Source organism: Phodopus roborovskii, unplaced genomic scaffold (genome assembly GCF_943737965.1).
Source record: "Phodopus roborovskii unplaced genomic scaffold, PHOROB, whole genome shotgun sequence".
Lineage (NCBI taxonomy): Eukaryota > Metazoa > Chordata > Mammalia > Rodentia > Cricetidae > Phodopus > Phodopus roborovskii.
The window spans coordinates 32,327,239-32,471,417 of NW_026126482.1; the positions used below are offsets into that span (position 1 = coordinate 32,327,239).

General features: G+C 36.0%; 2 protein-coding genes across 2 annotated transcripts; both read left to right on the forward strand.

Annotated features, from left to right (window-relative positions):
• Window positions 1-25,320: 25,320 nt before the first annotated feature.
• LOC127229109 (prolactin-7A1) lies at window positions 25,321-71,139 on the forward strand. The gene is made up of 5 exons (XM_051194112.1): window positions 25,321-25,390; window positions 25,954-26,129; window positions 67,633-67,740; window positions 69,427-69,606; window positions 70,808-71,139. The coding sequence occupies exons 1-5, from the start codon at window positions 25,321-25,323 to the stop codon at window positions 71,024-71,026; spliced, it is 753 nt and encodes a 250-aa protein (XP_051050069.1). The 3' UTR covers window positions 71,027-71,139.
• A 53,744-nt stretch (window positions 71,140-124,883) lies between these two features.
• On the forward strand, window positions 124,884-132,307 carry LOC127229110 (prolactin-2B1). The gene is made up of 5 exons (XM_051194113.1): window positions 124,884-124,970; window positions 125,377-125,571; window positions 128,280-128,387; window positions 129,369-129,548; window positions 132,091-132,307. The coding sequence occupies exons 1-5, from the start codon at window positions 124,884-124,886 to the stop codon at window positions 132,274-132,276; spliced, it is 756 nt and encodes a 251-aa protein (XP_051050070.1). The 3' UTR covers window positions 132,277-132,307.
• The last annotated feature ends 11,872 nt before the right edge of the window (window positions 132,308-144,179 follow it).

A 144,179-nucleotide genomic window follows, 5' to 3' on the forward strand; every position in this document is an offset into this window, starting at 1 on the left:
TAACACTCATCTACCTCCTCTTACTCAGAATTTTGTGAGGCCTAAGGGAAAGATTTGATGGAGTCATCCAATTTATGTCTAAGTATTCAAAGTTCTCTCACCCTCTGCTCAATGTCTGGCAACAGTTCTCTGTATTTTCTACTGCCTGCTGCAAGAGGAAGCTTCTATGAAGATGGCTGAGCAAGGCACTGATCCATAACAAGAGTAGACTATCACTTGAGGTTATTTTATTACTATGTTTCTTTGTTTAGTTTTCTCTTTTTAGAACAGTAATATTTTTTTTCTCTAGGTCCCTACGTCTCAGGTGCTTGAGCACCTAAGTTATATCAGATATAGTTTCTATTTTGTGGAGTGGGCCTTCAGTCAAATAAGTCATTGGTTGCTTACTCTCACAAACTTTGTGCCACCATTGCCTTAGCATATATTTCAACCAGGATACCATTATAGATCAAGTTTTTTTTTTCACTAGATTGTAGCTTCTGTTTCTCTTTTGGTGGTATTTGGAGTAAGTTCCTGAACCACAGCTGCTAGAAAACAGAGGGGAAGACTCTGTGTAGGCACCAGCTCTCCTTTTCCATGTTCAATGAGTTTTGTAAGTACTGTCTTCAATGATGGGGTCTTGATGTTTGTGGAGAGCAACCTATAATCTTGGCAACCGCCTACATTGTTTGGGTGTTCCCAAAGAGTTTCTCTGGTCTACAATTCAATTTGATATAAGCCTGTCCTGGGACTAGAATGTAACAAGGTTTTCATTTAATTTCCTTCTCTTACGGGGAATAGTAGTGTTTTCCCTAGATATCTAGTGAAGGGAATACTCACTCAGAGAGATACTCTAGCTAGATTCTTTATCCATTCCAGAGCTTCACCATGACTCTGCCATAGGTCCTGTCATCCTGAATACATGCTAGTGAAAAAAATGCCTCAAAGTGTGAATTTTACCAAATGACACAGGAATCCTATACATCAGAATCCCATCAACAATGGGGTGGCAACAACATAAAGTCATTGCTGGCCCCTTCCTGGGGTCTTAACAATTTTTTCTTTTCCTATTTGTGTCGTTCCAGAAAATACAAGAAAATCACACAGGTATCCAGAAGTGAGATGTCATTCTTCTCTTAAAGCTCATAAGTAAATTTACCTAGGAAGAATCTCCTTAAAATCACTTATACAGACATATCTTTTTTTCTTATTTTATATATTGATTCCAGTTCATTCTCCCTCCCACACTCCCATCTCCCATGCCCCCTGATTCCCCCTCCCATCCCATTTTCTACCCACTTTACAGGCTAAACAGTGAGATGAACTCCTGGAATTCAGTTGCAGAGAGGGAGGTGTGATTACCAAAAGGGTCAAGATCAGACTACAGAAACCTTACAGAGATAGCTGACCTGAACACAGGGGTACTCATTGACACCAGCCATTTCTTAAAAATCTGTTAATACTGACTTGATCTCAATACAAAAGTAAGAAACTAATATTTTATTTGCTCAGTTTGTACAGTTGTGATTGTTTCAGGAAAACTCCACCTAAGGAAGTTAACTATGCTCACAAAGACGTAGGCAACAGACAATCCCACTACACCAGAAGCAAAGAGTAAAGCAGGACAAATATATACACAAAACCACTGCCAACAACAAATCTAAAACAAACAAGCATTAACATTCAATGGTCCTTACTCATTCTCAACAATAATGGTCTTAACTCACCTATAAAAAGACACAGGCTCTCAGAATGGATACAAAGACAGAATCCATCCTTCTGCTGCTTACAAGAAACACATCTAAGCTTCAAAGATAGACATTACCTCAGGGTAAAGGTGTTACTAGTAGTTTTCCTGCTGGTCAGTCCCACAGCCGTGTTACGCCAAATAACACACAGACACTCTGTATTTGATATAATGCTGTTGGCCAGTTACTAATTTCTTATTAGATAGCTCTGTCTTTAAGTATTAATACATTTCTATTCATGTATTTCCACATGGTCTCATCTTACCAGAGAGTGGGTACCAGGCATCTGCTCTCTCCAATCTCTATATGCTGACTCCACTGTACTACTTCCTCTCTCCTCCTTGTCTCCTAGTCCTGCCTATCTTGCTTTCCTATTGGCCAACAGTGCTTTATTTATTAACAAATAAGGGAAACATAATTACAAAATGACATCTCCCATCATAACGGGTTGAGAAAAGATCTTCCAATCAAATGGACACAAGGAGCAAGAAGGTATAGCTATCTTAATATATGACAAGTTAGACTTAAAGCCAAATTAATCAAAAGAGATGAAGACAGTCATTTCATATTCATCGCAGGAGAAATCCATCAACACAAAGACTCAATTCTGAACATCTATGCCCCAAATACAAAGGCACCCACATTTGTAAAAGAAAAGCTATAAAAACTCAAACCTCACATAAAACCTCACACACTTATAGTGGGAGACTTCAATACATCACTCTCAACACTAGACAGGACCACCAATCAGAATCGCAACAAAGAAACAAAAGAACAGAAGTTATGTCTCAACTGGGTTTAACAGACATTTATAGAACATTCCATCCAAACACAAAAGGGTATATACCTTCTTCTCTGCTCCACCTGGAACCTTCTCTAAAATCAACCACATACTAGGTGGCATAACAAACCTCTACAGATACAAGAGAATTGCAATAGTCCCCTGTAGCTTATCAGACCACCATGCTTTAAAATTGGAATTCAACAACACAAATCGCAGAACACCTACAAACTCATGCAAACTGAACAATGTGCAATTGTACCAACCTGGGTCAAAAGAAAAAAAAAAAAAAAAAAAAAAAAAAAAACAAGAAAGAAAGAAAGAAATTAAGGACTTTCTAAAATTCAACGCGAAAGAGGACAAAACATACCCGAATTTATGGGACACCTTGAAAGCAGTGTAACGAGGGAAGTTGAATTGCACTAAGTGCCCATATGAAGATAACAGAGAATATCAGATTAGAGGATTAACAGCACAACTGAAAGCCTTAGAAGAAAAAGAAGCACACTCACCCCTGAGGAGTAGAAGCCAGGAAATAATCAATTTGAGGGCTGAAATCAACAAAACAGAAAACAGGAAAACAATACAAAAGCTCAATGCAACAAAGAGTTCATTTTTTGAGAAAATCAACAAGATAGACAAACCTTTATCCAAACTAACACAAAAGCGGAGATAGAACAAGCAAATTAACAAAATCAGAAATGAAATGGGAACAACAGAGAGAGAGGAAATCCAGACAATTTTCAGGTCATACTTTGAAAACCTGTATTCCACAAAAATTGAAAATACAAAGGAAATGGACGAATTTCTGGATAACTATCACGTACCAAAATTAAATCAAGCAATGAAATAGAAGCAGTCATTGAAAGCCTTCCAACCAAAAAAGCCCAGGGCCAGATGGCTTCACTGCAGAATTCTACCAGGAATTCAAGGAATAATTAATACCAATACTCCTCAAATTGTTCCACAAAATACAAACAGAAGGTTCATTACCAAACTCTTTTCATGAGGCCACAATAACCTTGTTACCCAATCCTCACAAAGAAAGAATATTACAGACCACTATCCCTGATGAACATTGATGAAAAATGCTCAATAATACTGGCAAACCAAATCCAAGAATACATCAGAGAAATCATCCAACATGGCCAAGTAGCCTTTATCCCTGGATTACAGGGATGGTTTAACATATGAAAATCTATCAACATGATCCACCATATAAACAAACTGAAAAAGAAAAACCATATGATCATCTCCCTAGATGCTGAAAAATCCTTCAACAAAATTCAACACCCGTTCATGATATAGGTCTTGGAGAGATTAGGGATAACAGGAACATTCTTAAATATAATAAGAGCAATATACAGTAAACCAGAGGCCAACATCAAACTGAATGGAGAGAAGCTTATGGTGAATCCTTTAAAATCAGGAACAAGACAAGGCTGCCCTTTCTCTCCATATCTCTTCAATATTGTACTTAAAGTTCTAAATACATCTATAAGACAACAAAAGGAAATCACAGGGATCCAAACTGGAAAGGAAGAAGTCAAACTGTCTCTATTTGCAGATAATATGATAGTTTACATAAGTGACCCAATAAACTCTACAGCAAATAAACACCTTCAGCAAAGTAGCACGATACAAGATAAACTCAAAAAAAATCAGTAGCCCTACTTTTTTCAGACAAGAAATAGGCTGAGAAAAAAATCAGAGAAACATCACCCTTTATAATTGCCATAAACAACATAAAGTATCTAGGGGTAATGCTTATCAAACATGTGAAAGACCTGTATAGCAAGAACTTTGTAACTTTAAAGAAAGAAATTAAAGAAGATACCAGAAAATGGAAAGATCTCCCATGCTCTTGGATAGGTAGGATAAATATAGTAAAAATGTCAATCTTTCCAAAAGCATTCTACAGATTTAATGCAATCCCCATTAAAATCCCAGCCCAATTCTTAACTGACCTTGAAAGGGTAATAATCAACTTTATATGTTAAAACAAAAGACCCAGGAAAGGCAAAACAACCCTGTACAATAAAAGAAATGCAGGAGGCAACACCATCCCTGACTTTAAGCTCTACATCCTTAGCTATCAGGGAAATGCAAATCAAAACAACTTTGAGATACCATCTTACTCCTGCCGGAATGGCTAAAATTAGAAATACCATTGACAATTTATGCTGGAGAGGATGTGGAGAAAGGGGATTTCTCCTCCACTGCTGGTGGGAATGCAAATTCATTCAGCCATTTTGTCGATCAGTATGGTGGTTCCTCAGGAAAATGGGAATTAATTTACCAAAGGACCTGGCAATCTCCCTCTTATGCATATATCCAAATGATCCAGATGCACGCAACTAAGACATGTGCTCAATTATGTTTATAGCAGCATTATTTGTAATAGCAAGAACCTGGAAACAACCTAGATGCCCCTCAGTAATGGACGATTGGATAAACAATATGTGGCACATCTACACAATGGAATACTACTCTGCAGAAAAAAAAAATAATGGAATCTTGAAATTTGTAGGCAAGTGGTTGGCACTAGAAGAAACCATCCATAATGAGGTAACTCAGTCACAAAAAGAGGAACATGGTATGTACTCACTCATATATGGATTTTAGACCTAGGGCAAAGGATCACCAGCCTATAATTCATACCACCAAAGGAACTAGGACACAAGGTGTCCCTGGCAGAAGGGGGACAGGACAAGTCCCCCAGAGCACATGGGAAGTGGGGGGTCAGTGAATGGAGAGAGAAGTTGCAGAAGGAGAAGGGGAGGAGAGGAAAGTACATGTAACTAGGAAGATTGTGTCAGGGTTGGAATAGAAGACATATGAGATAGATAGATAGATAGATAGATAGATAGATAGATGATAGATAGATTGAGAGAGAGAGAGAGAGAGAACATAAAAGAGAGAGCCATTAATGGTTTGTAGAGAAAACTGAACCTAAAAAAGATCTAGAGACCTACAAGACTGCTGCCAACTAACAATTTGAGCAATCGTGAAAAGGCTACCACAAATGCCCTTTCCGGATAGTGAGATCAACAACTAACTCATCAACCATATTGGAGCCCTCATCTAGTACCTGTTGGAAGCAGAACCAAACACCCGTAACTAAACACTGAGTCGAACTAGAATCCAGATTCAGAGGGAGAGGACAAGACCAGGTTGCAGAAACACATAGAGACAGCTGATCCAAAAAAGGAGGAGCTAATGGACCCTCAGACTGATAGGTGGGAATTCCGCATGGGACTGACTCAGAGCTCCTGAATATGGGTCTCATCTACAAGGACTGAGCAGTCTATGTGACCTCACACAGTGGAACCAGGATGTATTCCTGGTGCACAAAAGGACCTTGTGGACACATTCCCCATGGAGGGATACTACCTTATCCTATAGACAGGAGAGAAGTCCTAGTCCCTACTAGAAATGACTTGACAGATATGCATGACCCCACCTGGATGGTATTGCCCTGCATATGGAATTGGGGCAGGGGGATGGGAGGGGAGGGTGGTTATGGTGCACGTGAGCAGCGAGAGAGGCTAAGAGAGGGGGAGGGATGGAGGGATGGAAAAAATAAAACTATACCTCTATTTGTGTTTTAGCATTTAAATAGGATCTATTGACTCCTTATTTGGAAAGATAAATATTTTCTACTGCATTTGGACTTCCATCAATCTTTGTTCTTTACTAGGCATTATTTGTTATCTTTCAATTGTGAAAATTCATGATATATTCTCTTCTCTAACAATACGTTCTTAGATTAAAACTCAAATAATAAATTAACACTATTTCAGTATAATAAATATGCAGATGTTTCAAAGACATACATATTTGAGCATAAATGTAAGGTATACTAAAGAAAATCTAAAAATAAAATTAAAGATAGTTCAATCAGTATCTTGATAGATGTAAAAGGAAAAGACTTTGATGTACAATAAAAAAGTTTTAAAGATTTTATAGGATAGTGGTTCATCAAAATGGGAAGACATCATATCCAACAATTCATTTGTACTCATTCCATAGCATAAATGTATCTTAATATCTAGTGAGAAAAATTGAGTTCTATTATTGGAAGGCATTAGTAAGAAATTAATTGTTATTATTAAACAGATATTCCTTTTTATCTATAGTTATTACTGCAGGGTGATAATTTGTTTTGCATTACAATGGATGGTATAATAATATTGAATTTGAGCTCAACCTGTGATATTAAGGGAAAGCAGCACATTTTTGCAAGAAATCAATACTCCTAGAACTAGAACATACAAATTTTTATCTGGTGTGAAGGGTTATGAGAATGTGTAGCTGGTAGAAAAAGAAAACATATAAAAGATGTCCAAAAAAAAAAAAAAACAGTTGAAATACAATTCTCACACTAATAGAAATTCAACAAAGGCTTGGCAATGAAGAATCAATCAAATAACACAGGACACAGAGGCATCAGCAAGCTATGGCTGTATAAGGAAGATATTGGAGAGGAAACTGGGATCGACATGTAAAACAACAAATTAAATAAAAAAACATAAAAAAAATGAGAAAGAGACTTTGAAAAAAAATCCATGAAAATATAATCATGATTGGAACTAGTAGAGAGGAGGTAGATAATTAAATTTCTGGCTGATTTTACTTGATCTTCATTTTTGTGCCTATAATTCACTTTGCACCGACATCACAAACACTTTCCAGCTTAGGAAAATCACACACTTGACTCTAGTCAAATGACACTACAAAGTATGTGCTACGCCACAGGAAAAGAGTTTCTGGTGCTCAGCAATGATGACTAACAAGTCACTTATTTCTCTAATGAGTTTGAACTAGATTTTTCGAGCTTTGTTCAGTTTTCAAAGAGTTTGTGATTACTTATGATATGCTTTGTACTTAAAGACTTAATAGCAAGGCTTTGGAACTACACTGAGGTGATGAAAATTTTAAAAGATGTTAGAAGCAAGTTAATACATTGGTGTGCATCTCAAAGGATGAATCTCTCTCTCTCTGTCTCTCTGTCTTTCTGTCTCTCTCCTCTGTCCCATGAACTCTGTGCTAGCTGACTACACCTAGTAGTGTGTGGGACCTACCCTGGAGTGTGGTTGATATGCTAAGTGCCACATCATTGAAACAAATTGACCTTCTCTCTCCTGGTAGCCAATAGCTCCTTAGTGAAGGGTGGACTTTACACCTATTTCCCATAGCCATACTAGGGTTTTGTCTGGCTTGAATTCACATGTGCCTTTTGCATGTTATCACAGTTTCTATGGTTTCCCAAGCCTTGTTGTGTCTGGAAAACACTGCAGCTTTGAAGTCATTCACCACCTTTGGTTCTGAAAAGCTTCCCAGTCCTCATCACATGATGATTCCTTAACCTTGAAGAAAGGGGTGATGAAATAGTTGTTCCATTTGAGGTGAAAAACTAATGTCTCTTGTTTTCTGAACATTGACAAGCTGTAAGTTATCTTTTTAATTATCTACAGATCATCTACTGATAAATAGACAAATATCTGGATAGATATCACTTACTAAAATTAAATCAAGAACAAATAAGCAATGTAAATAGACCTAAAACCCCTAATGAAATAGAAGCAGTCATCAAACGTCACCCAACCAAAAAAAAAGCCCAGAGCCAGATGGCTTCAGTGCAGAATTCTGCCGGAAATTCAAGAAGAGCTAACATCAATACTCCTCAAATTGTTTCACACTATATAAGCAGAAGGTTCATTGCTAAATTCTTTTTACGAGGCTACAATTATCTTGGTATCAAAGCCATGCAAACACATAACTAACAAAGAAAAATTTTAATCTAATTATCACAACAGAAACCCAGAAATGTTTCTCCTTAAGCTCTCAAGTCCTTAAATACAGAATTTATCATCTAAAGACATAAAATAAAGTGGAACTTCTACATTCATGCGAAATAATATGCTTTGGTTCTCAGCCCTTTTAGAAGAAAACTGTGTATTATAAGTAGTAGCTATAAGGTCAGCTTGGAACCAGTCATACACTAGCAACAGGTAGTGTGGCAATATTCTGTGTGTACACGAGATGTCCATTCCCGTTGTTACCTCTTCACTGGTACAATAATGTTAACTTCCTACACTAAGGCCACTTAACCAATCTGTGCATGTTTCTCAAGATGAGGAACACTAATGACTCCTGGGTAAAAATATTTGTTCCAATCCTATTATTTATTTATTTTACATTCTCACTATAGTTTCCCTCCCCCCTTTCCTTCTAGTCTTTCTTCCTACTTCCCTTGTGCATGGCCCCATCTACCCCTCTCCATTTCAATTCAGAAAAGGGCAAGTCTCCTCCGGATATCAAGAAAACATGACATATCAAGTTGCAGTAAGACTAAGTAACTCCCTTAGTATTAAATCTAGGCAAGGCAGGGTCCATGCCATGAGGGTGAATCCATGCCTGACACTGCCCAGAGTGCAGTGGCTAGATGGTCCAGAGACCTAGGATAGAAGTAAACACAACTGGGGAAAGAAAGATGCCAATGTAATGATGTCTAGTTATATTCTGCTACACTCATAGATTGGTGCCTTCCTTAATTATCATCAGAGAGACTTCACCCAGACACTGATGGAAACAGATTCAGAGACCCACAGACTAACATTAGGTCAAGTTTTGGGAATCTTGCCGAAGAGAGGGAGGAAGGATTGTATCAATGAATTTTTTTTTTACTACTGTAATCAACCACCCAACAAAAGAAACATTGGTGAGCAAGGGTTTATTGAGGATTAAATATCAAGGGATATGGCTTATCTTAGCAAGAAAGGTGAGATGGCTGGCCACAAGCTTTCAACCATCAGGGAAAAAGAGAGATGCAAAAACTGTTGGTCTATTTCCTTTGTCGTTTTGTATATTTGTTTAAATTATTTTTTCATTTTATATGCTAACTCCAGTTCCCCCTCCCGCTCTTTCTTCCTCTCTCCTTCCCCCTTGCCACCCCCATTCACTCCTCAGAGGGGGGTAAGGCCTCAGAAGGGGAAGTCAACAAAGTCTGTATACTAAATTGAGAGAGGACCAAACTCCTCCCCTCTGTATCAAGGTATCCCACCACAGGGAATGGGCTCCAAAAAGCCAGGTCACACCCAGGAGAGGTCCTGGTCCTACTGTCAGTGCCCCTCCCAAATATCAAGCCTCATAACTGTCACCCACATCCAGAGAGCCTAGTTCAGTCCCATGGAGATTTTCTAGCTGCCAGTCCATAGTCCATTGGCTCCCACTTGCTGGGGTTAGCCGTCTCTGTGGTTTTCCTCATCGTGATCTTGACACCGTACCCCGTTCATAGTATCCCTCCTCTCTCTCTTCAACTGAACTCCAAGAGCTCAGTCCAATTCTTGGCTGTGGCTCACTGCATCTGTTTCTGTCATTTACTGGATGGAGGTTCTATGATGACAATTAGGGTAGTGACTAATCTGATTAAATGGGAAGGCTAGTTCAGACACCATCTCCACTATTGCCAGGAGTCTTAACTGGGGTCATCCTTATAGATTCCCAGGAGTTTCTCTAGCATCAGGTTTCTGCTTAACCCATAATAACTCCCTCTATCAAGATATCTACTTTATTGCTCTCTCCCTCAGTCCCTCCCCCAACTCAACCTTCTTGATCTCTCATGTTTCTATTCCCCATCTCCTCCCTTCTACTTGCCCTACTAGCTTACCCAAGAGATCTTAACTATTTTCCCTTCCTGGGGTCTCTGTATGTGTCCCAGAATGCTGTATACATAATAAATAAATAAATCCTTTGTCTTTTTTTATTCAGTCTGAGAGACAGCCAATGAATGCAATGGAGCTTTCTACATTTTATGTGAATCATTACCCCCAAGGGAGGCAGATGGTAGGAATGTAAGCTGTTGTAGCTGCTATGGAAATTGGTGTGTAAATTACTCAATAAACTAGAAATAGATTCTAAGTCAATGGAACCATCATGGCATGGGAAAACTTACTTTGTCTTATAGAAAATTATCTTGCTCTGTTATAATCACGTTGGTTTTTTTTCTTAGAATCAACAATGGGGCCTAACATGATGAAAAGGTAAAGAATCTTCAAGTTGTATTTCTTCAGTAATTTGTGTTTTGGGATTCACCATGGTCCCAAAATGTATGGAGTTGTTCTCATTATTGTCTTCCACCTTCACTCATTTTATAGATGGTTGTGGTTGTTTATATCTGTGAGACATGAGACAAAGTGGCATGACTCATGGGCAGCGTTTGCAAAAAATGGGCATTATCGTTTACTGCTCATCATCACTATATTCAAGAATTATGAACTGATGTTTGCATTCAGTTTATAGGGAATTTTTTAAAGTTTCTATGTTATTAGTGAAATAATGAAAATTTATGTTGCTAATTTCAGTTGTTTCCTCCAAGTACAGATGTTAAGAATAATGACTGGGAGTCACTTCTGTATTTAGGCCTTTGCAAGACAGTATCATTATCAATGGGACATCTATTTTTCCTAATTGAAGTCCCTTTTGATGAGCAAAGAAATGGGTAATTTGAGAAGAAGTTGGATGCTCAGCTTAGTCAGTAGGTAACAAGACCTTTCTTCAATGCTGCACCGGCTGCCTTTTGAGAAAACTTCCTGATTCTCCCAACCTTTAGCCTGCTGTTGTCAATGCTTTCTCACTGACAGGCATGTCTACTGAAAGTTTCAAAGACTGGGTGAAAATGTCTACACTGTGTCCACTCCTTTCCTTCAAGAAAAAAATCCAGCTTACATTTCATACTTGAAGTCAAGACTCTTCAATTCTAGTATACATTATGATCTCAGTAGAAAAGAATACCTAACATTTTCTTTCACTAAAATGTGATGCATAGTATCTAGGGCAAAATATCTTTCCAATATAGGAAATGCTGCATCATTTTTACCCTCTTGACTCTGTTTCTGAGTCTGTTGATGGCTGCTCAGTGGTCTGAAAGTATTTTTGTTTTCATTGGTTGGACATTCACCAAAGCACTACATGTTTTTTCATATCAATAACAGATCACGGCTTACATCTCTTCCTCCCATCATTGAATCATTAGTCAGATAGTATAATGCCTTGAAGGCTTCTTTTGAGCTGTTCCACAGTGAGGCCCAAGTGACCATTAAAGATTCTTGACAACATATTTGATATATATATATATATATATATATATATATCATATTTGTATATATGTATACAATATTTGTATATATATATACCATATTTGTATATATATACCATATTTGTATATATATACCATATTTGTATATATATATATATATTTCATATTTAAGAAACTATGTAATCATAAGCCAGTTGTTATGTCTGTATTAGTATGAGTAATTTCATTAGGATCATGGTGGAAAATCCCATAGTGTTACCTGAGTTTCAAAGTTCCCTATGTCACTAAGAGACTTACTCAGTCCAAGTGATGGTGATTACTAAATAAGCCACATGTATATATTCAAACAACAGTCATATAACAACTGTTAATAGTGCAGCTACACATGCATTAGATTTAGGTCTAGCTCCAAGAAGAGAACCTATGTTTATTTCTATAACCTGGATGATAATACATGACTAAAGATGTTCTAGATACATCAGGAAGGTCTTTGATGTTTTGTTAAATTAATGTGAGTTACTCACTTAAAAGAGCCCCTTAAACTTCTGTATTTGCACTTTATATTATTCTTCTTATGTGCCTAGTGTATAGAAACAAGCACTTCAGAGATATTGACGAAAACTTCCAAAGGTTGAATTTCTCAATATGGGTGACTATTACTATGGCCTATGATATAATGTTTCGAAAACAAATCTAAGACACACCTAAGATCCAATGAACATTATGAACATTTGAGACATGGTGATGGTAGTAGATAAAAAACCAGAAGAGAGAATGCAGATCCAGAGTACTACTGTCTCCTGTGACATTATTTTACCTTCCTACTCCATCAAGAAAAGATAGCTGATTTGTAACTTAACTAGCTTCTAGATTCCAGAGTTTACTTCTCCCTGTACCCAAGCAGTGTGTGGCCTTAGGGATGGTATCCTGGACTATATAGTAGGAAGGACTGCAGTTTTCCTAGGTCAGCAGATAAGATGTGCCGAGACTTTACAGAGAGACTACTGCCTTCCACCCAGCCATACTTCTGTAAGTAATTCTTCCCCTAAGTTCCTCTAAGTGAAATTAAATCTTACGTTTTCTTTCACAACACGTTTGGACATTTTTACATTTTGGTGTCATCTTTGTTTCTGCTTAACTAATATGAACAGAGCCAGATAGAACTGAGAAATACCTTCTAATCATTGTTCTAAAAAGCAAATGCAGCATACATTCTTGAATGAGGGTTCTTAAAAGAGAATCTTCTTTCCCTGTAGACATGCAGAAATGTCTAGAATTGCTTTGCATTTTATTAATTGATCTAACATAGAAAAAGGAATACTGACAGCATCTAATCATGGGAACAAGAATTGTGCTCACACAAGACTCAATTGTGCAAAAGAGTTCCAGATAATGGGATATCTTCTAACGTTAAAATTGCTTATATTTGGTAATTTACGGGAATAAGATTGTCAGAATCATAGGCTGAATTTCTAACAACTTTAGAAGGAAGAAAGCAACATTTTCTTGTTTTTAAGTTTTTATGAACTGTTTAATTGGAATGCACTTAATCACATAATAGATAAGGCTAGCAGATATGGATCTAGACATTTCTGACAAAGTAATTCAAGTAAAATACTGTTTCAAAATGTGAACATTAAACTATTATTTGCTTTAGTTTTTGATAATATTTCTAAGTAAAAGGAACCAGTAACAAACATGTATATATTGGGACAGAGTCTCAACACATAACTCTGACTGATCTGAAACTCACTATGTAAACAAGGTTGATTTTAAAGTCACTGAGATCAACCAGCCTTTGTCTCCTGAATACTGAAATGAAAAGTGTGCTCTGCCATGCCTGGCTCTTATATTGGTTTTTATAAAGTGAAAAGCCAAAATGATTTATTGCCTTGTACTAATCTTAGACTTTAAGTCCTTCAGATGATAAATGAATTTATACGTATTTCCATTTCATACATAATTATCTATCATATATAATAATTTAGGGAGAGCTCATAAACTTTTGTAAATTTACTTTTTACAATTAGAGTTATCTGAAAATAATATTTATTTTACATGTGAAATATTGATTAATATTTTGTATGCTACATTTTTTCTCAGTTATTTTGAGTATTTGAGCAAAACTTACCAGATGCCTAATTTACTGTTGCAAATTTCCAATTGGATTTCTATAAGGTTCTGTGGAACAGAAGTGTTTTCATACTATTGCCACTAAAGGTAAGTAAACATTTCATTTTTAAATATAATATACTGAATCATTTTGTTGGGCATGCAAATTAATGACATGTTAGGATTTTGTGTTTGTCCATCAGTAAAATTTTAATTGCTATTGGAATTTTGATCATTGTAGGAAGACTAATTTAAAGGAGATTGATTTCCAAAGCAAGAGAAGTAGATACAATCAATATTACTAAGGCTTCTTTGTTCAAAAGGAAAATAATTTAACCCTTAAGTGTTATCTTTTATCAATACATAGGATCCATCTATCTACAGAGTTATTATGAAACCAATAAAAACTTATGGCAAACTGCCAGTGCATGGAATTATTATGGTGAGTCTAAAAACAGCCTGTAGGGTACTTTCCATGATAAAATTTTCTTCAACTCAGTATTAGAGAATTGACAATAATACACTTATTCTTGTTAGGCATGATAATGAAGCAAACCCAAGCCTTGTCTTGATGCAAATATTGCCTACTGAGTACCACACAAATTTTGAGAGAATAACCAATAGAAATCACTATAAATTCCCAAGACATTAAATTATCTACAAAGAATGACTCTAAAACATACAACCACAACTAACTTAGGGTATAAAATGTTTGAAAGTTTCTAATATTAGTCCAAAATGTAATAAATCACTGGTTTCTCAAACTGTAGAACTTTGCATCTTAATTATTTAACTATGTTTGTATGGTGGAAAATGGTTATTTACTCTCACAGCTATATAGTACCAGACCATACATTGGCAGGCACTGTGAACAGATAAAATTACACTTGATACTGCTAACCTTAGATAAATAGATCTCAATCTCCTGTTTCTATAAAGTAGGAACACTCCTTTTGATACTGGTATTAAATTTACTTCTGTGTGAGAATGTTGCCTCTTTGCCTGTGAATGTACGCCAAGTTTCTAGTTAAACATCTATCATAGATTTAAAAATGGCTACTGAGAAATTGAACATGAAGAAAACGGTAGTTAACAAACATTCAATGGTTTTGAAATTGTTTTTACTTAACTATTGAAGAATATCAGTTTGAACCAATAAAGAGCAAGAGGTTCAATAATGCAGATATAAATGTATGGTGGTATTTATCTCCATTCTACAGAAAGATTATTGTTAAAACCCAGTTGTCACATAATATCCTAAAAGGTGCAGCTGGGTAACATTTGATATTTTTTTTCATCTATTTTGTACACAGCCAGTCTCTACTGACATCTTCCCTTCGTCATTGTATATACCAAATAGAGGATTGGTGCATTGCATTGATCCCAGTGTAATTAATAGCATGAAATATTAGGTTTGCAGAAATTCCTTAATGCAAGGAATCACTGTTTCACAATTTCAGTGGATGAGTCAATAAATGGTAGTGATTAGTTAGAATTGAAATAGGTTCTAATCTTCTTGACATCTGCATGTTCCTGTTCAAAGTCAGTTATTGTTGGGGATGTGACAATAGACAAAGCTTCAGTATTACTGTGGTCAGTTAATAAATATGTCTCAGAAGAATATTGTCTTTTTATTCATGAATTTCTCATTCCTCATTCTTGACTGATACTCATTCAAGTTCTAATATTCCTGATAATCCATTAATGTTTTACACATTAACTAAATACAATTTTTCGATAATATGTATTTTAATAATATATTTGAGTAACAATAATATTTAAATGTTTGTATATAAAATATGTTTTTTAATGTTTTCATGTCTTTTTCTGAAAATTGTCAGTTGTTTTATGCTCAATTTTGTCAAATTTGCTACAATTCCAGTCAAGGTTCATGATTGTGTCAATGGTACATGGGCATATATTCACTGCAAACTGATAGAAAATGTTTATTTTCACAATTCCCAGTTAAAAGAAGTGAATCGATTTGGAACAACAGGAAACAAAAAGTTAATAAATACAGATACACATTTACCATTTACAGTATTATTAGACCTAATACAGTAGTATCAAATCTAAGCAAAGTTTATAATTTTTTATTTTCCAAAATTTATTGGGAAATATTAGTTGGTTGTAGCCTACATTTGGACTAACGCAGAGATGTTTGTTCAAGTAGACCAGAAATGGTAAAATGTCTATATAGATCAACTAGATTTTACAAATTTAATGTATTTTAGTAATTTTACCATCTACTCATTCCCCTATTGTACTCAGTATTCAAAGGGAAAATAATATTCTTGAATGAATATTTTTAGTCCATAAAAAGAATGGAAAGTTAAAAACCTATCTAGGAAATAAATGTCTCTGAATTAATTATAAAAGAAACAATAAAACATTGTCAGTTATGAGAAACAAATCCAGGAAAGATTATAATACCTTATAGTAATATTAAAATTATGTAATTATTGGTAATTAATGATGTCTGAAAAAGAGCCCATAACAATCATTTAGGAGAAATCAACAACAAATATCCCAAAAGTAAACAACTTCAACTTATAAAAAGAACTAAATGAATTCTTCCCCATGTAGGGAAACACCTATTTCTGGGGCTCTAATTTTATTTTTTATTTCATTTATTTTTCATTTAAATTTGAAATAGGTGTTTACATTTCAATTCCAGTTCCCTCACCCTCCCCTCCTTCCCTGTCCCCTTCCTATCCTCCATCCTATCCCCTTTCTGCTCCCCAGGAAGGATGAGGACTTCCATGGGGGATATTCAAAATCTGACATATAATTTGGAGCAGGGCCAAGGCCCTCCCCCATGTGTCTAGGCTGAGAGAATATCCTTCTATGTGGAATGCACTCTCAAGTTACATTTGTATACTAGGGATAAATACTGATCCACTACCAGAGGTCCCATAGACTGCCCATTCCTCCGTTTGGTCTTATCAACTGTGTCCTTTGCTTTACAGATGCTTCTAAGTTTCAGGAGGTCCCATTTGTTAATTGTTGATCTCAGTGTCTGTGCTAATGGAGTTATGTTCAAGGGTATCTCCCACTTTCTCTTCTAAGAGGTTCATGTCTTTGATCCATTTGGACTTGAGTTTTGTGCATGGCGATAGACATGGGTCTATCTGCAGTCTTCTACACACTACCATACAATTGTGCCAGTACCATTTGTTAAAGATGCTTTCGTCCTCCCATTGTATAATTTTAGCTGTTTTGTCAAAAATCAGGTGTTGGTAGGTATGTGGGTTAATATCAAGATTTTTTGATTTGGTTCCATTGGTCTACTTGTCTATTTTTGTGCCAATACCATGCTGTTTTCAGGACAAGACCAGGCTACAGAAAAACATAGAGACAGCTGATCTGAAAAAGGAGGAGCTAATAGGCTCCCAGACTGATAGCTGGGAATCCAACATGGGACTGACTCTGACCACATGAACATGGTTATAAACTAGATGGCCTGAGCAATCTATGGGACCTTGGACAGTGAAACCAGGATGTATTCCTGGTGCACAAAAGACTTTGGGAACACATTCCCCATGGAGGGATACTCCCTTAAACTAGAGACAGGTTAGAAGGCTTAATCTCTACTCCAAATTACTTGAAGATTTAGATGACCTCTCTTGAAAGGCATCACTCTACATGTTTAGTGGGGGGGGGGGGCAATGGGCGGGGAGAGTTGTCAGGGAGCATGAGAGGGTGGGAGTGAAAGAGGGAGGGATGGGGAGGGAACTGGGACTGATATGTAAAATAAAAATCGAAAAAAAGGAATATAGTAATATTTAAAGTTAAAAAAAAAAGAATACATTTGATCTACTAACAATCATCATTTCCCCGTCTGCACCCACAGGTATTGCTGAAACACAAGGTAATGTTTTTCTGTTCTCTAATTCTAGTTTTAATGGAAATACATTATCCATCATCAGTTGAACATAAGAAAATGTGTGCATGGGTCTTGATTCTTTGTATATATCTAACATTGTCAGAGTACCCATACTAGAGTCATGAAATTCAATGTCTGCAACTGAAATTTCACATTGTTAATGTTTCTGTAAATGCAATTCAATATCTAAAATGGCAAGAACTAGCAATCACAAACTGTAAATAATATATGATTGACTATCTTTTTTATCATTAGGTTCTTCCTGGAATTGAAAATGAGGACTATGCTGAATATCCAGATCTGAAATATTTACAGATATCTAATGGAAAAAAGTGCCTCTCTGCTTTATTTAAATTGCCCTTCTCCTTGGGAATTGACACATATGAGGTTGAGTTTAATCTCAAATATTTGATATGTGTGTTTGTTGGTGGCAATACCTGCTCATCCTCAAGCTTTAAATATGATCCATATGATCCACTCTTTTGATGATTCTTTTTTAATGTTATACATTTGAAGACATACAGGTACATAGAGGGTAATTTGAAAGAAATAAAGCAATATATTAGATTTACTAAATTACAAGCAAAATTGCCATTTGCTTATTTTTCATCTAGTACTAAATGTGACAACAATGTTGGAACACTATGATTGTAAATTATAAATGTTTGAGAAATTCTAGAGATTTATAACATAGAGTTATAGTAAAACAGTGTTGATCAAGCAATAAAATGAAAGCATAGGATCACAATTAAAAGTCCCACCAAATTACGGATAATATGGGCATTTTGGGCTACCTTAAGTATATCAGGCTTATCTTTAAGCCAACTGTCAATGCAATGACAGAAAATACTATTTCCATGTGATTTTTATGTGGTGAAGGTCTAAGAATTTTTGAAGTGAAGGTGGTAGTTTATAAACATTGGATGGTATGAGATTTTCCTATCAACTGTCTTCAGCCATGCTCTTTTAGATTCTCATTTTTTTTAGAACCATCTTTGATACAGTCAACAGGTTCTCTTCTCTCTTTGTCTACAGTCTATTTTGTTCTAGTTTTAGTTTATTTGTAATAATTAATTACTACATTTATATTCTCTGACTCAAATTACATATCAGAAAAGACAGAGATAGTCAGTTTCTACGGTGTTACACTGATTGATTCTTGAGATCTTTCATATTACTTTGTCATAATGGGAAGGAGACTCAGGAAAAAGAAGGTTCTCTCATTACCCACTTACATGGTGCTATCAAAGACTTACTCCTGACAAGATTAAGGCAATAAAATATATAGAGTGGAAAAAAATTATGGGTTCTTCAACAATTGCTGTGGAAGGAACACACACACACACACACACACACACACACACACACACACACACATATATATATATGTAGTACAATGACACTAGATCTATATTTCTTAATCTGTACAAAAAAATTCCCAAATTCAATAGTAGACAATAATGTATGGAAGATTGGGATTTTTAAAGGCCAAAGAAAAGGGTGACTTTGAACATGGATAAAATGTAAAAACTATATAAAAAGGGACTTGGTAACCAGAAATAGTCCCAAGAATAAACAAACTGTATTCCTTGAAACTAAATACCTTTTTCACAGAAATAAAGGCAATCAACAAAGTGAAGAAAGGGCATATAGTATCTTAGCATTCACCCAAGGGTAACATACTACAGATATGAAGATGGAGAATTACATCACTTCCCCTCCCTAATCTCCCTTGATTCTTCCCATCTCCATCTGCAATCTCCTCAAATATATGGCTTTTGTCCTTCAATGAATATTGTTATATATACACACATCTGTATTACACACACACACACACACACACATATTCTGCTGAAATGAATTTTGAATTTTCTTAAAGCTACATCACACCTATTATATACATATATGTATGTATACACACAAACACACACACACATATATATATATATACATATATATATATACATACATACATATATTAGGCAGTGTTCACTCTGTACTTAATATAACAGATTTGAGGTCCTTTATCATGATTGGGAACATATATATATATATATATATATATATATATATATATATATATGAAGAATATCACCTAAAGATAGGAAATTCAACCTAAGTGTTCAATTGAAATTAGAGCCTTTTATTTTTTGTTTACACCCTTTTAATTTTTAATGTTGTTCACAAAACTCTTAGCCTTTTCAGCAGACAGATATGGGTGATAAACAGATGTCACCATAGTGCTAGCCTAGAGCCAGTTATGTATAAGAACCAAGATTCTGTAGATAATGATTGTATTAAGGAGAATAGGAGTAATGGGGGAGAGACATAATAAGTGACATGAGGATAGGAATGCAGGAGAAACAAAAAAGAGTAAAAGTACAGATTAACTAACATGAAAGACTTTTGAAGTCCATATGGAAACTGAGTATTGTAGAAGTTGATACTGGAAATTGGTAATTAAAGGTATTAATAAAATATTAACAAGCTGTTACTAAAACAACAAAAGAATGCATCATTTTGTTCAGTTGTTCCCTCTGAATACAAATGACCAGTAGTGCAGGTTGAATGGAAATCCTGAGTACATTTAACTCTTGTAAGCTTTTGTCATTCTCAATGAAGCATTTGACTTTGCTATTTGGGTCCCTTCCAGTGCTCCACCAAAGAGGCAATCAAGACCATCCTAGTCATGGGTAAATGGGAAACTGGTCTACTCTTTATTTTTTCTTTAAAATTTTTTAAAAACATTTTCTCATTTTACATACTAATCCTTGTTTCCACTCCCTTTCCTCATCCTGCTCTCCGTAACCCCATACCCCATCCACTCCTCAGAGAAGGAAAGACTTCCTTCCCATGGGGAGTCATGAAGTCTGGCCCATCCGATTGAGGCATAACCAAGGCCCTCCCCACATCATCTATGCTGAGCAAGGTATCCTCCAAAGAGAATGGTCTATAAATAGACAGTTCAAGCACTAGGGATAAATTCTGGTCTCACTGCCAGTGGCCCCACAGACTGCCCAAGCCACACAACTGTCACCCACATTCAGAGGGACTAGTTTGGTCCCATACAGGTTCCCCTGATATCAGTCTAGAGTCAGTGAGCTTCCACTAGCCCAAGCCAGCTGTTTCTTCAGGTATTTAAAAATAATCAGATTGATGATTACCTGAATTACCATCATAGAACCTTCATCCAGCAACTGATGGAAGCAGATGCAGAGATCTATAGCTAAACACTGGGCCAAGCTCAACATACAATAATATATAACAATGTAGTTTGTCTATAGCTAATAGTTGATAAAATAGTTAACAAGAAGATATATTAATCTACCTATATTCCATCCCATTATACTTTTCCTAGAGAGATTCTTGTATCTGAACTTCATATTCCACCCTCACAACTACAGAACTTATAACCAACCCTAAACAGGTGACAATTATCCATATCCTTGGGGAAAAAACAAAACACCATTTAAACCAATTATAGGGAAATTTTCTTAAGTAATTTTCTTAAAATTACTTCCAGCTGTCTTGGGGGGGGGGAATGTTTTCCCTATGGGATCCTGAAAAGAAACAAACAAACAAACAAACAAAAGCAACTAAAGCAATGGTTAAATCTCATGACCAGCTGTAACATCTGTGGCTGGTTTGTGAGAAGCAGGTGAGGCTTATCTGAAGTTCTCATCTGAAGGTCTGTCCAGAATGTTGTAAGCAGGTGGACTATCTTAGCTAGCTAATCTGGAATTGTCTAGAGAAGTTTTATTTCAAAATCAATCCTTGACTGTTTGGTGTTTACCAGTTCAAAGACTCATTTTGAACCAGATGGGATCAATGTTGTGGAACCTCATCTTTTTGGAGACTTCAGAGATTGTTGATAGGAAAATTTATTGTTTACTGTGAAGACTTTAACATTAATATCAAAATGGAAAGTTTAAAATATATGTAGTTATGCATACAAGGAAAGGTACCAATAAAGAAGAAAATAAGTATGGAGAAAAACATGGTTTTGGGTAGATAATAGAACTTTGACAATGATAGTCCTTACATTTTGGTTTTCATCTGTCTTATACCAGGTGGCTCATTGGATATGAGACAGGAAACTCTGAATATTTCTTTTAACTTTGATTTAGAGGAGAAAGCTGCAGTCCAACTGGAAAGCCTGCTTTGATTTTTAAGTGAATTGGGACTATGAAGTAAGGAGATAGAGGTGTTTAGGGAATGAGAGTTTACTTGTATTGGATTGGTTCTGTAAGTCAGATTCTTTTTTGCTTGGTGATTCCCAGTAGCAAAAGACCATCACAACATCAGGAGAACACCACTTGTATCTCCTCCTCTATTCAAAGGATTTCAGCTCTGACCAGACCCTGCTATTGACTTCTCGGAAAGGGTTCATCCATGCAATATAGACTTTTATCAATGTGTTTATTGCAAATAATAGTACATTTAACAGATGAGGGAATGGTATAGCACATGATATGGTTGCATAATAAAGAAATATCTAACTGACTGAAATGAAGATTCCACTCTTGCTTTACTTTCAGATGACACTGCCCTGGCCATTATTATGAAATGTCACAAAGAGACCTTCTTAAAACAAATAAATGCAACTACCCATCCACTTCTGATGTTTATACTCAATCAACTGTATACCATTGCTATATGTGCAACCAAGTACATTCTGATTAAATTTAAATCCACTTTATTATGGAATCTATATTTGTGTAGGTAGGTCTGCCTGAAAAATCTGTGACTTAGGATATTCTAAGTTACAACATGAAGACCTTGTGTGATGTTTGTTTAATGAAGGTACTTTGACTACAAAACAAGAAAAACAACTAAAACACCCAAAGAAAAACAAAACAAAATGACCAACAAACTAACAAACCAACCAACCAACCAATCAAACAAACAAACAAAAAAGTAAAAACGTCCTCTACATGTCTGGATTTGCACGTTACATTACTGACCAATTGTGCCTAGTGTGTAGAAACTAACACTTTAGTGTTTCTTGGATCTTGGAACACACACACACACATAATCATACATGATAAATTGTTAAGAATGCAGTACTCTTCCTGCGGCCTTGTGTTGCCATGCTAAGAAACAGTTAAGTAAATATGTTACCTTAACCAAGATTCAGTGACAGATACATGTAAGTAAATGAAGAAAAGTAAAAGTCTGAGACATAGATATTTTGCTAGGATGTGGAATTAATACTAACTATGGAGCAGAAATGGCTGTAGTGATTTGCAAGTTAATTTAGACACAAGAAATAGTCTTGAAATAAGCTGAACAGATCATATTGACTACTTGAATCACATGGTCATGAGGATGATAGATCCTGCCTGAAGTTGAAGAGTTATATGATCCTCACCTTTATTCCTGATGTTAATTCTTCTTTCCTCCCAGCAGTGTGTGGCCTTTGGGTTGGCTCAGTGCTCTATATAGGATGTGGAAAATTAACTGGAGGTGGAACTGCAGGGAAGCAGCCCAGCTGTTCCAGGGCTCTACAGAGATGTCACAGCCTTTCTATCAACTGTGCTCCTGTAAGTAACTATCTCTCCATGCTCCTTTAACTAAGCTAAGTCATTCCACGATTTACATTTTTGTATCCTTTATACCCTTTTTGGTATGAACGGAATGTTGCTCATGCCTAATCCTGACAAGTAAAATCAGATAAAGCTGAGAGGCTTTCTAATCATTTATATAGAAAGAAATAACATCACACACTCTTGTATCAGTGGTTATTAAAATGAGTTACCATTCCAGGAGACATGTAGAATTATATAGAGTCACTGTAAATTTTCTTAATTGATGTAGATAGAAAGGGATATTTTCAGTACCTAGTGGTAAGAGCAAGTGTTACACAACCTCGGATGACCAGGGCATGAAATGATTGACATCAAAAAGTCAAACTGCAGAGATTGAGATATTTGACTGGAATGAGTTAAAAGGAGATTGTATACTGAATTTGTAGTAATTATAAAAGGGAGACTGTACATGTTCTGGTTTTTGGATCTCTGCTTGACTTGAATAAACAATAATATTTTCTAACATGGGGACTTAGTACTCTACAGTAGCAGATAAGTCTGTATCCATCTAAATCTAGAATTGTCAATTTAACAAACTATGTTTCAAAAACAATACTATGTAATATTTACATTCTCTTCTTGATGAAGTTTCTATGATTTAAATTTGTGAGAAAAAAAACAGTATCTTTAGCTCCTTGCACTCAGATTAAACTGTGAATATTATTCAGATAATAAATGAAAGGAATGTACATGTACTTACCGTATACATGTATATCTACTATGCATAAGATAAATTAAGGAAAGCATTATGATTTTTAAAAATTTATCTTTATAAGAAGTAGTTTTCCCAAGGGAAAAGTTTCCCAATTTATATATAATATCAAAGGGTCAGCCCTAAAAAACATACACATACAATTGCACATTACATACATATATCTATATATTCGAAGGTGTGTGTGTGTGTTTGTGTGTATGTATGTATGTAACAACTAAATAAATATTGATGAATTTAAAAGAGAAAGGAGATTTTGGAGCCAAGAAAGAAAAGATAATTATCATAATCTCAAAAAATGGAATAAAAATTTAAAAGGATTTATCCTATTTTTATTTTCTTTAGATTATAATTGATGGTTGAATATGTACTATACAGATTTTTGATGTTTTAATTATTTTGAATATTTGTGATTTGGGTTATTTTTACTATAAATAAAATTTTCAGTATCCTAATTTAATTTTAAATATTTACTATTGCATTATTCAAAGATATTGGACACAAGCAGCTTTTTCATACTCGTTCACTAAAGATTTTTTTTCATTTTGATGTCTACATGGTGCTTCATTTCCAGGAAAGCATTAATTATCAGTATGGTTAAGTGCTTATGTTTTCCACCTATAAAATGTAATTTAAAGATGACACCAACACTGCTTATTGTCAGAAAGAAACTCATTTAAAAGATGTTGTTTGAAAGACAAGACAAATAACTAAAATAAAGATTACTTCTGTAGTATAGTGCTAAAAGATAAACCTAGATCCCTATAAGTAACAAAGTCTGTTCACACTGAGCCCGAAGACTATGTAACTGAAGACCCAGTTATAACTGAGAGATCCTGGGTACATACTGAATCACAATGCATAATACAAAGCCCATAATGTTGACAATCTGTCTTACAACAGCTGATGCTAGGATATAGAGAGAAAAAAATCAATTCATTCTATAGGTCTTTTCTTTCCAGAGTACTGTTTGATGACATTACACAGGATTGGTCTAACCAGGGGGTTATTGGAAAGTTCCATGTTATAGAAAAGACACTCTGAAGCTTGAATTATTACTGGAAGATAGTAAATCAGTTCAAAGGTTCCTTTTCATAAAAGGAATCCCATCATTCTCTGTGTTACACAGTAGTCACTCAGTATTTACTCTTTTAAGACATGAAGATAGAACAAAAGCTACCATACTACCCTGTAAAATGAAGGCACTGCACACTTAGTTTAGAAAACTCATATTTCTTCTCTCCATTTTCCAGAATGGCTTCTGAGGCTTAGGTATGGGTTTTGTACAGAGGAATAGATGGGTTGCTCTGAGATTGTATCTCCTAGGAATGTCAGAAGCTGCACCCATAAAATCTCACCAATGTGATTGCCTAATCATGAGCTGAATGAAGACAAAAACAATAGGCATAGGAACATGGATGAAGTAAAACCCAGGAGGCCTCAACCCTACACAAAGAACTTCAGGCAACTATGGCATTATGAGAGTGTGAGAAAGTCATTCCCAAGGAAAAGATACCACTTGGTTATCTAATATTAATGGTCAGTCATAAATGTAAGGTTGCACATATTCTTAAATATATATATATATATATATATGTTTGTATGAATATACACACATATATTTACCTAACAGCTATTAATGAGGAAAAAATGACTTGAATTTTAAAGAGTAAGGCAAAGTATATGGAAAGATTAAGAGGGGGAAAAGGAAGGGCTAAATGATGTAACTATTAAATCTCAAAGTTACAGAAAAAAATGATGTTTTGGAGGAAGTGATAATCGAAAACCAGCATAAATTCTTACAACACTGAACTGAAAAACAATTAATTTAATTTAAAAAATTTCAGAATTATTTCTGATATGTATCCCAGACTGTGGGAAGACACTAAATTCTGACACTATACATTTTCACAGTGAAAGTGATTTTTCACTACCTCTGCTATACAGTATCAAATCACACAGTGGAAGGCACTGGGAAAAAATGATGAAATTTTTTTTTGATAACTTTGGATAAATGGATCTTAATGCCTCTTGCTTCTGTTAGCAGGGGCATTTCTGCTGATGCTGGTCTTGAACCTCCTTTTATGGGTGAATGTGACCTCTGTGCCTTTGAGTAGCAATGAGACTGATGATGATCAACTCTACCTGAAGGAACTGATTGATCATGCCATGATGCTGTCTCAGAATATCAGTAAGCTCAACATTGATATGCGTAGGATATATGTAAGTATTTCACTCATTTCTGGCTTATTTCACAAAACAACCTTCCTGTAAAAGAACGTCCTGTACCTTATTTACAATTATCATGAACCAAAGTTCTAAAAAAGCATGGTTCTAATTATAAAATAAAACATCAGCTATTGAAAAAAAATGAAATAAGGAGAATGGGGCAAGATTCCTGAAATTTCAAAGATTGAAGAATTCAATGAACTATGGAAATTCCCCCTACTTATCTTTAAATTTTCTTAAATTTTTATTTGTGGCATAAACATCTAATAGACCCAGCTGAGGAAGAGCTCTGACTTCCTTACCATGCTTGCTGGAGGCCAGTCTCTGTTACCATCTTTACTTAGCACAAGGCAGACATCTAATAGAGAAGAGTGCATTACAATGAGTCATATGGAATAAGTGTAACTAAATTGTGATGGTGTTGCAAGAGGGAAGGCCAAACAAACCACCAAATGCATGTGATGCACACACACACACACACACACACACACACACACACACACACACACACACACTAACTTCTCAAACTTTGCAATCCTTGACATCCTTGTCTAAGGGGTTACAATGCATGCATTTATTCACTTAGAAGCTAATTTAGAAGAGGAACAGGTTCTCTGATCCAGTGGTCTGTATGTTTACTGGTCAAGGACAGTCACTATCAAGGAGGATGTAGCAGACAAGGTTTTTGTACAGAAATGGACACAGGAAGAATGAGTGTGTTTTAGTAAAAAATATGAATTGATATTGCCCTTTAACTCACTAGTTTTTCTGTCATTCCCTTCATCCTGTCTCAGACCGACAGTGAATTCTCTGAAAAATTTCACCATAAATTTGTAAGTACCTCCCTTACTTCCAACATCTTTCCCCCCAAAGCCTTCAGGTTAATGACCTTGACTGAACTTAGCCTGCAAAAGAATCCAGTTTTCAAGTAATATTCCTCCAAGGGTAAAAAAAAGAAAGTGCTAGCTACTGCAAAGCAGAATACAGGGCCCAGCTTCTAGAAGTTTCTGGCTTGTAATAAATAGAATGTTTTTTAAAGTCTTTCTCTCTTTATAATTGTTGTTTATGTTAAAACACTTTCATCATAATGCTTTAGTAGTTGTATCCAGAGAATGACTATAATTCCATGATCTTTCTGCTGTAAACCATTTGCTGTTGACATCATTACGTAGCACACTGGAGACATCCAATACAGAAAAACTACATTGAACTAAGTCACAATGAATAGATAGAATGAATCTAAACTGATAATTCAAGGAAGGAAAAAAAAAACAGACAACAACAACAACAACATATTACCTTCTCATAAACTCCCAAATGCTGGAAATCATGTTTAAAGGTTTCTGGTACAGAGGTTTATTTATTGGGAAGGCTGTTTTAAAAAAGAAACAGGGTACTGTCTTCCCAAGGACTGTATGTTACCTGTTCAAGGCTAGTTAGTGTCAAGGAAAAAACACTAGACATGGCTTCAGTACCAATATGGGCACCCAGAGAATATCCTTTTTTTTTGTTTGTTTGTTTGTTTTGTTTTGCAATAAATATGCATTCATGTTATTGCTTTACTCACTTTTTTTGCAATAAATATGCATTCATGTTATCTCTTTATTCACTTTTTTTCCCATACCCTCATCTGGACTCAGTTAACTTCAGCAACAGAGTCATATGACCAATTTGTAAGTACCTCACTTATTTCCATCTTCTTTCTCCCAAAAACCTTAATGCTAATGACATTACCTGTGTTTACAAGAGAAAGTATTGACGATCAAGTGTCAAGTAATGCATATCCACAGGTGTACAGTGATATGACATTCTTGTATTATTACACAAGAAAGTCTCTGGCTGTAAAAGCAAATTGAGAATGAGAAAGTTTTGGGGAACCTGACTTGAAAAAATAAAATGAAATGATTTGTTCAAGATTTTCTCTAAAATTTAATTTAAAAAGTATAATTGTGGCATATAACTATAATCATTGTGGTTAGGGGAGAATTCTGATGTCCAGTTCTAGCTTTTAAGATACGAGAAATATTTTCACAAAGTTCACTGCAGATAACCAAGAAGGTTGGAGTGCATTGTAGTCAGTTGGGTGTAGGAAACAGAACCAATCCAAATGGAAAGCATGCCAAGAGGGAGGGAAAAAAAACCAGAGTTAGGAACCCTGCTAGAAATCTCCAGTGTTACAGTTCATTGAGTAGGGGCTAGTTGGCAGGCTCTCTCCTTCTGATGACTGCATGTTAGCTGCTCAAGGTCAGTCAACATAAAGGAGATTTAAAAAAAAGGGCTTCAGTAAACAATGGGCATCATGAGAATATATGTCAGCATTTGCAATAGATGTGTTGTTGTGTTTTTATTCATGCTTCTCATTCCTCATTCTTACTGACCCTCTTACAAATTTTTAACATTCCTGTTAATCTAACTTTTAAACAAAAGCTGATTATCAGTTTTAAATAATCAGTTATTAACAGTATATAATATTTAAGATTATACATTAAATAGTATATAAATACTTATTTTTTATTTCATTGTTTACTATTTCCTAAAAATCGTCAGTTTGTTATATCTACTTTTGTCAAACTTGACACTTTTTCAGTCAGAATTTATGATTGACACTGGATGGTACTGTTATATATATTCACTTGTAATAGAAAGAAAATCTATAATTTAAAAATGCCTAGATAGGCCTGAAGAGAATGCTCAGTGGTTAATGCATAGTTAAAGGACACATATCAATTTGGTTAAACAGGAACCGATACATTAATGGATATAGATACAATATACCTGATACAGAGCCCAGATTCTGGAGAAAAATTATCTCTAAGACACTTTGTATTCACTAGTGTTGTTATTTTTTAAGACTTCCCTTCAATAAGGAAAGGTTTAAGGAAAATAACAAAATATTAGAGAAAATCAATAGGGTTGGAGAAATTTGACATTTAGGTGAAGAACAAACTGAGATTATAGACCTCAATAAGAAGACAGGTAGCATCAAAATGTTCACATTGTTAAGTCTTTAATCTTAGATTTTATGCAGATTTAAAATTTAAAAAGCACACATCTATTGAGTGCAATATCATTCTTATTGTGGATTAACTCACTTATTTTCCAGACTCCAATTAACTTAATATTAATTATTATATATATATATATATATATATATATATATATATATATATGCTTGGATTTTTTGAGGATCAGGAGTTTCTGATCAAGTCTCTCACCTGCTGCCACAATTACTCTATCAAAACTCCAGAAAGCATGGATGAAGCCCAAATGATCTCTGTGAGTTTTTGGTTTGATTTTTTTTTTTTTTTTTTGCACCTAAACAGCTGAAGCAGTAGACTAACTTAGCTTTGTCACACTGCAATTATTGTTTTAGATGTAGTAACCATGAATAGAGAAATAGAGTGAACAAAGACAAATCATGTTAGATAGTTGGTAAAAATAAATAAGTAAATGTTAAGTACTATTACAACAGGTCCATAAATTGTCCATTAAGAGAGTTTTAGTTTAAAGATAGCTCATCAGTAGAGTTTGCTTAATAAATGCAATTGTGTTACTTGTATGTTACCAGAGAATGGCTTCCCACCACTGGCAATTCTCACACTATGCTCAGTCTTCTTGATTTTCAAGACTCATCAGATTCTATTTCTGCCTCTTACTTTCCTGTTCATTTCCTCCCAACTTCTGTAATCTCTTCTTTGTCTTGACTGAAGCACCTGAACAAGGCAATGCAATAAACACTGTCTAATGTTTTCAGAATGAGCAATGCCCCCAGTTGTAATGAGAAGGTCTACATATCACTGCAGCACTAATTTACAACTGTTATGATCTTTCCTTTTGATTCTTTTCCATAACTTAACCTCAAATGAACTGACTTAAGGATCATGTGAAAATAGTAAGGTAAACTGAAGGGAGGAAAATGTTTCTAAGATAAGTTCTCCATGGATAAGCTTTTCACAACATGTTTTGTTGACATTGCAATTAATACTCACAAAAGCTAGCTGAGATAATTAGACTAAGTCATTGAAAATTTTCTGGAACTTGGACCATTAGCTTTCTATATCTGAATGGGTGTTAGGCTCCATACAACTCATATCTTCACTCTTACTCATAAGCAGCAATTGTCCCATGAGAATGCATTGCCAACACCTTTGTATCTGGTCTTTTCCTTTGTGTACTTTTCTTATTTCCATCACAATGTCCACTGGATACCTCTCTTCTCTTTTCATCGTTACTGTAATAACTCAACATATCAGAACATGAAATATTTTAAGCCAGGAATGAGTTTCATGTAAGATCCTGGAACACGCTCAAAAGTAAAAGTTCTGTTGTTATTTCTATTCATATTGTCAAAGTGTTAAAGAAAATGACATCTCATTATTTCATTGTTCTTCACTTATATGTTTCACCAAATATTCTGTTGTATTAAAGGTAAGGAGAGGGAGCTTGTTAGACTGAGGGAACCACACTTATTAATGCCAGGTTGTCTTCATGGTATTCTTTCATTAATAGCCTAAAATAACCTGAAAAATAAGTATGATTGTGAGCAATCTGGATTTATTGTTTCATGAGTCTAAATATCTTGCTTTTTACACTGGGTGGGATCTATTTTCCATCAATCAAAGGGAAGCCCCAGAAAATTCTTGGTTTACCCTAGACAAGCAAAATATCAAAGCATAAAAGAGTTTATAGGGAGGTCAGAAGGCATAATTACATATGGAAAATACACATGATGAATAAAATGGGTAATTGGAAGTAATATGTATATATATATATGTGTGTGTGTATATATATAATAATTTTGATGATAAATTACAGGTTAATTTTAATGTATTAATCTACATTAATTTTATTCCTCCAAACCATTCTACCATCCCACAAAAATAACAAATGGATATTTAGTTTGCTTGTCTCAAGAAAATTAAGGCTTGCTAATCTTTCTTTATTTCACTTATTTTAATGTAATTTCTAAAACATGGCTGCTTAGCTTCAAGACTTTCCAAAATTGATACTCAGTAGAGTGCGGGCATGGAATGACACTCTTAAAAACTTCCTGACTATACTCAGAAATAGGCCAGGAACACATAATGATGTCATATCATTAGCCAAAGACATTGAGAGAAAAAATGCAGAGCTTTATGAGGACACCAAGAAAATACTCAGCTCGGTGAGTAGTGTTCTTTCACTTTTATCATTCATGAACATTACGATTTGTGCAATGGATATTAAAGGTTGAAATGCCTCAGTTTGCAAAAACAGATTTTGGCACCCAAACTCGTAGACAGTGTCAAAACTAATGGATACAGATTAAAGTATAACTGTTTTTAACAGTAATTTGAACAATACCTATTGCTCTGGGCAGACTGAAATAATCCTAACTATTTCATATTAAATTACCCCTAGACCATCAGTATTGATCATCAATGTCAAGCACAAGTCTATGCTTGATTTGAAATACTGATCCTCCATTTTCAGAATCATAAAAAGACCAATTACATCTGAAGTCAATATAATGAAAGAAAATGTGGACTTTGGACTTGCCTTTACTTTTAGATGACTGACAGATTTGTAATAGCAAGTGCTTGACATGTGGAAAAACCATGCCTGTGATGGCAGTTTTACATTCTTTTACTTTACTTTGTGATAACAGGTTTTCTTTTCTAAATTTTTATTTAAATTACCTTTTGTATAGTATATTTGTATCATATTATTTACCCTCCCCATCTCCTACAGATTTTCTCTACCACATTATTTATCCAGTTTCATGTTCTTCCTTTTCTTTCCTCCCCTTCTCCCATAAACAAGAAAGACAACAAAAATATACAAAAATGGAAATCAAAACAGACAAGACAATATGAAAAGGAGGACAAATTAGACAAAAATACCCTCCCAAAATAAAAAGTTCACTGCACAAAACAACAACAGCAACAAAAACCCATTGAGTATGTTTTGTATTGGCCAGTTGCTGCTGGGCATGAGGCCTGACCCAGAGTATGGTCAATATGCTTAAAGATATTCTTTTGGAAAAAAACTGATTTTTTTCTCTTTTCATCAGATATCAATTGCAAATAACTGCTCAGTTAGGAATTGGACTCTGTCCACTTCCCCATCTCAGTGCTGGGATTTTTTTTTCTGGCTTGAACCTGTGCAGGTCTTATACAGCTTTATTTGTATATCAGTCCTGCTGTATCTTTAAGATGCTGTTTCCTAGAATCACCTACCACCGTCTTTTTGCTTCTCATATATGTAGAAACTGGATACTTGAGGTAGGGGTTTGATAAAGACATCTTATTTAGGTCTGAGTTGTACAAAGTCTCTCACTCTCTACACATTGTCCATAGTGAATCTTTGTTAATTACTATGTACTGTCAGAAGAACCATCTCCAACTAGACTTGATAAGTAGATAGATATTCTTATTATGACAATGTTATTGTTATGTGCATTTTGTAGTATAAAAGTAGTATGTTTTTTCCTAAGCTCTTATCATTTCCCTAAATGCAATTTATTATCTTGAAAGAAAATGATAAGATGTGTAAATAATAGCTGACAGATTATTATTTTGATTATTAGATTTTTGTACCAGAAAAGGTGGACTACACTGTCTGGACTGGTCTTGAAGACTTACTATCATCTGATGAAGAATTTCGTCATTTTGCTCTTTGTAAATTATCCTATTGCTTGCGTGTAGACATGAATGCAGTTGACCTTTGTCTCAAGCTTTTGAGATGTGTGATACTTGTTAATAGTGACATCTGCTTGTCCCCAAGAATTAGAAATGATTCATGATGCTACATCCTTTTTAATAGTCTTACTTTTATACAACTTGGAGATATGCTTTTTTGTACTGGGTATCTTTTAAAAGAAAAATAAACATTGTATATATGACAAAGTTTAAAAAGAAAACTTGTTTTTATCTCTTATTTATTTAGTACTAATTATGTTACTATTTTAAGAGGTTTGATTGGTAAATGGAAAATCTACAACTTACTTTAGAATCACAGTAAATATTAATGTTAATATATCCATAAGAGAGTAAATTCACTATTAAAAGGGTTTCCATGTTAATAAGTAATAGAGATATTGTAGTGGCACATACCTTTAATCCCAACACTTGGGAGACAGAGGCAGGTGGATCTCTGTGAGTTCCAGGCCAGCCTGGTCTACAAAGTAAGTTCCAGTGTAAGCTCTGAAGCTACAGAGAAACCTTGTCTCGAAAAACAAACAAACAACAAAACAGCAAGTAATTCAGTTTGCCAGAACCTATCCTGTTACCCATGTCATAGCTACCCACCAGGTTCTACAAGGCCAGGACACCCTGTACTCTGGGTCAACTTTGTTATATCTTTTCTTTTATACCTAAGTCAATTGCACTCACTACAATTCTCAAAGAGGACCTCATGGCACCACACTCAATAGTCCAGTCTAGCCTTAGAAGCCATGCCCATGCCTTCCCAACCTCCAGGTTTGGGCCAGTACTCACACAGTGTACATGAGTAGTTGTTTTGGTTCATCACACCTTATGCTGTCATACTATGCCATTATCTTCTCTCTAGGTACAGCCTGGCTGTTATCTGGCCTAGCCTTGTGAATGTGTACTCTTGTTCATAAGCTTCCTGACTGACCTAAAGCCAACAGTTTAATAGGCCAGAATAATTCCTAACTACATTCTAAAACATATCTGCATAGCAAAGGTAAGTATAGTTCTTACCCTTTGTCAAAGAAACTTCTATCTTGGATTTACTTCTGAATTTTTATACCTGTATTCATAGACTAGTTGAAACTCTGAGGAATTTTTAGAGGATGTCCTTTGTGCAGTGCATGGTGATTAACAAAGAAATTCTTAAATATTGGGAGTACAGAGAACAAGTATTAGTGGGATGCTTATCCACCAGTGGGATAACTATATCGTGAAAATACCCAGTTTCAGAGACTCTTTTGGAAGAGGAGGGCAGAAAATTTATTAAGAGACAGAGTATGGTGAGCATCAAAGCAAAGCAGTATCTCTTGGACATGAGAGCAAATGTGCCAGCCTATACAAGAACTGTACAAGAAAAAGATAAGCCTTTATACATGTAGTGTGGAAGTAACTTGAGCCCTGCACTCAAACTTAGGAGATATTGATAATTAATGGATTCAGGGAAATGAGGAAAAGGTCACTTTTAAGTAGCCTACACTCCAGTTGGTTACACCACCACTAGGTCAGAAAAGATTTTACTTCATGAGTTATTTGAAGAATGGGTGGAAAGGAGTTGGGAGAAGGGAGCAATTAAAGAACAATAACATTATATAGTAGGCAAATTATATGTAAATTTAAATGCTAAGTAACAGTGTAGGAGATCCATAAATTCTCCACAGAGCACCTGTTTTACCAGTATATACCTGATGATGTGCTGATTATTGCACAGGATACTTTGAATTGAATTGTAAAAACATGGTTACATCCAGGACCTCAGTGTGATGTCAAGGTCTACATATTATTCCATCTTTGCAGGCTTTAACCAAACTTAACATGACCATAACTGAATCTAAAATAAACACTCATGCACATACACATATAGACACACACACACACACACACACACACACACACACACACACACACAATATAATTGTCTCACACCATGATTTTACTATTATACCATTGATATTTATCTCTTCTAGTCATATTGATGATAATTTGATAATATAAGGAAAAGTAAAAAAAAGCAAAGAAGAAAATAGTGACAAATACTTCATTGTTAGAAACTTTGCAGAAAAGCCTATTGACATTAGTGCATTTAATCCATCTAAAATTACTGCATGTGTCGATTATTACAGTGTGATATGGTATATTTGTACAACTTATGAAAATGTATTGCCGAGACTGGTGTAACAAAAATCTGTATGGCCAATAGTTAGGCAGGAGATATAGGCAGGACTTCAGGTCAAAGAGACTAGGAAATAATCGATGCATGTAGGAGACATCATCAAATGTAGAATGAGCTGGGCACACAAAATGGGAGAGAAGTAAAAGCCACATATTGGAATTTAAATTAATAAAAAATATATGTTAATTAAGTTGTAATTGCTAGTGGGGCAAGCTCAAGCAATGCCCAAGCTTTTATAATTAATAAGAGTACAAGTCATTATTTACAGGCTAATGTTCCCAATAAGAAAGTTTAGTGATATAAGAAAACCAAGGCTCAGAGATTATATAAAATCTATTCCACATGTGTGAGTAGGCTGTATCTAACTCAGGATTTCACTCTTGTCCATGCCAAACTACTCCTGACAAATTAATTTGGCATCATAGTCTACTCAAACATTCATAATTGTTAAACATTAACAATGAAATATCTGACATGCTCCACGACCTGCCAGCAAGAGAGCATTCCCAGGCTCCTCCTCAGACCTCCTTCCACAGGTCACTTCTGCCCCTGGCACCACCCCCCAATGGGCGTGGTCAGTGAAACAGAAGGAGACAAAGTAAATATCCCACTACAATGCATATTTAATATTACTCAGAAAAACTATAGGCCAAGGTCTGAACATTACTTTTATATAATATATACCTTATATTATGTTACTTCACATAAGGAAAATAACAAATGAATGATTAGTTCAGTCCTTTGAGCCTGAGAAATAACAAGAACTATTCCTGCTAAATTTCACCACATTTAAGTTTTCAGCTGCAGTCATTTCTGGTATATTCCTTCTGAAAGAAATGCTCAATATGTTGGGAATTAAAATGAACATCTTCATAACACAGTGATAGAACTGGATGCTACGAAGAAACCCTAGTTTCAACATATCAAGACTCAACGGCGTAGGGTAATAATAAAGGGAGTTCAAGAGTGCCCTAGAAAAATATTCAGTAAGGTGTGTAGTTTTTTTGTGTAGGATTTTTTTTGTATCTTTTTGCCTTTCTTGTTAAGTTCAGCAAAGTTATGACTACTATAGTAAAAATTAAAAAAATATATTAATGATGTAAAAAACCACAAACAAACACACACATACACACACAAACACACACACACACACAAACACATACACACACACGAAATCACCTAGCATCATTCTGCTTCTCCATGTGTGTTTTACTGCAATATAACCTGCCATCTTGATGCAATGCGTCAGTAAATGAATCTAAGGGTATCTTTTGTAGAACTCTGTGCCTGGCACATTTAAATTACCCTTGTCCAGATAAATAAGCATCCATGGCTTTGTCTGGAATTTTATTACAATCCTAATTTCCTCCTTGTCGTGGTTTTAAAAAAAATATTTCCCAAAGGGATTTGCATTATTAGGAGGTGTGGCCTTGTTGGTGTTGGCATGGTTTTGTTGGAAGAAATGTGTCACTGTGGAGGCAGGCTTTGAGGTCTCATACATAGTTAAGCCATGCCCAGTGAGACAGTTCATTTTCTATTACCTTTGGATCAAAACGTAGAATTCTCCAGCATCATGTCTGCCTGCATGCAAAGATACTCTCAGTTTCCATGCTCTGTGCCATGATGATAATGAACTAAACCACTGAAACTGTAAGACATTACCTCAATTAAATGTTTCCTTTATAAAAGTTGCCATGATCATGGTGTCTCTTCATAGCAATAGAAACCATAACCAAGACAACACAAAATATTTATTCAGCATTTTCAATGAAAAATTACCAGTAAATACTATAAAATTGTGATTGATAGTCTGCTGATGATTAGATTCATCCCAGGTTCCAAGATAATGAGCAGTATCCTTTCTGGAATTGACTGTCATCTTTGCAAAAGCCCAATGAGTCAAACAAAATGAATTAAGAATATTATATATTAGTAATAAAAACCCTATTCTAGAATATTTAATATTAAAATACACAGAATAATGTGGTCTACATATATAAATGCACCCTTAATTTATTTATCACACAATTTACATGTAATTTAATTTTAAGCTCCTCTGATGATACAAACATGAAACTATATTTGTCTCATTACATTTGCAATATTGATGATTAATAACCATTAAACCTTTTATTATTTAATCAAAAGTTCATATACTGATGAAATTATAATCAGATTTTAAGATAGAGCCCTTTATGCAAGATTGTAAATCCCTGACAATCAAACACCAGTTCATGAAAGAAATATTGAACTATTATTGACTATTGTATATTTCCATTTATATAGAAATAAGTGAAGAAATTAAAATTATTCAAATTTTGAAGAAACATTTATATCTGGTTAGGATACATATGCGTTCTAGAGTATTGGCTTTACAGAACAAGTATGGTTCTTGAGCCTATGCAGTGCCTTTTTTTTTTTTTTTTTTTTTTTTTTTTTTGCACATCTTCTTTATTTGGAACATCCCTTGTCCTTGCATACAGAAGGACTTAAGGACTTAGAGATATTTGGTCTTACTCCTATCCAAGAAAGAGGCAAATCGAAGGCAGGCAGTGATAGTACACACCATTAGTCCCAGCACTCTGGAGACAGAGGAAAATGGATTTCTGTTACTTCAAAGCCACCCTGAGCTACACGAAACTGATCTGGTCTATAAGAGAAACAGAGATCACATAAATGTGATCTCAGCACTTGGGATCCCATGCTTTAATACCAGTTCTAGAGAGGAATATTAGGTGGGAGGAGTCAGGGGCTCAGTGTAGTCTGGGTAAGAGTGAGAACAGTCTGAGGAGTAGTGCAGTCTGGAGAGGAAACCTGAGAACAAGATTTCCATTTCATTCTGAGCATTGGTAGAGGTGAAAATTCTCTATGACTTGTTGATTTGCTTTTTTGATCTTCAGAAATATATTATTAATATAAACTAGAACTTGTGCTATACAATATAATTTGTGAGCATATTTTATATTAACAAAATATCTTCAGGACCTAAACCAGTTTGTAGTTTCATTACCTACAGTGTGATTACCATCAAAATCCAATTACAGTGTTCAAGAAATAAAGAAATAGAACTGTATTATCAAATGAAGAAGACTTGTAGTTGGGAAAGATAGAACACGTGTGTGTGGTGGATGAGTAAATAACACCAGAGTATAATTATCAATAAATTCTAAAATGGGATAGATTATTATTAAATATGATCATTCACATTGAATCATAACATCTATTGGTGATGATAGCACTTATTTGATTCTTAGAATAAGCTGGTACTGACTTAGAAGCATCTCCATTAGTTTTCATGGATATAGAAAGTTCTATACACAGTACCAGAGAAGAAAAGAAAGCATCAATCTTACCTAACTGCGATTTATGACAATGTCAACTCTTACAAAACATTTAATTGGGATGGTCCACAGTTTCAGTATTTCAGTCCATTTTCAACAAAGCACATCTTTTAATAGTGCCATTCCATATGAGATTCTGGGCCCAATTCCATTCAAACTACAACATTGCAGAATTGAGTTTCCTGACAATGCATGTCCTCTGGTGCAATAGTGATTGTGTACATCAATTTGAGTAATCTACAAAGTGAGACTCAAAGCAGTTATCATTTTTGAACCAAGACTCTGTAACTAGAGATTTCATTAACCATAAGGGAGAAACTATTATTATTCTGCAAAACGGACATTTTATACCAGTATTATACCAATTCCCTATGATTTGTCATTATACCCATATCATCTCTTAATGCTGATCTAAGAAACTTTTGTTTTCATTAGATAGCTAAGTAACAATGAAGAGGCTACAGAATGCTCAGAATGAAATGTGTTATGTTTACTACATCTCTTCCTCCCAAGGCTTCAGGATCCTGGGAGAATTAGGTGAAAATGGATGTTATGGCAATGAGAGATAGAGAACTATAAGAAAAAATACTTTACACATACAACTAGGTAGTTGCACTTACAAATTCATTGTAGTTATGACAACATGCCTAGGAATGATGCAAAATTCCAACAGATATATTAGACAGGAAGTCAGACCAAGGAGCTATTGGCAACTGTTAGCTAATGGGAGATCAAGAGTCAGTTTTCTCTAAGAATGCAAACTCTAGTAGTTGAGCATCCTCCAGTGGAATGTTGCTCCTAGATAGATGATAGTTTCAGAAGCCATTCTACAGCTTCATGAAATGGAAAATACTAGGCCTTCTGGGAGTCTGCATACCCTTTCCAAAGCTACCATGTAAAATAAAAATCTATATTTCGTATTCATTTACTAGAGCACCAAGAGAAATCTGAATTGATAAATTGAAAGCTGAAGGCATCATGAAAGATTTGTGAAATGTTATACATATGCATGGGAAAAAGCACCCTTGGTAGCTATAAGGTTATTGATTGAAATGCCACTGTTTGGAGTATGTTACATCATTATCATCTAGTGGATGGCAATGGTCTCTAAGAACCTTTGTAGCATTCAGACAGTTGAAGCTACTCTTGTATATATTCCAGAACAAACTGGTTGTATTTCATCATCTTGTTTCATGGAATGGAAAAATTCATATGAAATTTCAGATTGAACTGATGGTGTCTGGCTTTCATTGTTCTAAAGACACTAAGGAATCTGTTTGAGAACTGACACCAATGGCAGTATTCAGTTTTATGCTAATGCTAAAAATCAGAGCAGGCACAAAAAGGAATATAAACTAATATAATTCTGGTACCATAGTTCTTGTAACCAACAATTAAGAGATTTGACTTAGGGACTACCATACCAGAGGCAACATATATTTGGTATAATAAGGTAAGAAATTCCAGCCAAAGAAAGATATAGAATAATTGACTAATGCTATGACATGGTGGTACAGTGTTCCGGAAAAAAATCACATACATATCTTTACCAATCTAAGGAGCAGGAAATATACAAAAAATTACAGAAAATGCAAGAGTCAATGGAAGCAGAGATATGACATGTCCATCATGCAGTCAGTTTGTTTTTTGTAGATCTTCAAAGTAACACGGACAAGTCCTAGAAATAGCAGGAAACACAGATACACAGGTCTATGATGTTTATATTACCTGAAGCAGAACAGTCATTGGAAAAATACCTATGGTTTTATAACTTATTTTCTTTCTGTCATAGCTGTGAGTGGTCTTGTGGCAATCTTTCAGAGACATGCAGTGAAAAGTAAATAAAGATCTAGACTCTAGTACAACAGCATTCTTAATTAGCCCACAAACTATGTTGGAACTTTTCTGAGATATGGCTGTCACTGAGTTAACCATGCTTCTTTTAGTAATCTCTCAGCCATGCTCATCCCTGTAAATTTGATAAATTAATTATTACCAGACATTTTACTTGCTCAAGTAACCCAATACTGGGCTTGGGAGAGTGTTGTAATCTAAACCAAATCTTCACAATATCAACACATATTTTACAGTAGTTCTCAATCGTTGGATCCCTTTCTTTGACATAAGTTGCAAGAACTAATAGTGTCTTAAAAGTAAGGAAATAAATGAGTCAATGAAATCCAATGTGGTGGTTTAGGCATGTTATCCCACTGCTGAGAAGAAAGGTCGACCCTTGACCAAGGCTGAACCTTCACCCTATATTATTTAGCAAGTTTCAGGCAGGGGGGGTTCCATCTCTAAAAATAGGTCATAAATAAATGAATATCATATCAATAGTTGCACCTGAGGTATTTTTCTAACTTCTACCCACATTTGCATTTATATATGAGAAAGAAGACAATAATATCTGATACTTTTGAAATAGGAATAGCTGATATGTTAGAGTTTTAGCACTGTTCATTTGTTGAGTTAGCAGTTTAGTGAGAAATTGAACAGTGATTTTGTTCAAAAATTTAAAGGATGTTGTTTTACAAATCAAGAAATATAGCCAAAATGATTACTATGGCTTCTGTAATCATGTGATCAAATGAGAAGTTACAACACCATGAATGTGTTCTGTGGCATACAGATATTCATGAGATCCCCATGTTAAGTAGGACATGTTAATAAGGCAGTTAAAAAGTTTATACTACTTATATTTCACCTATCTTAACAGCTATTAATTGAACTTAGGGAAAATCACTTGACCTTTTAAGCCTGCTTTTTAATGAGTATAGTTTAAGAAGTTACATAGGTCCAGCCTACGCACAGGGTTATTGTAAAATTAAATTTTGTGGAAAAAAACATTTTGATTTCTTTGTTGGCCTTTTCAAATCAGAGAAACATCACTCTTTAAATAGCCACAAATAATATAAAATATCTTGGAGTAACTTTATCCAAAAATGTAAAATACCTGTATGAGAGAAATTTAAGTCTTTGAAGAAAAGAAATTAAAGAAGATATGGGCAAAGATCTCCCAGCTCATGGTTACGTAGGATCAACATAGTATAAATGGCAATCTTACCCAGAGAAATCTACAAATTCAATGCAATCCCTATCAAAATGCCAACACAATTCTTCATAGACCTTAAAAGAGCAATGCTAAGGTTAAAACCCTTCTTTTTATTTTAGACAAAAAAGAGGAGATGATGGGAGATGTCATTCTGAAAGCGCTGTTGGCCAATTGGAAAGCAAGACAGGAGGGTCTAGGAGACAATGAGGAAAGGGGAAGTGGTAAGGAGGAGTCAAGATGGAGAGGCTGGAGAGACCAGACACAGGCCCCATTCCCCGGTAAGATGAAAGCACATGGAAATACTAGATAAATAGAAATGGACTAAATATTGTTAACTGTGATTCTTACTTGATAACTGTTTAGTCCATTAACATTTAGTAAGATCTATTCTATCTTTGTGAGTCTAAAGTCCTATATGTATCTTATCTGAAATCCTAACTAAGGAAAACTATAACCATAACTATCTGTCTTCAACTCCATTAAAGACCACAGAAAGATAATATATAAACTCTAGAAATGGCAGAGACATCTTGCCTTGTCAGTCACTTAAAGTTCTTCTGTAATCTTCCATCTTCAGCCCATAGGCCATAGTGTGTCTGGCAGACTCTTCAGCAAAGCAGGAAACTTTAAACTGTCTTCTTGTATTGGCAGTTTTTTGGTCATTTTTCTCTATGTCCTGCAGACTGTCTGGCAGACTCTTCCATAAAACAGGAACTCTGTAGCAATGTCTATCTTGAATCAGCCAGCAGTCACTTTCCTGTGGATCCTGCATGTCTAGTTTATACAGCATAAAATCAAACAGTAAAGACAAGAGCAGTAGCTTGTCCAAATGGCTAGTCTTGCCATACTGGAAGCAAACTCCATATGTGTTTATTTGATGTCCCTCTTCCTTTCTGTCACAGGTGGTGTTGCTAAGAGCATTTATGTCTCACTGTCAAGAAAAAACTTAAACCATTTTAAATGCCATATTCTGTAGGTCTTTGAAAGGTTTGAAGAATGCTTATCTATCTCAAATACATCTGTGTATCTTGACATCTCCCATCAGTCAGTGCTTACTGGAATCTTCACTAAGGCACTAGGGCTATTATTGTAGAAGTTCATAGTCATGAACTGAGTGAAAATGATAGAACTAACTTAAAACATAGTTGATTCAACATAGGGAAAATATAGTTTTTCATAAACCCTTAAGTGCTTGGAAATTGTTTAAACATTTCCATCACATGCCTATAGATAATTGTTAGATGATAGGAGGGCTGAACAAACAAGTTCTAATTTTTGGGTAATTATATCTTATGTGGTCAAAATCAATCAAGATCAAGGAAGAGAGGGGAAAAGAGATAAGTTTTGAGTGCCACCATGGGCATCCCATAAGGTGTGTCTCTACATTTACATTAAGTTCACCTTCATATTGAATTTTACTCATGAGTTTCTCTTTTGCTTCATTCATCTTATTCTAGGTACCCAATGTTTTCTTTTTTTTCAGACATGTTTGCTAAAATTGTAAATACCTCCCTTATTTCTAGCTTCTTTCCAAAACAGATATTTTTGTCAATGACTGTACTGCACCTCAGCAACCAAATGAGAAAGCACCAAGAGCCAAATACCCCATAGGTAAAGGAAACCCATCCCCCATGTTCTCCCTTTGTTTAGGGGGTCTTGTCCCTTTCCACTTCACCGGGGGAATGTGTATTGTTCTCTTATGTTTCTCCTTGTTTCTTAGCTTTTCTGGATGTATGGACTGTAGGTTGGTAAACCTTTGCTTTATGTCTAATATCTGTATATGAGTGAGTACATGACATTTGTCTTTCTGTGACTTAGGTTACCTCACTTAGGATGATTTCTTCTAGTTCCATCCATTTGCCATTTGAAAGTCAAGATTCCATATTTTTTTTTTTGGTCTGCTGAGTAGTACTCCACTGTGTAAATGTACCACATTCCCTGTATCCATTGTTCAGTTGAGGGGAATCTAGGTTCCTTCTAGGTTCTGGCTATTACAAATAATGCTTCTATAAACATGGTTGAACATATATCCTTATTGTATGTGTATGCATCCTTTAGGAATATGCCTAAGAGTAGAATTGCTAGATCTTGAGGTATACTGATTCCCATTTTCCTGAGGAACTGCCATACTGATTTCCAAAGTGGCTGTACAAGTTTGCACTCCCACCAACAATAGAGGAGCATTCCCCAAATTTGCTGTAATTTATTAAAACTTTCACAAATTATTTTAAATAAATGATATTTTAATAATGCAGCTAAGTAAACATGGTGCTTAAAATTATATATTGACTTATTTATAAGATATATATCTATACTAATTAATATTTTCATGTCTTTCATTTCTTATTTTAGAGAAAATGCCCAGAGTTGAAAAATAATTTTCTCATAATTAACACCATTCCATTCAGTATTTGTGATTAACTTTGAATGATTCTAGCATCTTCAACATCTTGGGGTCTCTAATGAAATACTGGCTTTATTTTTTCCACTAAATTATGGCCTCTCAAGTCTTTATGCAAGAACTTTGCTGTCACACCAAGAATTACTCCAATGGCTCTTAATAAAGAGACAGGAATATTTCTCAAACCCTTTCTAGTATATTCTTTATGATTCTAAAGTCAGAACTATGTGAATAACACTACAAATTTCAGCTGTCCATTTAGGATGTACCTGGCCTCCTTGAATCACATTTGGAGAAACGTTCTTTTGTTGTTGCTTTTTAGGAGCAGAAAATTCCTTAATCTTTGAGCAAGTTGGAAGATTAGCTTGGTAGGGTGATTGTTGCTATAAATGCACCCCAACTCTATTTCACTTCTGTTCACACCTCTCTTCAGTTTTTCATCTCTTTTAGCATAACCTTTGACACTAACATTAAATTTCCTTATTTTGTCTTCTCTTTAAATTATACACATTTTGTTACTTTTTATCCCACATCTTCCTCTTCATGGTAGACCTGTATAACAGACTACAGCCAGGATCTCTGAATCTTCTTCGAATCCCTCATGACAGCACCCCTTACCAGCAGGAAGTAGTTTGGAAAGAACGACGCCCAAATTCCCAAATATTGTTTGTTTTCATTTAAATGGACTTGGTTATATAAAATTAAAAAAAAAAAAGAATTAAAAACAACAACAACAACAACAAATCCCAGCATGATCCCAGGTACCCACTGCCTGGTACCAAACTCAGTATCAGTTAATTTTCTATTGTTGTGATAAAACCCCATGACCAAGGTAACTTACAAAAGAAAGCCATTAATTTGTAATATGGCTTATGGTTTCAGAATGTTAGAATCTAAGGTGATGGAAAAAAAGGAAAAGCTGAGAGCTTATATCTTCATCCAGAGGGCACAGCTAATGGCATGAATCTTTTCAAACCTCAAACTTCACCCCAATTCCCAGAGAAATCCTTCTTCCAACAAGGGCATGCCTCCAATCCATGCAAAAGAGAATGCTCAAGTGCATGAATCCATGGGAGCCATTCTCATTCAAATCACCACTAGGACCTCTCAAAAAGAAAAATATTCATGCCCAGTACCATAAACCCAGTCAACTACCCATGATTCATGAAATCATAGAGCTTGCTGCAGTTACATTTCTAAATAAGTATGATTTCTGACTCGCTTTTAAATATTTACTGTCATGTTCCCTGGGAAGTGTAGCTTTTACCCCTGACCAAAGAACTTTGGTTTTGCAGCAGAGACCATTACACAACCTACAACTGTTGAAAATGCAGAGAACAACTGAGCATGGAATGTTGTGTTGAGTAATATCTTCATTGTTTTCTAGTAGATATAGCTTGCTTGGAACCAGAGGGTGGAGCAAGCCACTAGGAATACAGCAGAGAGAGGAGACAGGAAGTGGTAAGGTTAACACTGAGAATGGATCTTGGACCTTTTAGGTGTAGGAATGGCAGAGCTAGGAAGCGACTATAGCTGCTCCCCTGCTTCTCTGATCTTTCAGGCCTTTACCTTCTATCTGACTCCTGATTTTTTATTGATAAACTTAATTGGATAAATGCTTCAATGTTGGGTCCCAGCTGACATATCTATAATACAACTCCATAAGTAAAGCCCAGGGAATATCTTGGAAGAGAGCCCAGAATAAGATATACAGGAATAGGATGTTTGTTGTGGAGATTGTGTGTCTTATGTGGGACAGTATCTCTGCACATATAAAATATCAGCAGTGTGGTTACCTAAACAAGTGATGTCAATACCAGTTGACATGTCAGCATGAGTAGAAATAATCCTGAGGCTAAACATTGTAGGCCATTAATAACTACTAAAAGGAGAATCATTCTTTTTCCTGGGATGACACCCTAACTACTTATCTAATACCAAGTGGTCAGCCCTAAAATAGATACATTGAAGGGACACCAAATGGACTCAGTGGGTAATATTTTAATATTTATATGTAATATGTATATATTGTATATATACATTTTACCATAAATATATGTATAGGTATTTATTATATATGTAACATAATAAAAGTAAAGAAAGAAAGATACACAGAAAGTACAAGTAAACACTAGAGGTGGAGAAAGTGGAAGAATAAGTGAGGAGAGATAGATATGATCATTGGAGATTAAAGATGATCAAAGTTCATTATATACATGCATAAAATTCCATAATAAATTACATTAGTATATGCAATTAAATATTCTGATAAAAATTCAAAGTAAATTATATCCGATCAGAGCATTGTATTTCTTATTGGATTCAGTCAATCACTGTGTTACTTCTAGATATTTTAGGTACTCTATGATCAAGAATAATCTTACAGAATGATGAAAAATAAGCTGATCACATTTTAAAGGCATTGTAGAGATTTGTCACACTAAGGAAAGACTAAAACAAATCTTCCAAACATATTCATGCCAGCTATTTTGTATGGCAGAATTTATGTAGCTCCTTCTTTTGAGTAACTAATCATTATTTTAAAATGAGTTAAATTTCACAAGAAGGCAGCCTGTCACATTCTTGAATAACTATGTGAGTTCACTAAAGTAAAGTATTGTTCTAGAATATGAGATTATCTTTGAAGGCAACAAAACAGAAATACCACATGGTTAGTGTAACATCTTCCTTTTCTTACTATTCTTGTGATATTTGTTTAATATTTGATTTTATTAAAATGCCAGAAACTTGACCTAATTTACAGGTAGGACAGCATTGCAGATCAAAGGGCTATTACTGGGTTGTTGTTTACATGGCTTTGTTGGTAGCCTTCAGAATGCCTTTCGGAACCAAAGACACTAGAACATGGCGGTGGTGTTTTATGTAAGCAACAGTTCATCCTTTCCCTCTTTACTGAGTTGTGTGGGTGTTGTCAATCCTAAATCTCTGGGCTATCCAGCCTTTGGGTCCTGGCACTGCAGGGTGTGTCAGAGGTGGGCTTCCTTTGGTTAAATGGGTCTCACGCTAGACCAATCAATGGTTCGCTGTAGTTCATGTTTGTTCTTGTTGCTTCACTGGCAATAGGTGTTAAGTGTGTATATTCTTACATTTCCTTCTCTTAGAGCATACTTGATATTTGCTTTCTTTTTTGTAGTTTTGTTCAAGCCTCAATCTTTTCTTTAGACTAAAAGGGGAATTGTGGTGAGATATCCACCCTGTCGGCACCTGTTACATTGACCACACCCATTTGGCAAAGGGACAAGGCTAGTTCTGGGGTCTCAGACCCAAGCACACTTTCTCTTGGTTCCAGTTGGGTCACAGGGAGCAGCCCGGGTGTGGATCCTTGGAGTGGGAACTTGTGGGTCACCAGTTTCTTATGACAGTGACTTCTCCCCAAATAATATTAACCTATATTTTAACATCGTCCTGTGTATATTAATCTGTGCATCTATAGTTAGCCACTCCTACAATTTCTGAGGTACCTTTACCCTATCACATCTTGTAAGCAGGACAAATTCTAGGTCAAAGGTAATGTGTTTGAGTTGGTGTTCCAACCCCTCCACCAAAAGCCTTGCCTACTAAAAGGAGATAGCCAGATCAGTTTACATATACTCTATTATTAGGAGTCTTAGCTAGGATTGCTCTTGGAAATACCTGTGAATTTCTAACTCATCCAAAATGCCAAAATGCCCTGTTCAAGTTGTCTTTTCCAGTACGTTCCTCCTCCACCTGGTTCCCATTGCCATACACACCCAGTTCACCTGCAAGATCTACTCTACTTACCCTTGCCAGGGAGATATAGGCATCCTCTATTGAGCATAGCTGGTTATTTACCTTCTCTGGGTCTGTGAATTGCAGCATGGTTAAACTTTTCTTTAACTTAATATCCACAATTAAGAAAGTATATACCATGTTTATCTTTCTGCGACTGTGTTACCACACTCAGGATGATTTTTCTAGGTCCATCCATTTGCCTGAAATTTAATGATTTCATTGTTTTAATAGCTGACTAATACTCCATTGTGCAAATGTACTGTCTTCTTTATCCATTCTTCAGGTACAGAGTCTTACATAAATTCAAACATACAAAATCATAAAACTAATGTTTCATGTTTTATTAAAATAATATTGCAATATTAACATTATATAGTTTCGATGTATGTTTTACACTAATATTTTAAAATTACACAATAAAAGAAATGCTATTCAGCACTGTGAGATCAACTCACTTCTAAAAAAGAGAGGTCAGTTAGGATTCCACTGGATTATTTAAAAGAAACCTTTAGAACATTCATGGATTAGAAACATTTAGTCCTGAAAGATCAGCCGTCAATCTGAACATTATATCAAGCAAAACAGTTCATTAAAATTGTAGGATAAATAAAAACTATGATAAATTCACAAATGAATTTATGATTACTAAGCTAGTTCTACCAAGGATACTAGAAGAAATATTCGATTGAAAGATAAATATAAGACACCCAAATGGTCTGAAAAAGGAAAGCCATATGATTTTACTAAATAAGTATATAACAGAAAAAATATTACTCAGAAATAATATGCTACAAGTCACTTGTCTTCATCAATAAATTTGGACATAATGTATCTGACCCATTTAAACTTTTGTTCAGTTTTTAAAGAGATTATAAGCTCTCATTTTACAGTTTTGATATGGTGATATGGACTATTCCAAAAGCTCATGCTTTGAATACTTGTTCTGGAGTCTTTAGTACTATAGTAAAGTAAGTTGGTGGAAGTTTAGAAGATGGAGTCTAGTAGAAAGAAGTATAATTCTCTCTCTCTCTTTCTCTCTCTTTCTTTCTCTCTGTCTGACACACACACACACACACACACACACACACACACACACCTCTTTCTCTTCTGACTACAATGGAAGAATCACCTCTTAGACCTTGTGTTCCTACTATGATATACTGTGATGTTTCATGACCAAATGAGAAAAGAATAAAGTGAATGGACTAAACTTTGGAACTATGTTTCAAAATAAAACTTTTCTCCTTTTAAGATGACATCCTCAAGTACTTTGTCAGAGCAATTGAAACAAGCTCAATATTTTCAGAAGCCACCTCTGATTGTGATTGTGTCTTCATGTCTTATTGTCATCAACTGGTTAATCATGCATTACTTAGATGAATAATTTATGCATCAACTTTTAATATGATATTTTATATAATAAATACAAAATAAATACTTTTTAATCTTTTGGAAATGAATGTTTAATAGAAGAACTTTCTAGCAGCATTTTTATATGAAAAATGTAAGTCAGCATCACAACTTAGATTCTAGAGTCATGAAATGTAAAGGAAAATATGGACACATTTAAAATAATCCATACCTAAATGAAAATGATGAATTTGTAAGAATATTACAATGTCACCTCTGGGGAAACCTAGGTTCAAGGTGAATTCCTCAGTAAGTGTTGTATGGGAATTGCACTGAGAACCTTATTCAACGTGGCTAGTTGAAAATGAACTCTTGGCCAGGTGGTAGTGGCACATGCCTTTAATCCAAGCACTTGGGAAGTAGAGGCAGGCAGATCTCTGTGAATTCAAGACCAGACTGGTCTACAAGAGCTAGTTCCAGGGCAGTCTCCAAAACCACAGAGAAACCCTGTCTTGAAAAACAAAAAACAACAACAACCAAAAAAACCCTCTTAAATCTAAGAAGTACAGCTAATTATTTTGATTAACCTAAGTCAAATTAAAGAAATAAGGATTAATAGAAAAAATATTTTACCATTGTTTTGTAAATGATTATATAATTATGGTAATTATGGAGGTAGGAATCAAGTTGTTGAATGAAACTACCTGTGGCTTTCATTCCACTGCTGAAGATATAGATAAGGTCATTAGTAAGCTATTTTGACATTAAAATTAATAGTAAATATAGCAGAAGAATATTAGATAATAATTGTAGAGCTGTTCTAATTTTTCCTGAGTGCTAAAGATATTTACTAGTCATGTATATTGAATAATATGTTCTTCTGTCTATCTATACATATACATATGAGTATCTTTTTATCAAATAAGATATGTTATTTCACATGGAATTTAAATTTATTACCTTCAACTTTGGAACACTCAGTCCTAAATGTGTTATCTTCATCAGTCTGTTCCTGTCAAGTCTGAAGATCACATGCTGATGATGGGGTCAAAAAATTCTAAGAGCCTGGGGCAATGATTGACAACTAGGAAATGTTGGATCTCTTCCAGAAATGATTTAGTGGGGAGGTGAGGAGGTTCTGTGAGGAGTTGGGTATACACACAGTTCTCAGTTGGTATAATAAATGAAACCCCAAATAAGATATAGAGGAAAATTTTGAAAGATCATAAATAAGGAGCAAGCCACCACCACACCTTACCTCCTTAGAGTTTCAGCAGAAACAAGCAAGTTCCTGTTTATCCCTGCTTATATCCTGTTTCTGCCCAGCCACCTCACTTCCTGTCTGTCAGTACAGACCTTCAGACTTATATGGTTAGCTAGTGGCAAACTCCATTCTCTGACCTTCAGAAAGGCTTTATTTTTTTGCAAGGAAGATATCACCACATATCCCCCCATTTTTGTCTAAAATTAAAAAAAGTTTGTAACTAATACAAGAAAAACTATATACAAGAATCACAATTATATATATATATATGTATATATATATATACATATATATACATATATATATAGGCAATAAGTACATTAAGAATGTCTAGTCCATAAGCATTTGACAAATTCAGAGAAAATACTAAATTATCTATTCTTTCTTGATATGTCCATAGTCTTGTACCTAATTTAATTTCTATTATAATTTGCAATATCAAATTACCTTTTAATGTTTTTCAAACCTATTATATTTAACACGTCTTTACTGAGTCTGATAAACAAGGAAAACTATAACTATACTATGTAGTCACCAACACACCATATAACCCAATTTAAAAAGTAGGGTACAGATCTAAATACAGAATTCTCAATGGAGGAATCTCAAATGGATGAAAGGCACTTAAGGAATTGCTCAGCATCCTCAGCCATCAGGTAAATGCAAATCAAAACAACTCTGAGATACCATCTTCTACCTGTCAAAATGGCTAAGATCAAAGCCACAAATGGATTGAGAATTATAAAGTCTTTCATTTGCTTCAAACTGTTCAGTTGTGGGTCTTTATTGATCTCCATCTACTGCAGGAGTAAACTTCTGTTGTGATGGCTACATGAGACACAGATCTATGGGTAGATAGGAGTCTTGTTAGAAGTCATTTAATTGATTGCTATATTCTATTAGCAGAACAATTGTGTTTGGTCCTCCTCTAGGTCCATGGTCTATCAAGTCTCAGATTCTTGGTCACTCAAATAGTGTCAAGTATGGGTCCCTTTCAAACCCTATCCATGCTTGTCAGCTACCTCTACTTAGAAATGTGCAAAGAGTGAGAGATTTTGAAACAATCATTCTTAAATACGATATCTGCATCAAAGCTCTCCCCACAAGTGGTCAGATAGCCATGCAGAAGAGAAGGCAAAAAGATTGTAAGTCCATGACAAGCTGAAACAATATTAAGCAGAAGAAAGATGTAGTGAGGTAGTCCTTCTGTAGCACTGACCACGCCCATTGGGGGGTGGAGCTATGGGCGGAGGTGACCTGAGGAAGGAGGTCGGAGGGGGCCAGGAAGGCGCTCTCTTTCTGGCGTGAGTCGGACAGGAGAGGATCGGGTTGAATTTCCTGGTGTTCATCTGTCTAGGTTGTAAGTTATTTCTCCCTGAATAAACATCTATTCGGCCTATTTGTTTATCCTGACCCTTATTTACCGCAATATCTGGTGTCAGAAGCGGGATTTACCTGGGTTTTGCCCCCAGGCGGCAGAAGCCGCCCCCCTCCCCCACCTTCCCCAACGGGCAGGGTTTAACCAGGTGGACTCACCACAGCTTTGGGACATTTGCCTCTTCCTTACTGCAAAGGAGATCTTTGCCGCTAAAGCAGACCTGAGAAGGCACTTACCGCTTAACATTTTTTGCCCATTTCCGCACGGGACTTTGCATTCGCGCAGAGCCTCTCGGCGGCACCCGCCCGGCGGCACCCGCCTGGCGGCACCCACCCGGCGGCACCCGCCCGGCGGCACCCGCCCGGCTTGCACGCGTTTCGTCTTGTGTTACAAGTAACTCCAAAAGTCCCCTTTTAACAAAATTCTGCTTGCCATAGTTTGTTAAGAACTTTTTACAGGAACCGGGATCAGACGAGCCTGGGCGGCTAGGCGCTATTTGATGACACACCTCCAGGCGTAGCTACCACAAGCGGAGATATACAACTAAAAGCATCAAAGTTCCAGGACAGCAGAATTACACCTAAGGTAATTGTAACATCCTTTGCAATTTAAGCTGATATAAAATCTGAGATAAATTGTTCTATAACTATGGCAGATAATTTTACTATGCAGAACTTTAGGAATTATTTTACTTCATATGTAGAAGGGATTTTAGCAGAAGAAACTTATGACTGGACCAATATATACTTTTATTTTGTAATAGCAATGGGTTTCATCATTAACATGATATTCTTAAAGAAATGGTTTGAGATTACAGCAAACAATAAGGAACTTGTACAAACCATGGGAGACTTTGTAACAAAGATTCGAAACATTGAAAATGATAGAATTCAAAGCATAGAGACAAGGATTCAAAACATTGAAAATGATAGAATTCAAAGCATAGAGACAAGGATTCAAAACATTGAAAATGATGGAATTCAAAGCATAGAGACAAAGATTCGAAACATTGAAAATGATAGAATTCAAAGCATAGAAAATATAGAAAGAAAGATTCAGAATATTGAAGATGGCGTTGGCGAGCTGAAAGGTATAATTTGTTTAATGTCAGATACTTCAATAACCAGAACAGAAACAATGCAATGCATTAACAAACTAGCAGAAACAGCCCACTCCTGGTCGGAGGAAGCTACTAATAAGTTTAAAAAACTGGAACATCAGATAGAAAGACTAGATGACAGAATCTCTTCCATGTCTGAGGATAATGGCAAGCTAGCAGATAGAACATTGTTTCTGGAAGGCAGTTTACACGCCATTCAGATAATATCTAAGGATGATAAGATTAAAAACATGGAATCATTTGTAGTTGGAGAAAGTAAGAAACTGACTGATACAATGAAGTCTCTAGAAAGTTATTTGATTCAAGAAGTTCAGACACTCAAAGAAACAATGGTGAATAGATTTCAGGCTTTAGAAGACCTTCAGTCTGATACATCAGAAGAAGAACTACAGGTAACAAGGCATGAAAAAGATTTAAAATTTTCCACACCATTTAGGGTCAGGGGAGCTTTCCCTGTATCTATTCATGAAAAGCCAGCAACGAAGAAACATCCAAAAGGTGTCGTTGCCTATCAGTGGGAACCAATACGTATGAAAGATTTAAAAGGTATAAAGGAAGCAGTAGTCTCTTATGGCATGCATTCACCTTATGTGAAGCAATTAGTAGAATCATGGGCATGGAATAACAAGGTAACCCCTAAGGATTGGGATCAATTAATATCAGCTGTCCTTGAAAGCGCCTCTCAAATAGAATGGAGGGCTTTATGGAGAGAGGAAGCAAAAGCTCTTGAACTTCAGGGCTTAAAGAAAGGGTATAAAGCTCCCCAAGATAAAATTCTTGGTGAGGGTCTCTATGCTGACCCAGAAACCCAAGCTGCCTATGATGAACACATCTTGTCTCTATGCAGTACAGCAGCTTTGAATGCTTGGGATAAGGTTCATGAATTAGGAGAGAGGATAGAACCTTATACCAAGATAAAGCAAGGACCTAGAGAACGTTTTAGTATCTTTTTAGAAAGATTATCTAGGGCAGTACAATTAGAGATAGCAGACATAGATGCTAGGCGAATACTCATAGAATCTTTAGCTTATACGAATGCGAATCCTCAATGCAAACAGGTGCTTTGGCCTTTAAAAATGCGATCAGCACCCTTGGATGAATGGGTCCTATATACAGGCAACATTGAGTATAATGACAATAAGACTGAAGCATGGATAGGAGAAGCCATATCTAAAGGTCAGAGAAGATATCAAGATAACAGAGTTCCTTACTATGGTGACTTAGAAGCTTGGGTAGGAGAAGCCATCCCCAAAGGTTTGAAAAGATATCATAATGTCAGATGTTATAACTGTGGTAAGATAGGACATCTAAAAAGAAATTGTAGGCAAAGCTTCCCTAGAAGTAACACCCCCAGGAATGAATCAAACAGAAGGCCTCAGCCTTCTGGGTTATGTAGAAGGTGTGGCAAAGGCAGACACTGGACAAATGAGTGTAGATCGACCAGAGACAAGCAAGGAAACCCTTTACCATCGGGAAACTCCTTGGGGGGGGCCTCTCGAAGGCCCCCACATCACAGGTGGTTCGAACATTCCCAGTCACAGTGGAAGACAATCTCCCACAGGACAATTAGAAAATTCTGTGCCTATTATAAAAACTCATACTGCTCTGGATGACGAACTAGTGACGGAAGTTGAATCAAACATGACAGAAGGAAATGAAAAACGTATATTTTGGCAAACTGCTATAAATAGTCATAGGCCTAGATTGATAGTTAAGATGAATAATAGACTGTTTGAGGGTCTGGTGGACACTGGAGCTGATGTAACTATCATATCTAATAAATCTTGGCCTCAAAGATGGCCCCTGCATGAGGTAAATGTTCAATTCTTAGGGATTGGAACCCTGGCTCAGGTAAAACAAAGCACGAGATGGATTGACTGTATAGGACCAGAAGGACAGAGAGGGAGGTTGAGACCATATGTGGCTGATGTAGTGATAAATTTATGGGGTCGTGATCTATTACAGCAATGGAATACACAGATTAACATTCCTCCTGTATTAGATAGGAACCATAGACGACCTCATGATTGTGGAAAGAATACTGTTAAGTACTATACAAGACAGAGACCAAATATCCAGGCAGTACAAAAACAAAATACAAATGCTGAACAAACAGAGGAACCAAAAGCCCTACCTTTAAAATGGCTAACAGAGGAACCTGTCTGGGTAGGACAATGGCCTATGACCTCTGAGAAGTTAGAAGCTTTAAAAAGCCTGGTTCAGGAACAGCTAAATGCTGGACATATTGAGGAATCAACCAGCCCTTGGAATTCTCCTGTATTTGTGATCAAAAAGAAATCTGGTAAATGGAGAATGCTTACAGACCTGAGAGCCATCAATAAAGTTATCCAGCCAATGGGCTCTCTACAGCCTGGAATGCCCTTGCCTTCTTTGATACCCAAAGAATGGCCTATTATAGTTATTGATTTAAAGGATTGCTTCTTCACTATACCTTTACAAGAACAAGACAAAGAGAAATTTGCTTTCACGGTACCTAATTATAACAATTCTCAACCGGTGAAGAGATATCAATGGAAGGTTTTGCCACAGGGAATGCTAAATAGCCCCACCCTGTGCCAATATTTCGTACAAAAGCCGTTAGAAATAATTCGTAAACAGTTTCCACAATCCATAATCTATCATTACATGGATGATATATTGTTAGCTGACTCTAAAGGAGAAATATTAGAAAAAATGTTTGAGAAAGTAAAGGAAGTTTTACCTCGATGGGGATTACAAATTGCACCTGAAAAAATACAAAAAGGAGAGTCTATCAACTACTTAGGATATAAAATAGGTCTACAGAAAATTAGACCACAAAAAGTACAGATCAGAAGAGATCGCTACCAGACTCTTAATGATCTTCAAAAATTACTAGGAGAGATTTCTCAACTGCAAACCATAATTGGAGTAGAAGGGCATGATTTGAAAAACTTGAAAATGGCCCTAAAAGGAGATAAGGACTTGAATAGTCCACGAATACTATCAGCTGAAGCTGAGAAGGAATTAGAATGGGTAGAAAAGAGGATACTAGAAGCACATGTGGACCGTGTGGATCCAAACCTAGACTGTATTCTGGTTATATTACCATCTAGAGAATATCCTTCAGGGATTTTGATGCAGAGAGAAGATATCATATTAGAATGGATATTCCTACCACATAAACAGAATAAAAAACTGAAAACATATATAGAAAAGATCTCTGACTTGATTATAAAAGGTAAATTAAGACTTCGTCAGCTAATAGGAAGGGACCCAGCAGAAATTATAGTACCTTTAACTAATGAGGAAATTTCTTCCTTATGGAAAGATAACGAATATTGGCAGAGAGCTTGCAGTAACTTTTTGGGAACAATTAGCAACAACTATCCCAAAACTGAGAGAATCAAATTCATAAAGAAAACGATTTGGATTCTTCCACGCATTGTAAGAAAAACACCTATTTCTGGAGTTCATACATTCTACACTGATGCAAATAAATCAGGTAAGGCAGGATATAAATCAGGAAATATTAGTAAAGTGGTTCAAAGCCCTTACAATTCTGTACAAAAGGCAGAATTGTATGCCATTCTCATGGTACTTATGGATTTTAAAGAACCCCTCAATATAGTTACTGACTCTCAATACGCAGAGAGAGTCGTTTTACACATTGAGACTGCAGAATTTATTCCTGACAATACAGAATTAACTTCATTGTTTATACAGTTACAAGATACTATCAGAAAGAGGACTCATCCTATATATATAACACACATCAGATCCCATACGGGTCTGCCAGGTCCTCTAGCACAAGGCAATGATGAAATTGATCGTTTATTGATAGGAAGTGTGCTAGAAGCCTCAGAGTTTCATAAGAAACACCACGTGAACAGCAAAGGTTTAAAAAAGGATTTTTCTATCACTTGGGAACAAGCCAAGGAAATAGTAAGGAAATGTCCTACTTGCTCATTCTATAACCAAACTCCTTTACCACCAGGCAGTAACCCTAAAGGTATAAATAGGAATGAAATATGGCAAATGGATGTGTTTCATTTTGCAGAATTTGGAAAATTAAAATATGTACATCACACTATAGATACATTTTCAGGGTTTCAGTGGGCTACTGCTCTGAGCTCTGAAAAGGCTGATTCTGTTATAACGCACCTTTTAGAGGTAATGGCCATTATGGGCATACCTGCACAAATAAAAACTGACAATGCTCCAGCATATGTCTCCAGCAAATTGAAACAGTTTTTTGAGTATTACAAGATAAAGCACATAACTGGTATACCACACAATCCTACAGGACAAGCAGTGGTTGAGAGATCCAATCGTACTTTAAAAGAAATGCTCCATAAACAGGCAGGAGGAACCAAAACACCCAAACACAGATTACATAATGCTTTATTAACATTAAACTTTCTTAATGCTGATGAAAAAGGAAAAACAGCTGCAGAAAGACACTGGACGATAGAAAAAACTTCTGAACTAAATCAGCCAGTGTATTTCAAGGATGTACTGACCTCAGAATGGAAAGCAGGATATGTGTTACGTTGGGGTAGGGGTTTTGCATTTGTATCTACAGGAGAAGAAAAACTATGGATACCATCTAAGTTAATCAAGATCCGAGTTGAACAAGAGAAGCATCTTAATGAAGAGAAATGACAAGTCATCCAACAAACTAGGTCCTATGAGGTGTGCGGAGGCCTCTCAAAGGTAGGGGAAGTGTTCTGTTCTTGTTTTTACAGGAAAACAGAGAAAACCTATCATCAAACAGCCAAAAGACACTGAACATGTAGGTGCCTACAGAAGAGAAGACAGCTCTTCAGAAACAATCACTTAAGGAAGCAGAATCTGATATATGGAAAAAAAAAATATTTAATTGTAGTAAACTATTTCTATATAGAAATCTATTTCTCTCTATTATCTAGTATTCCTGAAGTCCCAAATTTTGTAAACCAATGCTGGCTTTGGAGTTGGATTTGGCTTTCCTTCTCTAAATTCAAGCATGTTGTTAAGATTAAATTCATGGTTTCTGCCTTAAATCAAGAAGCCAATTGGTGTAAGGCAGAAGAAACAAAATCTGGGGACTCATATCTTATGCAATTTTCTCTCTGAAATCCTAATTTTCTCACATACTTTTAATGCTTATTGTTGTCTTTCCCTAATGCATACCTTAAAACTTGAAAATTTTACTTTAATATTGATGTGTAACTTTTCCACAAGGAATAATAACGATTCCTAACAGCAGTCTTTGAACTTTCCGGAAAGAAGATGGGGCCCCACATCATCATTTCCACTTGACTCAACCTGATGCATCGGAACTACAAACATCACCCTAAAACCAGTTTGAGACTGTTTTGCTCGAGACAACTCATGACTAGCTAGCTGTAATGGTGCACCTTTTTATTACACCCTGGCCAGTTTCAAATAGAACTACAGTCAAGAATTTTCTGCCACACAGTGACTAACTACATATGTCACAGCCAGTTCTGTTGAGAAATTTGGTTGCTAAAAATTTTCTTCCTACAGGATCCATTGGAGCAATCATCGTCCCATTTCAGCAGGAAGTAATCTTAATATGACTACGCCCCCTTTCCCTACCCTTGGAAATTTGGGATAATAGTCATCGTCTTTGGGTTGGTTTTAGTTATTTGGGATTGGGTGATGCTTACACTCGGGTTTATCTTTTAGACAGGAATAGGGAATGGTGGGTAAAGGTATGGTTTAGATGGGATATAAGTAGATTAGCCTATTTCCTTGAGAATTTGAGTATGAATGAGATAGTATTTTACAGCTTACATTGTTATGTATTCCTATGTGGTAAGCTATGTAAAATTAAGTTTATATTTTGTTATATTGTGTTAAATGTTTCCACTTATAATATTTATGCACATTATTTTTTACCATATTCTATGTATGTATACTTTTCCTGTATTCAAGACATTTTGTATATTGATACAATTTGGGATATTTATCTTGCTGCCCTTTATAGTTCTACCTCTTGTCTTGACACTTATACTCTACCTCTATTTTAGGGATTTACATGTAGGTATATGTAAATAGTTATATTGTTTAAGTATTTGTTCCTGCTTTACTCAGGAAAGTTTTAATCAGTCTTTTTAGCTAAGTTCCCGAGTATTATAGATTATCTTCACTCACATTTCCTGTACCTATGAGATTAGTCAGATATAGATGCTTAATCTTCAATCCTTCATAGACATGCAGAACATGGCATTTAAATGTTTTAATATTAGTACTCCATTGACATGAGACACTGTTGCTCCTGACAGCACCGTGCATTTTCCCGAAAATATGTTGGACACTATTGTTGCTCCTGCTGGAGTTCAATCTCGCCTCAGCTAATGGCCTGTTGGGCATAGAATTGCCCCCACCTTGACCACTGATTTGGACATGCAGTCCTATGTGCTTGCAGGAGACAAATATAGAAGACTGCTTGACCTTGCCAAGTCAGGGTAAGACAGCCATTCTATTTCCCTGCTGTTGTTGTGGTCTGTCAAGTTCTCTTGGCCTTAGCCAAATCTGGGTGTACCAACGTCGCTGTGAGACCTAGGGTGACTGTTCAGGTGGCTTGCTGTTTCTGTCCTTGCTGCACCGTTTTGGAAGTTGTCCATCCGCATTTCCTGTCTACTCTAGTATTGTTATTTTCCTTCTCAGGTCTTGATGAGGTTGAAGATTAAACTATCACAACTATTATTCTCTCTTCCTAGTTAGATATATTAGGTACTAGACTTACGTTTTCCAGCTTAGGACAACTCTATTGTAAACTCCATTATGCCCTCACCCTAGGACTAGATATGTAGGTCATTTTGTTCTCGATTTTCCTTTTCTTAGAGCACACTTGTTATTCACTGTTTTGTATATAGTTTTGTATTAAGCCTAAATCTTTTTTTTTAGACTAAAAGGGGAATTGTAGTGAGGTAGTCCTTCTGTAGCACTGACCACGCCCATTGGGGGGTGGAGCTATGGGCGGAGGTGACCTGAGGAAGGAGGTCGGAGGGGGCCAGGAAGGCGCTCTCTTTCTGGCGTGAGTCGGACAGGAGAGGATCGGGTTGAATTTCCTGGTGTTCATCTGTCTAGGTTGTAAGTTATTTCTCCCTGAATAAACATCTATTCGGCCTATTTGTTTATCCTGACCCTTATTTACCGCAATAGAAAGAAGCCTAAAATAACACAGTATCTAGTTTCAACTTATCCATAGTCTCAAATTTATGGTCTTTTGTTTTTCAATTAATTGTGTTACATATATACACATATGTATTTCATATTCCTCTGAAATATATTTTGTTAAAACTAGAGAGCTGTTGTGCTTATCAAATATGCTATACAGTGTTCACTTTGTCCTGGAAGATATTAAATTGAGGTTTGATTGGAAACCTGATATATGTCAAAAATGGATAATATCACTCTAAGTAATGAAATTAAATTAAACTCAAGTGGTCATGGGAAATTAGAATCGTTTTTTTTTTTTATTTTTAACATTGTTCACAAAACTTTGAACCCACAGATATGGGTGATAAATAAATATAGCCATAGTGCTATCCCGGAGCCAGACATGCACAAAATTCTAGGTTCTGTAGATGAAGATGGAACCATTCTGTCATTTACTCCTGGCAAGTACAAACAATTTTAACTTCCTGCACCAAGAATGTGCAGTGGAAATGCCTACAGATAGTGGACAGTAATGACTCATGGGTAATAACTTCTATACAAATCTCCTTTCTCTCTACTGTGATCAAAGACCTAACAAGGGTGACTTTTCAAAGGAAGTTTCTAGTGGCTTGTATTTCATGTGGACACAAATCACTATATGAGGGGTTGTGAGATTGCTACATTGCTTCCACAATCAAGAAACAGGATGATAAATGTTGTTTCTTCCTTTCTTCTCTTCTTTTTTCAGACAGTGTTTCTCTGTGCCTGTCCTGGCACTTGCTCTATAGACCAGGATGGCCTCAAACTCACAGAGATCTGCCTGCCTCTGCTTCTCCGGTGTTGGGATTAAAGGCATGAGCTACCACCACCTTTATTTTTTTTTTCTTTCTTTTTCTCACTTTGAGTCACAGTCCATGAAATGGGGTCTTTAACATTGAAGGGAGGTCTGTTTTTTCAGGTAGCACCATAGTGAGAATATAGTATAGTGTAGCCATTATGGAAATTGATGGAGAAGTTCATCCAAAATATAGAAGTTCATATACATTATGACTAATTATACAAACCTTGGGTATATACCCAAACGACACTATACCCTATTACACAGATACATATTTATCCATTTTATTGCCATTCTATTCAAACAGTTTACAAACATTAAATGTTTCTGAATGAATAATGTTCCTATGACTTTGTGTTAAAATGTTCCAAAACAGTGACATAAGTATGTGATCCTAAACAAGACATAATGAGAGAAACACTTAACTATTCAAAGAGAAGTAAAAGTCTGGAACACAGATATTTTATTTTGCTAGGGCATAGAATTAACATAAGCTTTGATAGAGAAAAGATGTGTATAGTGATTTTCAACTTAATTTGAACCCTAGTCATAGCCTCAAAATAAAGTTAATAGGTCATATTGACTACTTACGTCACGAGTACTTTGCACTTCCTGAAGTTGAAGAGTCATATGGTCTTCTCCTTCATTCCTGATGTTACTTTTTTGTGCCTCCTAGCAATATTTGGCCTTGAGGATGGTTCACTGGCCTATATATGGGGTTGAAATACTTACTGGAGGTAGGACAGTAGCAAAGCAGCCAAGCTGTGCCAGGACTCCTTAGAGATGCCACTGTCTTTGTCTAAACCCAGCTCTTGTAAGTAATTCTTTCCTCATATTATTGTAAGTACAAAGGCTCTTGATTTACAAGATCATTTGGACAATTTACAGTTTCAGTGTCATTTTAAAAGACAGTTATTTGTTCATGCCTAATCAGGACAAATAAAATCAGAAAAGTATTGAGAAATATTTTCTAGTAATTGCTATAGAGAGCAAATATACTGCACATTCTTGGATCAGGGGTTGTTAAAAGGAGTCTTCAAACCAGGAGACATTATAAATATCTAGAGACATTTTGACTTTTTTAAAATGACCTAGATAGAAAGAGATTTTTTTTTTCATTTTCTAGTAGGAAGAGCAAGTATTTTGCTAATACGATCTAAGATCACTAGGGTGTGAAATGATCAAACTCCAAAAGACAAATTGCAGAAATGAGGCATTTGACTGGAATGAGTTAAAAGGAGGATTGCATATTGAATTTGTAGTAATTGTAGAAGGAAGAATATACAATGTTTTAGCTTTTGGATCTCTTTCTATGAGACGTTTATCTTGAATGAACTTAATCATGTTTTCTAATGTATGGAAGTTTTCATTCAAATAAAATGCATTTCAAAAGGGATATTATGGTAATATTACCTTTATTTCTTGATGATATTTCTAACTAAATGAATTGGTAACAAACATGAATTATATTTTAAGAGATAAAAATCTAGTATTATTAGCTCATTTTGCTCAAGTTAAACTATGGGTATCTTTCACTTGATAAATGGAAGGACTTCACATGTACTTAGTGTATACATGTATATCTAACATGCATAAGAAAAACTAGGGGAAGCGTCATGTTTTATTTTGATTTTTTTAAGTTTAGTTATACAATAAGAAGTAATCTTCCCCAGAGAAGAGCGTACCAATATTTATCTAATACCAAATGGTCAAACCTAAAATCATATGTATACAAATATTGTTATAATGACTAAGTACATTGTATAAATGAAGTTAATAAGATATACATATATGCATACATACACACACACCCACATATATGTAATAACTAAAGAAAAATGGTTGTGAATTTGAAAGAGGATAGGGACATGTGGGCATCTTTTAGATAAAAAAGGAAGGACAGAAACTATGTAATTATAATCTTAAAAATGAAAACTATCACTTAAAATTCACTTGAAATGTATTTATCTGATTTATTTTTGCTTTTAACATGTTGTGGTTTCATTGAATACTATGTAATCTTTTATGATGTATTTTAGTTATTTTTGAAGATTTGTGGTTAGTGTTTTTTCCTGTTAATGAATCTTAACAGTACCCTGATTTTATTTTGAACATTTTTAATTTTATTTATCTAAGGTTCTATACAAGATACAATTTTTTAAGCTTGTTCATTAAAAAAACAAATTTTTCAATTTTATAATAACATGATACTCCATCATCTTGAAAGCATTAATTATTGGTATTTTAGAGTTCTAGTTTTATCTACCTATAACAATGTAATTGGATTATGACACACTGACACTCTGTATTATCAAGAAAACTAATTTAAAACAGGTTGCTTTGTAGAGCAAGACAAGTAATAAAATAAATATTAGTGAAAGCTACCATGCTGTCCTTTAAAATGTAGGCATTGCACACTGAGTTTGGAACACTCATGTTTCTCTTTCCCATCTTTCCCAATGACTTCTGAGACTTAGGTGTTGGTTTTGTGCAGAGGAACAGGGAGGTTGCTCTGAGACTGTATCTCCTAGAAATATCAGAAGCTGCACCAACATGATTGCCTAATCATGAACTTAATAAAGACAGAAACAATAGACATACTAACATGTATGAAATGAAGCCCAGGAGGCCTCAACCCTATACAAAAAACTACAGGCAACTACAGTGAGAGAAATAGTCTTCCAAAGAGAAAAGCAGATCCATGGTTATCTAATACTAAATGTTCCTCCTTGAAAATCTTGTACAAGTAACATTACATGGGTTGCATATATATTTAAGATATATATATAGATATATATATATGTATATATATGTGTGTGTGTGTGTGTGAAATATATACACATATGTACATAAAAATTGATGAGAAAAAGAGGCCATGAACTTTAAAGAAGAGCAAGGAAAAGTATATGGGGGTATTGGGAGGAGGAAAGGTAAGGGCTAAATGATGCAACTATATTAGTTTCAAAAATGAAAGAAAAAATAATGTCTTGTAGGAAATGATTATTGAAAACCAGCATAGATTCTTCATAAATTCTTACAACACTGAACTAACAGACAATTATTTTAATTTTCTAATGATAAATTTTTTAAAATTATTTCTGATATCTAACTCAGACTGTGGGAAGTCACTAAGTTCTGACATTATATACCTGTGCAAATTTAAAATTACATTTTCACAGTTAAAGGTGCTTTTTAATTACCTCTGATATACAGTATAAAATCACACAGTGGAAGGCAGTGGTAAAAAGTGATGAAATTTGTTTTGATGGTTTTGGGTGAGTGTATCTGAATGCCTTTTGCTTCTGTTAGCAGGGGTATTTCTGCTGCTTGTGTCAAACTTCCTTTCATGGGAGATTGTGGCCTTTGTGCCTTTGATTAGCAAAGAGATTGATGATGATCAACTCTACCTCAAGGAACTGTTTGATCACGCCATGGTACTGTCTCAGAATATCAGTAAGCTCAACACTGAAATGCGCAGGATATATGTAAGTGTTTCACTTATATCTGCTTTATTTAGTTTTTCATAAAGCAACTTCTTTGTCAAAAACTGTCCTGTTCCACATTTATAGTTATGAGACAAATTACCTTTATACCTTACAAAATGGTGTACTACAAATAATATACCTTTCTAATATTAAAATAAAACTGAATTATTGAAAACTGAAGTAAGGAACATGGGGTGCATTTCCTGAAATCTTAAAAGACTTTTGAAGAATTCAATGAGTTTTGTACTCTTCCCTTACTTAGTTTTAATTTTTCTTAAATTTTGATTTGTGGCATAAAAATCCAATGGACTCAGCTGTGAAAAAAAAACTCTGACTTCCTTACCTTTTTTGCTAGAGGCCAGTTTCTGTTAGCATTTTTACCTAGTACACAGTAGATATACAATAGAGTAGACATACATTAAAGTGAGTCACATGGAATGGACGAAACTAATCTAAATAGGGGTGATATGTCAAGAAGAAATGCCAAACAACCACAAACTAATAAGTCCAACATTAGCTCCCCAAACTTTCAAGTCCTGGGAGTCCTCGTTTAAAGAAGTTCAAAACATGAATTTATCCACTTAGAATGCAAGTTTAGCAAAGGTGTGTGTTCTTTGTTCCTGAGAACTATATGTTGGTTAGTCAGTATCAAGTCAATATACAAGGCTTATATATTGAAATTTGCACCCATTGAATGTGTCTCTTTTTGCAATACATGTGCATTTATGGTGTCTTGTAACGTACTAGCTTTTTTCCCTCATCCTATCTCAGATCATCAGTGAGTCATCTGCAAAATATTTTGAAAAATTTGTAAGTACATCACTTACTTCTACCTTCTTTCTTCCAAGTGTTCATGTTAATGATGTTGTTTGTGCTTTGCATGGGGAAGTTTTAAGTAATATATATCCATGTTTCAAGTCATGTACCTCCAATGGTAAAACAAAGTGCCAGCACACAAAAAGTAGCATAAAATGGGGCAAGTTCCAGCAAATCTTTGGTTTGGAAAGAGTACAATGATTTTATAGGTTACTCTTCTTTTAAAAATTGTTGTTGCTTCTTTTAAAATATCTTTGTACTTAGAACATAATACTTTCATAATTGTGTTCAAGGCAAAAAAATCTGATTCCATGACCTTGCTTCTCTGAAGCCAGCCTCCATTGACATCTTTACTTAGCACACTGGAGACATCTAATAGAGAAGCACATTGCACTGAGTCACAAGGCATGAATGGAATGATTCCAAATTGTGAAAATTCAAGCAGAAAAGAATCATACAACATATTATATTCTCATAAACTCTAAATACTGAGTATCTTAAAGTTTTCTGGAGCACAATTGTATTCACTGGGAAGGCTAGATTACATAAAATAGGCTCTGTCTTCCTGAGGACTGTATAGTGTCTATTCAAGGTCAGTCAGGGTCATTGAGGAGATACTGCTCATGGCTTTAGTACAGAATTAGGTACTCAAAGAATGTTGCTTTTTCTAATAAACATGTACTCATGTTAACTATTTACTCACTATTTTTGTTGCCATTCCCTTCATCTGGGCTCAGATAACTTCAACATCGGAGTCATCAGATCAATTCGTAAGTGCCTCACTTCCTTCTTTTCCCTCACAAAAGCCTTCATGCTAATGACATTTCTTGGACTTACAAGAGAAAGTGTTGAGGATCAAATGTCAAGTAGCACACATCCCAGATGTATCATTCTATGACATTCTTGTACTATTACACTAGAAAGCCTCCACAAGTAAAAGGCAAAATGAGAATGAGCAAGCTGCAGGGAATCTGATTTGAAAGGAAGAAAGAAAGAAAGAAAATAAGGGAGGAAGGAAGGAAAGAGAGGAAATAAGGAAGGAAGGGAGGAAGAAACAAAGAGAAATTATTTGCACGATTTTCTATGTTTACTGCCTTTCTATTAAAAATTATTATTGCAACATGAAAGTGTAATTTATATTGGATAGAAAAGAACTCATACATGGATCTAGCTATTAAGGAACAAAAAATATTTTCACCGAGTTCACTGAAGATACCCAAGAAGATGGATGTGTATTGTAGTCAGTCGGGTGTAGGAAACAGAACCAAACAAATGGAAACTATGTCAAGAGGGAAGAAAAACACCAATTGGTTTTCAGAAACCCCCCAGTGTTAGGAATCCTATGAAGAGATGATCTCTAGTGTAAGAGTTAATTCAGAAGGGGATAATTTACAGGGCATATTAGGATCTCTTCTCTAGATGACTACATGTTGTCTGTTCAAGGTCAGTCAACATAAAGCATGAAAAATATAATGCTTCAGTAAAACAATAGCTATCAAGAGAATGTATTTCTGCATTTGTCATAGGTGTGTTATCATTATATTTTTGCCATTTCTTGATTTACAAGTTCAAAATTTAAGTATTACTTGAATAGACATACACATTTAAGTGAAAAGTGTTGTTTCTTATTCTTCATTCTTTACTGATCATTTTTCAAATTCTTGACATTCTTATTAATCCATTAAAACATTACACAATAGCTGATTATTAGTTTTAAGTAATAAGTTAGTAGTAAATATACATTTTAAATTAAGCTATTATTTTATTTAAAATATAACCTTTAAGATTGTATATTGATAAATATGTTATTAATTAATTAATATTTTGTTCTATTTCATTGTTTACTATTTCCTAAAAATAGTTTGTTATATCTACTTTTGTCAAACATGACACAACTTCAGTTAGAGTTTATGATTAATATTAAATCATACTGGCATATATATTCACTTATAGTAGAAAGAAAACATACAGTTTTAAAAGGGCAGAGTGGGTAAAAGTGAGGGAGGGAGGGAAGGAGGGAAGGAGTAAGGGAAAGAGAGAGGGAGAGGGAATGGGGATCGACATGTAAAATAATAAATAAAAATAAATAAATAAATAAATAAAATGGCCAGCTAAAAGATATTTATCAATTTGGATATTCAGAAACTAGGAAATTAATAAATATAAAAACAATACAGCATGACACTATGCCCACATTCTAGAGAAAAATGATCTCTAACACACTTTGAATTTGTCAGTTCTGTTTTTTATAAGGTTCCTTTGAGATAAAAAGATTTATGGTGAATAAAAAAATTAAGATAAGATTAAATATGAGAAAGGATTGGGGTGCTGATATTTAGATATGAAAAAAATGAGATTACAGACACAATTAAGAAGAAAGGTATCAAAATGTTGACACTGTTAAGTTGTTAATCTTGGATTTTATGGTGATTTGGTTTTTTTTTCCTTTTTATAATTTAAATTAGAAACTTTCTTATTTTATATATCAATCTCAGTTCTCCCTCTCTCCCATCCTCCCATGGCCCCATTGACCCATATCCAAGCCTCTCCATTTCTTTTTTAAAAAGCACACATCTATTGAGTACATTAATATTCTTATTGTGGATTTCTTGGCTTATTTTCCAGACATAAATTAACTCAATATTAATTTTTATTATACAGATGCTTGAGTTTCTCGGAAATCAAGAGTTACTAGCTAAAAATCTCATCTGCTGCCACAATTATTCCATCAAGACACCAGAAAATATGGATGAAGCCCAAATGATCTCTGTAAGTCTATAGTTTGATTCTTTTACCTAAATAGCTGAAACAGTACATTGGCTTTACTTTGTCATGCTGCAAGTTTTTGTAAGCATTGCAAGGGATGTGGAAATCAGACTCAGATGAAAATGGGCTGATAACAAACAAGGAAGAGTTATGATAGCTATTTTATAATAAATACACAAATGCTTAGTAATATTTTAACAGGTGAATAAATTGTCCGTTAAGAGGGTTTTGGTTAATGATATCTCACCATTAGACTTCACATAATAACAACTGCAACAACAATTGTGTTGCTTATATGTTACCAGTGAATGGCTCCACACTAGCAAATCTCACATTATTCAGTCTCTTGATTTTCATGACTCTTTTGATCCTACTTCTGCTTCTTACTTTTCTATCCATTTCCTCACAACTTTTGTGATCTCTTCTTTGTCTCAACTGTAAGCACCTGAACAAGGAAATGCTATAAACATTGTTTAAAGTTCTCAGAGTGAGCCAGTCCCTCAGATGTAATAAGAAGGTCTACATATCACTGCAGCTGTAATTAACAACTGTTATGTTCTTATGATTCTTTCCCATAACTTATCCTCAAACGAACTGATTTAGGCATTGTGTGAAAATAATAAGGCAAAGTGAGGGAAGAAAATGTATCTAAGTATGCATTCTAAGACTAGGATTTCACAAAGAGCTTTGTTGACATCATTACAATTAATACTCAAAAAAGCTAGCTGATGTAAGTGGAATGAGGCACTGAAAATTTTATGGAACTTGGGTCATCAGCTTTCTCTACCAGAATGGATGTTGGGTTCCAACCAATGCAAGTCCTCCCTCTTATTCATATGCATCAATCTTCCCAGCACCTTGCCAGAAAGGATCTGGTCCTTTCCTTCATGTGTTTTTCTTTTTTCCATCACAATGTCCACTAGATTTCACTCTACTCTTTTCATTGTCTCTATAATAGCTAAAGCTATTAGTACATGGAACATGTTTAAGTAGGAATGAGTTTCATCTAAGATTTGGAACCCACATGATAGTCAAAATTCCATTGTTATTCTTACTTATGTTTTTATTAAGGACAATGACATCCCATTGTTCTTTGCTTATATGTTTCAAAAATGTGCTGTTTTGCTGAAGGCAAGGAGAGGGTTTGTTCTAGACTGAGGAAACCATACTTACTAAGGTCAATTTGTCTACTCAGAATATTTTTACTAATACCTTAAAACAACCTAAAAATAAGTATGATTTTGAACAATCTACTTTATTTTGAGATGAATCTAAGTTAAATGTCTCACCATTTACTCTGTGGGAATCTATTTTTCCTGAATTAGAATACCTACTAAGCCACAGCAAACTCTTATGTTTCTCTAGACAAACAAACAAACAAATAAATGAAACAAAGCATGAAAGAGTTTACAGGAAGATCTGATGGTAGAATTTCATATGGAAAATGTATCATGATTGATAAAATGGGTAATTAGAAATAATAGATATATATACAATATTATGATGGCAAATTACAGGTTAATCATTTTTGCTTTATTAATCTGTATTATTTTTATCTCCCTAAACCATTCTTCCTTCCCACAAAAATAACAAATGGATATTTCACTTACCTATCTCACAAAAAACCCAAACTAACTGATCTTTCTTTATTTCACTTATTAATGTAATTGTTGGAACTTGGCTGCTTAGCTTGAAGACTTCCCCAAACTGATACTCAGTAGAGTACAGGCTTGGAATAGCACTGTTCACAACCTCCTGACCATACTCAGAAGTATGCCTGGAATACAGGATAATATCCTATCATTAGCCAAAGACATTAGGACAAAAATTGCCAAGCTTTTTGAGGACACCAAGAGTATAATGAGCAAGGTGAGTAGTGTTCTTACCTTTTTTTCCTCATTCATGAATGACTTCTCTTCTGCAATAGATATTACATTTTGAAAACCTCAATTTTCAAAAACAATATTTGGCACCCAATCTTATAAATATCCTTAGAAGTAAAAGATAAACACTAAAGTTTAATTTTTTTACTTGAACCGTACCTACAATTCTAGGCAGAATGAAATATTCCTGACTACTTCATTAGACTCTCTTAACACAATTACATCTTGCCAATAAGCATTCATTATCAATGTTAAACCTAAGTCTATGCTCAACCATCAAATCCTGTTGTCATTCCTCAGAGTAATAGATTTCATCTGAAATCAATTAAATGTAAGAAAATATGTGCACATGTCTTGCTTTTACTCCATTGGACAAAACTGATTTTTTTCCTTTTGCATCAATTATCAGTTGCAAATAACTTTTTGGTTAAAGATAAAACTATGTATTTACTACCCTGTTTTAGCCCTGGATCTAGTTTGGTTTGAGCTTGTGCAAGTCTTGTGCATGCTGTCAAAGTCTCTGTGAATATGTATGTATGTATGTATGTATGTATGTATGTATGAATGTATGAATGTATATATGTATCATACATTCATATGTTTCTGGAAGATGCTGTTTCCATGATGTCAGCTACATCTCATCTCAGCCACTTAAAATTTTCCGCCTCCTCTTCCATGTAGATAATGGATCCTTGAGGGAAGGGTTTGATAAAGACATCTTATTTAAGGCTGAGTGGATCAGAGTCTCTTAATCTCTGCACATTGCATAGTTGTGTATCTCTTATTAGTAACTATGTACTGTCAAAAGAAACTTCTCTAATGAGGATTGTGTTAGACTCATCTATGAGTACTACATTATTTTTATTGTTTTGTTCATTTAGCAGAATACTATTAGTATGTTTCCTCTATGTCTGTGACTTATCTAGTCATAGATTCTAAGCTTCATTAACAGTAGCAGGTATGGGTTCCATCTCATGGTATGGTGCTTAGATCCAATCATAGAATGGATTACTCCCATTACATTTCTTGCTACTCTTACAGGCAGGTATTCTGAAATAGATACGTGTATGCAAGAAGTTTAATATTCTTATTATTTCTTTAAATATAATTTAACATCTAGGAAGGAGAGGAAAAGCAAACACAAGCTGTGTAAATACTAATTGACTGATTATCATTTTGGTCACTAGGTTTACGGAACAACAGAAAATGTGGATTACAATCTCTGGTCTGGTCTTGAAGACTTTCAATCATCTGATGAAGACTCTCGCTTTATTGCACTTTGTAAATTATCATATTGCTTGCATGTTGATATACATACAGTTGACCTTTCTCTTATGCTCTTGAGGTGTGTGGTTATTGTTAATAGTGACATATGCCGATCCCCAAGAATTATACATGATTCATGATTTTACATTCTTTTAAATATTCTTAATTCTATACATTTTGAAGGTATGCTTTAGTATACTGGGTGTCTCTTAAAAAATAAACATGGTTTATATGACAAAGTTTGAAAAGAAAATTTGTTGGTATCTTTTATTTATTTAGTAATAAGTGTATTAATAGCTTTAAGAGGTTGGCAATTGGTATAATTCACAACTTACTTTAGAATCACAGAAAATCAATATTAATGTTGATATAGTTATTAGAATCATAGAGTAAATTCACAATTAAAAATATTTCCATGTTATTAAGTAATGGGGATATTAGAATACCTCTAGAAAGTAATTCAATTTACCAGAACTTATCCTGTTGGCCCATTCCATAGTTATTCAATAAGTTCTACAAGGCCAGGACACCCTGCTGTATCTTTGTTATGTCTTCTCTCTTATCCCTAAGTCAACTGCACTCACCACAATCCTCAAAGAGGACCATATGTTACCACACTCAGTAGTCCAGTTTAGTCTTAGGAATGATGCCCGTGCCTTCGCAACCTCCAAGTTTGGGCCAGTATTCACACAGGATTCATCCAGTGTATATGAGTAATCATTTTGGTTCATCAGACCTTATACTATCATCCCATGCCATTATATTATCTGTAGGCCAGAACAGGCTTCTACATGCTGTTATCTGGCCTAGCCTGGTGAATGTTCACTCTTGTCCCTAAGCTCCCTGCACTCACTTAAAGCCAACACTTTGATAGACCAGAATAATTCCTAACTACATTCTAAAAGATCAATATAGATCAGATAAGTACAGCTCTTACTCTTTGTTAAAGAAACTGCTATCTGAGATTTCCTTCTGAATTTATCTCTGTACTCATAGACTTGATTAAGCTCTCAGTCCTTATGAGAGAATTTCCTTTGTGCAGTGCATAGTAATTAACAAAGGAATTCTTAAATATTAGAAGTCCAGAGAACAAGTATTAGTTGGATGCTTACCCAGTGGTGGGATAACTATATCATGAAAATCCCAACTTCTTGAGACCATTTTGGAAGAGGGGGACAGACAAACTCTTAAGATACAGAATATGGTGAGCACCAGAACAAAACATTGTCTTTTGGACCCAAGCTGTGTTTGCTTGTATAAAAAGTGCTTACTACAAGACAGTAAGTAGCCAAACATGGAGTGTGGAAGTGACAAGGGTCCCAACCCATGACTGAGGAGATATGATGGTTAGTGGCTTCAAAGAAGAGAGGGTAATATGGCCATTTTTAGATAGCCTACATTCCAGTGGATGATACAAAAGCTCTGTTAGCACAAATCTGAGTGGTGAATTATATGAAAAATAGAAGCTGGGAAAAAAGGAGAAGGCAGCAATTAAAGAGTAATTACAACATATAGTATATAAATTACATTGAAATTTAAAGACTAAATAATATTAAAGCTGTTCCATAAATTCCCTATGCAGAGAACCTGTTTTGCTAATATCTACACCTGGGGATATACTCATTGTTTCACAGGACACTCTGAACTGAATTACACACATCGTTAACTATGCTCATGTGAGTAGAAAAATGCAAACACATTTTTATTCATTAAACATTACAAAAGCCTCCTGTGTTTGCAGTTTTGAATATTTTGGACTTCTGTGACATCTCCCCTTGATTTTCAAGACCCTCCAGGTTCTACTGTGTTTTCTAACCTGCATGTCCATTCCTAGGTGAATTGTCTGCCTTTCCCTATGTTGTCAACAAAAAGTCAACTGACTATGAGGTGCATGTAAAATTCTACAGCTATCAGGATAGAACCATGCCCTCAGTTGTGATAAAAAAAGATCTACACATTATACCAAGTGAATTCTGAGAGTGCAAGAAATAGTCATCTCTAGTTAGAAGGACACCAATTAGTTATCCAATACTAAATGGTCAACACTGAAAACCTATCTACATTATACAGTCTGAGCATATTATATTTAGAAACACATATGTAGATACATACACATATATGCATATAGTAATAATTAAAAGGCATATTTTTGAAAGAGAGAGAGAGGAGGGCTATGTGGAAGTGTTTGGAGGGAGGAAAGGCGATGTAGAAACAATGCCATTATATAATAATCTCAAATATAAAGAGAAAAATGAAGACAGAGGGGTCACTATTCTTCTTTCTTTGCTTTTTCATTACAGTCATAATATGGCTCATTGCCTCATGCCCCACCACCAGACCCTACTTGAAATAGTAGGAAGGGCACAGTGGAAGCATGCTGTGAAGGGAGAGGCTGGTAATCCTACTGCTAATGGAAACAGACAGGTGGATGTTTGATCCTGGCTAACCAGCCTGGCCAGTCTACTTACCAAGTTTGAAATCACTGAGAGATTTAATGTTGAAACAAAATAAAATAAAACAAGACAATTTTCTCTCTGTACCCCCTACCCACCAACAAACACATAAGGGGGGGGGGCACATACAAGTGGCAACTAAGGGCTAGAAACCATGGATGCTGTTTAAAAATCTTCAGATGCCAGGGAACTCTGAAAGAAAAATATAGTTCAAAGGGTGATGTTGCTGAGATTAAGAAATGGTACTTTAATGGGAACATGATTCAATGGGTTCAAATTGTCATAACTCTAAAAAGGAAAAAATACATTTGTTTTGTTGGTATTGGGAGTTTGCTTACTAGAATCAACTTTAAACACACCCAGTTCTAAAGCCTAAGATAAACACGGTATATATTACAGTTCTTGCCAATATGGGGTAAGTTAAGTAACACTATAATATAAACAGTGTGCTGATACTAATGTTCTACAGGTGGCACTGCCAAAGAAACAGAATTAATGACAGCCGTGAATTTATGCAATGGGGAACAAAGGCGTTTGTTTCACTTAATTTTAGATTATAAAAATTTCTAATCTAAGAAGAGACAAGCACACCTATCCATAATACATGTGTATGTATATACAACTAGAGATATAAATTCTTATATTACAAAAATTAAAGTATTGAAGCATTACATTTATGGAAACTGATAGTCTACAATTTGAGTTATCTAAAAATGACTTAATATATAGTATATATGCTATATGATACTCTTAAAAAGAAAGATAGAGAAAATACCTAAATGTTTATGTATAACCCAACCAGAGGTTCATTCTCAAATCAAAATCCTCTGGACTAAAGGCAACCATAGATGGATAAGTATGAAGAATTGAAGTTGAAGAAAGTTGAACTTGTCCAACAGGATATCTGTTACATATCTCTTTAGATACTTTTGCCTGAGGATAAGAAACGTTAGACAATCTTGTCCCAGAATTTTGTCTATGGGGAACAGAATTTTATCTTTCCTTACAACTACTAGACATCTCCCACTGCAGTTTTTCCCTATGATATCTTTTAGAACTTTATGTCACAGTGTATTTGTATTTGCATGAACGTTTTTAGTAAGGAAAATTAAGAGAAAACCTTGAGATGTCTCTGCATTCATTATAAAGATGAGATTCCCTGAGCTGACTACCTCTATGCATGACTTTTAGTTGATGTTTCCTGTACCTGTGGAGGCAATTGCCCTGTGGAAATTTGGCTCATGATGCTTTCTTGTCTAAGTTGCAGTGCAGTGAAAGAAAGCATAGGCACAAAAGCTTCTTAGAAAGGAGATGAATGTAAGGGAGGTACTTACAAAATTAACAAACATGTCTGAAGAGAAGACGTTGGATAGCAGGAACAAGACAAGGGGAACAAAAGAAAAACTCATAAGTAAACATCAATGTAAGTACATAGTTAATGTGTATGCCAAGACACATCTTATGTGATGCCCATTGTGGCACTCAAGACTTACCTCTCCTTTTTAAATTTTTTTCATTATCTTTTATTTCAATACTATACAAATATGCCAGGTAATCAACTATTTTACTAGTAGAAAAGATTTTTAGTAAACAATGACAGAAGCCCTCTTTAAATGCCACTTTTTTTAAATATAAATAATGCTCCTTCCCAAGTAAGACAGAGGTGTCTTATTCTACAACTCTTAATTATTTCAATTGTGAAAATTAATGTATCTCCCTTATAATCAGATTTGTCACATGAATGTTATCTATGGTAATTAAGGCATTTGCTCATTTCTGGACTCATAATTTGGGGAAATCCTAAACATTAGGTTGAAAAATCCTTTATCTAGTAGAATTAAATACTTCCACATAAAGGACTTAGAAAACTACAGCACTCTTTAAAACATCTGCAGATCAGCAATGTGAGGCTCCTGTGGACCAGCATGGCTACAGCTTCAAGGGCTGATTATGGCCCCCCAGGAGCTTGACCATCACAGCACACATGGTCTGTCCCTGAGAAGGTTACCATGATTGCAAATTGCCTCTGTAAGACTTACCTATTTTTCCCTCCTTGATCTTGATTTTGACCACATAACATATAATTACTAGGAGGAGAAAACTTGTTTGTCTAGTCCTTCTATTGTCTAAGCATTATCTACAGGTGTTAGTTTCCAAACACTTAAGTGTTTCTGAAAATCTATGACTTTTTTCTATATTGAATCTGTTGCAGTTGATTTTGTTCTGCTTATTTTACTGTGGTCCTTCATTAAATAGCCATAGTGCTTTAGTGAGTAGGTCAGCAGACACGTCATCCTGTAAGCCAGATCAAGAAAGCAGAGTTCTACTGTTGCTATGCTTTTCTGAATTTTGTAAAAAGTCCCTCTCCTTTAGTTTAGTCGTATGTTGTGAACCTTTAAGAAGCCATGACTGTCCCATCCTCCTGGTTCTACTTTCTGATGCTTTCTTTGGTATGTTAAGGGATATTACCAGAAATTTGACTTATGATAATTTTGGTTAAACTATAATGCAAATGAACCTTTGTGCTTGAAAGATGCCTGAAGCCACTGAGGTACTTACAAATACTCTGTGTGTTTCTATAGTAAGGCCATTGATACGCTGTGACAGTGTGATGGCATCATAAAAAATATCTTCAGTGACGATTTCACCAAAGCCGCATCCACTTGTCATTTGTCAGTACAAAAGTACATCTTCCCACAGAAAAAGTTTGACACCAACAGCATCTGCAATGCCCCTGATTTAGAGAAACAGAGCTATGCTGCGATCCATTTATCTAAAGTTATCAACACTCACAATATCTCTGACCAGTGTCCTTCACTGTATTGTTTTTCTCTGTGTTGCTATGGTATTAAATAACGGTATTTCACAGTGATAAATCAATTGCATACACAGAGTTTCACAGATAGAGATACTTTAATTTTAGAGGTTGGTAATTTTCTACATTTTAGATTGATCTCATAAAAGACTTAGAAATTTTCAAATAGTTTCACTTTAAATTAACTTTGAGTGGTCCTTTTAAGTCATTCAGTGTACAAAATTTATTGCCTTGGGAATTTATCCTGGTTTGTTAGTACTCAGATTCACCGAGACTTTGCTTCTGATACAGACAGAACAGAGCTAGACTACACTGAAACTGTGTCAGGTATTTGACAGGCAAAATTGTAGCTTTCAGCTGCACCCAAAAGTTAACAATTGCTGTATAAGGTTTCTTTAAGTTGAACTTGTTCTATAGGGGGGCGGGTTTAGAAGTGGAAGTAGCTTCTTCTGTTAGATAGTTGTATACTATCACTTCTAGGTTAGTCAGTATAAAAGAGGAGAGAAAAAAAAAAAAGATCTTACTCCAACTAAATGAAACTGTAACATGTGTTCATGGATTTTAAGTAAATTTATACTCATGTTATCCTTTATGCTCACAAGTTTCTTTTCATTCCCCATTTTAAATTGATAATCTTTTAAATTCCTAAACTTTCTAGTCGTCCATTAAAGTTTCACAAAATATTTTAGTATTAATTTTGAATAACAGATATTTTAACTAATTTAGCTACACAAATATGATATGTAAAGATTTATATATTTAAGAATAAATGCTTATTAACTAATATTTCATAGTTTTAAAATCTTCATAGTTAGTTCACTTTTTAAATGCCCAGATTTGATGACTAATTTTGTTATAGGTAATGTAATTCCTCTGAGGATTTATGATTATCTTTGAATGTCCTTATATTCAGTGTTACTAGAAGAAAAAAAAGAGTCCAATTTTGCAATGTCTGTTAAGGGAACACATCAGTTTTGATCCACAGGAAAAATAAAACTTAATTATAGATGTATGTGTACTATGACTTTGCCTTAAATCTCAGAAAAAGGTGATCTTTAAAAATCTTGCTTTATATATATATATATATATATATGCATATATATATGCATATATATATATAAGTCCATTTAAATGAAAACAAACATTTATAGACAATATTTGGGAATTTGGGCGTCGTTCTTTCCAAACTACTACCTGCTGGTAACGGGAGCTGTCATGGGGGATTCGAAGAAGATTCAGAAATCCTGTAGTCTGTAAGGCTGCTTTGTCCAGCTGTTTTGAATGTAGCATCACCTGGTACTCTGTTTCAGGCAGTCTGGCTTGATCAAACCACATTAGTCTGGAAGGAATCCACAGCTTTCGATTTTCTGTGGAAACAAAAATAGAAATTCTTTTCCCCAGTAACTTGTCCTTGAACTTAAATTTTTAAAAGGTTTTCCTTCAAAACAGTAAATTTTTGTATGGATGAAAAGTGATATATAGTAAAATAGGAAATAGTTCACAACTAAAAACTTAGATTAAAAATTATATTATAATATAATTGAGGAAGAGTAGGTAACAACTATGTTACCCCTTAATTTTGAGTTTTTGCAACAATCATTTAAAAAATAGACATCTATTAAATGCTTCCATATTCTGGTCATGGATTCTTTTGTAAAATTATTAAGTCCCACTATATGTGGGAATATATATATGGGATATGTATATACACACATATATATTATCATCTACAGATATTATGATTTAATAACAGAAAAGAATCTGTCATCAAGAATTGCAAAAGCTAACATGAATTTTCCCTCAACTCCCTAGAAAGAGGAACCCTAGGTAGAGGAAGCCAAAAGGATCTCAGGGAGACTTCAACCTGTGGTTTTATCTTAAATAGATATAGCAATATACAGGACAGGCTTTGCCATTCTGAGGATTATTGTAAGCACTATAATAGATGTGATCATTCCCTCAAGAAAGTCTAGAAGACTGAACAATGGAAAAATTCATCTTCTATATTTGATGGCTAATAAAAATAAATGTTTTACATAATTACATAACATTGCCATGTATTTAGATGGTAAGGCATTAGCAATGTTCTACTACCTGGTTTACCTATCATTTTGTTGGAAACTGACCAGAATTGAACATTATGCCTAAAATTACATTTGCACACACACACACACACACACACACACACACACATGAACTCATCCCTTAATGTGAAGAGATGATCAACTTATAATATATAATTGTCATATCTCCTATCTTATTCACTGCCATAACTTATCTTGAATGATTGGATTTGAATAAGAGAAGTGAAGGAGAAGGGGAGATGAAAATTATTGAAACGTTCTATACCATAAGACACCTCATGGGCTACTGTATTAATTTGCTCCAGTGTCCTTACACACACACACACACACACACACACACACACACACACACACACAGAGAGAGAGAGAGAGAGAGAGAGAGAGATTATTACATTATCTAAGTAAAGTAAATTAAAGATGTGTTAGGTTACTATTGAACTTTTACCATAAGCATGCACAGTAAGAATTGGAATCGACTTGTCTTCCAACAGAGTTATACACCACAGTGCTCCCAGGATACTACACCACTTGTTGTGTTCCTTCCCTTCACATCTTTATACATTTTCCTTTGAAAATCCATTGGATTCCTTCTCTCATTTTCATTGCCCTTGCCATTGGAATACCTAGTAGATAGCAGACACAGCAAGTATTTTAAATCAAAGATGAGCTTTCTGTACAATCCTGGTGTTGATCACATACAGGGAGGTCAAAGTACAATGAGATTCCCACTGATGCTGATAATGAAGGCAACAGTATGCCTTTGTTCATCACTGACTCATGCTAAATGATGAGCTGCTCTGCTAGAGGTGAGGCAGGGAGGTAAGCAGACTGAAGATGGCTCATTTATGAATGCTATGCTTTCTATATTAAATCTTTCTTTTTATACCACAAAATAACCTAATAGCAAATTAGCAAAACAAATGAGAAAAATTATGAATAATCTAACTGGTGTGATGAATCCAAGTCAAAATGGTCGTACCATTTGGCTTTAACATTGGTGAACTTTGTCTTTCTGAATCAGGTCCTGGTGGAACCTACTGAATACCAGCAAAGATTCTAATTCTCATGAACAAGCAATACAATCATATAGATAAGATATTACAGGAAGTTCAAATGGTATAATTTCAGAAGGAAAATACAATAAAAGCAATATGATAATTCACTAAAAAAGTAGTTAATATTTAACATGGTATATCATTTAGCAAAATGTAAGACAATGGTTGGAAATCTACAACTCTGCCTAATTTAATCTATATAAATATTCTACAACCTAGTAATAAGAACAAAGGAATATATTGAGTATTTTAGTTCTGCTTCATGGATTAAAACCAATTGTAGCACATGTTAATCTCACCTTAATTTGATTTCTCACTTATCATTTGATTGTTGCTACACTTTTTGAAAAGATACTAAGAATATTGCATGCCTGGAAGGACCCTCCACATACTTGGTGATGGAATCCAAGAATATGCCAGGAGCCCCATTTGCTATCCTTTCAAGAGTCAAAATACTGAAGTAAAAATAAACATCCTGATGGAGTGCATCCTGAGGATCACGAGGAAGGAGAGAAGTATTCTTACTTTCATCTTTTTTTCCTTCATGAATGATGGAGCTTCTGTGGTGAATAATACATTTTTAAACAATTCAGTGTGCAAGAGCAAAATGTGTGCATTCAATCTAGTATGCAGCCTTGACACTAAAGAATATAGCTGTTCCTCACGAACTATTCTCAAATATCTTATTACTAGCATCCCCGATGTTGTGAGTCTTAAGTGAGAAAACTGCTAACAGCCACCCCATCATGCCTCTTTCTAATAGGAGTCTGTGGTCAAATGTCAATATCCTTATCCTCTACGTGACTTGTCAAAAAATAATACACTTTGCCTAGACTGAGTTTCATTTAAGAAAATGTATACTGTATATTTGTATCTTGTCTCTAGATTTTAGGTGATTAGGGAATTTATATTATCTGGGCTTGAGTACATGAATATTCATGACTTTAGCTGAAGTTTCTATTGCTGACATTTATATCAATATAACTCAAAATTTAAAAGGAATAAGAACATCACTTCCTGGAGCTGCTCTGAGCACACTAGACCTGCCTATCCACGAGGGACCACCCGTAGTTTACCTGCCTGGTCTCTGACCCCACCGCTGGTCCTCTACTGGAGTTCTGGGCCCCTCTCAGAGATCCACCTATCTAGGCCTGACACTCAGAGTTCCTGTGGGCAGGATGCTTGACCTCCATCGTTGGGCTTCTACCAAAGAGGCTTCAGCTGGAGAGTGCCAGGTCCCAGCTAGATCTACCTATCTCTGGGGAAACATCCTGCAGCCCAGTCTTTCTCTCCCATCCCCAGGCCTTGGCTAGAGGTGAGTCTGGGGACCAAGTCAGGTGGATTCTCCCCTACACTCTACTCTGGGAACTTCCTGGGTTGGCTCAGGATCTTGCCGCCCTGTGTCCTGTCCCCATCTAGAGTGTTCTTGGCGCTCTGATAAACAACCACTCACCCCCACCAGCAACCTGCCCTCCCCCTACCCTGTGCCCTAATTTGCCCATTGTCCCACCACTCAGTTTGAGCATTGGGACAGAGGGTGGAGCCAACAATCCAGCCATCTTAGGGGAACTTCCTGGAGCTGTTGTGAGCATACTAGACCTGCCTATTCACGTGGGACCACCCATAATTTCCACCTGCCTGTTCTCTGACCATCTCTCTAGTCCTCTACTCAAGTTCTGGTCTCCACCCAGAGATCAGCCTATCTCCTCAGCACCAATCTGAGTCCCCGTGGGCTGGATCCTTGATCCCCATGGCAGGGCCTCTGCCAAAAGAGGACTCAGCTAGAGAGTGCTAGGCACAGGCTACATCTGCCTATAAGCTTAAGGGACATTCTGAGTCCCAGCCTTACAGATATTTGACTCCCATCACCAGTCTTCTGCTGGAGCCTGATCTTTGACCCCTACCACCAGACCCCTGCATATAGAGAGAGTGGACCAACCAGAGCTACAGACATCAAACCTCTGACCCACCTAAGCCCACCAGGGAAGTACCATAGAGAAAAGGGAGAGATCCCATCAACACCTACTGGAAGAAGCTATGGGAAGATGGCAATACAAGAAAACAACAACAGAAAGGCAAGCACAACACCACCAGAATCTGGGGAATCTACACCAACTAGCAGATGAAACAGAAGAGAATGACTTACAAAATATGGTTATAAAAATTACAGAGGCCCTGAAAGAAGATGCGAGAAAAATCCCTTAAAGAAATGGAAGAAAAACAAACAAAAAATTGGAAGAAATGAACAAATTTCTTAAAGAAAGTGCAGAAAGCCAAGAAAAAAACAAACAGGTGAAGGAAATGGTTTAAGACTTGAAAACTAAAATAGAGACAATAAAGGAAACACAAACCAAGGGAATGCTGGAAATAGAAAAACTGGTCAAAAGATCGGGAACCACAGATGCAAGCATAACCAACAGAATTCAAGAGATGGAACAGAGAATCTCAGGTGTGGAATATAAACTAGAGGAAATAGATTAATTGACCAAAGAAAATCATAAATCCAACAAATCCTTAACACAAAACATCCAGGAAATGTGGGATACTGTGAAAACGCCAAAACTAAGAACAATAGGCATAGAGGAAGGTGAAGAAGCCCAGCTCAAAGGTGCAGAAAACATATTCAACAAAATCATTGAGGAAAACTTTCCCAATCTGAAGAAGGACATGCCCATGAAAGAACAAGAAGCATACCAAACACCATATAGACTGAACCAAAAAAAAAAAAAAACCCTCAAAACATAATAATCAAAACAAATATAAAATAAAGAAATAATATTAAGAGGAACGAAGGAAGGAAAAAGAACAGGTAACATATAAAGGCAGACCTATCAAAATTACACCTGACTTCTCCATTGAAACCCTCAAGGCCAGAAGGTCCTGGATAGATGATCTACAAGTACTAAGAGTCCATGTATGCCAGCCCAGGCTGCTATACCCAGCAAAACTCCCAATACATATAGATGGAGAAAACAAGATATTTAATGACAAATCCAGCTTTTCCCAATACGTATCTACAAATGCAGCCAACAGAAAGCTTTGGAAGGAAAACTCCAACCCAAGGAAGTTAACTACCCAAACAAAGACTTGGGCAACAGATATCCCCCTTCACCAGAACCCAAGGGTAAAGCAGGACAAATATATGCACAATACCCTGCCAACAACAAATCTAAAACAAACAAGAATTAACAATCAATAGTCCTTACTCTCCCTCAACATTAATGGTCTTAACTAGCCTATAAAAAGACACAGGCTAACAGAATGGATATGAAGACAATATCTATCCTTCTGCTGCATACAAGAAACACATCTAAGCTTCAAAGATAGACATTACCTCAGGGTAAAGGGATAGGAAATGATCTTCCAATCAAATGGGCAAGCAGGTATGGCTATCCTAATATCTAACAAGTTAGACTTCAAACCAAAATTAATCAAAAGAGACAAAGACATTCCCCTACATATGGAATTGGGGTAGGGGGATGGGAGGGGAGGGTGTTTAGAGTGCATGTGAGAGGGCAGAGAGGGTAAAAGACAGGGAAGGAGGGAGGGAGGGCTGAGGGGAGGGAGGGAGGGAGGGAGAGGGAACTGGGTTCGACATGTAAAATAATAAATTAAATTAAAAAATATGCTTTGACTCCAAAATTTAAGTTGACGGACAAGTTACTGGGGAAAAGGATTTTTATTTTTGTTTCCACAGAAAATGAAAAGATGTGGATTCCTTCCAGACTAATGTGGTTGATCACGCCAGACTGCCTGAAACAGAGTACCAGGTGATGCTACATTCAAAACAGCTGAACAAAACAGCCCTATAGACTACAGGATTTCTGAATCTTCTTCGAAACCCCCATGACAGCAACCGTTACCAGCAGGAAGTAGTTTGGAAAGAACGACGCCCAAATTCCCAAATATTGTGTATAAATGTTTGTTTTCATTTAATTGGACTTTGTTATATAAAATTAAATAAAATAAAATTAAATTAAAAACAAAAAAAGAGACAAAGACGGTCATTTCATATTCTTCACAGGAGAAATCCATTAACACAGAGTCTCAACTCTGAACATTTATGCCCCAAATACAAAGGCAACCACATTCATAAAAGAAACACTACTAAAATTCAAACAAGAATGAGGACACAACATACCCGAACTTATGGGACACCTTGAAAGCAGTGTTACGAGGGAAGTTCATTGCACTAAGTGCCCATATGAAGAAAACAGAGGATTAATCACATTAGAGAATTAACAGCTCAAGTGAAAGCCTTAGGGGGGAAAAAAAAAAGAAGCAAACTCACACCAGAGGAGTAGATGCCAGGAAATAATCAATTTGAGGGCTCAAGTCAATAAAATAGAAACCAGGAAATCAATACAAAAAAAAAAAAAAAAAAAAAAAATCAATGCAACAAAGAGTTGCTTTTTTCGAAAAAATCAACTAGAGGAACCTTTATCCAAACAAATGAAAAATCAGAGACAGAACAAAATCAGAAATGAAAAGGAGGACATAACAAGGGATATAGAGGTTATGTAGACAACTTTTAGGTCATACTTTGAAAACCTGTACTCCACAAGATTTGAAAATTCAAAGGAAATAAACAAATTTTTGGATAGCTATCACGTACCAAAATTAAATCAAGAACAGACAAACAACTTAAATAGACCTATAACCCACAATGAAATAGAAGCAGTCATCGAAAACCTTCCAACCAAAAAACACCCAGGGCCAGATGACTTCACTGCAAAATTCTACTAGATATTCAAGGAAGAGTTAATACCAATACTCCTCAAATTGTTCCACACAATAGAAACAGAGTTTTATTATCAAACTCTTTCTACGAGGCCACAATCATCTAGGTATGAAGCCTCACAAAGACACAACTAAGAAAGAAAACTGTAGACCAATATACCTGATGAACATCGATGAAAAAATACTCAATAATACTGGCAAACCGAATCCATGAATATATCAGAGAAATCATCCAACATGACCAAGTAGGTTTCATCCCTGGGTTGCAGGAATGGTTTAACATATGAAACTCTATCAACGTGATCAACCATATAAACAAACTGAAAAAGAAAAACCATATGTTCATCTCTTAGATGCTAAAAAAGCCTTCGACAAAATTCAACACACTTTCATGTAAAAGGTCTTGGAGAGATCAGGGATAACAGGAACATACCTAAACATAATAAGAGAAATACACAGTAAACCAACAGCCAACAGCCAACTAAATGGAGAGAAGCTTAAGGCGATTCCTCTAAAATCAGGAACAAGACAAGGCTGCCCTCAGGGCATTACAGAGATGGTAAAGAAGGATAGATTAGTTACAGTACCAAGAAATATATGTAATAATAGATCCTTTTGACATTGTCCTTTATTGCTTTCTGGAATTTGAAGAGAAATCCTTACTGCTAAAGACATCATATACTTCAGGTTGAACAGGCCTGGTAACCCACTACTTGAGAACTAACTGTAGTAGCAACAAAAGATGTTTTGTAAGCAGCCAGGGAAGGAAAATAATCCATACCCCTATCCATATGTGACTTCTTCTAGCCTCATCCAACATGAAAAGATATCCTCAGAGTTGAGAAGTAGCACTTATATCTTGGGAGTAATCAACAACCATATTTGGACTTCATTTCCTCTAAGTAGCACTCTAAGTAGCAGAAGAACATGCCTATGGCAGTAAGCCTGGTAAATTACCAACTGCAAGTGAGGCAATGGAACCTAGTGAAGAACTTATTACTGCCATTTTCCTCAGCCAGTATGCTTTCTACCTGTATTCTAAATACAAACAATTATAACAAGAGTTTAAGTATAGCTCTCACATCTATTTAAAAAAAAAAACAAAAAACTTTTGTTTCAGCAAAGAGAAATAATTATAGAAACGAGCAAGTCAAACTATAGGGAATAATAAAACATCGGTTGTGCATCCCCATTTAATATTTCCACACACAACTCCATCATTTAAGGTTCATAGAATATCTCAAAAGAAGCAGCAGGATGATTTTAAGAGCTAGAGAATCAGGTTAGTTGCTGTGGTCATTGTATCTATTATATAGGACAGAATGCACTCAAGAACTCTCAATATTTCAACACCCTAAAAAAGTTCTAACTAATGACAACAAGAGTTGACAGGCTAGTATGGATGGGGAAAACTTCACTAGACCCCCAATCCCTTACATGATAAGCTACAGGCAATTAATGACTATTAGGACATTAATGAAAACTAAGTTTTTCCCTGGAATGAGACGCTAAATGGTCTTGTGTAGAAAGTGACCAGTATCCATTTTTCTTTTCTTCCTGATTTCAGTTACAATGTACCAGCTGTCTCATGCTCCTTTGACTATGTCTTCCAAACTTTAAAGGATTATAACATGAATGTCTCAGCCAAGAATCATCTTGCTTTTGTCAAATATTTTATTATAGCAAAGAATAAAATATCTAATATAGGATAGGTTTAGGAAAAACTGTAAGACTATTACATAAACATTTGTCATTAAAAAGTACAACAAAGTTAATCAGAATATGAAATGAGAAATAGTTTAAGGAAGCCAGTTGTTCTTAGAAGCCAATTTTCACAGTGAAATTATAAAAAACAAAGTAAAAGAAAAAACAGTCACCATGCATCTTGACTCTAAGTAACTGGTAAGGCTATTTTTAATAGAACATGTTATGTTATGAGTATAAGATGTCAATGTGTCTCTCCTAATCAATTTCAGCCCTACTCCTGTATGTCTCATCTACTCAACATCTTTTCAGATACATTTCTTGTGTCTTTCTTCACCCCAAATCTAGCAAGTCACCTTTGCTTTGGTTTCAACTTCATCTCCAATTCCAATTATTAATGCATTGCCCTGTAACGAGTACGGTTTTTCCTGTCGGCAGCCTAGTCTTGTCCTGCCACTACGCTGCCAGCCCCAAATAATGCACAGAGACTTTGCATTAGATATAATCCTGTTGGCCAGTTACTACTATCTAATCGGCTAGCTCTGTCTTAAGTATTAACACATTTGTGTTAATCTATGTATTTCCACGTGGTCTTCTTACCCGGAGCCGGCTGCCACGTACTGCTCTCTCCAGACTCTCCATCTTGACTCTTCTCTCCAGACTCTCCATCTTGACTCCTCCTCCCTACTTCCTATTTCCTCCTTGTCTCCTAGTCCCTCCTATCTTCCTTTCCTATTGGCCAACAGTGCTTTATTTATTAACCAGTATGAGAAACATATACAGGATGACATCTCCCATCATTGCCCCAATTCTCTTGTGGCTCAAGTTCAAGTCATTAAAATGAGAAATGTTTAGTTTTCACAATATATATATATATATATATATATATATATAGAGAGAGAGAGAGAGAGAGAGAGAGAGAGATTATCTTTAATATGTAGAAAGGATGAAGAATTAGAGTAGATAAAAATTTATCTTATCTCCAAATTATGTAGTGATATGAAGTCCTATTTCATACAAGATCTCAATTTGATTTCCTCTCAGTGGCAAGTACTGTCTCATGGGGCACATTGTTGTTTAGTCAAGAAATTTACTGTGAGGGTGACTCAAGCTATAGTATCATAATAAAAACATGTTACATTGTTGGATTTCCTTGTTCAATACACAGGTCTTACATGTGCATCATTCTTTATATCCTCTGCCACAGTTTACTTCATGCTAATTCCACAGTACTAGAGAAAAGTGGTCAAAGTGTTCTCCTTCATAAACTGACTCTAGTGGTATCAGGATCATGAGAGACACAGACTGGCAATAGCACAGGATCACTTCTGATTCTTCTTGGGGTCTCTACTAATTTTCTTCTCTTTCTGTTCAGGTGGATACAGACTATCTCGTTAACTCAAATTTATTAACACTCATCACCTTAGGAATGATATACCATTTTTTTCTTTCTTTTGAATCTCATTTTTGTATGTGAACAATCCCTTTAGAGTCATTCACTCAGACATTTCTGAGTAGGACACTAATCCCAATAACAAAAACAAAGTTAATAAGTTCATTATTTTATTTATTCAGTCTGGGGTGGTAGTGGTTTGGTTGATGAGGGCTCAGTTCTTCAATAGCTTCTTCAGAATCTTAGGATGTCGGCATATCTTACTATCAGATCTTTTTAAGGGAAAGCGGGTTACAGCAGTTTATTTCCAACAATGTCAGAGATTTTCAATGGTTTCTGGAGAGCAAGACACAGTTCAAACAACATGCTGATGGACAGAACATGCAAAGTGTGGGATGAAATTAATAAAATGGAATTATGCAGCAAGGATCAAAGAAAGGAAAGAATAAATGGCAGGAAATAGTAAAAAGATACTGTATGAAGGATACTTTCCTGGTTAGATTTGGTGCTAACTTGACCCAAGCCAGAGTAATCTAAGAAGAGTCTAGGCTAAGAAAATGGCTTTGTAATATTATATTCTAGGCAAGTCTGGGGTGCTTTATCTTGTTTAGTGATGCTACCTTTGACCATGTTGTCTGTGATTCTATATGAAAGCATACTAAGCAAACCAGTATGCAGTGCCCTTCCACATCTTCTGTTTCAAGATCTCCCTCAAGATTTATTCCATGAGTTCTTACTATGACTGTAAACAACAACCTTAAGCAAACCCTTTCCTTCTTGAGTTGTCTTTAGTCCTATTGTTCTGCCTCAGCAATAGAAACAATAACTAAAACAAAGACTGTACTGTTAGGACACTAAACTGCATGACAACCTGAAACTACTTTAAGTTTTAGAACCTCATAGTAAGTTTTATTTCATCTTCTCCTTTCCAATATCTTCTCTCCTCTTACTTGGTTGCATAACATCTTCATTGAATGAAAAAAAATAATATTTTTTAATCCCTTGATTTACTAGAGCTTTGCAGAAAAATCAAAACTATCAGAAGTCAACAAAATTCCTACTACATAGTAGAAATTCCTGATACTTATCAGACAAATGTTTAAGCAAAGCAACTGCTTCCCTCACAGCATTTTTGTTTCCATTGAGGAAACTGCATTGGCTTCCTCCTCTGGTTGTTAGTGTGTGTCAGATACAACCAACCACCATGCTCTGAACTAGTCATCCAGTCTCTCTTTCAATCTCCCAAGAGAGTATGTGTTCTTTCTTTTATTAGTTTCAATATAGAGTAACTTTTGAAGAAATGGTCATATTATTGCAAAAATAATAGCCATGGAATCAAAACAGAAAAAGGAAGAGTATACATTAATTGATTGATAGCACAGGAAACTTCACATGATGGGCCCTTCACAGACAAAACAATAGGCTCAAAATGTTTGACTGATAAGAGATTTAGCTGAACTTTTGGGAAGAGGGTTTCATAATATGAAAATCACTGCAGTAATTTTGGGTAGTAAATACTGCTAACAGAAGAAGAAGTAATCACAAAATCCTAAAGAAATAAATGTGTGACCAATTTCAGTATTTTTTTCAAAATTGAAAACTGATCAAAATAGGAATACAGTGTATCTACAATTTTTTTTTTCAAAATCTTTCTATACATTAGGCAAACCCTACCCTTCAATAAGTAAAAGTGAGCTTTAATATAAGGCATAAGAAAGAAATCAAAAGACATTTGAATTTTTTAAAGATGCTATATTATTGGTAGTTTGCTTGCATATTAGAACACACGAAGGAGTCAGAATAAGGAATCAGATCCCTACACCTGCATTTCTGTTTTGATCCACTATGAAGGTGTCAATACTGAAACTATATCTCTGCCCAAACAACAGTTACTCTTAACCACTATCCTTCTCCCCAGCTCTGAAAATAGTCATTCTTTCCATGAAAATAGATTTGCTTTTCATATAATATATCCTGATTACTGCCCCCTTGCTCTCCTCCTCCCAGTTCCTCTCTACATCCCCTCACATCTGGGTCCATCCTCTTTCTGTCTCTTATCACAAAATAGTCTTTTAAGGTATAACAAAATATAAGAAGATTAAACAATAATAAAAAAAATCCCATCAGAATACAGCAAAATAGATAAATAAAAGAAATAAAAGCCAAAGAGAAAAGCACAAAAAATAGACACAGAGACTCACTGATTCAAAATGAGTAAGTTTTAAATATTTTTTTAAATACATAGTCTTACCTACACTTCCTGACAATCTGTTCGCCATTCAGCCTTTATTACACCAATCACAGCAAAATATATTCACACAGTGTACAAATGCTCCACAACACAACTCAGTAAACTGTACTAAGGAATATAAAATTAGTACTGTTTAAAGTAAAATAAAGAAAAACAAAAACAAAACACCAAAATCTTTCAATCCTATTTCTTTTCTAGTGCAGGTAGCGTTTTATATCCCTCAGAGTATTATTTGTGCCCATATTATTTCTTTTGTCTTTCCTAGAAAGAGATAGGCATCTTTACCTTTGTTATTGTGTACCTAGGTACTTCAGATGTGCCCATACATAGTAACATGAAAATCCATATTATTTAAGTGACATTAACAACACCTGGGATGACCAACAAATTTTGTCATACAGGAATTATTTGTGATTGTCTGTAAAGTTTTCCTCACTTGATATTTTTGGTTAAGGTAATTTTCTCCTCTCTTTTTATCTTGAAGATGAAATACATTTAGAGACTACTTGTACCTCTCTTTTATTTATCTATCATCTAACTATCTCTATCATATCTAACTTTATCTATAATATCATCACTTATCTATCATCTCTGTCCATCTCTATTCATCATCTCTATCTAGCCTATATCTCTATCCATTTGTCTGTCTGTATATCATAGTTATGTATTATCCATCATATCTACCATATATCTACCTCTATCATCTCTCATCAATCTGTAATCTCTGTCTTATCTATCATCTAAGTGTCTATCTATCTACTATATTTCCATATATGTATGTATATGTGGAGGTACTTGGATACTTACTGTTAATTGCCAAACATATACTATCTAGAGAGGGAAATGTATTGGGTAAAAATTCAAAGCTAAGGAGCAAAATAAGAATCCAAACATGCAAGTGGTCTTAAGGAGACAAAAATGTGAAAGAGAAAAGCTGTTCATAGTGCATCATAGTCACATGACTGATATGAGAAAATATCCCTTATCAACCTGACTAGATAAAGAATCTAGAAGACACATTCTTTGGCATGACAAAAATAAACCTTTTGCATTTATAAGTTAGACTTAGCTCTCAATTCTTGCATTCATATTAAAACTGTGAGACAAGACAATAGTCTCATTGTTAATGACTATTACCCAAGAGTTTTCCTGAACTACCTCCTCTCCAACTATGGTACAGCATAAGATTATAATTAGAGTCAAATACTACAATAGAAGAGGCTCTTTAGGATCTAAGTGGCTGGAACATGATTGCAAATATGTTTTATAATGTGCTAATGCAGTCAAGCCAAGAAAGAGAGGTTGAAAACAGGTCCTTTGAAGTGAATGTGAGGTGTTTTCCTCAAGCCCCCTCACATGCAACCTGACCACCCTTCCCTCCCATCCCCCTACCCCAATTCCACATGTAGGGCAATGCCATCCAGGTGGGATTATGTAGATCTGTCAAGTCATTTGAAGTAGGGACTAGGGCTTCTCTCCTGTCTCTAGATTAAGGCAGTATCCCTCCATGGGGGATGTGTCCACAAGGTCCTTTTGTATACCAGGAATACATGTTCACACATATGCATGTACACTCACACACACACACACACTCACACCTAGAAAAAGATCAGGTAAAATGAATTATTTTCATTTCTTCTCTTCCATTAGTAAGAGTCATCATTATAATCAAGGGGAATAAGATCAGTGACACCTTTGAATACATTCCATTGCCATACTGTTTTAGTTCTGCAACTGTCCAGAAACCTTCATAATCCTCTGAAGAATATGACAAAGCACTATTATTCTAATTAGATGTTTACTTGAGTCACCCATTGTATATTACTGGGAAGACAAGGGTAGAGAATTTAGGAAACAAAACTTAACAGAATGTCTAATAGAGGCTGAGCATTTGATTTCAATTGTGCAGTTCTATGCTCTATTGTCATATCCATCTTATAAGAAACAATCCAATGCCCAGAGAAATAGAATAACTAGCCCTCAGTCTCTCAGACAGTTGGGATTCAAAGCCAGGACTGCCCAACTCTAAAATGTCTGTTCATGTGCATTAACTTTGTTCTATATATGCATCTACATTTCAAATCACTCTGTGTGACAGTCAGTATTCCATTACTGTGATAAAATACCTGAGGTAATCAATTTTTAAAAGGAATGAATTAGGGGCTGGAGATAAGGCTCAGTGGTTATGAGTACTGGCTGTTCTTGCAGAAGAACAGGTTTTGTTCCCATCATCCACATGGCAACTCACAACCACTTATAACCCCAATTCCAGGGACTCCTCCACCCTCTTCCGGACTCTATGGCACCAGATGCACATATATACATGTAATCAAATTATTCAGACACATAAAAGAAAAAGAAAAAAGGTCCTTTGGAAAACAAATGTGGCAAGATCTCTGTGTGACCAAGCAAGAATTTCCAATGAAATTCTTGACAATATGGCAAATGGGGTGGTTATGATCCCCTGAAAAGCTATACACATTTCATAACATTCTTCTACTGAGTAAAAGATGAGCCAGTATTCATACTGCAATCCATGCTATGCAGAAAATACATTTCTCAGTGGGGTAACACACCTGTTAGAATCCATATGACAATAGATGCTGACTTCCTGCAAATGGTATGACAGAGACATAGAGGACAAAATATTAAGCAATGGATTTGTTGATTTCTTATCCATTTTCCAAGCTGATGAAAATTCATGGCTAAACCAAAATTTTTGTTGACTAAAGCCAATAGTTGTAGAATGAGGAGATAGATTACTGAACATGAAAATGATATGCCTTGTTCTAGGAGTAGGTGACTATCTCTACAATAGAGAATACTATGTATACACTTTTCCCATGGAGATAGGACTGCTGAAGGTAGATGTGTAGTAAGGTTGCATGCTATACATTACATTTAGAATGTTTTGCTTGAGGTTGTAAACTGCATGTTGACTCTGTATGATTGACAAAGGGGGGAATCTGTGAGGAAAGAGATTATTCACTCAGACCGGGGACCTTCCCTAAAACACTGTTGACAGACAACTCCAGGATATAGGCCCCAAAAAAGAGAGACTGTCAAAAGGTGGAAGAGGTCTGGAGGGGCATTAGGTTTGTCAGCTCTGAATGGGCTGCACTTCTTCTTGCCCCTTAACCAGATGTCAACTATTCATATTTATATGTCAGAGTCCCAGTTGGGCCACCATAAACAGCTCATGGAGCTGCATGTACTTTATAGCCTTGGAAAGGAATTAATGATGCCACCCATGCTACTATGCACAACCTTGTACTTTGGAAGAAACTATTGATACATGATTGAGGCTTCTTCATGAGGTGTAACACCTTTGCCAAGATCTGGGGTCATTAGAAGCAAAATTCAGTAGTGAATTTATGGTTTGCTGAAACAGGTAACAGTAGATCTACAGAAATAGTGAACCACTGCGAAGCTTCCACACATAAATCCAACCTCTACATATCTCACTCATTTGGTGAGTCATCTGGAAGGATAGAAAAGACAACTGTTAAATAATTTTTAAGAATGTACATACATAAAGGGAAATGTACCTGTGAGAGCCCTTTATAATAAAATTCCAGATTTCAGAATGAGATACCTCCTTAAAACTTATTGGAAAGGCTTCAAAGGTACTCAGATTATTAATGCTGCTGCATCTATAGTTCTATAGTTAGATGTACACAGAAACTAATTTGTGGGACCAAATACTGAAAACAGTCATAAAAAATTAGTCTAGGATTGAGGTGGGATCATCCTTTGTGTTGATGGACTTTCAGAGTCTGGAAACCATTACAGAGTTGGCCTGTGGGTAATTGTCAATAATAATACTATGGCCCAGGCATACTATTCAAAGCAGTAAGCATAGCAATGTATCATTCAAGGAACAGTGTTAGAATTATCTTAGGTAAACAAACTTCTGAAAATATTTAATAATAATTCCACGGAAAGAATCAAGTTTTAAAATTTTAAGCCAATACAATGCTGAGATTAAAACTGTAACTTATTGGGAATATAAGAATAAAAGTATCATATTTATACAAGTATAATAGATACAAAAAGTTATTGGTTTTCATTTACTGGATTTCATATATATTTTTTCCTTGGAAAAAACTTAAGTAAAATTTCTATTCTGAAGTCTCAATATACAATGGGAACATATTTGTGTATTATATTATTTTGTGAGTATAGTATAAACCAAACAATATTGCTAACAAAAAAGGAGTTTACTGAAGAATCTCCTTTGTAGGTAATATTGGCAAGAAAATTCCATAACTGTGATGAAATTAATTTAATGGAAAAGAATAAGAATGAATGCCTGTTTTTTTCATGGCTATGGTATGCCTTTATTTATTATTTCTTTCAGTTGTTTTTTTCAGGCTAGCACACAAGATAATGGGTTTCATCGCAGTCTGCATAAATAGATCCTGTTATACTTATGAGCTCCTATTTTAACTTACCTTAGAACAAAAAACACTTTAGATAATAAAGAAGTCAATCCATCCATATAAATACATGATTCATGTAATCAGTTCTTTAAAACATTATGTCATAAAAGCATTACATTTATAAAATATAATTTTATAATATAAGTTTTCTTATATCAACTTAGTTTTTCAACTAAAATTTTGCTTACTTACATTTAATACTCTAGACCTTTGGAATACTTTGAGTATTTGACTATAAGCATTTTTCCAGGCATGGCCCTTCACATTACTTTAGTTTCAGGCTGGAATCTTCAAACAGCATTTAGGAAAATCCACATATCACATTAGACACCCTTTTTTGTCTTTAAAATTTCAGAACTGTTTTAGTGATAGCATCACTAAGTTTATAAAGTAATTTTTCATTTGGTATGCACACGTGATTTTATAACATTGAGTGAATAAATAAATTATTGACATGTTAGAAGTCAGCCTCTACTTATCTGTTAAAACATTAAAGGGAGGATAAAAACAACACTGATCATTGTCAAACACCTTAAAGATGCATGTTTTACAGAGCAGGGGAAGTAGATAAAATCAAGCATCCTGTGTCTTCCATTATCTGTAATTCCAGGCAAATTTTGTTCTTTACAAATAAGGGCAACAAATTCTGCTTACACTAAGCATTGGGACTATAAAAGTGATGTTCTATTCAGGTACACAGGGAATGTCCCCATGAATGTAAATTGTGGCAAGATGGGGTGTCCAGGACAGTGTGTGAGCATTTTTCATCCCCCACTGAGTAATAACAGGACTTAGAGGAAACCATTTACCCATACACATCCTCCCTTTCATCACTACAATTTGAGGACAGTTACAAAGGTACACTGTACTCTCAGGGTAATTGTTAAGCTCAATTTTAAAGAAATAGAACCCAATGCTTTTGATAAAATGACAAATACAAGGGATTTTTATGTTTAGGCAGAAAATTCATCCTACAGGATAATTTTGATGACAGATTCTCTTCATACTGAGAGTGAGTAGCCATCAGTCAGGTATTACACATACCGAACATAAAGATAAAGCAAAGCTATGAACTGTGATGTTCTTGTCATAGCATTGTTCAAACTGCATCTCTCAGATACTCCACTAAATCATTATAAACCCTTACAGCATCTGGGAATGGAAATCATTATGAACTCTCCAGACATGGAGCCATCTGCAGAGAGTGTTCAGAATTAACCTAAGTTCCAGGTGTCTATAATGTTCACAAGTACTCAGGGAATAATTAAAAAAATGAGGGAATTTGCCTACTTCTGGCAACTACATAGCAAAGCAAATATAATTATTCACCTAAATTTTCACAGTGGAGGACCTTTCTTTACCACATTAGCTTAACTGGAGCAATTCATACAGTCAAGGACACATAGCTGACCCCTACTTGCACCCCAAGAGGATGATTCTTGAAATCTCAGATAAATGAATCATCTCAGTGGCTCCTATTTCTATTTAGCAGGGGTAACTGCTGATCCTGTTTTCAAGCCTGATCCTCTGTGAGAATGTGGCCTCTCATGTGAGAGATACACTGAAGATTGCCCCTCCAAGGTGTCTCCCCGTGAATTATTTGACCATATTTTATTCTCTCTGAATATATCTATGAACTTGCTTCAAAATTGCGTAGCAATTTATAAGTACTTAACCTACACTGGATTTCCCCAAAGAGGAATGACTGGATTATACTAGAGCCCAAAGCAATAAGCATTATGACCTAAATTTCAGATAATATCCCTTATAAGGAATGGAAGTGTTCAGGAAATACCTACAGCAAAACAACATAGAAACTCATTCTGGAGGATTTCCTAAGAATTCAAATTTTCAACAGTTTCTCTAGCTTTGTCACTTTCTGTTTAAAATATGTATAGTTGTGACATAAAACCCTAAAGAATAGTGAGAAAAGAGCTCCAATATTTCATATAAGGGTCAATCTCCACTGTCATTCATACATAGTGGACTTCAGATGCCATTGCAGCTGAAATTCATCCCAGTCGATTTCTTAACCAACCTAAACTGCACTGACATCAAGTCAACAATTATTAGTTCTCCAAAGCGCTAAATGCTAGAAATCATTGTTCAAAGATCTCCAGTATAACAATTTATACAACAGAAAGGCTACTATAGGTAGAGATATATACTGTACTCTTGATCACTATATGTGATCTATTCAAGGTCAGACAATGCCAAGAAGGGGGAAAGAGATGAGCCTTCAGATTAACTGGGGCATCCAGAGAATGTATCAATTTGTAATAAATATGTATTCATTCTCTCCTTCTACTCATGAGCTTTCTTCTTCATTCCATTTATCTTGTTTCAGTTCATCAGTGACTTCTCTTCAAAAGTGTCCCACAAATTTGTAACCACTTCCTTTTAGCTACTTCTAAAATGAGACTTCATGTCAGTTACTGTGCAACTTTGAAATATAGTTCAGAAAATACTAAACTGCAAATATACCCATTGCTTTTGCATTCATTTCCCTTCCTTGCCAGTCTGTCAAATTCCCAAACGTCTTAATATTCCATTAATTTAAAAAACTTACCTCCACTACAGAGGTATAGTTCTGAAAACAGCCTTGTATAAGCATAAAAATAGACAAGTAGACCAATGAAATCGAATTGAAAATCCTGATATTAACACACACACGTATGAACACCTGATTTTCGACAAAACAGCTAAAATTATACAATGGGGTAAGAATAGCATCTTTAACAAATGGTGCTGGCACAATTGGATGAGGGTGTGTAGAAGACTGCAGATAGACCCATGTCTGTCGCCATGCACAAAACTCAAGTCCAAATGGATCAAAGACCTCAACATCAATCCTGCCACATTGAACCTCTTAGAAGAGAAAGTAGGAAGTACCCTTGAACAAATTGGTATAGGGGACTGCTTTCTGAACATAACTCCAGTGGCACAGACACTGAGAGAAACAATTAATAAATGGGACCTCTTCAAACATAGAAGCTTCTGTAAGGCAAAGGACACAGTCGACAAGACCAAATAGCAGCCCACAGACTGGGAAAAGATTTTCACCAATCCTATATCCGAAACAGGGCTGATCTCCAAAATATACAAAGAACTCAAGAAACTAATCAACAAAACACCAAATAACCCTATTTAAAAAATGGGGTACAGAACTGAAGAAAGAATTCTCAATAGAGGAAATCAAAAAGGCTGAAATACACTTAAGAAAATGCTCCACATCCTTAGCTACCAGGAAAATGCAAATCAAAACAACATTGCGATATCATCTTACTCCTGCCAGAATGACTAAAATTAGAAACACCAATGATGACTCATCTTGGAAAGGATGTGGAGAAAGGGGAACACTCCTCTGCTGCTGGTGGGAGTGTAAACTCATACAGCCATTTTGGAGATCAGTATGGCGGTTCTTAGGAAAATGGGAATTAGTTTACCACAGGACCTGGCAATCCCCCTCTTAGGCATATACCCAAAGCATTCACATCCATGCAACAAAGACAATTGTTCAACTATGTTCATAGCATCACTATTTATGCTGCAGAACCTGGAAGCAACCTAGATGCCCCTCAATTGAAGAATGGTAAATGAGGATGTGGCACATCTACACAATGGAATACTACTCTGAAGAAAAAAATAATGGTATCTTGAAATTCGCAGGCAAGTGGATGGCACTTGAAGAAACCATCCTGAATGAGGTAACCCAGTCACAAAAAGAGGAACACAGTATATAATTCACTCATATATAGATTTTAGACCTAGATCAAATGATCACCAGCCTATAATTCACATCACCAGAGGAACTGGGATACAAGGTGTATTCTAAGAGATTCATATAAAGTCCCTCACAGAACCGGGAAGGGACAAGTCCCCCAGAGCTCAGAGGAAGTGGGGGGGGGCAGAGAATGGAGAGAGAAGTAGGAGAAAACGAGGGGAGGAAAGGAAAACTTGTGCGACCAGGAAGATTGAGCCTGGTTAGGAATGGAAGACAGGAAAGAGAGAGAGAGAGAGAGAGAGAGAGAGAGAGAGAGAGAGAGAGAGAGAGAGAGAGAGAGAGACAGAGAGAGAGAACATAAAAGATGGAGCCAATATTGGTTTGAAGATAAAATTGAACAAAAAGAAAGGTCTAGAGAACTACAAGACTGCTGCCAAATGACAATTTGAGCTTCCGTGGAAAGGCTACCATAGATGCCCTTCCCGGATAGTGAGATCAACAACTAACTTACCCATGGATCTCTCAACTAATGCCTGTTGGAAACAGGATCAAACACCCATACATAAACACTGAGTCAAAGTAGAACTCAGATGCAAAGGGAAAGGAAAAGACCAGGAGGCAGAAACACATAGAGACAACTGACCTGAAGGAGGAGGAGCTAACAGGCCACCAGACTGATAGCTAGGAAGCCAGCATGGGACTGACTCAGGCCCCCCTGAATATGTGTCTCAGCCAGAAGGACTGAGAAGTCTAAGGGACCTCAGACAGTGGAGCCAGCATGTATCCCTGGTGCACAAAAGGACTTTGAGAACACATCCCCCATGGAGGGATAACTGCCTTAATCTAGAGACAGGAGAGAAGCCCTAGTCCCTACTTCACATGACCTGTCAGACCTACATGACCCCAACTGGATGGCATTCCCCTACATATGGAATTGGGGTGGAGGGATGGGAGGGGAGGGTGGTTAGAGTGCATGTGAAGGGGCAGAGAGGGTAAAAGGGAGGGAACGAGGGAGGGAAGGAGGGAGAGGGTACTGTGATCGACATGTAAAATAATAAATTAAATTAAAATAAATGCTTTGACTCTAAAATTTAAGTTGAAGGACAAATTACTGGGGAAAAGGATTTCTATTTTTGTTTCCACAGAAAATTAAAAGATGTGGATTACTTCCAGACTAATGTGGTTTGATCAAGCCAGACCATCTGAAACAGTACCAGGTGATCCTACATTCAAAACAGCTGGACAAAGCAGCCTTACAGACTACAGCCAGGATTTCTGAATCTTCTTCGAATCCCGGATGACAGTGCCCCTTACCAGCAGGAAGTAGTTTGGAAAGAACAATGCCCAAATTCCCAAATATTGTCTATAAATGTTTGTTTTCATTTAAATGGACTTTGTTTTATATATATATATATATATATATATATATATATATATTTGTTGATTGTTAGAATTCATTCTTTTTTTTCATTTTAGTACATAGTTTTCAGTAACAGGTAGCAAATATAATACTTACAGAAATATAACCTTGAAATAATTACATAAAAATAAGCTGGGAAATGGTGATGCATCCTTTAATCCAGAACTCAGGAGGCAGAAGCAGGTATATCTTTGTGAGTTTGAAGCCAGCCTGGTCTACAGAGACAATTCCAGGAAGGCTCCAAAGCTACAGAGAAGACCTGTCTTGAAAAACAAAACAAAACAAAACAAACAAAACAAAGTTTACTTTAAAATGAAGTAAAAACATTAGTTAATACTTTATATTTTTGCTTGTCTTCATTGTATAATTGCTCCTTAAAATGCCAATTCCTGTTTTATACCTGTTGGTCATGACTAGGTTGATGTCTTCATTTTCTGAGACTCTACTATATATTTTTTTCCATAATTAGCTCTTACTGTAAAGTTTTAGAGAGCAACAATAGCATTGGAAATAGCCTATAACATTTTGGCATCCATGGAAACTCACTTGTCAAAACTCTGAAACAGGCAAATCATTCTTATCACTGATAGGTGTTTTGTCCACCTATAGTGTCTAATAATGCTGCTGTCTATTTCATATGGTACTTCTATTTAACCACATGAGCACATTCGCACATATGGGTACTTGAGGTCACATTCACAGATACACACAGACACAGACACAGACACACACACATAGCTCTAAACTATTTAAATGTATAATTTTCTACATATGTATAGGTGCACTGTGTGTTTACAATATTCTTATAAGCCAGAAGACATCATTGGATCCCCTGGAACTGGAGTTACAAATATTTGTTAGCTGTCATGTAGGTAATAGAACCAAACGTGGGTACTCTGGGAGAAAAACAATTGCCTTTAACCATTTCTCCAATCTTTTGACTTTTTTTTGACAGAAGAGACTTAATGTCACAAATTCACACATCATTTCTGGGAAATTTTAAAAGACATTATATTTTGCCTTTGTTTATTTGTAGAATAATGCAAACACTAATACTTTTCATTTTTAGAATATTTTCCTTCTTTTTCCTCTTTTTGTATACACTCATACATGAATAAAATGGAGTATAAGCATACCTATTCCCACATCTTCCTCCAAATTCCCCTCATCTCCCCCACACTGCTTACTTTCTAAGTTCTTGTTTGTGTATTTTTTAAAGATCCACCAAGTCCAATAAGTGCTGCCCACATGTACATAGATGTTCGGTGCCACCTAACAGAGCATGGGAAGCCCATCAGTATGATAGCCTCAAAACAACATGATTTTCCCCTCACCCAGCTACTCTCAATTGCCAATGATTCCTCTGTAAGTGGTGTAATCTAGAGGTCATATAACCTATCAATGATGAAATTTTGTTTGACATGTCCTTGTGAAAATCTTTGTGTGTGACAACAGGAGCTATGAGTTCATGGTTGTGATAAAAGAACCAACCAGTTTCTTTATGACTAATTTTGTAACATTTAGAATAATTCCTTTCAGAATTTCTGAGGTACTTGGCACGGATTAGGGACATATTCAGTGGTCATGGACAAAGAAGATGTAATTCAATCATAACATGTAAGACACATATCAGTTGCAACCAAGAAATTAATCTATTCAAATATATATTTACTATGACATTGTGTTCAGTGAAAGCTGGTGCAAAATTAAAGTGCTTTGCTTTTGTTTCAAACCATAAATTTTAGGATAAGGGAAGAAAATAAGAGAGTAATAGAGGGGGATTGGTTAGAAAAGCAGATGAAAACAAAATATGATTACAAATGGAACAAGAAAAATGTGAAAGGTTCACATCCATAATTCCTTTCAGTTTGTGTGTAATGCTCATTAAATAATAACACTTCTGACTGAATATTTTAACATTCTGGTCATGGATTCATTTACTCATTTTTGAGCTCAAACTAAATGAACTTTTTCATTATGAACGTGAAAGTCTAAAAAACTACTAACATACTTCTCCACTTGTTATTGCAGAAAAAAAAAATACAAAGAAAAAAAAGGGATCCAAACAAGCCTACATCCCATCTTTCTACAAGTAACTCACACATGGTTTTAAAAGTACCACAATAAGTATGGCAGTCACACATGCAGAAAAACATGCAAAGAAGGAGAGATCAAACACAATAACATCAGCTGCAAGTAAAATGGCATATACCCCAATGAACAACAACAACGAAACACACTGTAGTAGATACTTTATTTCCCTTTATGTAGGAAAGTTTGAGCTGAACTGGGCATTCATGATCAGGTACACATATATATATATTTGCAAGAAGTACAAATATTTAAGTGGTTTTCATGTTATGTATATGAGTGTTTTTCCTTGTTTGTGTGCCTGTGCATTGCATATGTTCCTGATGCCTGTGGAAGCTTAGAATTGCAGTAATAGATGATTATGATATGCCAAGCATGTGGTGAGAAGCAGAACTATCTCTGGTGAGACAGAAGTAAATCCTCTTACCAAAAGACCCAGTGTTCTAGCACTCAGGTCACTTCATTATTTATTATCATTATTTACTATAAGTAGCTTCTATGTTACCAACATTTTGTATTGTGGACCACCACACCAACCTTATTAACTTTTGAGACTCTCCTGGTTTTATATCTACTTCTTATTTATGTGATCTCTCTGCCTCCACTGAAAATACTAAAAATTGTCCTATGAAATAATGTGTCATATTTATTAGGGTGATTCCAGGCCTACATATCATGCCAGCTCTAATGTATAATTGCTTCCATGTTTCTTCATGATTCCTGCCATAGCATAACATGTTTTAGTTAAACAGCATGTGATAAAAACAATGGAAAATGAGGAGAAAGAGCTGGAGAGAGGATATTTCTTGAGGGCTACTACATTGCTAACTATCGCGGTAAATAAGGATTGGGATAAACAAATAGGCCGAATAGATGTTTATTCAGGGAGAAATAACTTACAACCTAGACAGATGAACACCAGGAAATTCAACCAGATCTTCTCCTGTCCGAGTCATGCCTTTCCTGGCCCCCTCCGACCTCCTTCCTCAGGTCACTCCTCCCATGGCTCCACCCCCCAATGGGCGTGGTCAGTGCCACAGAACTATCTCACTACAATTCCCCTTTTAGTCTAAAGAAAAGATTTAGGCTTAATACAAAACTATATACAAAACAGTGAATAATGAGTGTGCTCTAAGAAAAGGAAAATCGAGAACAAAATGACCTACATATCTAGTCCTAGGGTGAGGGCATAATGGAGTTTACAATAGAGTTGTCCTAAGCTGGAAAACGTAAGTCTAGTACCTAATATATCTAACTAGGAAGAGAGAATAATAGTTGTGATAGTTTAATCTTCAACCTCATCAAGACCTGAGAAGGAAATTAACAATACTAGAGTAGAGAGGAAATGCAGATGGACAACTTCCAAAAGGTGCAGCAAGGACAGAAACAGCAAGCCACCTGAACAGTCACCCTAGGTCTCACAGCAACATTTGTACACCCAGTTTTGGCTAAGGCCAAGAGAACTTGACAGACCACAACAACAGCAGGGAGGTAGAATGGCTGTCTTACCCTGACTTGGCAAGGTCAAGCAGTCTTCTATATTTGTCCCCTGCAAGCACATAGGACTGCATGTCCAAATCAGTGGTCAAGGTGGGGGCAATTCTTTGCCCAACAGGCCATTGGCTGAGGCGAGATTGAACTCCAGCAGGAGCAACAACAGTGTCCAACATATTTTCGGGAAAGTGCACGGTGCTGTCAGGAGCAACAGTGTCTCATGTCAATGGAGTACTAATATTAAAACATTTAAATGCCATGTTCTGCATGTCTATGAAGTGATTGAAAATTAAGCATCTATATCTGACTAATCTCATAGGTACAGGAAATGTGAGTGAAGATAATCTGTAATACTCGGGAACGTAGCTAAAAAGACTGATTAAAACTTCCCTGAGTAAAGCAGGAACAAATACTTAAACAATATAACTATTTACATATACATACATGTAAATCCCTAAAATAGAGGTAGACTATAAGTGTCAATACAAGAGGTAGAACTATAAAAGGCAGCATGATAAATATCCCAAATTGTATCATTATACAAAATGTCTTGAATACAAGTATACATACATAGAATATGGTAAAAAATAATGTGCATAAAACATTGTAAGTGGAAAGATTTAACACAATATAACAAAATATAAACTTAAATTTACATAGCTTACCACATAAAAATACACAACAATGTAAGCTGTAAAATAATATCTCATTCTTACTCAAATTTTCAAGAAAATAGGCTAATCTACCTATATCCCATCTAAACCATACCTTTCCCAACCATTCCCTATTCCTGTCTAAAAGATAAACCCGAGTGTAAGCATCACCTTCCATACCCAACCCTAAAGAACTAAAACCAATCCAAAGACGATGACTATTATCCCAAAATTTCAAGGGTAGGGAAAGGGGGCGTCGTTATCTTAAGGTTACTTTTTGCTGAAATGGGACGATGATTGTTCTAATGGATCCTGTAGGAAAAAAAATTTTTAGCAACCAAATTTCTCAACAGAACTGGCTGTGACATATGTAGCTAGTCACCGAGTGGAAGAAAATTCTTGACTGTAGTTGTATTTGAAACTCTGGCCAGGGTGAAATAAAAAGGTGCACCATTACAGCTAGCTAGTCATGAGTTGTCTCGAGCAAAACAGTCTCAAACTGGTTTTAGGGTGATGTTTGTAGTTCAGATGCATCAGGTTGAGTCAAGTGGAAATGATGATTTGGGGCCCCATCTTCTTTCCGGAGAGTTCAAAGACTGATGTTAGGAATCATTATTATTCCTTGTGGAAAAGTTACACATCAATATTAAAGTAAAATTTTCAAGTTTTAAGGTATACATTAGGGAAAGACAACAATAAGCATTAAAAGTATGTGAAAAAATTAGGATTTCAGAGAGAAAATTGCATATAAGATATGAGTCCCCAGATTTTGTTTTTTTCTGTCTTACACTAATTGGCTTATTGATTTAAGGCAGAAACCATGAATTTAATCTTAACAACATGCTTGAATTTAGAGAAGGAAAGTCAAATCCAACTCCAAAGCCAGCATTGGTTTACAAAAATTGGGACTTCAGGAATACTAGATAGTAGAGAGAAATAGATTTCTATATAGAAATAGTTTACTACAATTAAATATTTTTTTTTACCATATATCAGAAGCTGTTTTGAATGTTGGATCACCAGGAAATTCAACCCGATCCTCTCCTGTCCGAGTCATGCCAGAAAGAGAGCGCCTTTCCTGGCCCCCTCCGACCTCCTTCCTCAGGTCACTCCGCCCATGGCTCCACCCCCCAATGGGCGTGGTCAGTGCCACAGAACTATCTCACTACAGCTAACCAAGTCACAAAATGCTGATCTGGCATTGCTACATTTGATTCTCACAAATGCTGGCTTAGGTCAACAAACTGTGCTCATACAAGTTTTGTACATCTTGCCTGGTAAGTATGAAAGGGAGAGTAGGCTTACACTTGGTCATGTGTCCTAGGGCTCTCAATAACCTATAAAGTAACCACACTTGACATGCTCCTTTTCTCAATATCCTTCATACATTTTACTGTGCAAGACTTATTCAGATCCTCCCTATTTTTCATGTTCATTATCACTAAATCACAGACACCAACTTATTAACTATATTAAATCTGTGATGGTTTGCACATATGATCCTGGTAGCAAACACACAATGGAGAGTCAAAACTCCATAATGGTTTCCATTGATAAGAATGCCAATACTGTCACTGCTCTTTGCATGTAAATGCCCAAAACAATGGACTGTTTTGCTAGAGGCAAGACTCAAAGAAGCATGTAGAATTCAGGAAATTACATCAATGGGTATCTTTCTGTTTTCGTTTCATATTTAAAAGAATATTCTAAAATATATAAAAACCAAAACAAATATAATATTGGATAACTTGATTTGTTTGTATCCGTGAATGGAAGTGATTTGGGTCACTTGTTGCAATTAAGAACAACCTAATGCCCTGATGCCCCTCAATTAAGAATGGATAAAGAAAGTATGGTACATTTATACAAGGAAGTACTACTCAGTGATAAAACAAAACAAAACAAAACAAAACGACATGTTGAAATTTGCAGGCAAATGGATGGAACTAGAAAAAAAAAACAGCAAACAAACAAACAAACAAAAAACATCCCAAGTGAAGTAGCTGAGACATAGAAAGACAAACATGGTATGTACTCACTGGTAAGTGGATATTAGAATAAAAACATTATAAACAGCCGATAGAGCCTATAGTTGACAAACCCAGAAAAGCCAGGAAAGAAAGAGGACACTAAGAGATACATACATGGATTCCCCAGAAAGGGGAAATAGACAAGATCTCTTCAGTAAATTGGGAGCATGAGAGAGGAAGGAGGGTAAAAGCGGATTGGAGAGGGGAGAAGAGGAGGACAGAGGAGAATATGAGGGGTCAGGAAGGTCAAGCTGGAGGAAGGGCAGAGAGGGAGAGCAAGGAAATACATATCTTGTGATTTTTGAGTTTTTGTATGGTTTTATTCCCTTCTTACTTCAACCATGCCTAGTACCTTCTTTCAAATTCTTGACTGCTGTAGGTTTCTTCTACACAATTTCCTGAATCTGTAGGATACTACATACATTGTCATGCAATGCAAACTTTACAGATGGTCATCAACATTTTTGATGTCACACTATTCATAGATGTAAACAAGTATAAAACTACAATTTAATTGTAAATCCTCATCTAACTAATATTCTAAAAACTAGACTAAAATTAAATTTTAACAAGTTATAAAATCATGGAAAGTTCTGAATTCTAGTTTCACTTGTTTTCTCCCAAGAACAATGTGATATAAAACAAGATATTCTCCATACTGCCCTTATTTGGTCTCAACAACATGTCTTTGTTATGCATAATACTAACTTGAAAGGATTTGAAGTAACTTAGAAGACTCTGGTCCAACTAAGGCAGACAATATCTCAAGCTTGTCACAGAACATGATAGTATTGTACATGTGGCACTAGCTTTGTAGGCAAGACTGAGAGAATTGAAGCTTGACTCCAGGTTCCAGAGAGTCATCAAGAGAGGGAAGTGTGTAGCACGTTTTGATGGCCTGAAAGACAGACATAACAGAACATGGTGTAAAGTGTGGAGGGTAAAACCTAAATTTCAAAAGATCTCAGGCTTTTTGCAATATGAAACCATGGGACTGAACACTGTGAAATTCTGCAAGTGTGGAATGCAAGCAGGCTAAGAGTCTGTGTGCTGTGGGCAGCAGATATTGGGAATCTGGGTTATCTAAACCCTTTAGAGCCAAGGTAATTCCATCATATGTCCAGGTACATCATATGGAATGACAGGATTTGATGCTTAGTGCTCTGGGTTTTCAGTTGCTGGTATAATCACCCCTGACATATCCCATTCTTCTCTCAGAATAGCAATGATTTTTTGTTATATTGCATATTGGAACTATATATCTCATCTGGTTTTATAGAATTTTGTAATTTAGAGATTGGCTTGAGTTTTAGAAGAAACACTGAACTTATCAATAGTGTAGACAGAGTAAAAGACTATGGAGACTCATTAATGAAATCAATGGACTACATTTTATGACTGGTTTTGAACTAATGGGGAAAAAGAAGTAGAAAGCCATGGCTTGAAAGTGACACAGTGATACTTCTGTGTATTAGTCATTTGTCTACTGTGGTGGCAAAATGCTGTGACAAAGACCACATAATGAAGGCAGAGCTTATCTTGGCTTATGATTCCAGATGGATAAGAGTCATGTTGCCATAATTGAGCCAAGTCAACATTTGGGAGGTATGGCTACAAGAATAAAAAGCTGACAGCTCACATCTTGCATATCAAGCATGAAATAGAAAAGAGTGGATTTTGGAAAAGCTTTTGAAATCAGAATGCTCACTTGCTGGCGCACAATGACCTACTCTCTGCAGCAAGGTCCCCCCCCCCTAAAACTTCTTCACATAGCACCTCCAACTGACAATAAATTATTCAAAATCTGAAGTTTATGAAGGACTTCAATCACTCAAATCTTGTTATAGGGATTATATATATATATATATATATTGATATCACCTAAAATCAACTATGAGAAAAAATAACTGCATGTATGTGAGGACAATTCTGTATCTGACTACATGTGGACAGCACTAGTTCATGGGCTGTGTCTCAGACTGAATGAAAAGCACAAGGAAGTGGAGTGACAATATTATGTCCCTCTTCTTCCTGGTCATGCAACACAGGGACCAGCATTCTCAGTTTCTCTACCATGAAAAAAATGTGTCCCCTTCCAAAATACCTTACAACAAACTGTTTCAAACATGCTTTCATCTGATTTGCCATAGACAGAAGTGAAAGCAAACTTGGACAAATGCCATTACCCATTAGTCTTCATCACGTTGAAATACAACTTCTACTACTTTTGAGATGCTTTTGTCTTGATGCTTCTCAGTGTTTGGCCTGACTTGGGGTAAATTTAGGACTGGGCTCATTATTATCCTTTAAACTTTGTCATGTCAACTTTCTCCTTGTGTCTGGCTGATCCAGGCTTGCCCTTTGGCCATATCCTGTTTATAACCCTTACCTCTGTGTAGAAACTCCTAGAGCTGGGTGAACAATATTCACACATAAAGGCTCTCATTTTGCATGAACTCATAAATTCTATTAGTTTTATAATCAAAGGTAATATTCTCCAACTTGTTATACAACATGTTAGTGTTTGCAGTTATAGATTGAGGTACATAAATTTTATATGAGTAAGTGAGAGATTTTCAAGGCTCATTCCCAGGGTCAAGGTCACCAGACATGAGGATTGTCTCCAACCAAAGGATATAACACTGAGGCTGATTGTAGGCCTGGCAGATTCTATTGTTACTAGTTCCATTTTCTCACAATAGGAGAGTTGAAGAATTTCCAAATTTCTTTTGTAAGTATTCTTTTCCTCTATTCCCTACATGCTTGACAAGTTCTTTTTTATTATTATTATTATTTTTATTTTACATATCGAACCCATGTCCCTCTCCCTCCCTCCTTCTCTCCCCCTCCTTCCCTCCCTCTTTCACTCTCTCCCACCTGCTCATGCCCCCCAACCACCCTCCCCTCACACCCCCCTCCACTCCACATATAGGTTGATGCCCTCCAGGAGGGGTCATCTAAATCTGTCAAGTCATTTGGAGTAGGGACTAGGCCTTCTCCCCTTTCTCTAGGTTAAGGGAATATCCCTCCATGGGGGATATGCTCCCAAAGTCCTTTTGTGCACCAGGGATACATCCTGGTTCTACTGTCAGAGATCCCTTAGACTACGCAGGCCTTCTAACTGAGATCCATGTTCAGGGGGTCTGAGTCAGTCCTATGCTGGATTCCCAGCTATCAGTCTGGAGGCCTGTTAGCTCCTCCTTGTTCAGGTCAGCTGTCTCTATGTGTTTCTGTAGCCTGGTCATGTCCTCCCTCTCTGCATCTGGATTCCAGGTCAACTCAGTGTTTAGTTATGGGTGTTCGCTTCTGTTTCCATCAGATACTGAGGGCTCCATGATGGTGGATAAGTTAGTTACAAATCTCATTATCAGGGAAGGGCATGTATGGTAGCCTTTCCATTATTGCTCAAATTGTTAGTTGGGGTCAGATTAGGTAATCCAGTCACAAAAAGAGGAACATGGTATGTCCTCACTCATATGGATTTTAGACATAGAGCAAAGGATCACCAGCCTATAATTCACGCCACCAGAGAAACTAGGATACAAGGAGGATTCTAAGAGATTCATATAAGATCCCTCACAGAAGGGGGAAGGGACAAGATCTCCTGAACACATGGGGAGTGGGGAGGCAGTGAGTGGAGAGAGAATTAGGAGAAAGAGAAGTGGAAAAGAGGAAAGAAAGCCCGTGGGACTAGAAAGATTGAGTCTAGAAGAATAGATGAGAGAAGATGAGAGAGAGAGAGAGAGAGAGAGAGAGAGAGAGAGAGAGAGAGAGAGAGGAGATAGACCATAAAGGAGGCAACCGTTATAGGTTTGAAGAGAAAACTGAACCTAGAGAAATGTCCAGAGGCCTGATAAGTTCTTACACTCTTGTTATATGCATGAGATGGATTCCAAATATATCCTGTATTTTCTATGGAAAAAATATACCAGGTATGGTTTATTACTGTGATTTACATAATATATCAGACTTGGAAGGTCTGGTCTGTTATGAATGTAAGTTCAAATTTATTTGGAGTAAAGAAGAGCTTCAGGTTGCAAATTTTCATTGATCCTTAGACCCTTTCTGCAGTGGCTACAGGAAAGCTTAAAGATAATATGAACCAGAAAGCATTCTGAGAAACTGATGGGGAATATATTTGATTATAGTTCTTCTTTTCTTTTTTATTATTTATTTTTAGTGATTTAACTTTTGTACAACCTAAATATAGTTTCACCCTTCCTCCTCTCCTCCCAGTCCCTCCCTCACCTATATTTTAGCTACTTTTAAATCTCTATATGTTTAATGTTGATATCAAATCATATTCATATGAATGTTTAATATTCAGAATCATCCTTTGGAAATTTTCATTATATTCATGCTAACATCTACAATCTAGCAGATATACCAAAACCATCTAAAGTTATTGTAGCAGATGAGAATTAAAAGTAAACACCAAACATGGTTAGGAAAAGGTATAACCCAAATCACAACATATATTGAATGGTCAATGTGGTTACCTTTCTACTAAGGTCAGACTCATGAGTGATAAGTAAGAAGACGAAGCCAACCAAGTATAGGACAGCAAGGAAAAACAACATGTAAGATAAATATTTTTCAGAGTTGTACGGTTGTACTGAAATAGCCTTTTAAATGTTTGATAGAATACTGCTCTCATTCAAGGTAAGTATACATACAGTCATATGTAACAAAGATAATCAAAGAAAAAAGAGCTTCTCAAGCTATCAATCTAAGAGTAGGGTACAAGGCAGGACTTAGAGTTCAGGTATCTGGGGGGTGGCTGGATGAAGGAAAAACAAGGAGGAAAAGTAGTTAGTCCATTTCCATGAAGTACGTTTTAAAAGAATAAAAATACAGTTTTTTATACTAATTCTAATAAAATATCTATATAATATAGGTTCATCAATTATTCTTATACTCTTGAATTTTTAATCCCATGTAATAACAAGTGTTATATCACTTGACTTCTTCAAAATTCAAATTAAATTAAAATATCAAAGTTAGGAAAAGCTACCAAGCTAATTATTTAAAACACTGTTATCATAACACTGAAAGTAGACAGTAGACAAAGAAAATGGTAGGTGAATTTCCTTGAGAAAAAAAAACAGAATCTAATATTGAAAGAAGATCCACATAAACAAAACTTAATAACAGATCAGAATGATCATTAACAATGTTCTGCTTAGAAAAATTCTTGTACTTAAAGATAATACAATACATGTGAATCAATAAATGTACTAGAGTTAACAGAAGGAACAAATCATGTGACCACATCTACAGATTCAAAGTCTGACAACCTGAAAAATTAGGAATACAAGAAATATACATCAGCTTTTGGAGCTAGCTGTACATGGCAAACCTACAGGCAAAGTGGCAATAGACACAGAAAAATGAAATCATCTTCCCTAAAATCAGTAAGAAGTAAGAGCATCCACTCTCTTAAGTTTGTTCTATTTGATGTTTGAAGTCTTTATATCAACAAGTAAGAGAAACATAAGATACACAAAAGATACAAACATGAAAAGCAGAAGTCAAAGTATCCTGTTTAGAAGATGATAGGTCAACTCCTGGAAACCAGTTGTAGAGAGGGAAGAGAGATGAGAAAAGGGATCAAGACCATGCTTGGAAAACCCACAGAAACAGCTGACCTAAGCAAGTGGGAGCTCATGAATTCCACTCTGACTGCTGGGAAATCAGCATAAGACAGAACCAGGCATTGGTGTCAGTTGGGGTGGGTCAGTTGGGGCAGTCTATGGGGCCTCTGGCAGTGGAATCATTATTTATTCCTAGTGCACAAGTGCACTATGGGAGCCCATTCCCTATGGAGGAATACTCTCTCAGTCTAATGAGGCAGGGCCTAAATCCTGCCCCAAATGATGTGACAGACTTTGATGATACCCCATTGAAGGTCTCACCCTCCTTCAGGAGTGGATAGAGGGTGTGATAGGGAGTTGGTGGGGGAAATGGGAGGACGGGCGGAGAGGGAACAGGGATTAATATGTAAAAAAAAAAGTAACGAGGAGTAAGATTAAATGAGGTGGTAAAACATATGCCAGCATCAAATATGCTAAAACTACAAAGAATAAGTTGAAAAACCTACCTATGGAACCCCCATGATCACTGCATGCAGAATTAATAATTTTAGATATCTGTGTTTTCATAAAAATCTAAAGATTCAATACAGCTCTTGTGAAATACAAGCAGTTTTTCTCAGAACCAGAAAAGCAAACCTAAAATAGACACAGAAGCACACAAATCCTAAATAGTCAAATGAATCCTGACAAAAAAGGAAGGCTGGATGTATCAATACAAAGATTCTGAAACTCAAATGTGGCATAGCAACAAGCAAGCTAATAAATAAATGAAACACCCATGACATTAGTATAAAAACAGACTGTATAACATGGAAGAACATAAAGATGCAGAAAGAAACTTAGGCACAAAACCACCAGTTTTTCAACATATGCCAAATATCCATTGGATAAAATGCCCTCATTCAAAAACAGTTTGGGGAAACTGTGTATGTAGTTAACAAATATTAATATTTCATGAAATATACCTCAAAGGAAATTATTACAGAACAGGAAGCTGCTTCATTAGGCAAAGTGCTTATAACAAAATCAAGAGTGTCTGGGTCATATCCCTGTACCCAAGCATAATGTCAGGCATGGAGTCTAGGGCACTAAACCCAGCAGAGCAGAGGTAAAGTCAGGAGGATCTTTAGGCCTCTGTGGTCAGATACACTAGCATAATTGTTGAGCTCTGAGAATATGAAAGGTCCTGTCTGTCATAATGAGGTGAAAGGCTATTGAGTATCACATTCAGAATCATCAGGCTCCAAATGAAGAATCAAACTAATGTGTTACAGCCACCCACATGGTTACATACATTTATATACAAAAATAACACACATGTACACACAGTCATCACATACACAATGACATACACAATTACTGCAGATAAATAAGGGCATGATGGCATTATTTAATGTGAAAAGCACAAACCAAGAATGAAGACATAATCATCACCTTTTCAAAACAATACAGTCTTCTTAGCCAGTTTTCTAGGAGCTCACTCACTAAGTACATGGAGATGATAAGATCGCTTCTTGATCCTGCCACTAGTCCTCATTTTTTTTTTTTTTTTTTTAGATTCAGGTCTGTAGAAATGGTCCAAATAATACTGGGAATTAAACCTAGGTCCTTAAGGATGCTACACATGAACTGTACCGTAGGAAGTATACATCCAGTTATCTACAAAGTATACATGACATTCAAAATATACAAACAAAATGCAGGAAGCAAAATTTGAAAGTACTAATAAATGGATCTTGTGACTGTAGTTTGGTCATGGCATCTTCTCTTTTAGAAAAATATGACTTAGAAAATTGCTCTCTCCAGACTCTCCATGCTGACCCCTTCTCCCTACTTCCTCTTTCCTCCTTGTCTCCTAGTCCCTTCCATCTTGCTTTCCTATTGGACAATAGTGCTTTATTCATTAACCAGTAAGAGAAACATATTTACAGAATCACATCTCCCATCTTCTCCTCTTTTTTGTTTAAAAATAAAAGGAAGGGTTTTAACCTTAGCATAGCAAATTATATCACACCACAGTTATCAAATAAGAATCACAGTTAACACTATTTAGTCCATTAACATTTAGCAAGATTTAAGAAACTATTCTATCATCTAGCCTATCTTTGTGTGTCTAAAGTCTAAGTAACTTATCTTTAATCCTATGATAGGAGGGACTAGGAGACAAGGAGGAAAGTGGAAGTAGTGAGGAGGAGTCAAGATGGAGAGTCTGGAGAGAACAGAACTGCCGTTCCTCTGCTCTCGGTAAGACCACGTGGAAATACATAGAAATGGGTTAATAATTAAGACAGAGCTAGCCAATAAGAAACTAGTACCTGGCCAACAGCATTATATCAAATACAGAGTCTCTGTGTGTTATTTGGGGCTGGCATGGTGGCATAACAAGACTGGCGGCAGGAGGAAAAACCATACTCCTTACAGTGGCCTGACTTCCTTGGTAGTAAAGACTGCTTTCTGATTGGTTAAGAAGGAAAGCTGTGCCTGACACTAGTATCAAGGTATTTCTGGAGGCACCTTGGACAAGCCCATAATGGGAAAGAAGTTTGGTTTTTACATGAATCACAAGCATCCTCCCACCCCCTTTTCTTCAGAGATTGACACCATTCCATGGACTGCAGAAAAACCCAAGACTCAAACTTGACTTGTTTGTTTTGTTTTATAAATTGAGCACCTGTGTCTCTGTCTATGTCCTCTCAGCATTTTCAAAACCCAGCTGTTTTGTGTACACCTGTAAGGCATCCTGGAACTTTTGGGGGCACAAAGTGTAGGTTAAACTTTTTATTCTCCATATCCTGGAGAATCTTTGTTAAGAAACTACAGTTAAGTTGGTTAATAAGCCTTAGTTAAGTACAAGGCATTTTGCTTTCTCTTTGAAAAGCCAAAGATTGTTCAAAAGCCAGGTAACATTCAAAACCATCAAGATATTTTTTCCTGACTGTCTTTCTCAGGGCAGGATTTAGAATGAGGCTACAATAAGCAGCTCCCTGGTGTTCCAGCCCAGTCTGGATGCAAGCCTGAGACAATAAAACACAATTATCTCTGTCTTTACCATGGACTGCCCCAACAAGTGTTCCTAGGACATGCTCCTAAGACAGGTCACTGAAAAGTGTTAAACCCTCCTAGCCTCTGCTCCCACATCGTTCCACCATTTAGATAGGGCTGGGGCACAAACTCCATGATCAGTGTTGGGCCAAATGCCTGTTCCCCAGAGACCCAGTAGTCTCTTTATGGCATTAAGTAATCTTGTTTGCCTTAACTATGCGATTTCTAAATTCTCCCTTAACCCTATTTGCACAGCTTTTCAAAATCTCCTTCAAAGCTACTACATAGAGCTGCCTGCCTCTAGGTTTTATTTGTCCCTCAAGATTTCTTTCAAGTAGTATCCTGTAACTACTTACCATTCAGATCTCCTGTCCCAAATTCTACATCTCATAGATAATGGAATGAGCCCTCTTTCTTTTTTGTTGTTTTAAATTTATTCTTTGAAGGCATGCTTCTCTCCAGAGCACTTCCTCTTCTTCCTGAATTCAATTTCAGTGTGGATTGTCAGTGTGAGTTCTGCTTGGCTGAAACTGAAGTGTCTATTTCCTTGTCCCTGTTGAAGTTGCCACTTGCTGAGACCTGAGTTGCTTGAATCCCGAACTCCTGGATAGGAGTCAGCAGGGAATGAAATAGGACATATATACAGACCCAGATTAGTAAACCTGGGATTTGGTGGGATTCTCTGACTGATACTGCTGCAACATGGATCTTCAGCTTGTTTATGAAGTACAGAAGAGGGGGAGGGGTTGGCTAATGTTGGTAGGAAGTCCCTACAAGCCAGAAATCACAGACATAAGCACCCTGGAGGAGGAAGGCACAGTTGCTGGTCTTTGCACTCACAACTCAACCCTTCATAAACAATCTTGCTCCTACTACTAAGGAAATATACCCTATTTCACTTGAGCCTGGCTTATATGGATAACTGCTTTACCAATTTCTCATGAGCCAATTGGTCTTGTAATAGTAGCTAGGCTGTGCCAGTGTCAAAGTGCACATTCACTCCAGGCTTCACTCTCCCAGGGCTTTCTCTGCTCCCTATATTTGGAAACCAACTTGAGCATTCCATGGTTATTCCCCTTACTATTGTGCAGACTAATCTAGACATCTGCATTTGACTAGGATCCAAACTGTGTGAAAGAAAACCACAGCCATCTCTCCTCAATGAAGACTGGTGGCAATTTACGCCCAAAAGAAATCAACATGTTTCCAAACTTTTCAGCTTTTCTTTGGATTCCCTTACATTTTCCCCATCTCTTCTAATATATTCCCTGAGTTATGGATGGGCTGATAGGTTTTCATTCTTCTTTGTACTTTTGTTCCTTCTTACCTTTTGTTCTCTTTACCCCCATATCCCTATCTCTTTTTCTGCCTATTTATTACTTGTGGTATTTATTTTTAATTTTCAGTTTATTTGAGTAATGGATCTTTTTTTTTATTTTACATATTGATTTCAGTTCCTTCTTCCTTCCATCCTCCCATGTTTCCCAGACCCCCTCCCATCCACCATCCACTCCTCAGGGAGGGTGAGGCAATACTAGACCAAGGCAAACACTTGCTCATTCTGAGTAGTTTTAACACTTATAAGTCTTTGCCATGTCCCCAGAACACTGAAAAATTTCTTGCTCCAAATTAGACATATGTGAGCAGGAAAAAGGTACAAACCCAGATGTTTAGAAGACATTCTGTAGTCAAATCAGATTATCAATTAAACAAGTACCACCAAAGGCCTGCAACATTCCTAGTCAGATTTCTTGCCCCGTTCACAATAACAAATACAAGCTTCATCCAAGGAGCAGGACTTAAACTATCTGAAAACAGGGGATTTTACTTATAAATTTGTGCCACTACTAGACCAGTAATTGTTTTATGCTATGGCATGTTAACTGTATTGATAATCAATCTGAATAGGTCCTTAAATAGTGCTTTACTCTGATCACTGGTATAGTACCATCTGGCACTAAGAATGTAAGCCAGCATGGGATCTGGAACATAGTATCTGTTAGATTTCTCCATATCATACAGCTGGAAAACATGGCATCTTGTTCAAAGGACACCTGCATTTACTCCTTGTTGTGGCTAGTCATCTGAGAGGAAGGAGCTTCAACCGAGAAAAATGTGTCCATAATGTTAGGAGTGACAAACCCATTATTAATGGCAACACCAGGGGTTGGTACTCCTGGGTTTTATAAGAAAACAGGTTGAGGTAGCCATGAGGATCAAACTACCAAGCAGCACTCCTCCATTGACTCTGGTTAAGCACCAGCCTCCAGTCTCCTGCCCTGTTTGAGTTCCAGTCCTGACTTCCTTTGATGATGAACAATGATAATGGAAGTATAAGCAAAATAAACCCTTTCCTCCTCAAGTTTCTTTTAGTCATGGTGTTTCATCACAACTATCTTACACTTAACTAAAACAGAAATTGTGGGATATTGCTGTGACAGACACAACCATGTTGGTTTTGGGGAGGATTGTGGAAAGACTTTGAAATTTTGGATGAGCAAAGCCATTGAATGTTCAAAGATTGGTGAGCTGTTCTGTGGGAGTTTGGAAGAGTGTTGACAGAAAGGTAGAGCATGGAGTTCTGGCTTGTAAAGTTCCAGAGGGAAGTATGATAATTACTCAAAGATTATCAGAGCTGTTGTATGTCTCCTCCTCCTTTTTGTTTGAGGAGAATTCACATAATGATGGTAAATAACCACGACAGTTTTCTGCCCCTGGAGACACAGGGATTGCAAGCCTGGATGGTCAGACCACAATCCAAGAGAGCAGAAGCCACACCCTAAGGCCATTACCTCAAGTCTGTTGGTGGAACAAGATGAAACTACACACACACACACACACACACACACACACACACACACAAAATTGGGCTCTTGCTCACAGTTTCAAAGGGTTACTCTATAAACATGACAGGGAGAGCAGCATGGTGATGGAATAGCAGTTGAAAACTATACATCCTGATTTTCAGGAAGCAGAGAGGGAGGGAGAGACAGAGAGAGAGAAAGAGAGAGAGAGATACAGAGACACAGATAGAGATAGAGAGATACACAGAAAAATTGCCTCATATGATTTTTTTGAAATCTCAAAGCTCATTACCATTGACACTTCTTACAACAAGGCCACATCACTTAATTCTTCTAAAACATTTCCACTAACTAGGGCCCATACACTCAAACTTGAGCCTCTGTTATTGTTTAGCCAGGGATGAAGAATCAGGTGTAATTGATAAGATACCAGAAACCACTAAAATGAAATTCTGCTTCACTGAGAACATGAATGCAGATCAGCTGGGACTGAAGAATCAGCTACAATGAAAGACCAGCATAACTGAGGTGAAGTATTCTGGGAAGTATTTCCTTAGGATCATTACACAGAAGCTATGATCTAGAGGACACAAAGGTTGGTAGTTTAAGAGTCACACAGGTGGTACTGGTTTTGAAGGCATGACAGGTCTTGGAAAGCAGCTGAGGCTTGGTAGCTGGAGTCTCTGAAAAGAATACTGGAGGGGATATTGGTAAAAGTGTAGCTCAGTTACAGCAAGAGACCCTGGAATTTTGGACATGCCAGTACCAAGGGGTGACCATGAAGAACAGCTGCACCTGTGCAGTGAAGCTGGCCTGAGATTAGGAGACTATCAGGGCTGCAGAGAATGTAGGTGTAAAACTGACTCAGGCCCTTCAGAGAAGCCCAGAAAGATTATGAGAGAATCCCAGATATTGGACAGTTGGAATTTTGCTTTGTTTTGGTTGTGACTATGCCCTGACTTTTCCATCTTGAAGTTGGAACTTATTTTACTAGAGCACACAGGTCAAAGACTTTGAGTTTTGAAAGATTTTGTATTTTAAAAGATTGGTTACTGAAATTTCAATATATTCGAATTTTTAAAGGCTGCGGACCTTTTAAAGTTATTTATGTTCTTAATGTGAAATCTTGGGGATAAATTATAAAGGCAAGGTTGAAGTATAATAGTGATGTGATTGTGTATTAAGTTGATAAGTTATACTGGCTGGTCTTGTGTCAATTTGACCCAAGCTAGAGTCATCAGAGAGGAAGGAGCCTCAAGTGAGAAAATGCCTTAATGAGACCCAGCTGCAAGACATTTCCTTCTTTTATTAAAGCCCAGCTAATAATGGGTGGTGCTATCCCTGGTCAGGGATACCCCTGTTTCCTGACTGTGGAAAATCACTGAGACCATCCTTTTCAGGTTCCCCACCATGATAAAATTTGTCCCTTTACAATAAATCTCACAACAAACTTAATCAGGTTTATCAAAGAAATGAAAGTGAACCTTGACAAGTATCATTATCCATGGGTCAGCAGTCTTCATCACCTTGAGGCATATCCTCTTCTACTGTTCAAGTGCCTCTGTATTGACAGCTGCTATTGCTATTCTGGCTGAGGGAAAATGAGCCCGTTACTATCTTTAGAACTTTGTCACTTCACCTGGCTCCCTGTGTCTGACTGATCCAGGCTTGCTCTAAGGCCACATCCTGTTTACAACCCTTATCTATATGTAGAAAGTCCCAGATCTGGGTGAACATATGACACCCAAAGTCTCTTGCTTTGCACGAACTTTATGTTCAAAAGTGATATTCTCCAACTCTGTTATATAGTATGTGTCTCATGAGGGCACCCACTCAAACTTAATATCATTCAGTATAAAATATAAACTTTATTATACTGAAGTAGACATAAATATTGCAGAAATGGAATTCTGTCCTAGAATCCAGCTGTAATTATTTAATGTAACAATTATAGTCCAGATTAATCATTTCCAATGCAGTTAAAAGCTGAAATATTATTCCTCAAAATATATTACCTTTTTTTGTCCCTCTAGCCCCTCCCACATAAAAATTCCTCCAATTTTTACAACTACAACACAGCTCCTGAACCTAGTACTCAGGAATTGATAGAGAATAGGCAAAAGAAAAGTTCTAAGAGTCAGAGAAACAGAAATGTTATTGCCAAATTTCATCTTCTAGAAATGTCAGAGAAGCTACACTCAGGAATCTCATCAGCACTGATTCCTAAAACAGACCCGAACAAAGATGCTTCCTTTGTATTATAGTTTTTTTAAACTATTTAAAAATCTTATTTGCTTAATGTTAATACCAAATCACATTTATATGCAGATAGTAGATATGAACCTCTAACAATCAGAACCATTCTTTGGAATCTTTCGTTATATGTAAATGCAAACATTTACGAACTCAAAAATTCCTTGCCCTTTGCTCAGTTTAAGGAGCTATGAGTTCATGTCTGGTATTGTGCTTGAGTAGGTAGATATGGAATGGTCATATCTACAGATTCAAAGTTGAATGTAAGTGTCTATGTATGACATAATGAAATTTCTTAAAGACTGTATTCTCAATGTAATGAAAGGAAAGAAAACTTTTATAAACAAAATACAACAAAAGTATAACTAGTTATAAATGATTAAACAGCACTCTTCTAAAATATCCTTGACAATGAACAAAATATCAAAAGAATGAAAGGAGGTAAAGCTGGTAAATATAATATGTATAATTCCACAATTGGCAGCATGCATCCACAGACATACTGAAATAATATCATGTAGCATAAATATTAGAAAATGTTTAACATTCCTTATAAAGAAATATGAAAAAGAAGAGAAACAAGAAAATAAACTCAGTAGGGGCAATGATGAGATAGATTAAGCAGCGCTTTCATTTCCTCAAAATGGCTATCTCCTAGGATTTCATTATCTGGTTACAGGTGCTGTTAGAGCAACAATTAATATTAATCATAACAAATAAAACTTTGTCAATTTGACATTCATTCATAGAACTTTTTTGGCAAGACATCTTACTACTTACCCTCAAAAATCCAAGACTATCTTATGAGGCAGAATCTATTTAGAGTCCCATATCCTCTAGCAGTCCTGATCCTGTCCAAAATCTTTTCTGAGACTCAGTCAACAGTAAGGGCCTGTGAAAGAATAAAAACAGAACAAAACAAAAATCTACAAAGAAAACAAGATACTGGCTTGAAGTGTACAAGGATAAGAATTATGTTTTTCATCTAAACTGGAACACTGGGGCTATATCAAGGAATGATAAGACCAAACCAAGACTGAACGCTGGCAGCATTTGGACATCTGGTGAAAGCAACTGAGCTCAGAAAGGTTTAGGTAGCTGCTCTTGCTCTCCCACCTCTGCTATCAAATATGCGCACAAATTCTGTCACAGCTGGCTCTGCTTCATGCTTGATACTTCCCTGAGCAGACGTTCCAGGAACCTCATGTCTCTGATACCCTTGGTATCATCCTACTACTTAGGCTTTACCTTCACGATGGCCTTTCAGACTCCTCAAAGGGACTATGACCCTGCCACATATTGCTCACTCTATTTGCATTCTAGAATTTAGACACAAGTGGCAATGATTCCTGTAGTTTTGTATTTCTATGCCTGCAAAACCAGTGCCACCTGTACCATGCTGCCAAGTTCTATGGCAAGCTTCTGATACAAACTATGAGCAACAGTATCATGGGATATTCTACATGAAGTTAGGTTAATGCATATTTTTATAAACTCATTTATTTATTTAACCTCCTGCCACAGTTTTCCATCCCGCCTCTTCTTTTAGTCCCTCAACCCTTTTTATACCACTCCCCAATCCATTCCTTGTAAGGAGTACGGTTTTGCCGCAGATCTTGTCCTGCTGCTGCACCAGCCCGAATTAACACACAGAGATTCTGTATTTGATATAATGTTGTTGGCCAGTTACTTTTATCTTATCAGCTACCTCTGCCTTAAGTATTTACCCATTTCTGTTAATCTAATATTTCCACGTGGTTATCGAGAGCCGGCTGGCATCCTGCTCTCTCCAGACTCTCCATGTTGACTCCCCTTACTACTTCCCCTTTCCTCCTTGTCTCCTAGTCCTGCCTATCTTGCTTTCTTATTGGGCAACAGTGCTTTCATTAACCAGTATGAGAAACATATTTACAGAATGACATCTACCATCTATTCCTCCTATGTTTCTGTTTAGGAAAGGGAAGGCCTCACATGAATATAGACAAATCATGGCATATCAAGTAATGCTAAACACTTTCCAATGTATTAAGACTAGACCCAGTATGAGGAGTTCCAAAATCCAGTGAAAGAGTTGTAGAGAGCCCCTGCTCCCAGTATTAAGAGTCCCACAAGAGGACCAAGCTATACAACTGTAACATGCATGCAGACTGCTTGGTTGTCCCATGCAGGCTCCTTGGTAGTTATTTCAACTTCTGTGAGTCCCTCTGAGCCCAGGTTAATTGATTTAATAATGCATATTAACAATAAATAGTGTATTACTGATAACTAAATAAGTTAGTATCTCCCATTATTATGTTGTAACCCAAATCATTCCTTACAGAAGAAGGAAACAATTAGTTCTTTCCATACTTACTTAGAGCCACATAGTTTTTTAAATAGATTCCTTTATATCAATATTTCTCAACCTTCCTAATGTTGCAACCCTTGAATACAGTTCCTCAGGTTGTGGTAATCCCCAACCATAAAAGTATATTTGTTGCTACTTCGTAACTATTATTTTGCTACTGTTATGACTCATAATATAAATATCTAATAGGTAGAATATAGAACTCCTGTGAAAGAGTCATTAATACCACAAAGATACCACAATCTACAGGTTGTGAACCACTATCATAGATGCTTAATTCCAATAGCAACATATGCAGCAGACCTTCAAATACTCTGCTGAAAATCTGTAGGGAATTCATTCATAATGATAACAACTAATATCATATGCATTTGAAGACAATCTAAAAGAACAATAATCTGATGGGAGATGTCATTCTGTAAATATGTTTCTCATACTGGTTAATGAATAAAGCACAGTTGGCCAATAGGAAAGCACGATAGGCAGGACTAGGAGACAAGGAGGAAAGGGGAAGTAGTAAGGAGGGTCAAGATGGAGAGACTGGGGAGACTAGACACCTGCCCCATTCCCCAGTAAGATTAGAGCATGTGGAAGTACTTATCTTTAATAGAAATGGGTTAAAACTTAAGACAGAGCTAGCGGATAAGAAACTAGTATGTGGCCAACAGCATTATATCAAATACAGAGTCTCGGTGCATTAATTGGGGCTGGCGCTGCTGTGGGACAAGACTGGCGGCAGGAGGAAAAACCTTACTCGTTATAGTAATCATATCAGTTAAGAATGTATAAGAGGGAACAATTTATGGTAGAAACAGTTACTATAAATGCTCATTGGGCTGTTGAAAACCCCCAAGGTCAGATTTGGTTAACTACATTTGTGTTGATGGATGGAGAAGTCTCTTTGAACTTCAAACCGTAGATGCATTGTGTATGATTTTGGAGCATGCCAGAACTAAATGGTAAGAACTTATTTCTAATACTACATAAACATGCCACATGTTATGAAGAAATTAGGGTGAGAATGAGTGGACATTTCCATAATATTAAGCATCCTTCATCATGCCACATGGCACCATACTAATTACTGGAATAAAGTGTCAGTGTGGGACCTGCACAATCAAATGATAATGGAATACCCAGCCAAGTAAGATATAACCACTGAGCCAATAGTGGTATATGTTTTGAGTTCAGCAAACCACTTTCTTGTTGGATTTAAGGCCATCTCAGCAACATAGAACACACATTTGGTATTATTCAGCTTAAAAATTTGTGGAAAAGGATGTAATAGTCCCGATTAGGATGACTTCTGCAATTGTTTGTTTCAATAGATGTGCTATTTCTACCAGTTGCCTTGTAAACTAAGTGTTTACCTGTTACTTCTTGTATCTGTCTACCAACCAAAACTATGTACAGTATTCCATGAATATTGGTAAAGACTTGCAAAGGATAAGGTGTTGAGAATAAATACCTATAGCTATAGGTATTTATTTACAGATGTGGTGACAGGAACATACAAGAACATGAAGAAAATAGCCAAACTCCAGGCCATAGCTATTTCCATTTGAGAATAAAAGTATGATCAGTATTTATGAACAAGAGGTGGCTGAGGCTATGTACAACATATCTTGGACACTATTAACAGACAGGAAATAAGATAAACACCCAAGATACACTTATGTCTGTGGTCACGGATTCTAGGCTGCAGTCACTGACCCCTAACAGACAAAGGTCATGGGATCCTCATTTGGATTCCAGGTGTTACTTCCTTGTGCCCTGTAGCAGGATGTGCTCTACTATATAGGAGGTAGAAAGCTAAGAGAAGGAAGGAAAGGACCAAAGTGATGCAGTTTTCCTGAGTAAGTGACTTCTCAGGGATGTCACTCTCTTTGATTGCAACACTTTCCTGTAAGTAACTCCTCATTTGAGTTCCTCTATAGATGCTTGAACATTCCTATTGGACAGTTTGTTTATTGATATAATTGCTTATCTATCTGGTATGATTGAATTGTGTTCATAAGAAGAATCCAAGCTGCTTAGACTTTAGATATACTTTGTGGTCATTGCTCTAGAAAGAAAATACATTCTTGGATTAGTGGGTTTCAAAGGGGAGTCATCATAGCATAGAGACATGTAGTTATGTCTGAAAGCATTTTGCCTTGTCTTAACTGATATGATGTACAAAGTGTGTGTGTGTGTGTGTGTGTGTGTGTGTATGTGTGTGTGTGTCAGGGGTATGGGCATTACCTGTGCCAAGGAATTAAAAACCAGGGATTTGTTAACATTTTATTATGTGAAAAAGACATATCCAAAACAGGGAATGAGTCATTTCCAAAAGTGAAAATTGCAGATTAGGAGAAATTAAGATTATATGAGAGCAGTAGATTCTAATGGATTAAATTAGTGACATATTAGGAAGGAAGAAAGTAACATATTTTGGGTCTGGGGACTTGACTATGAGTTCTTTCACTTGAATGATTATAACCAAATTTTTACTTCTAGAGAGAAATGTATGCAGGATTAGCAGATGTGGGTATTACAGAATCTTGACAATTTGGTTCAAGTATAAGAATGATGCAAAACCTCACACTAATGTTAACTTGCTTCGATTTTCTTAATAATATTTCAAGAAAAATGAATGATTTTATGCAGAAAAAGAAAGTAATGAGTCTTCTTCCTTTCTTCTTGGACAATGAAAATTCTTCAGTTGATGAATGGATAGAGCATATTTATACATATTTTAATATGTATACATGTCACTAATAGATTAAATTTAAAGCATGAGCATTTTTGAAAGTGTGTAGTAATATTAATTATTTGGCAATATTTTTGTTTGTACATGAAATTGATTGTTATCTATATTTTAAATAACTTTTCAGTATATTTAAATATTGTAAGTATTTGGGGGTTGATCTTTCCCATGTTATTCCCCACAAATTGTGTGTGTGTTGGGCATTAGCACTCGTATTAACAAAGTTCCTATCGAAGTATAGAGTCATAAGAGTCATATTTCATAACATAATTTGTTTCAGACATGTGTTCATAAAAGTAAATACCCATTTAATTTGATAAATGCATTATATATCACCCTGTTACAAACTATTAATGTGTTACAATTATGTGGTTCCTCATATAAAGGACACGTGCAAAGGAAACTGATGGAACCAACACTAAGCATTGCAAAAATATTTAAAGGCATCTTTTACAGAGAAAATAGATAAAATCAAATTCCTGGAGTCAATGATATGTCACCTATGTGGGTCTTTACAAGTAATGATGACAACCCTTAGCAACACAGAGCCTCAAAGGAGGTACAAAAGGAGATGCAAAGTCCACTTCTCTCTCTCTCTCTCTCTCTCTCTCTCTCTCTCTCTCTCTCTCTCTCTGTGTGTGTGTGTGTGTGTGTGTCTGTGTGTCTGTGTGTGTGTGTGTGTGTGTGTGTGTGTGTGTATGCTTTGCCTTCCAAAATTGCTAATAATGGCATTATAAAAATCACACAAACTGCAAATACAGTGTATTTTTTTTTTTGTTGGCATTATATGTATGCTGCTAAGCCTACTCATAGGCTTATTGTAAACATCAAATTAAATGTTTTCCAAAGAAATAAATATATGACATTTCAGAGTAGAGATTTTAATTTTAGGCAATGGCATCATGATTATGAGAACATTATCTTCATCCTCAGTATCAATAAAAAGGTAAGTAATGTATTTCCACAAATAATGAAGACAAAGCAAACCTGTTCATGTTACCTTTCTCAGACTATGGTCAGTTATGCCTATATATAGACACTGAATCACAAATTCTTGAGTGTCCTATTGCCAAAAATCTGCAGGACACTAAACAACCAGAAGAATAGGACAAGATCACCCTGATGATGTTAAGCTACAAGTGTTAGAAAAAAACAGAAACATTTCTAAAAATAACATAAAAAATGCAGGATCTTAGTCATAAAATATAAATCTTTGCAGATATAGTTACTTAGTTAAACTGGCATAGTGGGTGATGTTTATTACTCAGCATATCTACCAAACTATGTAAAAGAGGCCATTGTGGTGAGGCTTCCGTTGACAGGGTGATTGAGAGAAAGAAATCTCAAACTAGATCTCTTCTTCTTTAGCAAGGGCACCTCTCCTACTACTAGTGTCCTACCTGCTTTTGTGGAAGAATGTGACCTCTGCACCCACCTGTGTCAAGAGGGATGAGGATATCCAGAAGACATTAGAGAAACTGTTTAAATTGACCACCTATATTTCTCAGGTCACTAGTAGGCAAGCTGCAAATATGTTCACTGAATTTGTAAGTAACCCCTTGACTTATTGCTTTGCTATAAAATGTGCCTTCATGCTACTGGTTGGAATGTTGTATAACCTAAAGTGGAAAACATCATTACCAAAATTTCAAGCAATATACGATCATAGGTTGAAGAAATCAGGAGCTACTAAAGTCTTTGACAGTAGAAAAGGACATTCTCAAGAAATGAGAACCAGGGCCAGGAAGATTGAGTCATGGAATTAATAGACAAGAGGAAAAAAGAGATAACATAATAGAGGGAAACACTACAGGTTTAAAGAGAAAATTGACTCTAGAGAAATGTCCAGAGACCTACAATGATGACCCCAACTAACAATCTGTGCAACAGTGGAGAGGCTACCTTAAATGCCCTTCCCTGATAATGAGATTGATAACCAATTTATATGCCATCATAGTAGCTGTTGGAAACAGAAGCAGACACCCACAGCTAAACAGTGAGCCAAATTCCTGGAATTCAGTTGTAGAGAGGGAGGAGTAATAAGAAAAGTGGTCAACCCTCCTGGAGAGCACCACCCTCCCTGTGGAGTGGAGGTAAGGGAATGGGATGGGAGGGTGGTCGGGGGGCATAGGAGGGAGGGAGAGAGGGAGGGAGAGGGAACTGAGATCCATATGTAAAATACGAAGAAAAATAAATGAATAAATAACAAAGAGAACAAACCATAACAACAACAACAAAAGAAAAAAGAAAAGGAAAGAAAAGAAAAGGGGTCAAGACCAGGCTACATAAACCCATACAGACAGCTGACCTGAACAAGGGGGGGCCCATGGACCACCAGACTGATGCTGGGAAACCAGAATTGGACAGCCTCAGAACCCTAAACATGGGTCTCAGTTAGAAGCCCTGAGCAGTCTATGGGACCTCTAACAGTGGGAACAGTATGTATCCCTAGTGCACAAAAGGACTTTGGGAGCATACTCCCTTAGCCTATAGAGAGGAGGGAGGGCCTAGACCCTAATCCTAATGGCTTGACAGATTTTGATGTCCCTCCTGGAAAGCCTCATTCTCCCAGTGGAGTGAGTGAAGAATGGAATGGGAGGGAGGTTGGGGACATGGGAGGATGGGAAGGAGAGGAAACTGGGATCAGTATGTAAAATAAGAAGAAACAAAAAAGAAATGTCAGATGAGATTGAGCACATTTAGGGTTTTATCACTTGGTACAATCAGCAAAACAGCATTCCAAATTCACAATGACCTTGGTAAATTACAGTTGTATAGATGCAGATGTATTAGCAAGTAATGTTTTGGTATTAAGATATCTGACAAACTAAGTTAAAAACTATACACACCTAATTACTATGGCATTTGCCTCAAATACAAAAGATGATATAAAACTTGGTATTTTATAGTTTTGTTATTTTTGTTGTTGGCTTGAAGAACTTTTAGGAAGTCAGAGAATAACAAACAATGGAGGAATTTGGTAAATTTGAGGGTTAGCTGAATGGAAAAATGAAACTACATATCATGTTTTAAAACAGATTAAAAAGTCTTTCTCCTAATGTATTAATTTCAACTGTTCAATAAAAATTTGTTATTGTTTTAGAATTTCATATATGAATGGTAATTCTGTGAGAGTATCAATCTCCTCACTGAATTTCCTAGTACCTCCTGTCACAAATTCATGGTCTCTTATTATGGCTGTCTAATATATATGTGTGTGTATGTATGTATATATGTATTTTCCTAATTATATATGCATTTATCTATGGCTAACTACCAAGAATTAGACAATCTATATGGGCATTCATCCCAGGAAGCAACTGATTTGCCCTCTCTCCACAGCCATGGAATCTCTGTAGCTCTTCATTTAAGGATACAGCTATTTGGGATTTCCCCTGTCCATATTAATATGCCAACCAGTATTATTATTATGCTAGTCTTGTTCAGTCAGCATATTTATGAGAATTTGTGGTTCACTTTACCTATCATGTCTAAGGGAAGCTACCTATCAGCATGCTTTCTGGGAGTCTGTCTTTACAAGCTTTCTACCCCACTTCCCCTTTGAGAGTTTCTCTGTGTCTAGGTTTTATTTTAGCTTTTTGTAATGTTTAAGTTAAATTAAAAAAAATCTTATTTTATATACAGTTCCCTCTCCCTCCCATCTTCCCACTGCCCCCAACCATCTTCCCATCCCACCTCGCCATCCTCTCCACAGACAAGGTGAATCCTCCCATTAGAGATCATCAAAGGCTGTAGGAGATTGAGGCGAGGAGAGAGAGAAAGGAGAACATGAGGGATCAGGAAGATCAAGTTGGAGGAAGAACAGGGAAGAAGAGCTAGGAAAGAGATGACTTAATAGAGTCCAAGTTTAAGGATCACATTAAAGTTACATCAGCTGTGATTGGGAACCTCAAAGCCATTCATTCTCTGCATTTTGGTCAGTTGTGTAACTATATAGATCTCCATCTATTTCAAGAAAAACCTTCTTTGGTGACAAGTAAGATTAATCTTATCTGTGCATGAAAGTATATTTATTTAGAATAGTGTTATGGAATATGTTGGTTTAAGAACTACAGTAATATGTCCTATGACATCTTCATCCACTAATAGTTGTCTAGTTTTACATTAGTAGGCATCAATTCTCTTCGGTTGGATTTTAATTAAATATATACATCAAATGTATTAGAATTTGGGTTATTGGCCCATTCATATATTTTCTGATCTCTTAACTATTTTAATATTATAATATTTCCAGGATAAACAGTATACCCAGGGCAAGAGTTACAATGACAGGTTCCCTGACAGCTGTCCCACTGATCCTTTTGATACTCCAGAAAACAAGGAGCAAGTTCTAGAAAGCAATGTAAGTCTTTACGCTTTTATATTTCTTTACCAGAAAAACTGAAGTATGCAGCATTTCTACACATAATGAAGGTTATCAAAGGCATTACAATTGTTATCGTACGAGCAATAAAGAATTCATACTGTATGGTTAATGAATTATAAATGAAATATGGTAAGGGTTCCCTTAGATGATCTATAATTTTACATGGAGAAGATCCTTTTACAACTGCAAAGCCCTGGACTTGTACTTATTATTCTGTAGAAAGTTTAATTAACATTCAAGGCTGAATATTCATTATTGTAAGCATATACAATGCAAATTCAGCTGTATTTCTAATGGTTACTGATGGACAGCAAGTTGGTAACATAGTACATTCTGACCTGTTCATTTCTGACTATTCAGTAGTTACTGGTTCTGCTCCTTTTTCTTTTGTTAAATATTAATTCAAAGCTATTTGTTCTACCTTTACTTTGTAACTGAAAGCCTCCAGAGAAAAGAATCCAATGAACACTTTAGCTTCTTTCTCAGGATAATGTAATCCTTTCAGTATAATGGCAAGTCTATATATCACATCATCTCAAATTTATAATTGTTATAATCTCTCATTATGATTCCTTGCCGTAACCCATCTCAGGATTGAGTCAAGTTTTGTTTAATGGCAATAGTAGGTCTACAATTCTCATTTAAATAATTGTGATATAAATGATGGAAAATAAAAGAAACATTACCAATAGGAATTTGCACAAGAAAACTCATTTATTGGGAAGGATTATTTTGCTAGAAACTTCATAGAGTACTCTACTGACTGCTGTGAGTTTTATCTTCAACAAAATTTCATAACCATGCCAATGACTACATTTTCACATATACAACTTGTATCATCTCTAAAGTAATATTAATAGCTACAGAAATGTTAGTGTTTTTGAAGCAAAGCTACCTATATAGGATTCTATTGAATTTCATTTATTCTAATATATCTGTTAAATTATGATTACTTAGCCAGAAGTACTACTGAAATTGGTATGCAATCTACTGTATTCTTGGATTGAACCTCTGTTTCATCTTGTGAATGAAATGTCTGCATTGCAAGGAGACACTTATGCTATTCTCTACCAAGCCACAGAGATTCAGGATAAATTTGATGAACTCATGGCAGGAGTTAAAGCAATACTTAACAAGGTGAGCAGTCTTCTGACAATTCTTAGTTTTTTTCATGCTTAAATGAGGTGTTATTCAAAGTAATTTTAAGAACATAGCACCCAGATTCCCAAGAGGTGTGGTGGGTAATATTTGGTTGTTTGGTAGGTTATGGATATTTGTTACCATTTGGGAGGGTAGGTTACAAATTACTACTGGTCATCATGGGGGTGGAAACTAAGCAAAGGGTGTTGGATTCAGAGGTCCTTTCTAAAAAAAAGAGTGGAACATATGAATTATAGGATAAAAGGTTAGAATATTGACTGCACTTTTAAACTGAACAACTTCTAGTCTTAAAAAATGAGATATTCATTGAAATGGTTAATGTATTTTTAAATGTTTATATATTTTTATGATTTTTCCTTATTTTACATATTGATCCCAGTTCCCTCTCACGCCCATCCTCCCATGTCCCCAATCCAACTCCCATCTTATTCTCTACCCACACCACTGGGAAGGTAAGGCCTTTCTGGAGGGATCATCAAAATCTGTTAAGTCATTAGGAGTAGGGTCTAGGCCCTCCCCCCCTGCCTCTAGGCTAAGGGAGTATCCCTCCATGAGAAAAGTGCTCCAAAGTCCTGTTGTGCACCAGGAATACATTCTGTTTCCACTGTCAGAGGTCCCTTAGACTACCCAGGTCTTCTAACTGAGATCCATGTTCAGGGGATGTGAGTTGGTTCAATGCTGGTTTCTCAGCTATCAGCCTGGGGGTCCATGAGGTCCCCCTTGTTCAGGTCACCGGTCTCTTTGAGTTTCTGAAGTCTGGTCTTGATCCCATTTCTTAAAACTCCTCCCTCTCTACAACTGGATTCCAGGAGTTTGACTCAGTGTTTAGCTGTGCCTGTCTTCTTCTGTTCCCATCAGCTACTACATGAAGGCTCTATGATGGCATATAAGCTAGTTATCAATCTCATTATCAGGGAAGGGCAATTAAGGTAGCCTCTCCACTGTTGCTCAGATTGTTAGTTGGGGTCATCCTTGTAGGTCTCTGAACATTTCTCTAGAGTCAGTTTTCTTTTCAATCCTATAATGGCTCCCTCTATTATGGTATCTCTCTCTCTCTTTTTTTTTTTTTTTTTTTTTTTTTTGCTTTTATCTGTTCATCCCCTGACTCAATCTTGCTGATCCCACATGTTCCAATTTCTTGAGAATGTCCTTTTCTACTGTCAAACATTTAGTAGCTACTTACTAAATATTTTTCTTTGCAAAAAGTAATTAAAAAGCAATGTAGTTCATGGAGATTATTAGAGAAAACCATGGCCAGTCAACATAAAGAGTTGTGAAGTCCAGTTCCATCAGATACTTCTACAAAATATTTCCATATCTATGGCTCAGGGAACATTTCAGATGGGAAGGAAAGATTTAAGAATCATAGGATCAGCATGTTTATATAAGAGTGTGTCTACTAGGAATGCCAGAAGCTTCATTTACCATCTCACAAACATGATTTTCTAAACATGAAATGAGAATGAGTAACTCCAATAGATATAGCAAAGTGGCCAGGGCTTCAGAGGAGGGTCCACACGGCTGCATTCCTATACAAAGCAACTAAAGAATGCTGAGATAGGAGAAATAGGCTTTGCCAAGGAAAAGTCATCAGTTGGTTTTCCCAGTACCTAATGGTTTGCCCTGAAAACATACACATGATTAACATTACACAAACTGATTAGGATGGATATATATATATATATATATATATATATATATATATATATATATATGGGTATATAATAACAATTAATCAAGAAATAGGCCATGAATTAAAATAAAAGCAAGGGACAATATATGGGAGGGATTGGAAGGAATAAAAGCAAGGGAGAAATAATGAATTTTATTATTTCAAAAATAAAAAGTAATCACATCTGGAAAACAGATAATGTAGGCCCATATCTTTAATAGTCTTACTATCAAAAGGGATACTAGCAAATCACACCTTTCAAATATACTTTACTCAGAATCCTTTATCCAGCAGTAGCAGGAGATGCCAGAATTTTCTCAGTTTGTAGTGTCTTTCCTGGGTAGAAAAACAGATACCTAACTACCTCACCAGATCCAGCACAGTCATTTGTTGAATATTCACCTCTTGAGCCATCCAAAGCAATCCTCATTTGTTCTAGGCTTTATTGTATACACATTGTTTGGAGAACTGATTTGGCTGAAAATCGGAAAGGAAATTGGTTTACTTCCAAATTCCATGAAATAGAAAAAATAAACAAGACTATGTCTATATAGAGGATACACAAAGTTTGCCCCTTTGTAGCCCTTGTCAAAAGTTAAATAGCCACCTGCTGGTTGTTCATCTATCAAATCCTATAAGAAATATTTTATTAGAAATTTCACTTGGACCAGAAATTTTTCATTAGTAATTCAATCAAGTTTACCCATGAAAAATAAAATCTATATTTATTTTAGTATTTTGACTATACAGATACTGTCATAAATCTATATTTAGAAAGATTAAACATCTCAAATACTAAAATATAATTAATACTTGGCTTACTATCCTTTTAATGATCATACTCAGATTGGAGAGAAAGATAATGAGATCTATGTTGTCTGGTCTGGGCTGCCATCCTTGCAGTCAAGCGATGAAGATGTTCGCCATTTTGCCTTTTATAACCTAATCCGATGCTTGGTCAGAGATTCCCGCAGAATAAACACTTACCTTGAAGTCCTCAAGTACAGAATGATCCATCAAAACAACTGCTAATAGCAAATTTTTTGCCATCTGCTTCTGAGATGTTCCTTGATATGACAACACTGTAAATCTCCCTTTAAAATTTTCCTTTTCTTCTTTAAAAATAAAACTATTTGGAAGTTCTAAAGTCTTAGTCATTGGTCCAAATGTTTTTAGCTTATTTCATGTAAAATCAAAATATTTGACAAGTGACAGAAGTTAAGTACCTAACTAACACATTATACAACTTACTTCAAAGTCCCAGAATGTTGGTATTGTTAGAATCAAAAATAATGTTATTGCTATATGCTATACAGTCTCTAAGATCCATAAAATAACATTGAATTTTGAAGCTACATTTTGAATGCCAATGAGTCTTTATTGGACTTTTTGAAAGGTTCTGACTGACAATACAGATAATATACATTTTCATTATTAGTATGTACTATGAAAAGTTTCAATAATTTGATGTATATTAGACCACAAGTGTGAAATGGTTCTGAATTTTTGTCTTCAGCCATGTTGTTCTGAATTCTTGTCTCCTGAGCATCATCTTAGATAAATTCCAAATGTTCGATGCATTCTAGGTAGAACAAGTTTTTTTCCAGTCTTATATCAACTTTAGTTTACACTGACATTTTTTTAGTACTTTGACCTCATAGTTAAGTGGTGAAGTTACATGCCAGGGAATGCAAAAATGAACAGATTCTCCATTTCTTCCTGTCCCTTCTGTATTTACATTCCTTGGCATTTTTTTTAAACTTAGAGATTAGAGATATAAAAAACAAATATGCCATTAGTGACTTATGACACAATAGCAAAGAATAATTTCTGATTATGTCTCAAAGTGTGTTATTTGGAAGTAGTAAACCCCTCTCTTGTAGTGCACTAGTGGTTTTCTAAAACACATGCTTAAACAACTCAACAATCAGTGTCTTTATCAACAAAAGAGCTGAGCCAAATGTGGTGGCCCCTCTATTCTCTGCTCTTTCTTCCTTTACTGGAAGAAAATTGCCTCCATTTGTATTTGATAATTTAATATATTTTTGCAGCCAGTTTATTGAGTTGCTTGACTATGAGATATGAATTTGATGGTATGACTTTTAGATAAACAAAAAACACCAAATATGTATTAGCTACTTTACAGTCTATAATATAATACATGCATATCTCAGATATTTAACAAAAGATGCTAGAATTTTATTGAATATATAGCACTATAAAAAAATCAGTAAGGCTGGCCATTGGTGGCACATGCCTTTAATCCCAGCACTTGGGAGGCAGAGGCTGGTGGATCTCTGTAATTTCCAGGCCAGCTTGGTCTACAAAAATTCAGTTCTAGGACAGGTTCCAAAGCACTATGGAGAAACCCTGTCTAGAAAAACAAACAAACAAACCTGCACAAAACAGAAAGAAAGAAAGAAAGCAAAAAAGAAAGGAAGGAGGGAAGAAAGGAAGGAAGAAAGGAAGGAAAGAAGAGAAAGAAATCTGCAAGGAACCAATGCTATTGAACATATTAGACACTACTAAATATTTGAGATATATATTTCTACATGATGACAATGGAGAAACACATGGGGAGAATAATCATTATGTTTTAGAGCATGATGCACATGGATTTTGAAAGTACGTATTTCTTCCATGAGACAGTAGAAAAGTAGCCCAAATCTAGTCCACCAAAGATGTATGTCAATACTCATAAATAAAAAACAAAATAGTAATCTAACATCTAAGGATTGTAGACTTGTAGAAAAAAAAAAACCAGGAACATATGCAGCTATCATTGTATCACTCCAAATAAAATAAATGTAGATAGTTCAAAGGGAAAGTAAAGAAACAAAAAAGCAAAAGATATGGGAAATTTAGTGCATTGTAGGCCACTTGCTTGTGAAGGAATAAATCTAAGAAACTGTCACAGTAGTTCTGCTCTAATTGGTTGCTCAAACAAGCAGTTATATACTTAAAAGTTATATATATATATATATATATATATATATATATATATATATATATGTGTGTGTGTGTGTATATATATATATACATATATATATGTGTGTGTGTGTGTGTGTGTGTGTGTGTGTGTGTGCACGCACAGAAAGGGTTAGTATATTACTGGATTCTAGTATATTGCTAGAGTCTACCAAATATTTAAGCACAGTTAATACTAATAACCCTTTAAATCTTCTATAAAAATAGAAAGTTGGGGATCACTATAAAACTCATTCTACCATCGCACCCCCCACCCCATTGGTCCTACTGGGCATGCTCCTCTACTGCTCTGGGTAAACATTCATCCAGAGCATGGGTCCCACAAACCCTCCACCTCTATGGAGTTTCTGGGTCTGTTCTGAGCACACTACATCCACACTACAGATGTAAGCATAACCAACAGAACACAGGAGATGAAAGAGAGAATCTCAGACACTGAAGATAAACTAGAGGAAATAGATTCATCCACCTAAGAAAATCTTAAATCCAACAAAGCCTTAACAAACAACATCCAAGAAATGTAGGATACCATGAAAAGGCCAAACCTAAGAACAATAGGAGTAGAAGAAGGTGGAGAAGCCCAGCTCAAATGTGCAGAAAACATATTCATCAAAATCATTGAAGAAAACTTTTCCAATCTGAAGAAGGGCATGCCTATGAAAGTACAAGAAACAAGAAGCAAATTGAACACCAAATAGACTGGACCAAAAAAAAAAAAAAAAGAAAAAAGAAAAAACGAAAAAAGAAAAATCCCTCACTTCTCGCCACATAATAATCAAAACACCTAACATATAGAATAAAGAATAAAGAAAGAATATTAAGGGCAGTGAAAGAAAAAGGCTTGGTAACATTTAAAGGCATACCTATCAAAATTACACCTGACTTCTCCATGGAAACCCTTAAAGCCAGAAGGTCCTGGATAGATGTTCTACAAATACTAAGAGTCCATAAATGCCAGCCCTGGCTATTATATCCAGCAAAACTGTCAATCACTATAGATCAAGAAAACAAGATATTTAATGACAAATCTATTTTTTTCAATACTTATCTACAAATCAATCCATACAGAAAGTTCTGAAAGGAAAACTCCAACCCAAGGAAGTTAACTACACTCACAAAGATATAGGCAATAGATAATTCCACTTCATCAGAACCCAAGGATAAAGCAGGACAAATATATTCACCATACCACCACCAACAACAAACAAACAAGCATTAACAATCAATGGTCCTTACTTTCCCTCAACATTAATGGTCTTACCTCGCTTATAAAAGACACAGGCTAACAGAATTGATACAAAGACAGAATCCATCCTTCTGCTGCATACAAGAAACACACCCAAGCATCAAAGACAGACATTACCTCAGGGTAAAGGGTTGGGAAAAGATCTTCCAATCAAATGGAGCCAAGATGCAAGCAGATGTAGCTATCTGAACATCTAACAAGTTAGACTTCAAATCAAAATCAACCAAAAGAGATGAAGAAGGCAATTTCATATTCATAAAAGGAGAAATCCATCACTACAAACTCTCAATTCTGAAACCTACACCCCAAATACAAAGGCACCCACATTCATAAAAGAAATGCTAGTTGACATGAAAGTCTCTACCAGGGATCTCATACAGCTGATAAACACATTAATCAAATTATCAGGATACAAGATTAACTAAAAAAAATCAGTATTCCTACTATATATAGAAAATATAGGGTCTGAGAAAGAAATCAGAGAAACATCACCCTTTACAATAGCCACAGACAACATAAAGTATCTTGGAGTAATGATTACCAAATGAATGAAAGGTCTATATAGCAAGAACTTTGTGTCTTTTTATTATTATTATTATTTTAATTTTTATTTCTTTGATTTCTAGAATGTGTTTCTTTTTTTTAATTTAATTTATTATTTTATATGTCAATCCCAGTTCCCACTCCCTCCCTCCCTCTTACCCTCTCTGCCCCCTCACATGTACCCTGACCACCCTCCCCTCCCATCCACCTGCACCAATTCCACTTGTAGGGCAATGCCATCCAGGTGTGGTCATGTAGATCTGTCAAGTCATTTGAAGTAGGGACTAGGACTTCTCTCCTGTCTCTAGGTTAAGGCAGTTTCCCTCCATGGGGGATATGTTTGCAAGGTCCTTTTGTGCATCAGAGATATATGCTGGTTCCACAGTCTGAGGTCCCTCAGAATTCTCAGTCATTCTGGCTGAGACCCATATTCAGGTGGGCCTGACTCTTTAAAGAATGAAATTAAAGAAGATACCAGAAACTAGAAAGTTCTCCCATGCACTTGGATATGTCAGATAAACATAGTAAAAAATAGCAATCTTGCCAAAAGTTATCTACAGATTCAGTGCAATCCCCATTAAAATGCAAGCACGAATCTTCACTGACCTTGAAAGGATAATATTTAGCATTATATGGGGAAAAAAACCACCCAGGATAGCCAAAACAACTCAGGAACTTCAGGAGGCATCACAATCACTGACTTCAAGCTCTGCTATAGAGCTCTAGTCCTGAAAACAGCTTAGTATTGACACAAAAATAGACAGGTAGAAAAATGGAATCAAAAATCCTACTATCAACCCACACACCTACGAACACCTGATTGTTGACAAAACAGCTAAAAGTATACAATGGAAGGTGGAAAACATTTCAACAAAAGGTGCTGATGCAACTGGATGATGGTGTATAGAAGACTGCAGATAGACCTATGTGCAAAACTCAAGTCCAAATGGATTAAAGACCTCAACATAAATCCAGCCACAATGAAACTTAGAAGAGAAAGTGGGAGGTACCCTTGAACAAATTAGAACAGGAGACCGCTATCTGAACATAACACCAGTATCACAGACACTGAGATCAACAATTAATAAATGGTACCTCCTGAAACTGAGAAGGTTCTGTAAGGCAAAGGACACTGTTCACAAGAGCTAACTGCAGCCCACAGACTGGGAAAAGATCTTTACCAACCCCACATCTGACAGAGGGCTGATCACCAAAATATACAAAGAACTCAAGAAACTAATCACCAAAACACCAAATGACCCTCTTAAAAAGTGGGGTAGAGAACTGAATAGAGAATTCTCAACAGAGAAATCTAAAATGTCTGAAAGACACTTAAGAAAGTGCTCAACATCTTTTGCCATCAGCAAAATGGAAATCAAAACAACTCTGAGATACCATCTTACTCCTGTCAGATTGGCTAAAATTAGAAACACCAATGACAGCTTATTTTGGAGAGCATGTGGAAAAAGGGGAACAATCCTCCACTGCTGCGAGTGCAAACTTGTACAGCCGTTTTGGAGATCAGTATAGTTGTTCCTCAGGAAAATGAGAATCAGTCTACCACAGGCCTGGACATTTTGCTCTTAGACATATACCCAAATGATCCACATCCATGCAACAAAGATAACTGTGCAACTATATTCATAGCAGCATTATTTCTAATAACAAGAAGCTGGGAACAACCTGGATGCCCCTCAACTGAAGAATGAATAAAGACGATATGGCACATTTACACAATGGACTACTACTCAAAGTGGAAAAAAGACAGTGGAGTCTTGAAATTCATAGGCAAATGGATGGAACTTGAAGAAACCATCCTGAGTGAGGTAACCCAGTCACCAATAGAGCAACATGGTATGTACTCATTCATATATCGATTGTAGATATAGAGAAAAGTATCACCAGCCTATAATTCACACCATCTGAGAAACTAGGATACAAGGAGGAACCTAAGAGATTCATACAAGGTCCCTTACAGAAGGGAAAAGGATTAAGAGCTCATGAGCACATTGGGAGTGGGGGGGGAGGAGTGAGTGGAGAGGGAGTTAGGAGAAAGAGAAGGGGAGGAGAGGAGAACATGTGGGACCAGGAAGATTGAGTCAGTGGATGAATAAATGAGAGAGAGAGAAAAAAAAGAGAGAGAGATACTATATTAGAGGAAATTATTAGAGTTATTAAAGCTTTGAAGAGACCTACAAGGATGACCCCAACTAACAATCTGAGCAACAGTTGACAGCCTCCCTTCCCTGATAATGAGATTGATTGCTAACTTACATGCCATCACAGAGCCTTTACCTAGTAGCTGATAGGAACAGAAGCAGACACCCACAGCTAAACACTGATTCGAACTTCTGGAATACAGTTGCAGAGAGGGAGGAGTGATAAGAAAAGGGGTCAAGACAAGACTACAGAAACCCACAGAGACAGCTGGCCTGAACAAGGGGGAGCTCATGGACTCCCACGCAGACTGCTAGCTGGGAAAAGAGCATTATACTGACTCATACCCCCTGAATGTGAGTTTCAGTTAGAAGATCTGGGCAGTCTAAGGGACCTCTGACAGTAGAACCACGATGTTTCCCTGGTACACTAAAGGACTTTTGGAGCATATTTCCCATGCAGGGATACTCCCCACCCTAGTAGCAGTGTGGGGGGGGGCTAGATTTACTCCAAATGACTTGTCACATTTTGATGATCCCTCCTGGAAGGAATCATTCTATTTGTGGATTGGGGTGGGGGTTAGATGGTGGGTGGTTGTCGGGCATGGGAGTGAGAGGGAAGTAGGGACTGGGAACTGAGATCGATTTGTAAAATAGGTAAAAATAATAAGTACAAAATGTATATTTCAAAAAAATTTTAAAAACCTCATTTTACCATGACAGCATGATCTTGATATAAAAAATAAAGAAAACACATAATTAGACAATAAAATTTCCCTTCTTAACTGAATTAAAGAACATAGTAAAATGATCACTGGCCATGACCAAATGATTGTCATTATCAATTTGCAATGTGTGTTCAACAGATGGAAAAAAAATGTTTTAATGCAGTTAGCAAATAGATATAAAGTCACAAATTACATGAACATCTTAAAGGAAAGTTATAGGCTTCAGGTAATGTTCAACATCTCTTTGTAATAAATATCCATGAACCTGGGAAAATAGGGAACATGCTTAAAAACAATAAAGCAAGAAATACAAAATCAACAGCAAACATTAAAGTAAATTGGGAGGAAGTGACAACATTTATTATAAAACTAGGAAAAAGATAGTACTCACTCTCTCACTCTTATTCAAGAAGAGTTCAAGTGTCTGGTGAAGACAATTCAAGGAAAGTTGAATATATATATGTATATATACACATATATATACATATATATACATATATATATTTACAAAGTTTTCTATTACCAAGGGATTTGTAACTAACAAGTGCTCACTTAAAATATTTTTATCAGCTTTTAATATTTTATACATTTTGAATATATTCAGCCACCATTTCCTACCAGATCCACTGCCATTTCATATATACCCAACTTTGTATCCTCCTCAAGAAACAAAAACAGAGTTCCATTATTATTGCCAATATATTCAGTTGTATGATGCCAAATAGGGCACACTGATCCTACCAAGTGACACATATTTAAAGAAAGATAATTCTCTATCTCCAACAGTTAGTAATTACTAATAGGTGATGTATGGCCATCTTTCCTCTCCCGTGTTGTAGTTTTGTCTGTCTTGAGCTTTCATTAGTATTTCTAATCCTGTCACAACTATTGTGAATTCATGTCTGCAACTCCACTATTGTGTGCTAAAAATACCATTTTCTTGCTGGTCATCCATTGCCTCTGGCTTTTAGAGTCTTTCTATACCTCTCCCAAATTGATTCCTGAGCCTTGGGAGATGGGGGTGTGATTATATATGCACCATTTAGGGCTGAATACCTGAAAGTCATCTAATTCTGTACATGCAGTTCTGGATCTCTTGGTTGACTGCCATCTACTGTACATAAAATTAACATTGATGAAGGTTGAGAGATGCATAAATCTGAGAATGCAATAGTGAGTCACTGGGAGTCAGTTTAATGCTATGTTTCATTGTCAAAACAATGCTAGCAGGTTCTTCCCTAGGACCATGTTCTGTCTAGCCACAAGTTTGGGGTCTTGATAACTATTATAACTACCAGATATAGGTTCTGTCTTGTGGAGTAGTCATTAAGCCAACCAGAAAAGTGGCCAGTTACTGCCATGACTTTCATACTATTATAGTACCAATGGACATATCTTCCCAGGAAGGCTGTTATTATAACTCACAGGTTTAATTGCTGACTATGCGTGATGATTACTTTTCTTTTCCTGTAGCATGCATAGTACCATCTAGTACTATGAACACCAACCAGTATGATGAAGCTTCTAGGTCTATATCAAAATTTGATTTCTTTTCTGTAACTCAAGTGTATGTTATTCTCAGAAATCAAGTTCTTGAGAATAACCAAGAACTTTCCAGTTTGTGGTCTATGGGTCCTAACTGGCTAACAGCTCCAAAAGACGCAATCTATTTATGGCACTGGGCTTTTTGATTTGTTGCCCCATGGTATGTAGTAGGGGCATTGTCATCCCTTTCCAGGGTTACTCTATTCTAGATCTAACTAGATGTATGTAAGGAAATTTAGGTATGTATATACACACATATGAAAGATTGCATAGTAGTAGGGTTCAATATGACTTTTTGTAGTATCTCCACATATGCCATACTCTACTGCCCTCCATTATCCACCCCAATTAAACTTTTCCTGTTCCAGTATTCCATTTTAATTATCATATAACTATATTATAGTTTTCTTTTCTTCCTTTCAAAACCCTCCCTGTCCATGGCCCCTCAATAATTTTCCAACCTATGTGGGATTAAGAACCTTGCTATTTGTTGTTATTACTATAATTTAAATTGAAACTGGGTATGAAATTCATACAGTATTGATCTTGTCTGTCAAGTTAATTTGGACAGCAGGATAGCTAATAATTCCATGTAAGTATTAAGATTGTTTTTTCCAATAGTAGGGAAATGTCACTGACATTTTTGAGGCAATTATTTGAAACTATAGTTTTTGCTAATATAGCAATTTGCCCAATATTAAGTTTGCTATTTACTTAATTGTATACATCTTGGAGAGTCTCCTTTAACATATTCCTTCCTGGTTTTAAAGTTTTCAATATAGAAAACTTTGATTTCTCTTGTTCATTTATAAGTATGTTTTTCATATTTAGAACAGTGTGAATAGAATTTCTAACATTTTCAGGTGAAAGTCATTTTTGGTATATAGAAAACCTACTATGAGTTTTTATTCCATACATCTGTTTATTTTATGAAATTGCTGTCAGATGTAATCATGTCCTGGTAATGATTTTTGTGTTCTTTAATTATAGAATCATGTAATCTGCAATAATGAGAATCAAAATACTTCCTTTCTTATTCCCTGTTTTTTGTAATCTCTTGTTTTATACTTCTAGTAAAGATTTTAAGCAAAATATTGAATAATAGTCAAAGAAGAAGAATGGACACCTTTGATTGAAATTTTAAAAAAATAGTTTTCCCACCTAGAATAATGGTGGCTTTTAATTTATTATATTTAGCCTTCATCATATTTGGATATATTCATTTTTCCTAGTTTTATGAGGGCATTTATCATGAAGGGATATTGGTGTATGTAAAAGGCCTTCTTCACCTCTATTGAGATAATAATATCATTTGTTTGGCTTTGTCTCTTCCTGCTATCATCTATTGGATTTAGGTTTTATATGTGCATGAAAATACCTTAACAAGGTGAACAATCATCTTATTGCATGTTAAATTATGTTTATACATATTGTATTAAAAATTAGTGCCTCTGTGCTCATCAGGAAAATCGTTTTATAGTTTTGTGATTTTTTTAGGCATTTTTTGAGATTATAATTACATAGAATATCTGTTCTCCTTTCTTTCCTTATAGCCCCTCACTTATAACTATCATTGCTTGTTGTCAAATTCATGGCCTCTTTTTCTTTTTTTTTCCTCTGTCTGTTTTTGGCATCATGGTCATGTTGGTTCTGAAAATGTGTTTGGTAGTGTGCCTTTCCTCTGTACATGTTTAATAGTTCAAAAACCATTAAGGTTAGCCATTATTTGTGGGTCTGGCACAATTAAACAGTGTGCCTGTCTTTTATTTCAGGGAGGCTTGTATTATTACTGCTGCTTTTAACAATGTTTATAATAGATCTACTTGTCTGTATGCCAGTGTCTATGAAAGTGTAATGTAATTCATCCTCTCTTATATTATTTTCCTTCCATCTATATATTCATCCACTCAACCATTAATTCATGTATCTACTCCTGACTCCTGTGTTTGTCTCCTTTGTGCTTCCTTCCTCTCTTAACAACATTATTTGTAATAGTGAGAACCTGAAAACAACTGAGACATCCCTCAATGGAAGAAATATATATATATATATATATATATATATATATATATATATATATATATATATAAATGGGGTATTACTCAGATGTTCAAAATGACATCAGGAAATCTGAAGACAAGTGGATGAAAGTTTTTTTTTTTTTAAACCCTGTGTGAGTTAATTCAGATCCAGATAGACAAACATGGTATGTACTTACAAGTGGATATTAGCAAATGAAGGATAACCATGCTGCAATCCACAGCCTCAGAGAGGCTAAGTCACAAGAAGGATCCAAATTAGAATGTGTGGACTTTTCCAGGAAGGGTAAATAGAAGAGATATCCTGGGTAAACATGGGGTGGGTGGGATGGAAGCATGGCAGATTGGGTTGGGATTGGGATGGAAGGGGAGAGTATTGAAAGAGCTATCCTGATGGGGGCTAATCTTAGGGATAGAAACACCAAGAACCTGCAAGGATGACCCAGGATAATATACTAGCAATAGTGGATAGGTAGCCTGCATTGGCCATTCCTCTATAATCATATGGGTGACTACCCTAATTGTCATCATATAGCCTTTATCCAGTAACTGATGGAAGCAGATGCAGAGATCCTCAGCCAAGAATTGGTCTGAGCTCTGGGAATCCTGTTGAAGAGAGGGAGGAAGAATTATGCAAGACAAGAGGCCATGGTCATCACAAGGGAACCCACAGAAATAGTTAAGCTGGACTCAAAGAGGCTCACAGACACTGGACTGACAGCCAGGGAGGTTGTATGGGGCTGACCTAGGCTTTCTACATGTGTATGCCACTTGTATAACTTGGTTTACTTGTGGGAACTCCTATGCAATGAGAGCTGGGCCTGAGAGTTGGGCTGGCTATTGGGAACTTATGTCTCATTCTGGTTTGCCTTATTCAGACTTGATACAAGGGGAAGAACTTAGACCTGCCACAACTTGGTATGCCATGCTTTGTTGACATCCATGGTAGGACTGTCCCTTTCTGAACAAAAGCAGAATAAGAGTGAATGGGAGGGCAGGGGTAAGGTTGGCAGAGGGAATGGAAAGACAGGAGGAAGGGGAAACTGCAGTCTAGTTGCAAAAGGATAAATTTTATTAATAAAAAGTTTTAAAAACTATACAAGAAACAACCAGATTACTTGGGAAAAATAAATGGAGTTTGTGGATCAGGAAAGATTATTAAAAAAGTGAATCAAAGACAGATTATAAAGGATAAGAAACAGAATAATAAAACCTAAATCTACAACTGAGCATATTCAAAGTCAATATCAGGCATTCACCATATGCAGAAGAATCAAAATAACTTCCTGTTTCTTTCAGATCATAGTACAATAAAATAAGAAATTAATATCAAGTAAACTGCACAATCTGCACAAATACATGGAGTTTGAATGATTTACTGTTTAGTGTGTCACTGAAGAAATAAAAGAAGAAATTTTAAATGTTCCTAGAGTTAAAAAATCAAAGCACTGTCTGTCCTAACATTTAATGTATAATTGGAACAGAATAACAGTTGTTGATAATAGAAAGCAAGTAGGCCTCCATCTTCAGCAGCAGGATAGGCAACTGATCACTTCATCAGAGTTCCATGGCAGATATCCCTGGTTTTAAGACATATACTATATGGGGAATGTATCTAGTTCAAATAAAATGATTATAGAACAAAGAAGGGCTTGTTCCACACAGACAATAGAAAACAAGCAGAACATAC

Coding starts and splice junctions, on each gene's coding strand:
- LOC127229109 (XM_051194112.1), top strand. CDS start 25,321: ATGGATGAAGTAAAACCCAGGAGGCCTCAACCCTACACAAAGAACTTC. Junction 25,391..25,953: donor GCAACTATGGCATTATGAGA/GTGTGAGAAAGT, acceptor TTCTGTTAGCAG/GGGCATTTCTGCTGATGCTG. Junction 69,607..70,807: donor CCAAGAGTATAATGAGCAAG/GTGAGTAGTGTT, acceptor TTTGGTCACTAG/GTTTACGGAACAACAGAAAA.
- LOC127229110 (XM_051194113.1), top strand. CDS start 124,884: ATGACATTTCAGAGTAGAGATTTTAATTTTAGGCAATGGCATCATGAT. Junction 124,971..125,376: donor TCCTCAGTATCAATAAAAAG/GTAAGTAATGTA, acceptor ATCTCAAACTAG/ATCTCTTCTTCTTTAGCAAG. Junction 125,572..128,279: donor CAAATATGTTCACTGAATTT/GTAAGTAACCCC, acceptor TAATATTTCCAG/GATAAACAGTATACCCAGGG.